Source organism: Neovison vison, chromosome 1, assembly GCF_020171115.1.
Source record: "Neovison vison isolate M4711 chromosome 1, ASM_NN_V1, whole genome shotgun sequence".
NCBI lineage: Eukaryota > Metazoa > Chordata > Mammalia > Carnivora > Mustelidae > Neogale > Neogale vison.
Window position 1 is genome coordinate 120,764,954 of NC_058091.1, and position 110,863 is coordinate 120,875,816.

Consider the following 110,863-nt stretch of genomic DNA (forward strand, 5'->3'; position numbering starts at 1 on the left):
GAAGCATATGAAAAGGACCTTTGATAGTTGACCAAAATTCTCCTCTACTCCAGGAGTTCAACCAATCATTAAAGGAGAGGGAAGGATCATGTAAAGGATTTATCTGAGTGCTCATATCTTTTAGAAATCCTGTCACATTTGTGATACATGTGATAATTTGGAATATATGCACTACATTCTGTTTTATAATGGTACATGTACCAGCCTGTGCAGCTGTAAAAATACCCAAGGCCATTCAATGTTGTAAAAGTGCTTTGCACATCTGTATAACTTCAGTGTTTAATAATGTAATGACATTTTGAGTATCATTTAACACTTTAATTGTGTAGCAGGTGCTGCTAGTCATCATGTAGATTCTGTTTTGTTTGGCAAGCAATCGGTTAATTAATATGGAAACAAAAGAAAAATATAGATTAATTTTTGGAGAAAATGATACACCCAGTGTCTGAATCTTGAGTGCTGCCAGTGAGAAGATTCTTCAGATGTCAGCTTGAAGCATCCTCAGTTGGAGTGGGAAAAGAAAGCAGGAATCAAATGGCTTTCTCTGGCTTATAATTCAAATGTCTCTATTGATCCTTTTGAATGGCTGGTAGAGTAATAGGCACAGAAGATTGTCTGGACATGGGGTTTGTGGCAATTTCTCTGAAGCTGACCTCAAGTTTTCCAGCATCAGTTCTGGGGAATTTAGGGAAAAGAGGAATTTTAGTTTTTAATGATGTAAAGAGAATGAAAGAAGACTGGAAACCTTAATTTGGAGACACATAGCTAGATATTTAAGGAATCCAGAAGAATTCAGGATCTAGTCCACTTTATAATAAAGATTATTAAAATCTAGTATCTATAGAGATGTGATAGTGAAACATTTTTCTCTATAATTACCCTCTTATTAAGATAATAAAATCAATATTAATGCATTTGATAAACAAGTCCAATTTTAACAAACTTGGCTTAATTATTTTTTTCCTTTTTCTTTTTTTAACATTTTATTTTTTTATTAAATTAATTTATTTATTTTCAGCATAACAGTATTCATTATTTTTTCACCACACCCAGTGCTCCATGCAATCCATGCCCTCTATAATACCCATCACCTGGTACCCCAACCTCCCAACCCCCGCCACATCAAAACCCTCAGATTGTTTTTCAGAGTCCATAGTCTCTCATGGTTCACCTCCCCTTCCAATTTACCCCAACTCCCTTTTCCTAACAACCCTTGTCCTCCATGATATTCGTTATGCTCCACAAATAAGTGAAACCCTATTATAATTGACTCTCTCTGCTTGACTTATTTAACTCAGCATAATCTCTTCCAGTCCTGTCCATGTTGTTACAAAAGTTGGGTATTCATCCTTTCTGATGGAGGCATAATACTCCATAGTGTATATGGACCACATCTTCCTTATCCATTTGTCCGTTGAAGGGCATCTTGGTTCTTTCCACAGTTTGGCGACCGTGGCCATTGCTGCTATAAACATTGGGGTACAGATGGCCCTTCTTTTCACCACATCTGTATCTTTGGGGTAAATACCCAGGAGTGCAATTGCAGGGTCATAGGGAAGCACTATTTTTAATTTCTTGAGGAATCTCCACACTGTTCTCCAAAGAGGCTGCACCAACTTGCATTCCCACCAACAGTGTAAGAGGGTACCCCTTTCTACACATCCCCTCCAACACATGTTGTTTCCTGTTTTGTTAATTTTGGCCATTCTAACTGGTGTAAGGTGATATCTCAATGTGGTTTTAATTTGAATCTCCCTGAGGGCTAGTGGTGATGAACATTTTCTCATGTGTCTGATAGCCATTTGTATGTCTTGATTGGAGAAGTGTCTGTTCATATCTTCTGCCCATTTTTTGATATGTTTGCCTGTTTCGTGTGTGTTGAGTTTGAGGAGTTCATTATAGAACCTGGATATCAACCTTTTGTCTGTACTGTCATTTTCAAATATCTTCTCCCATTCTGTGGGTTGCCTCTTTGTTTTTTTGGTTTTGTTTTTGTTTTTGTTTTTGTTTTTTGTTTTTGATTATTTACATAAGCTAAGCAAGAATAGTTATTGATCATATAAATAAAATCTTTTAAAATCTGCTTTGCTATCCTAAAGGAGAACAGAGGCAGTAACCTCTTTGACATTAGCCACAGAAAATTCTTTAAAGATATATTGAAGAATTATATTTTGAAACAAAAGCGAAATTGGGGCGCCTGGGTGGCTCAGTGGGTTAAGCCACTGCCTCCGGCTCAGGTCATGATCTCAGAGTCCTGGGATTGAGTCCCGCATCGGGCTCTCTGCTCAGCAGGGAGCCTGCTTCCCTCTCTCTCTCTGCTTGCCTCTCTGCCTACTTGTGATTTCTCTCTGTCAAATAAATAAATAAAATCTTTTAAAAAAAAAAAGCTAAATTGAAGATTTGGGACTTCATCAAGATCAAAAGCTTCTGCACAGCAAAGGAAACAGTCAACAAAACAAAGAGGCAACCCACGGAATGGGAGAAGATATTCGCAAATAACACTCCAGACAAAGGGCTGATATCCAAGATCTATAAAGAACTCCTTAAACTCAACAAACAAAACACAGATAATCATATCAAAAAAAAAAAATGGGGAGAAGACATGAACACACACTTCTCCAAAGAAGACTATAAATGGCTAACAGACACATGAAAAAATGTTCGTCATCACTAGCCATAGGGAGATTCTGTGAAGCATAAGGAATAACATGGAGGACATTAGGAGAAGGAAAGGAAAAGTGAGTTGGGGGAAATCAGAGGGAGGATATGAACCAGGAGAGACTGTGGACTCTGAAAAACAAACTGAGGGTTTAGGAGGGGAGGGGGATGAGTGTTAGGTAATCCTGGTAGTGGATATTAAGGAGGGCATGTATTGCATGGAGCACTGGGTATGGTGCATAAACAATGAATATTGGAACACTGAAAAAATAAAATTAAATTTAAAAAAATCCAAAAAATGATAAAAATAATAAAATAAAATCTGTTTTGCTGGATGTATTTATGGGGAATCACTAGATTGAACTTTTAATTGCTTTTCAAGACCAAAAGCCAAGCCAAAGACATGCTTGCAATACCTGTAGATTTGGAAGAATCCCTCTTCCTGAGGTCCCCAAAATATCCTGAGTTTACTGCACCTGCCAGGAAATGACATTCTTTACTCATCCTGTAAGCTACCAGGAACTCTGTAAGCAAGTCAACATTTCCAAGGGGATCTACTGGCTTCATAAAGTCAATCTCATTACCTCAAATGTCTGGGGATATCTGAGTTTATGCATGTCTCTCTCAAATATGACTGGAAGTCAAAGCCTTGGTAAAATAACCAATGTTTCCTGTTACATGGAGAACAGATTCTTATTGAACTTATGCAAATAAAGAATTGCCATGAAATAAAGAATATTCACTGAGAGTTTCTGAATTTGGTGGTTTAGGTATAGAGACAAATTAAATGCTTTATTTGTTCACAAAGGAATATTTTATCATATTTCTATATAATCATGGATATCTTAAGAGAAAGTTTCCTGGGGCTCCTGGGTAGCTCAATCATATAAGCTTCTGCCTTCAGCTCAGGTCATGATCCTGGAATCCTGGAATTGTGCCCCATGATGGGCTCCTGGCTCAGTGGAGAGTCTGCATCTTCCTCTGTTCCTTCACTCACGTGCTTACTCTCTTGTTCTTTCCTTTATTTGGAATGTGTTTGGTTGAACAAACATTAGAGCCATGGGAAGAATAGAGCTTAGGGAAAAATGTAAAAAAAAGGTAAGTGAGTATGAGCAAATGGGTAGCAAAGGCCAGGTCGGGGGGACTAAGTGGTGACATTACTTATTCTTCAGTTTGAATGCAGCTTTTTCCTTCCAGAAATTCTTACTAATTTTAGTTTTATGGTTTTAAAGATATCAAAACATCATTAAAAAATATCTTATTTATTTGGGGCGCCTGGGTGGCTCAGTGGATTAAGCCACTGCCTTCGGCTCAGGTCATGATCCCAGGGTCCTGGGATCGAGCCCCGCATCGGGCTCTCTGCTCAGTGGGGAGCCTGCTTCCCCCTCTGTCTCTGCCTGCCTCTATGCCTACTTGTGATCTCTCTCTCTGTCAAATAAAATAAATAAAATCTTTAAAAAAATCTTACTTATTTGAGAGAGCAAGAGTGAGAGGGAACACAAACAGGGAGGGCAGGGATAAGCAGACTCCCCACTGAACAAGAAGCCCAATGCAATGTGACTCAGGGCTCAACCCCAGGACCCTGGGATCATGATCTAAGCTGAAAGGCAAAAGCTCAACCAACTGAGCCACCCAAGCACCCCAAACACCATATGTTTGTTGAAAGTCCTCTTCGGGAATCTCCTTGAGGACAAAATATGTTCTGCAAGAACATCAGAATGATAACTATAAAAGGATAAACTTAAAAATGAACATGTTTAAAGATCTGGTATGATAGTTCATTATAATATAGCTGATCAAGAAATTTGGTTATTGTTATGACACATGATGCTTTAATAATTAGAATGTGAAGTGATGACCTTATACCATAATATAATAAAACTTTTGGAATTTCATATAATTTCTAGAACTATTATAGCATTTACCCATACAACATAAGGCAAAGCTTACCATTATTTGTTTGACAATCCTTCCCAAATAACTTAACATACCAAATAAGCAAGCCTAATTAGTCAAGATTTCATCTATGACTCAAGCCTTTGGGAAGTTCAATAAAATCCTCAGGAAATTTTTGGGTGCCTGGATGGCTCAGTTGGTTAAGCATCTGCCTTTGGCTCAGGTCATGATCCCAAGGCCGTAGGATCAACCTCAACAGCAGGCTCTCTGCTCAGTGGGGAGTCTGCTTCTCCTTCTCCCTCTACCTGGTTGTGTGCTCTCTCTCTGTCAAAGAAATAAATGGGGGAGGAGTCAAGATGGCAGAGAAGTAACAGGCTGAGATGACATCAGGTAGCAGGAGATCAGCTAGGGAGCTTATCAAACCATTCTGAACACCTACAAATCCAACAGGAGATCAAAGAGAAGAAGAGCAGCAATTCTGGAAACAGAAAATCGATCACTTTCTGAAAGGTAGGACCAGCGGAGAAATGAATACAAACCGATGGGAAGATAGACTGCAAGGGATGGGGCTGGCTTCCTGCAAGTGGCAGAGCAATGGAGCACAAAATCAGAACTTTTAAAAGTCTGCTCTACTGAGGGACATCCTCCAGAGGCTAAGCTGGGGGTGAAGCCCATGCAGGGACAGCATGGTCTCAGGTCCCGCGGGGGTCACAGAAGGATCAAGGGTGTCTGAGTGTTGCAGAGCTCACAGGTATTAGAGCGGGGAAGCTGGCTACAGAGACAGAGTTGAGGAGTGAGCTCTCAACTCAGGGTACCTTGAATTGTGATCCATGGCACAAGCCACTTCTCTGTGAGCAGGGACCCCACATGATCTAGGGAGACCACCATGGAAGAGCGCAGGGATCTGTGGGGTTTGAAGACTCCAGGCAGGGCTGTGTCCCAGAGACAGAGATGCTTAGTCACAGGCTGGATGAGCTCGGAGCATAGCTGGAGGCCAGGGAGATGAGAGTGATTGAGCGCTCTTCTCCGAGGGCACACTGAGGAGTGGGGCCCTGAGCTCTTGGCTCCTCTGGGCCAGAGATTGGGAGTCTGCCATTTTCATTCCTGTCCTCTGGAACTCTATGGAATGCATGCAGGGAACAAAAGTTCCCAAAAGTGAACCCGAGCAGATTACTTAGCCTGGCACCTGGTAAGGGTGGGACAATTCCACCTCAGGCAAACACAATTGAGAATCACTACAAAAGGCTCCTCCCCCAGAAGATCAACAAGAAATCCAGCCAAGACCAAGTTCACTTACCAAGGAGAACAATGGAATTCCAGAGGAGGAAAAGCAAAGTATGGAATTCATGGCTTTCTCCCCATGATTCTTTAGACTTGCAAAGGTAATTAATATTTTTAATTTTTTTTCTTAATGCTATTTTTTTAAACATTTACTCTTTCCTCTTTTAATGTTTTTTAACTAATTTATCTTAACCTTTCATAAAAAATATTTTTGAACCTTCATTATTATACTCATATTTTATCCTTCATTGTATCTAACTTTATTTTATTTTTTAATTAATTTATTTATTTTCAGCATAACAGTATTCATTATTTTTTTCACCACACCCAGTGCTCCATGCAATCTGTGCCCTCTATAATACCCACCACCTGGTACCCAAACCTCACTCCCCCCACCACTTCAACTTTATTTTCTGTATACACATAGGGTTTTTCCTTCTGAAAAAAAAAAAATGGGATGCAACTTCTGCAACTTCTTCTAATAGATCAAAATATACCCTAAATCTAGCACAGGGCTTTGTTCTAGTCTCCAGCCTGAGCAAATTCTCTCCACTTTCTTATTCTTTATTCTATCAACCAATATCTTATCAATTCTTTTTTTAGAATTTTTTTTTTAAATTTCATCTTTATGGTCATATTCCATTCCTTCATTGTGTTTGCATATATATATATATATATATATATATATATATATATATATATCACATCTTCTTTACTACCCAACAGTCAAGAGGCATTTGGGCTCTTTCCATGGTTTAGCTAAATACCTAGTTGTGTAATAGCCAGATTTTGTGGTAAATCCCTTTTTAGGTTTTTTGGAACTACCATACTTTTCTCCAGAGTGGCTGCACCAGTTTTCATTCCCACCAACAGTGAAAGAGGATTCCCCTTCCTGCACATCATTGCCAATACCTATTGTCTCTTGTGTCATTAATTTTGGCCATTCTGAACTATCGGGGTGGTATCTAATTGTGGTTTTGATTTGTATTTCCTCATGTGAATGATGTTGAGCACCTTTTCTTGGGTCTGTTAGCCATCGGGATATCTTTGGAAAAAGTGCCTATTCATGTCTTCTACCCATTTTTTAACTGGATTATTTAGTTCATATTTGTTGTGTTTACTATCTTCTTTACAGATTCTGGATAAAACCTGTTAACAAGTTTATCATTTCCAAATAGCTTCTCCCATCCTGTTTTTTAGCCTTGTTGATGGTTGCCTTTGCTGTGGCAAACTTTTTATCTGGGTGAAGTCCCAAGAGCTCATTTTTGCTTTTGTTCTCCTTGCCTCTGGAGACAGTCAAAGAGTTCTTCTGCCTGTGTTCTCCTATAGAATTTTGATGGTGTCCTGTAGAGGCTCTGTTTTAAATATATCCATCAACAACTTGAATAAAATCATAAGGGTAAGAAAAGGGAGGAAGAAAACGATCATAAATACAAATAAACACATCTTATGACAAGAAAGAAAAAAATATGCAGTCCTTAATACGCACCTTTCATGGGTTACAGGCAGAAAATGATATCTGTGACTTCCTTCTTCCATTTCTAATTCTATGTCTTCTCATCTCTCCCAGAAGCATAGCAGGTCAGAATTCTATACCTGTGGAGTAAATACAACTTTGTGCCCAAAGGGCTGAGTCCTAAGTAGCCTTGGCTTCCTTATACTTGTGTGGTTGATACCTTTATCATTGGATTGGAAGTACTGAGAGGCAGTATATAGATCCTGGAACCGTGCTCATGATCAACACTTTCTTCAGTTTACCTGGCATCTGAAAATTCTCTTCACCACGAACACTTTGTTATGGTAGCAGTTCTGTTCTTTCCAACTGGTGTTGACACAAAAGGGAAACCAAGATCCTCATCCTTCATTCCTTGATTTAACACAACACTAGTTTTTCAAAGTAACAGAAATTTACTAAGATATGTAAGTGTCTCTCATCTATTTCAGAATAGGAAGTTTATACAATAAAATATTAGATTATCTCTTCTTAAAGTCATCAGCCATCCATTTCTCCTGAAATTTTTGGATGGCCAATGTCTCTGGTCAGAGTGCAGATTTTCCAAAATAGAGCTGATAATGCACCTGTCGCTTCTTGGTTCATCTGCACAACTCATGCTAGATAAAACAAACACCATGTAATTCTGCAATCATTCAGCCTTCACCTCCTTTCATATACAAACAATATAAAGACTCCATGAAATAATTTTTATTACCAAAACAAATATGACTTCCAATAGGAAAATTCAACCTACTCCAAATCAGCACAAACAACAGTCAACTTTTAACTTCTCCTACCTGAGCATACATAAGGTGTGAACTGACTATTCTCATAACCATATCCCAGGAAGTCTGCATCCAGAGCAGCAGGGAAAGATACCAGGTCATCCAGGACCTATCCAGAAGCTTTGACTCACGGTGTCTGCAGCTCCAGAAAGAGCCACCATGAGGAATCTGAGATAGTGTTGGGGTCCTATGGGAACATAACTTCAGGGATGCAGGGGAGTAATGGAGATTCAGCCCCTGGAAGAGCACCATTAACATCAGAGCCTGACCTGAACCCTTCCCCTGAGAGGCTTATAGGATCCTCCAAAGGAGAAGGAAGGGGCACAGGGGTATCTGCAGGCCCACCCACCACAGAGCAGAAGGTGAGGGACATGTCTCCTGACTTCAACATCAAGTATGGAAACAGAGTCCCAGAGGAGGAAGCTAGAGGGAAGAAGAATGTATGGGAGCTGTCAGTCATATTGTAGAAGGAGTCATCTCCTCCTCAACATCCAGGAAAACCCCCACCATGTGAGGAACTTCTCTACAGAACAGAAGAATCACAAAGTTGGAATATGCACAGTAATTTTGCAAATATACTCCCAAAGCCCAGAACCCCCCTTCTGGGCACTCTTGGTACCAGTATGTCCTCTCTACATCTCTTCTACAGACACCCAGAGACCATTCAATTCTGTCTCCATTCCTGATATCCACCACCCAGACACAGGGCCCTGATGTGATGCCTTCCTGACTTAAGATGCTACAGTGTTTTCCTGGGTCCTTAGTTGTATCCTTCCAGGTCACACAAGACTTTTAGAAACAGCAAGATTTGGATGTGCAGACCCTGGATCCAGAGTGACAGACACTGGAGAGACAATTGCCAATCATTTGAGGTCTCCCTTGCCCTATAACAAGGCACACATTAACCACCCCCACCACCAGACAACTATATGCATGTGGGCAGGGTTAAGTGTCCTGAGATTAGAATCTTGTGATTCAAGCACACGCCCCACCAACAAGGAGAAGTAACTAAAGACTGATCCAGGAGGACAAGACTGGACTCCAAACTGAATGGTATCTCTTAACATCCGATATCATCCACACCCACCAACGCACCTATGTGATTTTCACCACCCCATCTGAACCCACCACCACTGATGGGGCCAACATCTGTGTCACCACAGCAAGCTGAGGAGAGGTCAGCCACCCTGGAGCAGCAGTAGGAGGACCCAGAAAGAACTCAAAGTAAGTAAGTCACAAGGCAGGAACTTCTCCTTCCACCAATCTACAAAAAAACCACATGTTTCTTGTTAAGGCTTTGAGAAGTCTGAACACACTGGGGTCTATATCTAGTTTTCTGAAATACACTGATGCAAGAGTTACAGGGAAATATTTTTTGGAAACATTCCCTGATGCATTTATTGCTTACATGTGTGCAGACACACACACACACACACACACACACACACACAGAGCCATGATGCTACAGCCTTCCATAAAAGTCAAGCCGTAAAGCTTAACACACCTGAGAGGCTGTGTAACAACTGAAAAGATGAATCTATGCCCAGATATCACTCAAATTATGTTTTATCAATCCTTAGCCACATATCCATCATGAAAGCTAGGTTTTCTTGAAACAAATGGGGGAAATCAAAATACAAGTACACAAGGCATACTTTAAACACATACTTCAGGTCTCCTGGGTGGCTCAATTGGTTAAGCAACTCCCTTCTGCTCAGATCATGATCCTGGAGTCTGGGATCGAGTCCCACATCAAGCTATCTGATCACCAGAGAGTCTGTTTCTCCCACTGACCTCTCTCCTTTCATGCTCTCTCTCTCTCTCATTCTCTCTCTGTCTGCCTGTGCTCGCTCTCTCCCTCTCTCTCTGACAAAAAAATAAATAAAAAATCTTTAAAAAAAAAAAGTCTCTCTCTCAAATAAATAAATAAAATCTTAAACACAAACACACACACACACACACACACACACACTTTAAAACACTGACACATGCAACAGTCAGTTAAGCATCTGGCTCCCTGATTTGGGCTTGGGTCAAAATGTCAGAGTGGTTGGATACAGCCCCCTATCAGGCTCCAGATTCAGCATGGAATCTGCTTGAGATTTTCAACACTCCAGACTCCACCAACTCCAATGTCTAGAGAGAGGCAGCAAGAACAGGGAGGAGAGGGAGAAGCAGTGTCTCCTCTAAGCAGGAAGTCCAATTTGCGGCTTGATCCAAGGACCCTGGGATCATGACCTGAGCCAAAAGCAGCTGCTTAAGAAACTGAGCCACCCACATGGCCCTGAAAATCTTTTTTTTTTTTTTAAATTCAGGAAAAATAGCCAAAATGTGGAAGGAGCTGAAATGTCCTTCAAAAGATGTGGTTCATATATACAATGGAATATTATTCAGCCATCAGAAAGGATGAATACCCACCATTTGCATTGAACTGGATGGAACTGGAAGGGATTATGCTAAGTGAATAAGTCAGGCAAACAAAGATCATATGGTTTCACTCATATGTGCAACATAAGAAATAGCATGGAAGACATTAGGAAAAGGAAAAGAAAACTGAAGCGAGGGGGTGGGTAATAAGAGAGGGAGATACTATGAGAGATTATGGACTCCAAGAAACCATCTGAGGATTTCAGAAGGGTGGGGGTGGGAGGATGGGGTAGCCTGGTAATAGATATTAAGGAGGGGATGTGTTGTGATGAGCACTACATGTTAAATGCAAATAATGAATCATGGAACACTAAACTAATGATGTACTGTACGACGACTAACATAACATAATAAAAATATTGTATCAGTATGCTTCTTGAGAAAAATATTTCAAAATTAATTAATTAATTAATTACTTCATGCACATCAATTCAGCAGAGAAGGGGGAGATGCTAAATATGATCATTTGATCATCGTTTTTCACATACAATGCAAGCAAGGCTCTCTAAGGAGCCTCACACATCTGGACCCCAGGTTTCCTTCACCTCTGGCTTCCCCTTCTCTGTTCTCACAGTTTATATCCCTGATCATAAATAGAAACGGCCAAAAAGAAAAAGCACATATTACACAGGTTCAAAGGGCCCAGATTCTTAACCTACCCCGGTACTAAAGGAACCTCTCAATAACGTTTCATTGCTTTAGGATCCCCAGACCACTCTCCTGTCCCCACACCACTGGAAGATCAAGATGATCTCATTATCAGAGGCAAATCTGGTTACATGATTACTTTCAAACAGCTTAAAACAAGTATAAGTCCTCTCAGAAATCTCTCAAACAGGTATCAGGAGTTTATTACTTTTCATACATGCAAATAACTTGCACATCCTCTTATATACTGCCTACTCAAAACACCACAGCTGTGATTTGAGGTCTCACTTCTACCACTCTTACCTCCCCATAATCTCTCCAAAGGAATCTTAGGCTCTCTACTTTCCTTCTCAGCTCCTTCTCTTTGCCTAACACATTTTTTTCTTTCCAGATTTGAACCCCACTTTTCCCTAGTAAAGAATTTTAAGTCTTCTAGGTTTCTCCTTTTGCATCTTCACATTTTGCCTCCAAAAATCCCAACCAAGTTAAGCCCATTATATAAGAACAATATTCTCCTGAAAGGAAAGATAATGCTTGAAACAATTTTTAGTAGCTGTTTTTAAAAACACATACATATTACATATCCTAATGTTAATATTTAATATATTATATATGTAATAATATAATAAGATTATAATATATATAAGTTATTGCTCTTCTTACACAACAATATGCAAAAGGTATTTTATACAATTGCAGGTGGTTAACAGAGCCCAACCCCAGGAATCTATAAATTTCGTGGTGGCTCTCCCTCTCAGATTCAGATCACCAGCTCTAAAGTATTTAATTCCACAACACCTAAGGAGGCTTAAAGGAAGAAACCCAGTTCCAACAGGGAGTCAGAGCATGAGGAAGCAAAATAAAGACCAACATGCCAGAGGTCTAGCAAGAAACAGGAAAATCAAAACCAGAGACAAAAAAAAAAAAGTGGGGATTTCAGGGGAAACTGGATTCACAAGCAAAAATCCACCTAGGAAGACTGAGTCCTAAGAAGGCAAGCTTAATTTTTGAAATCCTCTACATAAAACAGTTTCTGATTTATAAAGTCACAATCCTGTTCCAGGCTCTCCTTATAAATAACCTCTCTGTTGTCAATGCAACAATTAAAAGTATGAATTGAGCAGTGGTTTCAGAGGGTGTTGGTAACTCTAACAGTGACCTGCAGCATAGAATGGGTCAGAATGGAGGCAGAACTATCATTCTAAGGATAGTCCTTACATTCTTAAGAGAAAGAAGACAAAAGTGACAAGGGGAGCTTGGAAACCAACCCCATCCTGTTGTAGGGTCTGTGACATAGATGGTGGCCGATTTGAGCCAGGGGAGATAAGGTAACAGGAAACTGAGTAGCATACCTACATACATATATGCCTTCCTCCAGACTGAAAGGGAACACATGCTGGTGAGACCTCAGTCAGAAAAATTCTGCTCAGCAATCATCTACTGACCCTTGCCTCCCCTCTGAGCTGCAGGTGACACTGCAGAGTGGGGAAATGCTGGAAAGGAAATGATCTCCTGCCAGGTGCTGACATACATTGTATAAAAAAATTACACAGATAAAATATATAAAATTCCATAATTATAAAAACATCATTACTATACCTAGTGATTTTGAATACACAGATATTTGAGAAATAACCCAAAAGGAGAGATAATTTCATTCTGGGGTGTGAGGTGAACTCTAGGGAAACAGTAGTCAATCCTTTTCAGATAACACAATCACTGTTTGGGGGCATTGACGGCTCATTCTACCATGTTCTCACACATAGTCTGTCCAGCCCTCTACCCATCTCTTTGTGATCACAACTCCCAGGAACTGGAGAAAACACACTCTCCCTGGTTGGTATTGTGAAGCTAAGGTCACACTCCTATCCTTAGTGAACCCATTAATTTATATAGTTCTTTTCCTGAAATCTCAGAGCAACTGGCTTTTGGATTCCAAGTGCTAAAAGAACTAGTTGGACTGAAGGCTAAACAGCTAGGTGTATGGCACATAGGTCAGCATTGGAATAAACCCAAGATGCACGACAGACTCCAGGAACTACCATCGCCCCCTTGTTCCCAAGAACTGGGTGGGAAACAGTGGCTTAGATTGAAGAAAGCTCATAGAACAGGGTTCTTCCTTCCACCAGCTTCTGCTTCTGCCCCAGAGAAGGATCCACATGTTTCTGTCTGAAACAAGGAGAGGGGACACCTTGGCTTAGGAGGAACAAAAGATCCAAGGACACCTGGACAGTCACTCACTGGTCAGATAAACAGATTTCCTCCAGTCTGAAAGGCAACACAGGAAACAGGTGAGCTAAGAACCAGAATGTCTCCTTCAAAGAAGACACAGAAATTTCTAGAGAAAAAGCAGAACTTACCGAGATCTGCTTGGAGTTCATCTGAAAGAGAATGAGAAATAAGCATGAAGCCCCATCTCTAAGAACAGCAAAGACTGCACCTGACAAACCCACAATTGCTCATGTCAGTATCCTAGAAGTTACAGCTCCAGATCCATTGAGCTTCCACAGCTCCGTGTCCTCTCTGGACTTCCTCAGTCACTTGCTCCAGGACAACGGCCCGCCTTCCACTTTTTCTCTGCACCGGCTGCCACACTCACAGACTGTGGCCACTGCCCTGCCTTACCTCTGGCTTTCAATGCCTCCTCCTTTGCCCGCTGATCCTCTTCCTTTTCCCTATGAAGTTTCTCCCATTCCTTCATCTCCTGGAACTTAGCAGTTTGTTCTCTCTTGGTGTAGTAGGCAATCCCAAAGAGTAAGAAAATCAACAAGGTCAGGATTACCATGAAAGCTGACATCCAGGGAGAAGTCTGGGGAAAGAAGTCCTCTGTGTCCGGCCATACACACAGTCAGGGGCACAGCCCAGAACAGTCCATGCAGCACACTCAGGGACTCCCAGTCCCTCCCTATGGCCCTACTTGGAGAGGGAAACAGCAAGGACCTGGGGGAAAAAAAAAGGCAATTGCTTTCTCTTGCTTCAGGATTGGGTTAAGAAGGGAGCAGGTCACATTCTCTGAAGAGCTATGACTCACCACCAGCACAGCCTCCACACTGAACACCCCTTCAGCATTTTGGGCATGGGTCTCAGAGAATGTCAAGAACTTCTCTCCACTGAGGGCTCTCTACTGCACCTGGGGCTTTGGGAATCACCCTGATGCCTTACACAACACTCAAACCCCATCCTCCTCTGGCCCTGTGATGTGCACTTGAGGGGCAGAGGCCATACCTGCAAGAGAGAAGCCAGAGAGTAGAGGGAGGTCTCTCAGAGCTCAGGGATGCAATCAAAGCCTTCCTGTTCACATCTCCAGGGGCAGCATTGCATTCTGGGGTCTCCACTGGGGAGTGATCATGGCAAAACAAAGCAGGGGTGCTACCACAGCAAACAAACAGAATTACCATGGGGACCTGTGGTAGGCACAGAAGGCAGAGCTCTTCTCCCCAAACATGAAGGTGGGAAGTCCATTGTCCAGAGTGACAGAAGGAGGAACTTGCTCTCAGATTCTGCTCTTCTCACCTCTCACACTGTCCAGGTCAGCTGCACACTCACTGCCACTGGGTACATCACTTCACCTTTAAAAAATCTAACTACCTCATGAGGAACCTCCCTAATATCCACATCCCTGTGGGTTACCTCTGCCTGAATTCCTCACAGATGCTTCAAACTCAGATCCTGAACAGTTTCATACTTGGTCCCATATTTGATAGCCTGATGATGAAAACTTTCCAATCTTTCACCCTTCCTTACATCCAGCTCACCCTCGGCCACATACTGTTAGTGCCTTCACACACTGCTTTTAGGCTCCATCATGTGACTTGGCTCAGCCACTGAGAGTTTAGGGAATATGACCCCAGCAGTGTTTGGAAACTACTTTTGCCATTTGCCTTGCCCTCTCTCATTAAATGGACATGCTCAGGCTAGCACTGCCTTTCTAGCTAAAGTTGTCCTAGACCAGCCAAGAGCCAGCTAAACAACACCCATGTGAGCAAACCAGCCAAGGTCCAGTGTCAGGACAAATAAAAATTAAGGCAAATAGGCTAATTATCGCTGTTGAAAATAAGGGAAGAGAGTCCCTTCCTTTTTTTTTTTTTTCCCATAGTTTATTGAGAAAACATGTGACTGTGTGTGCTTTTTCTCCCCTTTGAAATGTACATAAGTCCATTGAAAAACACAGATAGGCCTTTTGCCAGCTTTGTGATCCAGGGATGTCTTTCTCAAAGATCTGGGAACCTTGTCTTTGAACGGCTCACTCAAGGAAGACAACACCCCTCTCTCCTCCTCCCTGTGCCAGGGTATGGGCCTAACCTTTGTGGGCACTAGGATCCTTGTATAAAACTATTTCCTGTTATGAAAATGGGAGAATTTGTTTTTCTTCTGGATGAGGGCAACCACATAACAGAGATGGTCACCCTATTACTATGTAAATCTAGGGTGAACTTTGTTTGTGACAGATGGTGCTCTCATGTCCACTTACTTGAGAGCTAGTAACCAACTATCCTGAGAACATATGTACAAGGAGCTGTGTCTGCATGGCTATGGAAAAGAGTGATTTTATTTGTCTTTGCATCTCTTCAAAGATTGCCAATGATACATATCACACTTTGGTTAATCTAATTCTATAATAAAAAGGTTTTCTTTCCCACTATCTGTGTGAAGGAGATTTCTCAGAGATTTCCTTTTAATTATATTTCCCCAACATGACCAAAAATGTATGAGAAAACCCAGTTAAGATTAGACAAATACTCCTACAAATGGCTAACAGACACATGAAAAAATGTTCAACATCACTAGCCATCAGGGAAATAAATATCAAAACAACATTGAGGCGGACCTGGGTGGCTCATTCAGGTAAGCCTCCATCTTTGGCTCAGGTCATGAACTCAGAGTGCTACATTGAGCCCTGCTCAGCAGGAAGCTTTCTTCCCCCCCCCCCACCCCGCCACTGCCTGCTGCTCTGCCTACCTGTGATCTCTCTCTCTCTCTTTCCAATAAATAAATAAAATCTTTAAAAAAAACACATTCTGATATTACAGCAGTTAGAAGCAGTTAGAATGGCAAAAATTAACAAGGTAGTAAACAACAAATCTTGATAGGATGTGGAGAAAGGGGAACCCTCTGACACTGTTGGTGGGAATGCAAGTTGGAGCAGCCACTTGGGAAAATAGTGTGACAATTCCTCAATAAATTAAAAATAGAGCTACTCTATGACTCCACAATTGCACTACTGTGTATGTACCTCAAAGATACAGATGTAGTGAAAGGAAGCCAATATTCATAGCAGCAATGCCCACAATTGCCAAACTGTGGAAGGAGCCGAGATGCCTTCAACAGATGAATGGATGAAGAAGAAGTGATTCATATATAAGTGGAATCCTATTCAGCCATCAGAAAGGATGAATACTCACCATTTTCACTGACATAGATGAAACTGAAGGGGATTATGCTAAGTGAAATAAGTCAAGCAGAGAAATTATATGGTTTCACTCATATGTGCAACATAAGGAATAGCATGGAAGACATTAAATCTGAAGGGGGAAAATCAGAGGTGGAGATGAACCATGAGGGACGATGGACTCTGGGAAACAATCTGAGGGTTTCAGAGGGGAGAGGGTGGGAGGATGGTTTAGTCCAGTGATGGGTATTATGGAGGGGATGTGTTGTGATAAGCACTGGGTGTTGTATACAAATAATAAATCACTGAACATTACATCAAAAACTAATGAGGTACTATCCATACTCGAGGAACTATAGAACACTCATGAAAGAAGTTGAAGAAGAGACAAAAATGGGAAAAGCATTCCATGCTCATAGATTGGAAGAATAATCATTGTTAAAATGTCTATACTGCCTGGAGTAATCTATACTTTCAATGCCATCCTGATCAAAATTCCACCAGGATTTTTCAAAGAGCTGGAACAAACAATCCTAAAATTTGTATAGAACCAGAAGAGACCCAGTGTGCTAAGGAAATGTTGAAAAAGAAATACCAAAGAGGGACATCACGTTCCCTGATTTCAAGCTTTACTATAAAGCTGTGGTCACCAAAACAGCATGATACTGGCACAAAAACAGACACATAGACCAGTGGAACAGAGTAGAGAGCTCAGATATAGACCCACAACTCTATGACTGACTAATCTTCGAGAAAACAGGAAAAATATGCAGTGGAAAAAAGACAGTCTCTTCAATAAGTGGTCCTAGGAAAATTGGACAGCTAGATGTAGAAGAATGAAACTCAACCATTCTCTTACACCATTCACAAAGATAAACTTGAAATGGATAAAAGACCTCAACGTGAGGCAGGAATCCATCAGAATCATAGAGGAAAACATAGGCAGTAAACTCTTCGACATTGGCCACAGTAACTACTTTCAAGATATGTCTCCAAAGGCAAAAGAAACAAAAGCGAAAATGAACTTTTAGTACTTCATCAAGATCAAAAGCTTCTGTACAACAAAGGAAACAGTCAACAAAATGAAGCGACAACCCACAGAATGAGAGAGATATTCGCAAATGCCAGTATAGACAAAAGGCCGATATCCAAGATCTATAAAGAACTTCTCAAACTCAACACACCAAAACAGATAATCATGTCAACAAATGGTCAGAAGACATGAACAGACACTTCCCCAAGGGAGACATACAAATGACTAGCAGATACATGAAAAAGTGTTCATCATCATTAGCTATCAGAGAAATTCAAATCAAAACCACATTGAGATACCACCTTACTTCAGTTAGAATGGACAAAATTAACAAAATAGTAACCAAAAACGTGTTGAAGAGGATGTGGAGACAGGAGAACCCTCTCACATTGTTGATGAGAATGTAAGTTGTTGCAGCCACCTTGGAAAACAGTGTGGAGATTCCTTAGGAAATTAAAAATAGAACTACACTATGACCCTGCAATTGCACTACTGGGTATTTACCCCAAAGATACAGAGGTAGTGAAAAAAAGGGCCATTTGTTCCCCAATGTTCATAGCAGCAAGGGCCATGGTCACCAAACTGTGGAGAGAGACAAGATGCCCCTCAACAGATGAATGGATAAGGAAGATGTGGTCCATATACACAATGGAGTATTATGCCTCCATCAGAAAGGATGAATATCCAACTTTTGTATCAACATGGACAGGCCTGGAAGATATTATGCTGAGTGAATTAAGTCAAGCAGAGAGAATCAATTATCATATGCTTTCACTTACTTGTGGGGCATAAGGAATAACACGGAGGACACTGGGAGCTAGAGAGGAGAAGTGAGTTGGGGGAAAACGGAGGAGGGGATGAACCATGAGAGACTGTGGACTCTGAGAAACAAACTGAGGGTTTTGGAGGGGAGGAGGATGAGGGGTTAGGTGACCCTGCTGTTGGATATTATGGAGGGCACATGGAACACTGGGTGTGGTGCATAAACAATGAATCTTGGAACACTGAAAAAAAAATTTTTAATTTAAAAGAAAATGATTATGTGTTGAAAAATGTTAACATTTTGGATACATTGGGTTAAATAAAATATTAATTTTTTTTAAAACTAATGATGTACTATATGGTAACATAACATAATAAAAAAAAAAGAGCAGCCAACTACATGAGCACTGGGTGTTATATGCAGCTGATGACTTACTGAACTCTACATCTGCAATTAGTGATGTACTATATGTTGGCTAATTGAATTTAAATTTTTAAAAAAATGGAAAAATGAAGAGAAAAAGAAGAAGCCAAACACAGCCTAGACTATCTAAATTCACTTAATGCCCAAGTTAAATAAATAGCTACCTGCCACTGAGAGCTCTATGCTGTGTGTTACACAGCATCATGACAATTAGGAAATAACTTATAATTATCAATATTTCTGCTACAGTTCAACAATTGGCAAAAGAGAAACCCTAGGATTCTCTGTAGTCACCTTTTCCCCCTTCACCTATCACCAAATCTACTGACTCATTTGTGTCTCGTTTTCAAACCTCTCTAAAGCCAAATATCTCCCACCCAAGAGCCCCCGCATGAAGTCAGACAGCCAACCTTCCTCTATGTAACTACGTTCAGGCCTTCAGTCTCCTCATCTTCCATCTATCCTCCCTCACACTGTCAAAGCAAACAGCCACCCTACACCATTCTGTTTAAAATTTCCTCACCTCTACATTCAAACTCTGTTACATAGCACAAAAAGCCTTCTATACTCTCACATATGCCTCTCCTCCACTAAACAGCTGTCCATTTCTCCCCAGTTCCCATTCCTGCACTCCCCTGGAAACACACTCCAGCCAGGACTATATGGTTAACTCTTTATAACCACAATCACCATGCTGTCTGTGCCCCTCATAGTCCAGACCACAAACCAGAAAGGCCCTTTGGAAAAGACTGGTGATCCCAAATACCTTCTCAATTATGTGCCACTCATAAAAGTTTCCTGATCAATCTCTTCTCTGTGCACCTGGACCAGAAACACTTGTTTATGCCAGGATTCTCACTTCTCCCCACCCCACTATTCACCTCTCCCACCAACCATGTAGCCTCCCTGTGTGCCCAACACACCTGCCACATGCCTAACTCGGTTATATCACATAGCTGTTCTTATGCTTGGAACTCTCACCCCCAGATATCCATTTCTCCAAATGCCTACTCACCACTACCTAACACCCTCTATAACCCAACTGTTTACACTTTTATTGCTTTTAGAAAATAAACTCTACAGAGCAAGGATTGTGGTTTGGTTCAGTAATGCCTCCAGGTACCCAGAAGGGGAGCTGACACTTCATGGGGATTCTATATGCACACTGAATTAATGAATAAGTGAAGACACCTCTTTTCCTTCAGCTGTAAAATGAGGGGCTGATTTACTTGGCCCCAAGTTTATTCCCGCTCTAATACTACAGCACCCTAAGTATAGATCAATGACCCACCTGCCATCTTCAGTTCCAAACTGCCAGATCCACAGAAGTTTCCCTTTCTGAAGAAGCAGGTATATAGCTCGTTGTTGAAAGCCTGAACCTTGTGGATGTGCAGGATGGCCTCTCCCCATGTGAGGAATTCCTTCACCAGTGAAGTATGCCCTGTGTACCGGGCACAACTGTGCCTCTCTCTGCTCCCACTGATTTTGATAGATGAACACTGATTCTGAGAAATTTGAGCAGAATCACCACAGCTCCATGTTCTTCACATTGATGGCTGGGAACACATGACATGGCAGCATTATGTCCCCACCTAGAGCTACCACCCTGGGTTCTGAGGAGCCAATCATCACGAACTCCTCTATGGACACAGACATTAGGGTGAGAAAGCAAGAGAGATGCAGGATAGGGAAGGAAACACACTGTCAGGTGGGAGGCCCAGACAAGTGGGGGTAAGAGTCAGTTAGGAGGTCTTGACCTGAAAGATTCAGTTTTTACCACTCTGTACCTGGGCAAGATCCTCTTACCACATACTTGAGACCTAGCAAAGATGTCAAAGCACTGGGTGTGATGAAAAAAAAAAGGAAAAAAAAAAGAAAAAAAATAATGAATAATGTTTTTCTGAAAATAAATAAATTAATTAAAAAAATTAAAAAAAAAAAAAGGATGTCAAAGAGACTCCCTCAGCAGCCTGTACTCCTGACTCCAGACCCTTCCATGAAGGACTCTCTAACTCAGTGGCTTTAACTTTCCACAGGCATCAGAATCACCAGAAAGTCTTTTGAAACAAAGACAGCTAGGCTCCACCCCCAGAGCTCCTGGTTCAGTAGTTTTGGGATGGGTCTAAGAATGTGTATTTCTAAGGGGGTGGTGGGAATTCTTTTACTAATGTTCCAGGGACCACACTCAGATCTAACCTGTCTCCTCTTGGGACAGGACTCAAAACTGACCACAAAAAACCTGTGGCCTAGGTGGGAACTCTCTGCTCATTCAGCCAACTCAGGAACTTACCCACACCTACTCCTAAGTTAGATATTTGTCCCCATATCTTAGTACTCTAGTGAATTACATTTGCACTAAACCTAGAGTCCACAGCTATTTCTATTAAAGCCTGTCCCCACGCCATCCCCTATAGGATGCAAATCACTACTTTTTACAACAAAAGGTTCACTTCACTGCTGCCACCCCCTCAGTCTTTGGTCTTCTGAGAACAGATGGACATGTCATGACAGGACACTCCTCCAAGAAGCATGCATGCTGGACCTCAGAAGAGTGACTTCTCACCTCTTGTGCTACTCAACTTTGATTGACTCACTATATGTCTCACCTGTGGAATAATAGTGACTATACTCCCTGTGACTATTCTCTCCTATGTGCATGAATCTTTCAATCCACAAGCAAAACCATGTCCCTCCTCTGCTCAAAGCCCTGAAATGGCTCCAGGCTCCCCTCATGGCCCATTAGGCCCTATAGGGATGACCTGCCACTGCTCTCTGACCCCCCAACCCCTGCTTCTCTCCCTCTCCATCACTCTGCTACAGCAAACACTTATTTCCTTGGCTTCCTGAACAAAGAAGAACACTCCCAGCTTTGCTCTGGTTGCTCTGCATGGTAGAATCCCTCAATCCTGAGGGATCCTCACAGGATGACACCATGCTTCATTCCCATCTCACTACCTGCCCACCCAGCCCTTTGGAAATGTTCCCAACCTGCTCTGCCCACAAGACCAGACCTTTGCTGCCTCAGCACAGGGGTCTCCTCCATGTCTGCATGAGTCACAGGCCACCACAGATGCCCAGAGACACAGGGCATAGACTCAGGTTCCTCTCCATGAAGAACACAACAAGCTCCTGTGTGCTGTTCTTTTGCTGCTCCCTAATTTCCTGCTCCCAGGGAATGACTGAGAAGCATGAGAGTCAGACTGCATCCTCCTCAAGGACACTGTGTCTCCCACCACACGCACATTGTCCTGGGGTCCTTTGCTTATTCAGTTCACCTGAACTTCATTCCCATCCCCTCACGCAGCCCTTTGCTTCTCAGGACAAGGCCCTGGCCATTCACACAGCCAATGCCCAGTCAATTTTCCATGATGGGTCCACAAAACTCATCCTCTCTATCCTTGAGGAGCTTCTGCCTCAGGATAAAGGATCCCAGCAGGGCAGGAGCAGCAGAGGGTAAAATGAGCCCTGCTTCACACATAAGTGTGAGCCCAAGGGCTTCACACCACTTATATATGGGAGGCAATCAGTGGTCTTAAAGGACAGATTATGGACTTCTGACATTTTCTCCACTCTCAGCCACTTTCTGTGTGACTTTCTTCAACAAGTTTTTCATCCACTCTGCCTCATCTGCAAAATGGGGATAGTAAGAGTATAAGGTATACCCCAAGGTATAAGCAGAATCCTCTCAATATGTATATGCATCCTATGAAATTATGTCATCAGAACAGTACCTGGTCCTGGGAATGATACAGAAATATCATTAAATAAATAAGTAAAATGCTGCCCCCATTATTATCCAGCACCCCTACCATGATCTCAGCCTCCTCCCCACTGCCAACAGCTCTGAGCTTTACTCTTGTTTCCAAACAAGTATCTTCAGTACCCTCTCACCTGCTTGAAAACCAGGGACTTCATAAGCATCTCTAACTCAACAGTGAAAGATCTCAGCTGACCCTAAATCTGCTCTCAGATTGCCTCAGCAGTTTGCTGCTCTGAGCCCCACACCCTGCTTCCAGGTTCAATACGGGTGATGCTGGATTCTCTTGTCTGAGAGGAAGTGGTTCCCAGATGAGTGAAGGAGAGCCTGGCACAAGTTGAAGGGGTCTCTCCTGAAATAGGGAACTGGGGCACTAAGCACTTCCAGATTGAAGAATCTGCCCTGTATCGACTCTTTCCACCATTTGAAAATGAAAGCTTACAAAACAATCCCAGCAGACTCTGCCCTGCCCTCTGGATGGTGCACCCTAGTTATCAGGAAGGAAACAGCATGATCAGAGCCACAGAAACAGAACAAGTACAGGCACACTGACCTACTCTGCAGGGGGACAGACAGAGACACAGACTTAGCAACCATTTATTGAACAACTACTACTCTCCTGGTCACCTAACTGTTCACTACTAAGATAACACCATGTCTGTGGGTGTATTGTGGATCCACCAGTGTAGCTGCTTTGCCTTTCTTCACCAGGAGACCATCCACATCATCCCACAACCTGGCAACAGACAATTTAGTATTGGGCATCAGCATCATTCAGGAACCTGTCCCTGCAGAACTAAATGCACAGTGCTCTATGGATGCTTAATATTGTATTATCACACATAGCCTGGATGTGCCATTCAGCCCCTCCCTGCCAGGTCACATTCTGTACCAGGAAATGTGGATTCTATGGCCTCTGAAAGAAAACCATAGAGCACTAGGGTTTCTTCTCCAGCCCCTCCCTTGCTGCTCCTCATCTCAGTAAAGGACAACTGGCTTCACCCAGTTATGTCTGACAAAAACTTGAAGCACATTCCTGAAACTCCACATTCTTAGTCTACTTCCATAATCTAGAAAGTTCAAGAGTTTCTCAAATTCATATTCACTGCCCAGCACCTACCTACAACACTCTTATGTCCTCCCTGATCCAAACTGGGGGTCTCTGTTTCCTGAAGAGTATCCCTTCCACCACCACCCTTACCTACTGAAGCTCATTTTCTTCTCTCTCTTTTTTTTTTTAAATGAAGGCCCATAGTGTGTGCTTTCACCAACAACACAGATTTAACATATTCCAAGGCTTATACAACCATTATCTCAACTTAGGTTTACAACATTTTCATCACAAAAAAAAATAAATTCCTGTACCCATTATTCATTTCCTATTCTCTCCCCTCTCCCCATCCTTTCCTAGGGAACTAAGCAATCAGGAATTTACTCACGTTCGTTTTTACTCCAAGGTCATTATCCTCTCAAGTCAGCTTATGTTAGGTCTCCTCATCCATTCAAAGGATCCCCTGCTAATGAGATGAGAGAGATCCCCCTCTCATCTATGGCTTTCAGGTCCTGTCTTTGTATCTAACATCATCCATCACTTACCCAGTTGGTTGCTCACTGGCTTGAGTGAGTTCCTCCAGTTCATGGAGCTTCTCCAGCCTCAGGTCTTTTCACAAGCCACTGAATCAATCTCTCTCTCTCTCTCATCCCTCAAACTGGTTACCATTGCAATCTTGCCTAGTGTTATCTTCTTCAGTGGGGCCTTCACCAACCTTCTCATCCCCACATGTGCCCCGTACATGTGTTTGTTGGGGGTTAGTGGCACCCTGTTCTCCTCCACAGCCCTGAACTGTGTTCTTCTGTGAACCGTTTGTGGCATCCACAAAGGGAGGCACTGTGTGCCCTGGTCATGTGTCTAGCACACAGCACTCAGGAAACTTTGCTTGGGCTCTTGTGCAGAGGAGTCATTTCAGCAGCACATTGGTTATCCAGCCCTGTCCAAATTTGGAAAACATTTCAGTTCACTGAGAAACACAAAGACTATGAACTCTGGCCTGAACAAGTCAGACCCTGGGTGGATACAGCAATTCCAACATCTTCTCCACTCTTTTTTTCTTCCTACCACAAACATATATGCAACACTGAAGCATCACCAGAATAGAAACTCAGATTTCACCTGACTTTTGTTTGCTCCCTCAAGCCTGCCCAGTGCTCAGGTGTTTATGTGTGACTGGTTTTAAGACACTAGTTTGAGCCAGCACTCCATGGCCACACTTCTGCCGGCTTCCTCTCACTACTATCTTTATTCTATAGATGAGGAAACCGAATCTCTCAGTTTCACAACCACACACCCAGCAAAACCTCTCCCAGCCTTTTCACTCTCAACTGTTCTGAATGATCCACTGTATTTATTTTCAGAAAGCAAGAACTGACAGACCCATGATGCACGGGAGTGATAGTTTTCTGCCAGGATGTTTGGGCTGAGATATTCTGGGAAGACCCAGGACTTCTGGATATATCTGAAAGCATCCCATGTTGTCATCCTCAAACATCCATTCTGACAATATACGCTTAGACTCTGGAATATTGGGGAAATCCTTAATTTAAAAAGATATGGAATGAACCGGAGCCAATATTTACTTCCAGGATCATCCCCACTGTCCTGACCACATGCTGCCCCACAGGGAGACTCCTCAAGGCCTGAGACATTAGTGGAATATTATTAAAAGACACAGGGAATGGGCACCTGGATGGCTCAGTCAGTTAAGTGTCTCCCTTTGTCTCAGGTCATGTTCCCGGGGCAGTGGGATTGAGCCCAGCACTGGGATCCCCACTGAGCCTCTCTAGTTTCTTGTGCTCTCTCTCTCTCTGTCAATTAAATAAATGATCTTTTTAAAAAAATTATTCTATTAAAAAAAAGACACAGGGAAAAAGTCTTATTTTATTGAATACCTCCTAAGTGCCAGGAACAACGCTACACAAGTTGTATTCACAAAACATGATTCTCACACATGCAAACAGAGATGAAGATGTCAGTCCTGCCATCTAGTAACCTTTTATGCAGGAACTTTCCAGAGGAGGGAGGGCTGGAACTGCAGTAACACTGCCCCCCATACCCCTACACACCCCAGTCCTCAAGCCCAGCCCAGCCCAGCCCCCATCTCCATACAATGCAGGGTTAAAGAGGAGGAGGAAGGGGAACTTGGACCCAGCAATGATGCAGATGATAGGGCCTGAAAGTTTATCCCCTTGCATTCTCTTCCTTGGAACCCATGTTGAGAGGGTAGAGGAAGGAATGATAAAGCACAGGGAAGATTTTCTGGAAGGATAGTGGAAGTATATCTGAAGACACCTTGGAAATGAAACAAAACAGCAAACTCCCTGCCTCCTCCAGCTCATCAGGCTTAAGTTCTGGCTGTTTTATCTACAAACACTGTTCACTGACCATGAATGACTTTTCTTGCTCTAAATATAGATCCTTCTGATGCTAATTGAGTTAATATTACACTATCTACTTTAACATCCATATAAAAATTCTTTTTTTAAATTTTATTTACTTTTTGATTTTTTTTCAGTGTTCCAGGATCCATTGTTTATGCACCACACCCAGTGCTCCAAGTAATATGTGTCCTCCACAATACCCACCACCAGGCTCACCCAAACCCCCACTCACATCCCCTCCAAAACCCTCAGTTTGTTTCTCAGAGTCCACTGTCTCTCATGGTTCTTCCCCCACTCCAATATTTGTTTTAATTCAATTATTGACGTATAGTATATTATTAAACTCAAAGGTAGAATTTAGTAATTCATCAATTGCATATAACACCCAGGGTTCATTACATCAAGTGTTACCCTTAATGCCCAACAGTCAGTTACCTCTTTCCCCCACACTTCCCTCCCATCCAGCAACCTTCAATTTGTTTCCTGTAATTAAGAGTATCTTATGGTTTCCCCCCTCTCTGACATTTAGTTGCTTCAAGTGCCTTAAAGCAGTTTCAGAGAAATACCTAAGCCAGAAAACTAGGGCTAAGATAAAAATGAAGTAAGATTTTATAATGTGCCAGTTGGTGGAAAGAATTAAACCCACTTATTAAAAACATGAAATAAAGTTTAACTTATTCTAAATCTTTATTCATTTTTAATTAGAGTATACTTGACTATGATACATTCATTTCAGGTGTACAACATAGTGATTCACAAGTTAAACATTATGCTATGCTCACCATGAGTGTAACTACCAACTAACTGGGAACCTATCTCCCTCTCTTCACCTTTATGGCCCATCTGCCCACCCCACCTCCCTCCTGCAACTGTGACTTCTTTGAGGTTCTCTTCTAGCAGGAAAATGCAGGGTTGATAAAAATTCAGGGTTCTGAGGCATTTCAATTTTTTATTACAATTTACTCGATGCACACAGTTATTATCTATGCTAAACCTTTTTCTTCCTACGGAAATACAGTGAATGTTGAACCATCCTTGTAGCCCAGGGATGAATCCCACCTGGTCATGGTGGATAATCTTTTTAATGTGCTGTTGGATCCTGTTGACTAGGATATTCATCCTATATCCATATTCATCAGTGATATTGGTCTGAAATTCTCCTTTTTGGTAGGGTCTTTGCCTGGTTTGGGGATCAGGGTAATGCTGGCTTCATAGAAAGAGTCTGGAAGCTTTCCTTCTGCTTCAATTTTTTGAAATAGCTTCAGGAGAATAGGTGTTATTTCTTCTTTGGAGGCTTCGTAGAATTCCCCAGGGAATCCGTCAGGCCCAGGGCTCTTGTTTTTTGGGAGGTTTTTGATCACTGCTTCAATCTCCTTACTACATATCGGTCTATTCAGGTTGTCAATTTCTTCCTGGTTCAATTTTGGGAGTTTATAGTTTTCCAGGAATGCATCCATTTCATCTAGGTTGTTTAGCTTAGTGGCATATAACTGTTGATAATAACTTCTGATGATTGTTTCTACTTCCTTGGTGTTAGCTGTGATCTCTCCCTTTTCACTCATAATTTTATGAATTTGGGATTTCTCTCTTTTCTTTTGGATTAGTGTGGTCAATGGTTTATCGATCTTATTGATTCTTTCAAAAAAAACAGCATCTAGTTTCATTGCTATGTTCTACTGTATCTCTGGTTTCTACCTCATTGGTCTCAGCTCTAATCTTGATGATTCCCCTTCTTATGTGTGGAGTTGGTTTGATTTGTTGTTGATTCTCCAGTTCTTTAAGGTGTAGAGACAGCTGCTGTGTTCTGGATTTTTCAATATTTTTGAGGAAGGCTTGGATGGCTATGTATTTCCCCCTTAGGGCCGCCTTTGCTGTATCCCATAGGTTTTGGACCGAAGTTTCTTCATTCACTAGTTTCCATGAATTTTTTTTATTTAATTGACAGAAATCACAAGTAGGCAGAGAGGCAGGCAGAGAGAGAGGAAGAAGCAGGCTCCCCGCTGAGCAGAGAGCCTGATGCGGGGCTCGATCCCAGGAACCTGAGATCATGACCTGAGCTGAAGGCAGAGGCTTTAACCCACTGAGCCACCCAGGCACCCCAGTTTCCATGAATTCTTCTTTGATATCCCCTGCTTGATCCAAGCATTCTTTTTTTTTTTTTTTAAAGATTTTATTCATTTATTTGACAGACAGAGATCACAAGTAGGCAGAGAGGCAGGCAGAGAGAGAGAGCGAGGAGGAAGCAGGCTCCCCGCCAAGCAGGGAGCCCGATGCGGGACTCGATCCCAGGACCCCGAGATCATGACCTGAGCTGAAGGCAGCGGCTTAACCCACTGAGCCACCCAGGCGCCCCTTGAGCCAAGCATTCTTAAGCAAGGTGGTCTTTAGCTTCTGTAGGTGCCCCAGCGGCTTGTAGCGCATGCGCGGTGATGCTTCTGGGCTCCGCTGTGCCCGCTTGTTGCCTCGGCCGCCTGCCTCAAGCCGTCGCCGCTGGGTGGCGACGGTGCAGAGCTGCTCCGGCTGGGCTCGCGGGGGGCGGGGGGGGGGGGGGGGGGGGCCCTGGGCGCCGCACGACTTTTTCGGTGCCCAAAAGTAAACACGCCATAATGGCTGCTGGATGCAAGCCAGTAGGCGGAACTTAGGATTTTGTATCTATGTGGCTGCAAGTGATTGGTTGTGCAACCTTGGTATATAGAGACATGCACGGGCGGGGGAGAGAGAGGTCCCAACAGCTACGCAGAAATAAAGCTTGCTTCGCTGAGGTCTCCTGGTCGTTCTTGCTGGCGAGAGCGACAAGCTTCCAGGTGTTTGAGTTCCTTCTGAACTTTTCCTTGTGATTGAGCTCCAGTTTCAAAGCATTATGATCTGAGAATGTGCAGGGAATAATCTCAGTCTTTTGGTATCAGTTAAGTACTGATTTATGACCCAGTATGTGGTCTATTCTTGAGAAGGTTCCATATGCACTTGAGAAGAATGAGTATTCTGTTCTTTTAGGGTGGAATGTTCTGTATATATCTATGAGGTCCATCTGGTCCAATGTGTCATTCAATGCTCTTGTTTCTTTATTGATTTTCTGCTTCGATGACCTGTCTATTTCTGAGAGAGGCATGTTAAGATCTCCTAGTATTAGTGTATTCATATCAATATAACTCTTTATCTTGATTAACAGTTTTCTTATGTAATTGGCTGCTCCCATATTGGGGGCATAGATATTTACAATTGTTAGATGATCTTGGTGGATAGTCCCTTTAAGAATGATGTAGTGTCCTTCTGTATCTCTGACTACAGTCTTTAGTTTAGAATCTAATTTATCTTATATGATAATCACTACCCCACCCTTCTTTTGAGGTCCATTGGCATGAAAGATGCTTCTCCATCCCTTCACTTTCACTCTGGGTGCATCCTTAGGTTAGAAATGGGTCTCTTATAGACAACATATGGATGGGTCCTGTCATTTTATCCAATCTGCAACCCTGTGTCTTTTTTTTTTAAGATTTTATTTATTTATTTGACAGACAAAGATCACAAGCAGGCAGAGAGGCAGGCAGAGAGAGGAGGAAGCAGGTTCCCTGCAGAACAGAGAGCCCAATGAGGAGCTCGATCCCAGGACCCTGGAATCATGACCTGAGCCAAAGGCAGAGGCTTTAATCCACTGAGCCACCCACATGCCCCAACCCTCTGTTGTTTTATGGGTGCATTTAGGCCATTCACATTGAGAGTGATTATTGATAGATACATTTTTATTGACATCGTGTTACCTTTGAAGCCTTTCTTTCTGTAGATTGTTTCCATATTTCTGTTCAATGATATTCTTAGGATTTTCCCTCTTTTATAGGACACCCCTTAACGTTTCTTGCAGTGTCAGCTTTGTGGTCACATACTCTTTTAAGCCTTTTCAGTCTTGGAAACGCTTTATCTTTCCATCATTTTGAATGTCAGTATTGTTGGATAAAGTATTCTTGGCCCCATGTTATTCTCATTTAGTGCCCTGAATATATCTTGCCAACCTTTTCTGGCTTGCCAGGTTTCTGTGGACAGGTTTGACCTTATTCTGATGGGCTTTCCTCTTTATGTTAGGAGACTCTTTGTCCTAGTGGCTTTCAAGAGATTGTATTTACAATTATCATTTCTCAATTTTACTGCCAGATGCCTTGATGATTTTTTAGAATCTATAATCTTGGGGGGAGAACGTTCTGCCTTTAGTACATGAACACTGGCTCCATTCACGAGATTGGGAAAATTTTCATGGAGAATTTGTTCCACTCTATATTCTAGACTTCTCTTCAGGGATTCCAATAATTCTGAGGTTGGAACGTTTCATGGCATCATTTATTTCCCTGATTCTGTTTTCATGGCTTCTAAGCTGTTTGTTTCAGGCTTCCTCCTGGTCCTTTCTCTCTATATGTTTGTCCTCCAGATCACTAATTCTATCTTCTGTCTCAGTTACCCTAGCTTTTAGAGAATTTAGATTAGATTGGAACTCATTGAGAACATTGTGAACATTATCCCTGGTGATTTTCAGTTCTGTCCTAACATTGTGATCATCATCCCTGGTCGCTTTCAGTTCTGTCCTAATCAATTCCATTTTGTCATCCATAGCTTTCTCCAACCTAGCTATTTCCTGGATAATTGTTAACCTGAATTCCCTTTCTGACATATTGTCTATGTCTATAGCCATTAACTCTGTTACAGAAGGCCCAGCCTCTGAATTTTTCTTCTGTTGGGCATTCCTCCACCTAGTTATTTTGGTGAGAGATGGCTGAATGGATCTAGCTGGATGTATTGACCATGGTGCAGTCAAGGTGCACCCTGGAATGCTTCTGAGCAATCAAGAGTCCCCACCCAAATGAAAGAAAAAAGAAAGAGAGAAAAAAGAAAAAGACAAAAGAGAGTGAGAGAGAGAGACAGGAAAAAAAAAAAAAAAGAAAGAAAGATAAAATAAAAGAGAAGGCCCAGTCCAAATGGGCCCCAAGGTAAGATTTATGAGGTATACAAACAAAAACAGACAAACAAAAAGATTGACAAAAGTAGATGACAAGAGAAAAAAAAAGCATATATATATATATATATATATATATATATGCAATACAAAAAAAAAAAAAAAGAACCTCATTAAAAAGAACCCAAAGTATAAGATTTATATACTATACTATACTACCAGGACAAACACAAATACACAGAAACACTGTTGGAAGAAAAAGATGGGAGAGTGATTATAAATTCTCAGTGTGGGGGAGGAAGGTTAATTTGATTCTTCTTGAATGTATCTTGATATCTTTCTTAAGGGACTCAACTTTCCTAAGATAAAGGGGAATTAAAAATTGGTTTACCTATAGGGGTAGCATTTATTGGGGAAAGGGGATTACCTTGAAGTTTAACTCTATATGACTATTAAAAAATAAAAATTAAAAAAAAGAATAAACTAAACTAAAATGAAATTTAAAAAATAGAAAAGCAAAAGAAAAAAGCAGGTATAAATATCAAAAAGTTCATGTTAAAAGGTTATTATGGCATTTGATGTACTGGACATCTCAATGTGATGGTAAATAGGTTTAAAAATTATCTATTGAAAAAAATGAACCAGAATAGTGGGAACGAATTAAAAATAAAAGTTGTATCTATGAAGTAGTGGTAGTTGTTCTCTTGTCCGCCCCCCCCCCCCCAGTTGGCTTTCTGGGGGAGAGTCCTGCCTTGTGGCTTTTCAGGCAGTGTTTCCTGAGTTAAGTCCTCCAGCCCCCCTCAAGGGGGCGGGCTCTGAGGAAACCAGTTTTTCAGGCATTTGTTCTCTGGAAGTTTTTTTGTTTGTTTGTTCCTTTGTTTTCTCTCGCCTTGACAGCTTTTGATGGTTTTCAGAGGTTTAGAGGAAAGCAAACTGCACCCAAAACTCCCTCTCAGAGAGAAGCCTCAGTCAGTTCCCCTCTTGAGGCTCCAGAGCACATAAAATCCCCCTTGGCCTCTGGCAGAGCAGGTTCTGAGTCGCAGTTCCTGGGACACAGGAACTCCTGCTTGTACCCAAAACCACGACAGCGGTGGCTTTCTGGGCAGCTCCAGAGAGGTCTCAAGCAGTGATCGCACATGGAGATTTTCCCACTGGCCTGGGCTGGGAGTATTCAGACTTTCCGGGACTAAGAGCACCACGCTGGTGCCTGCACACACCTCTCTCAGGGGAGGGTGTGGGGCGCGAATCAGACTCTGGTAGCACAGTATGGGTATGGCATGAATATGGGGAGTGGAAAAAGGCTCTAGTTCTGCTGGCTGACAAGGCTCCAGTCCCTCACAGGAGCCACACTCCATGCGCTCTCAGGTGCACCCGTGGCTCAGGGACCAAGACCTGGTTTCTTCACTGCACTCTCTCTAGATGAGCACCAGGGCTGGCTATCCTGAGTCTGGGGACTTGAGCCCCTGTCCCTAACTGCCCTGATTCCCACAATTTCCCCCCATGATCCTTTGCTCTTTTTGAGTGCTTTCAACCAGAATCCAAGTTAATGCTGGTTCCCAGTCACAGGGCACTCTCATATTGGGGTATTACTTTCCAATGGGTCGCTTCTGGTGGCTCCCTCCCCCTTTTGTTTATCTTCTGATATCAGTCCTGCATTCCCACTCCACTTTACCTGCCACTGGTGTCTTCTGCCCCCGTAGAGATCCAGACATGTATAATTCTAATCTCAGGGTGATTTCATGGGTGATCAGAGTTCTTTGGTAGGTAATCAGCTCACTTTAGGGTACAGGTTGAAACAGCACCTCCTCTTAGTTCTCCGCCATCTTGTCTCCCCCATAATTGAGTTTTGATCACACTCCCCCATAATTTGAGTTAGTAGAGTGGTTAACACGAGGGAAAAAAAAAAAAGACAAAAGAAAGAGGACTCCCATTCTTAAAGCTCGTCAGCTCAGACTGAGAAACAGATGTATTTTCCCCCCCATCAACACAAAGTGAAATTAGGGAGTCCATTTCAGGCCAGAGAAGACAGGGAATGTCCTTGAAACAAAAGGAGTTTTGGCACCTGCATGGTGCCGTGTTAACTTCAGGGCCGTGTTCTGAGGTAGACTAACTGATAATTGGCTCCAATTGTGATACCCATTAACTAGTAAATGAATGTGGAAGAAGAACCCACATACAAGAAGAATAGCCTGAGTCTATTAAGAGGAAGAACAGTGAAAGAGTCAGTGTCCCCATCATTAGATTCCTCTGGCAAGCTATGTTTATTAGGATGAGTAGGCTTATTTAGATATCATCATTCAAGTTGGAAGGGGGACTATCAGCCTAAGGAGGGGCCAAACCTATCTGCCAAGGTCAGGATCCTGATTTAGGGTCATGAAGGCCTGGACATAGCATACCTCATTCCATTTGCCCTTTTTCCTGCAGAAGAGATCTAAATGGTAGATCCTACTGAAACTCAGAGTCTCATGAATGGCCATATTCCTCATTAATAAGGAGTACTGAGGCCATGAGCGGTTACAAAGAAAATCAGTGTTGTCTTTCTTAAATCTTGCAATCTGAATTGATGCTAGTGGGTTAAAAGACACCCCAAAGGAGAGCCCTTGGGGACTAAAGAAGATCCCATGTTCCTAGAGAAGCAGAGCAGGTCCATTAGCAAGAAAATTCCCCATACTCCCCTGTCAGGTCCTAGGCAGGATATGTCAGAGGATCCCAGTGTCAAAGTGACTGGAGGTGTGCCTAGAACAAAACTGCTGTGAACACTTCAGCCTTGTAGGAGGGATGTAGGAGGGATGATGTTGACCCCCACCTCCCCATAGCATTCTACAAATTGGTGCTGGTGAATTGGCAGAAATACTGTGACATGCCATGAAGAACCTGCCATATTTAACCTATGGAAAACACTAGAAATGTTTTACAGGGAGAAATTACTTAACAGTGTGATTCAAGCTATAATTAGAGGACACTGATGAAAAATTGTAAAGATAGAAATCCATTATGGACGTTTACGGCCATACCACCCTGAACGCGCCCGATCTCGTCTGATCTCGGAAGCTAAGCAGGGTCGGGCCTGGTTAGTACTTGGATGGGAGAAATCCATTATGGTCTAAAAAACATCATAACGCATGTAGTCTTTAGAGCCAACTTCCCTAGGAAACAGCACTTTGCTGGGTTTTAATTCAGTTTTGACTGGCTCTCTTTTGAGCAGAAGCAGCTAGATAAGTGATGTGGAAGAGACCATATTGGACCAATAAGGAAGAAACCTCAGAGGAGAGTCTTAAGGTTTGCAGGCATCCTAGTGACTTAGGTGGCTGTCCTGTGCCCAATTAAGACAGCTTTTTATTAAGATTGGAATAAAGAGAATGCATCAAGTTTCTGGGTCTTATTACTGGAAGCTAGGGTACCAGCTTCCAGTCAAAATGCAGGCTTTTTTTCCTCCTCTGAGAGCATCCATGGGCTAGAGCGTTGCAGCTTGAGCATTCGACATGAAAGTGTTCTAAGAGACCTTACTCCTGGAATAGCTTCTGAAATGGAAGCACAGGAAGAGAATTTTGCACTGAAGTTGAAGATAAGAAGAAAGGCCCCATGTTGGGCACCAAAATGATGTGAGGCTAGTGAGGAAATGGTCAAGATATAATTATTGAGAGTTTTCCATGCAAAAGGTGGTTTTATTAGAGCATAGGGACAGGACCCATGGGCAGAAAGAGCTACACAGAGATTGTGAGCTGTGACTGATCTTATACTTTTTAGTTAGTGGGGATAAGGGATAGGGATAAAGGATAAGGGGATAAGGGATAAGGGAATTTGGAAGCAAGGCTTCCAGGATTTTGAGGAGGCAGCTGCTGTTAAGATAAAGTTATTTACTATGTTCTAGTAAAACATTAATCCCGAGACCCTTCAGATCTATATATGTGGACCAATGTTCATAAGGTAATTGCAATCATGTTTTGGGTGGGGCTGTTTATGGTTACCACAGGGAAGTAAAACTAAAAAGAACAAAGCTATAGTGGTCATACATGAAAGGAAGTCCTTGAGGGAGCTGCAGAAGTGCTGTATTCTGTAAGCCTGTAACCTATGAGCCACAGCAAATTCTAGGCTTTGTTCTGCTTTCTCTCAAGTGTTTATCCAAAGACAATAAAAATACAAATTTGATAAGGCATAAACACCCCCATATTTATTGTAACATTATTTATAATAGCTAAGATATGGAAGCCATCTACCAGTCCATTGACAGATGAACAAGGGGGAGTTAGTATGTATAAACACAATATAATTGTATGCAGCCAGAACAAAGGATGAGATTGTGCTATTTGCAATAACATGGATGGACCTAGAAGGTTTTATACTAAGTGAAAGAAGTCAGACTGGGAATGACAAATACTGCGTGATTTTACTCATATGTGGAACACAAACAAAACAAATGAATAAGCAAACAAACGAAAGGCAGACTCAGACCTGTGAACACAGAGGACAAACCCATGCTTGCCAGAGGGGAGATGGAGTTCAGTGTGGGCCAAAGCGGGTGAAGAGAATGGGAGATAGGCTCCCAGTTAGATGATGGGTACACCTGTGGAGAGCATAGAATAATGTTTAACTTGTTTAATCAGCATGTTGCCATCTGAAAAATAACAACATTGTCTCTCAATTACACTCAGATAAAAATGAGTCTTAAAAAATTTAAAATAAATTAAGCTTTGGCTTATTACAGTTTTTTTTTTTAAAGTGGGTTTAATACTTTCCACAAACTGGAACATTAGAAATTCATAATTATTTTTACCTACCCATTGTTTTAAAGCCTAGGTGTCTGGAAGTGTTTCAAAAGCACTTGAAGCTATTATATGCTATTATATTATATGCTAACCACTATTACATGGCTGTTCAAGTAGAAAATGCAATCTTAACACCCCCCTAGATAATTTATTTTGAGCAAGAAAAATCATTCATGGCCAGTGAATAGTGTTTGTTAACAAATAGCTGGACCGTGAGCCTGATGAACTGGCAGTGTGTGGGTGGGGGGAGTGAAGTTTGCTGTTTGGTGTCTTTCTTGCAATGTCTCCAGGTGTCTTTCCAGTGTCCTTCAGGAAAATCTTCCCTGTGCTTTGTCATTACTTTCTTTCCCCTTCCAACACGGGATTCAAAGGCCAGCATTCAAGGGAAATAAGCTTTCTGGCCCAATCATGCTGGGCCATTGTTGAATCCAAGGTCCCCTTCCTTCTCCTCTTTCATCCTGAGTTGTGTGGAGCTGGGGGCTGGGCTGGACTTGAGGACTGGGGTGTGTGGGGGGGCAGTGCTAGTGTAGCTCCAGCACTCCATCTTCTAGAAAGTTCCTGGATGAAGGCTTATTAGATGTTAGGGCTCATGTCTTCCTTCATCTCTGTTGTGTGTGTGAGAATGAAATATTCTTAGAACAACTTGTGTAGCCCAGGTACTGGCACTTACTGGGTACTCAATAAATTTGGGTTTTTTCCCCTCTCTGTTTTTTTTTTCTTTTTTTAATTTTTTAAAAAAATTTTATTAACATATGTTTTATTATTAGTCCCAGGGGTACAGGTATGTGAGTCACCAGGTTTACACACTTCACAACACTCATCATAGCACATACCCTCTTGAATGTCAACAATCCTACCACCATTTCGCTATCGCCTTCCCCCCAGCAACCCTCAGTTTGTTTTGTGAGATTGAGTCTCTTATAGTTTGTCTACCCACTGATCCCCTCTTGTTTCATTTATTCTTTTGTTACCCCCCACACCCCCCACATTGCATCTCCACTTCCTCATATCAGGGAGATCATATGATAGTTGTCTTTCTTCCATTGACTTTTTTCGCTAAGCATAATACCCTCTAATTCCCTCCATGTCATTGCAAAGAGCAAGATCTCATTTCTTTTGATGGCTGCTTAGTATTCCATTGTATATATATATATATATATATATATATATATATATATATACCAATTCTTCTTTATCCATTCATCTGTTGATGGACATCTCGGTTCTTTCCATAGGTTGACTATTGTGGACATTGCGGCTATAAACGTTCAGGTGCATGAGCCCCTTCGGATAACTATGCTTGTATTTTTAGGGTAAATACTCAGTAGTGCAATTGCTGGGTCATAGGGTAGCTCTATTTCCAACTTTTTGAGGAATCTCCATGCTATTTTCCAAAGTGGTTGCACCAGCTTGCATTCCCACCAACAGTGTAGGAGGGTTCCCCTTTCTCCACAATCTTGCCACCATCTGTCATTTCCTGACTTGTAATTTTAGCCATTCTGACTGGTGTGAGGTGGTATCTCATTGTGGTTTTGATTTGTATTTCCCTGATGCCGAGTAATGTGGAACACGTTTTCATGTGTCTGTTGGCCATCTGGATGTCTTCTTTGCAGGAATGTCTGTTCATGTCCTCTGCCCATTTCTTTATTGGATTATTTGTTCTTTGGGTGTTGAGTTTGATGAATTCTTTATAGATTTTGGACAGTAGCCCTTTATCTGGTATGTCATTTGCAAATATCTTCTCCCATTCTGTCAGTTGTCTTTTGGTTTTGTTGACTATTTCCTTTACTGTGCAAAAGCTTTTGATCTTGATGAAGTCCCAATAGTTCATTTTTGCCCTTGCTTCCATTGCCTTTGGCGATGTTTCTAGGAAGACGTTGCTGAGGCTGAGGTGGAAGAGGTTGCTGCTGGTGTTCTTCTCAAGGATTTTGATGGATTCTTTTCTCACATTGGGTCCTTCATCTATTTTGATTTTATTTTCGTGTATGGTGTAAGGAAATAGTCCAATTTCATTCTTCTGCATGCGGCTGTCCAATTTTTGAAGAGACTCTTTTTTCCATTGGACATTCTTCTCTGCTTTGTCAAAGATTAGTTGACCATAGAGTTGAGGGTCTATTTCTCTGCTCTCTATTCTTTCCATTGATCTATGTTCTGTTTTGGGGACAGTACCATACCATCTTAATGATGACAGCTTTGTAATTGAGCTTAAAGTCTCGAATTGTGATGCCAACAACTTTGCCTTTCTTTTTCAATATTCCTCTGGCTATTCCAGGTCTTTTCTGGTTCCATATAAAATTTAGGATTATTCTTTCCATTTCCTTGAAAAAAAATGGATGGGATTTTGATAGGGATTGCACTAAATGCGTAGATTGCTTTAGGTACCATAGACATTTTCATAATATTTGTTCTTTTAATCCATGAGCATGGAATATTTTTCCATTTCTTTGTGTCTTTCTCAATTTCTTTCATGAGTACTTTATAGTTTTCTGAGTATAGATTTTTTGCCTCTTTGGTTAGGTTTATCCCTATGTATCTTATGGTTTTGGGTGCAATTGTAAATGGGATTGACTCCTTCATTTCTCTTTCTTCTGTCTTGTTGTTGGTGTAAAGAAATGCAACTGATTTCTGGGCATTGGTTTTATATCCTGACACTTTACTGAATTTCTGTACAAGTTCTAGCAGATTTGGAGTGGAGTCTTTTGGGTTTTCCACATAAAATACCATATCATATGTAAAGAGTGAGAGTTTGATTTCTTTGCTGATTTGGATGCAAAAAAAATTATTTTTGTTGTCTGATTGCTGAGGCTAAGACTCCTAGTACTATGTTGAATAGCAGTGGTGATAATGGACATTCCTTATATGTTCCTGACTTTAGCAGAAAAGCTCTCAGTTTATCTCCATTGAGAATAATACTCGCTGTGGGTTTTTCATAGATGGCTTTGATGATATTGAGGTATGTACACTCTACACATACACTTTGAAGAGTTTTGATCAGGAAAGGATGCTGTACTTTGTCAAATCCTTTTTCAGCATCTGTTGAGAGTATCATATGGTTCTTGTTCTTTCTTTTATCAATGTATTGTATCACATTGATTGATTTGCAGATGTTGAGCCCACCCTGCAACCCTGGAACAAATCCCACTTTGTCATGGTGAATAATCCTTTTAATGTACTGTTGAAGCCTATTAGCTAGTATTTTGGTGAGAATTTTCACATCTGTGTTCATCAAAGATATTGGTGTGCAATTCCCTTTTTTGATGGGATCTTTGTCTGGATTTGGGACCAAGGTAATGCTGGCCTCATAAAATGAGTGTGGAAGTTTTCCTTCCATTTCTATTTTTTGGGACAGTTTCAGGAGAATAGGAATTAATTCTTCTTTTAATGTTTGGTAGAATTTGCCTGGGAAGTCATCTGGCCCTGGGCTCTTGTTTGTTTGGAGATTTTTGATGACTGCTTCAATCTCCTTTCTAGTTATGGGTCTGTTCAGGTTTTCTTTTTCTCCTTGGTTCAGTTGTGGTAGTTTACATGTCTATAGGAATGCATCCATTTCTTCCAGATTGTCAAATTTGCTGGTGTAGAGTTGCTGATCATATGTTCTTATAATTGTTTGTATTTCTTTGGTTGGTTGTGATCTCTCCTCTTTCATTCATGATTTTATTTATTTGGGAACTTTTACTTTTCTTTTTTTCTTAAAGAGTTTATTTATTTATTTGACACATAGAGATCACAAGTAGGCAGAGCCATAGGCAGAGATTGAGGGGGAAGCAGGCTCCCTTCTGAGCAGAGAGCCTGATGTGGGGCTTGATCCTAACACCCTGACATCATGACCTGAGCGGAAAGCAGAGGCTTAACCCATTGAGCCACCCAATTGCCCCATCCTGTCTCTTTTCTTTTTGATAAGTCTGGCCAGGGGGTTATCAATCTTATTAATTCTTTCAAAGAATGAGCTCCTAGTTTTGTTGACTTGTTCTATTGTTGTTTTTGTTTGTTTGTTTCTATTTCATTGATTTCTGCTCTGATTTTATTATTTCTCTTCCCCTGCTGGGTTTAGGCTTTCTTTGTTACTCTTTTCCAGCTCCTTTAAGTGTAGGGTTAGGTTGTGTATTTGAGACCTTTCTTGTTTCTTGAGAAAGGCTTGTACCACTATATATGTTCTTCTCAGGACTGCCTTTGCTGTGTCTCACAGATTTTGAACCATTGTGTTTCGATTATCATTTGTTTCTGTGAATTTTTTTTCTTCTTTAATTTCCTAGTTGACCCATTCATTCTTTAGATGGAGGTTCTTTAATCTTCATGGATTTGGGTAAAAACAAATTTCAGAAAAAAAATTTAAAAATAGTAAAACATAAAGAAAAAATATAAAAAATACAATATATATATTAGACTGGTGAGTAGAACAGGGTCACTAACTTAATTTTGGGAGTATTTTGGTCTCTTAGAAGAAGCTATCTCTCCAAATTTTAAAGAATGAAAAACATGTATAAGAGTAAACATGATGACTGCCTTTGATGGTTTTTGTAGTATTAGAAGAAATCAAACCACACCCTGATCTCCCTCTCAGAGAGAAGCCTCAGTTTGGGTACAGAAGCTGAATAAATTCCCCCTTGGCGGCTGGCAGAGCAGGTTCCAAGTTGCAGACCCTGGGGGCGCAGGATCTTTTGCTTGTACCCAAAGCCAAGGCAGTGGCAGCTGTCTGGGAGCTCCCGACCGCCAGAGAGGTTCCAAGCAGCGATCGCACACTGAGATTTTGCTGCCGGCCCGGGCTGGGAGTGCCCGGCTTGCGCGCACCTCTTTTCAGAGGCGGCTATGGGTCGGGCGCGCGTCTGGGGCACTGAGAACGGGGCGCTGGTCCATAAGCCCCAGGCTGGGCTTTTGCGCGCCTCTGTCAGGGGAAGAGTTTCACGTGCGCGGCTTAGGCTTTGAAACAATGGCGTGGGTCAAAGCGCGCCAGCCGGGCCTCTGTAACTCAGGGGAGCTTGAGGGACGTGCGGGCCTTCAATGGATGAATGGATAAGGAAGATGTGGTCCATATACACTATGGATTATTATGCCTCCATCAGAAAGGATGAATACCCAACTTTTGTAGCAACATGGATGGGACTGGAAGAGATTATGCTGAGTGAAATAAGTCAAGCAGAGAGAGTCAATTATCATATGGTTTCACTTATTTGTGGAGCACAACAAATAGCATGGAGGACAAGGGGTGTTAGAGAGGAGTAAGGAATTTGGGTAAATTGGAAGGGGAGGTGAACCATGAGAGACTATGGACTCTGAAAAACAATCTGAGGGGTTTGAAGTGGAGGGGGGGGTGGGAGGTTGGGGTACCAGGTGGTGGGTATTATAGAGGGCACGGCTTGCATGGAGCACTGGGTGTGGTGAAAAAATAATGAATAATGTTTTTCTGAAAATAAATAAATTGAGAAAAAAAAGGAATGAGTAAACAACTTAATAAAAAAAGAGTAAACATGATGAAAGGATGTAATATGATTATTAAAATGAAATTTTTTTAAAAAGTCACAAAAAGGAGTTGATAAGATAAGTTGGTTGGGAGAATAAAGAAAAAGAAAGTAGAGAGAATTTCTCAGGCTGACGAATAGAACAAAGATTTAGGATATATTTTGATCTATTAGAAGAAGTTGTTCCCAAATTTTTTTAGAAGAGAAAAACCTGTGTGTATACAATAAATAAAGTTAGATACAATGAAGGATAAAATATGACTATAATAATGAAGGTTCAAAAAAGATTTTTTTTTAATGGAAGGTATTGTTAGGATAAACTAGTTAAAAAACATTAAAAGAGGAAAAAGTACAAGTTAAAAATGTTTTAGCATGAGAAAAAAATAAAATTAAAAAAAATTAATTAACTTTGTAAGTCTAAAGAATCATGGGGAGAAAGCCATGAATTCCATGCTTTACTTTGTCCTCCTCTGGAATTCCGCTGTTCTCCTTGGTAAGTGAAACTTGTTGATCTTTTGGGGGAGGGATCTGTTGTAGTGATTCTCAAGTGTCTTTGCCTGAGGTGGAATTGCACCACCTTTGCCAGGGGCCTAGCTAAGTAATCTGCTTGGCTTCGCTTTCAGGAGCTTTTTTTCCCTCAATGCTCTCCATAGAGTTCCCAGTGACAGGAATGAAAATGGCGGCCTCCCAGGCTCTGGCCTGGAGGTGCCGAGAGCTCGAGGCCCCATTCCCAGTGCGCCCTCAGAGAAAAGTGCTCAATCACTCCCTTCTTCCTGGCCTCTTGCTGTGCTCTGAGCTCACCCAGCCTGTGACGAAGCATCTCTGCCTCTGGGACACAGCCCTGCCTGGAGTCTCCAAACTCTGCAGATCCCTGTGCTTTTCCAGGGGTGCTCCCTGGATCTTGTGGGGTCCCTGCTAACAGAGAAGTGACTTGTGCCACAAATCACAATTTAAGGTATTCCTGAGTTGAGAGCTCACTCCTCGACTCTGTCTCTGTAGCCAGCTTCCCTGCTCTAATACCTGTGTGCTCTGTGACACTCAGACACCCCTGATCTTTCTATGAACCCACGGGACCTGAGATCATGCTGTCCCTGCATGGGCTTTACCCTGGCTTAGCCTCTGGAATGATATCCCTCATTGGAGCAGACTTTCAAAAGTTCCAATTTTGTGCTCCATTGCTCTGCCACTTGCCTGAAGCCAGCCCCTCCCCACTGCGGTCTATCTTCCTGTCACTTTGGATTCACTTCTCTGCTGGTCCTACTTTTCAGAAAGTGGTCGAATTTTTGTTTCTAGAATTACTGCTCTTCTCTTCGATCTCCTGTTGGATTTGTAGGTGTTTGGAATGGTGATAAGCTATCTAACTGATTTCCTGCTACCTGATGTCATCTCAGCCTGCTACTTCTGTGCTATCTTCTTCCCTCTGTTCTTGTATAAAATTCCCCTAATATGTCTCAGGCTTTGAGGAGTCTCCCTGTTGGCCAGGGAGTAGGGGATGGACCTGGAGGTTAATATTGGTCCTTTTTCATTCATTAATCTTCAGTTAAGATGGGATTTACCAATACTCCTGACTCTAAGTGGGTTTTGGCAGAAATGCACATTTGGTGATAACAGTATGGGATGTGTTCAGGTATATCCAGAAGTCCTGGGTTTGCCTAGAGTTTTAATATGTCCGACCAGACATCTGGGCAGAAACTCCCATGGATCGATGGGTCAGTCTTTGCTTCATTAAAACAAATGTAGCAGATAATTCAGAACAATCAAGAGTGAACATAGGCTGAGAGAGTCTTTGCTGGGAGCAAGGCAAGGTCGTTGGTCCCAAGCAGGAAAATGCTGGAGAGCAGCAGGACAGGGTGTGTGTGGTAGGATCCACAGTGTCCTTTAGGAGAATGTAATCTGACTCTTATACTTCTCAGTGATTCCCTGGGATCAGGAGAAGAAAAGCATGCAAAAACTGGCATGTCATTCATGGGTAGGGGCCTGAGTATGGGCCCTGTGTCCCTGGGCCTCTATGGTGGCCTGTGACTCATGTAGACATGGAGGAGACCCCTGTGCTGAGGTGGAAAGGGTCTGCCCTTAGCGGCAGAGCAGGCTGGGAATGTTTCCAAAGGGTTGGGAGGACTTTCTTGGCATCAGGGTTGTGGGGCCCCCACCTCATCAGCATACTGGGCAGTAGGAAAGGCTGCGCTCTTGCTGGGGACTGTTGTCATCCCTGAGCCCTGCTGTCTGCTCTGAGGCCCAGACCTGTGGGCTCACCCTGCCTACTCTCTGGAGGTGTTCACATGCTTCCTGCCCTGTGTCTCCCCAGATCTGAGGAAAAGGAGGATTGCTGCAGAGGCTTTTTGCTCTCCCATATCCCCTCCCTGTTTCTCCTTTTCTAGCTGCCTGCTGGGGGCTCTGCAGGTGAGTGTGTCCCCTCCCCCTCCCTGTGTCACCCTATGGTGGATGAGAGCACCAGGGAACTCTGCTGGCATCTCCATCAGGATGGTTGTCTATTGGGGGAGGCCATGGCTCTAGAAAGATTCTTGTGATCTTCCAACTGCTAGTAGTATCTAAATTTTAAGAAGATTCCCAAAATATAAACAAGGAACGGGGACTATGACACTTGTCTAATGTGGAGTTTATGTCTTAGAAAATGAAAAATGTGAATTTCACAATGAAAAGTGTGAAAATAAATTCGCCCCAATTTCTTCTTTTCTGGCTTTGTTGGTATCCAAGCAGTTATACTCTAATTAATTCAATGCACCCACAGCTATTTACAGGGTATGGAATATGTGTTACGTAATAATCTATGTACAAAACTGACAGAATCCCTATCTTCACAGAGTTTACATTCTGTCAGGAGACAGCAAACCACAATGCCATATAATCCACATCTGTTAGAAGAGTGAAGAGCATGGGACAAGGAAGTAGATCAGGTGGGGCAGTTGTGGGGGCAGGAGTGGCTGTGGGCAAGCAGCAGTGCATCCATAAGGTGAACACTGTAGGCAGTGAGATGGGAACAAAGATGGGGAGGAGGTGAGGTACCAGCCTGTGAGGATCCCAGTGGAAAGAGTGTCTCTGCAGGGATGAAAAGCCAGAGCAAACCTGGCAGAATGTGTGTCTGGTTAAGGAGCAGAGGAGGCATGTATTGGCTGGGGCAGACTGAATGAGAAGGTGAGAAGTGGGATTTGAGTGTCAGAGAGCTCTGTGAGGTCTTTTTCTTGGGATTTTAGACCATGTGGGGAACTGGGGAGCCATTGCACGGCTATGAGCCAAGTAAGGACATGCAGGTTAAAAGGGTCACACACAAGGAGTTGGGGAGAAGATAGTCCCAGGGAGACTAATCACTGTCATCCCCCAGGTGAGACCGATAACTCAGTCACATTTGAGTAGCACAGGAGGTGATAAATCACTCTTCAGAGGTCCAGCAAGGCTGCTCCTGCAGAAGATTGTTTCATGGCTTGTCCACCAGTCCTCAGAAGGGCTGTCAAGGGTCGTGGTGGAGTGAACCTTCTTCTGTAGCTAGTACTGATTTGGTGCCTGTGATCTACAGAATAAGGAAGATTTTAGTGGAAGCAGCTGTGGGTTCCAGTTTTTAGTGCACAGGGAATTCAACAGAGGAGAAACACATGTACAGAAATAATGAACTTAGGAGCAGGTGTGGGGAAGCTGCTGGGTGTGGACCCATAAGCAGAGAGTTCCCACATAGGCCACAGTAGTGCTCTTTGGTGTGTTTTCAGTCCTGTCCTAAGAGGAGGCAGTTTAGAGCTGTGGTTCTCAGAGTGTGGTCCCTGGAACATCTATATCAACATCCCCAACACCTCTTTAGAAATGCACATTCTTGTACCCACTCCAGACCTACTGAACCAGGAGCTCTGGGGGTGGAGCCCAGCAGTCTGCATTTCACAGGCCTTCCTGGTGATTGTGATGCTTGTGGAAGGTTAGAACCACTGAGTTAGAGAGTCCTTCATGGAAGGAACCGGAGCCAGGAGCACAGGCTGCTGGAGGAGTCTCTTTGACACCATTTCTGGGATTCAAAATTGTGGTAAGATGATCTTGCCCTGATTCAGAATGGTCAGAGCTGAGTCCCTCAGGTCAGGGCCTCCTGCCTGACACTTACCTCCTCCTGCCTGGGACTCCCAACTGACAGTGTGTTCCTTACCCCTGGGCCTTTCTCACTCCTATGTCTGTGTCCACAAAGGACTTCATGGCCTCACTGGTGAAGACCTTCCTCACCTGGCAGGAGGCCATTCTGCACATCTATAATGTCCAGGTTTTCGACAAAGGCTGTATGCTTGCTTCTTCATACAAGGAAGCTTCTGTGAATTTGTCTGTTCAGAGGTGAAGGTGATGAATGTGTGGTTGACCTATATTAGGTCCTGCAGTATTAGAGTCAGGAGGCACCTCAGAGGCAAGTAAATCAGCCCCTTATTTTTCAGATGAAGGAAAGGAAATCTTTCACTTGTTCAGTTATTCAGTATGAATATATAGAACACCCTACTAAGTACCAGGTTCCCTTTTAGATACCTGGACACATCAGTGAACCAAGGAAACGTCCCTGCACTGCAGCATTTCTACTCTAGAGGCAAAAAATAGATAGATGGATGGTCAATAGAGGATGTTAGATCTTAGTGAGTAGGCATTTTGAAGAGAGGATATCTGAGGGCGAGATTTCCAAGAAGAGGAACACACATGTGAAATACTTGAGTAAGGAGTGTGGCTGATGAGTCTGGGCACACAGGGAGTCCACATAGTTGGTGAGAGAGGTTAATGGGAGGGTGGGGAGAAATAACAATCCTAGAATAAAGAGGTGCTCCTGGTCCATGGGCACAGAGAAGAGATTGATCATGAAAAGCTCATGAGGAGGACACACTTGAGCAAGTACCTGAGTGAAGCAAATAGTCATGCAGGTTGATGGCCTGGACCATCAGTGGCACAGAGAGGATGGCTACTGTGGTTATGACAGTTAACCAAATAGTCCAGAGACTGGAATGTGTGTGCTCTGTGGGACACAGGTATGGAATTTGGGGTGGAAGTGGACAGGGACTTGGGGGGCAGGGTGGAGGCAGATATCAGCATAGAGAAGTCTTTGTGTGCTGTGTAATGGAGTTTGGATGCAGACCTAAGGAAATTTTAAACAGAACTGTGCAGGGGTTTACTTTAACAGCATGAAGGATGGAGACTGGAGACATAGATGAAGTTACACAGAGGAAGTTTGGTTGTCTGACTCCATGTAGGAGCAGCTGCGTGGAAAAGGAGGCGTCTGGCTTCAGAGAGGATTGGAAAGTAGACTCAGCTGAGTATGTAGATTTGGGGACAGAGTTTAGAGGTGGAATAGAAGACTACAGAGAGCCCAGGGTTTCTTTTTAGCTATCTGTTTAATAGTAGTAGAAATGTTGATAAATATGTGTTATTTGCCAACTGTTGTCATGTTTCTCTGTAACACACTGCCACAGAAGTCTTACCGGCATATAGCCATTTATTTAATTTGGGTATGTAGGGAGTTTAGCTCATGGTTCATTTCGGGAAAATGTCACTAAATGCACATCTCCCAAACCAGAAATCCTCTCCACAGAGACAGTAGGAAAAGAAATGATTTTTATTATTTCTATTTTTTATTTATTAGCATTAACTACAATGTGATGTGCCTCACAGAGATTCTTTCAAGAGGTGCAGAGACAAATTAATCTCACCCTTTTCCATGCCCATGCAGTCACAACTCATTACATACATGTTCTCTGGATAGACAGTTACTGGCTCTGAAGTCAGCAGACTTGACAGCACCATTTGTCACAAGCAGTTCATGTTTACTTGACAATCCGGGAGATCATAATGTTAGCTAATTGGCTTTATCTGTAAGGAAACAAATTCTCCCATCTTCATGACAGGAAGTATTTTTACATGTGAATCCTGGTGCCCACTAATTTTAGGTTCCTACCCTGGCACAGAAAGGGGGAAAGAAGGGTGCTGTCTTCCTTGGTGTTAACAGTTCAAAGAGAGGGTTCCCAGGTCCTTGAGAAAGACATTCCAGGATCACAAAGCTGCCAAAGTCCTGTGTAGTTTTTACATTTCAAAAAGAATAGAAAGCACCCACAATCACAAGTTTCCTCAAGAAAATGCTGCAAGAAAAGGATGGGAAGGGACTCTCTCCTTATTTTCAATAGGGACAGTGAGTTCTTACCTTTAATTTTTATTTGTCCTGACAGTGGATCTTGGTTGGGGTTGCTCACATGGGTGTTGTCCAGTTGGCTGGTGGCTGGTCTAGAACAGCTTCAGCTGAAAGACTGTGTTAGCTTGAGCATGGGCCTCCTGTGGCAGAGGGCAAGGCAATGACATATAAGCAGTTTCCAACCTCTGCTAGAGTCACATTCCCTGAACTCTCAGTGGCTGAGTCAAGCCACAGGTTGGAACCCAGAAGCAGAGAGTGAAGGCATTAACAATATATGTCAGAGAGCACACTGGATGTAAAGAAGGATAAAGGATTGGGGATATTGTAACCATCGTCCCATAACAAATGGGTCCAAACATTAATTAGTTCAGGATTTGAGTTGGAAGTATCTTTGAGGAATGGCAGAGCTAACCGCCAGAGATGTGGATATTCAGGAAGGAGCTCAGGAGGTATGTAGGTTTGTCAATGGTGTAAATGATGACCAAGTGGCAGTGGGTGTGCAAGCAGATACCCTAGACGGTTTGTGACGTGAGAAGAGCAGAAAAGGATGGATGCTGGGACCAAATTCCTCCTTTTGTCACTCTGGACGATGGACCTCTACCCTCATGGTTGGAGAGAAGAGCCTGCACTCTGCTCCTGCAGCAGCCCCCGTGCTCTTTCCTTCTGTTCCCTGAGGCAGGGCTACCGTTTTGCTCCCTGTAGAGGTCACTACTCAAAGCGACCCCAGAATGCAATGCTATCCCTGGAGTTGTGCACAGGAAGACTCTGCCAGGATTCCTGGAATCTCCAGCTTCCTCTTGCAGGTATGGGCTCTACTTCTCAAGTGCACATTCAAGCACCAGAGGAAGATGGGTCCAAGTGCTGTGCATGGCCTTGGGGTGGTTCCTGAAGCCTCAGGTTTAATGGAGAGCTCTCAGAGAGGATAAGTTCCTGGTATTCTCTGAGATACACACCCAAGACAGTGGGAGGCTGTTTAGTGTGGAGGCTTCTTTGGTGGGTGAGGATCAGCTCTTCATGCAATGTGATCTACCATGTCTTCAACCTCATCCTTGGCCAGGAGAAGGCAATAGCTCTTTTTTTTTTTTTCAATTTATTTATTTTCAGAAAAACATTATTCATTATTTTTTCACCACACCCAGTGCTCCATGCAAGCCGTGCCCTCTATAATACCCACCACCTGGTACCCCAACCTCCCACCCCCCCACCACTTCAAACCCCTCAGATTGTATAGCTCTTTTAATTTCAAGTCAGTGCTCTTTCTGGGAGGGAGAGGCAGGTGTTCCTGGGTGTGCTTGGCTGGTCTGTTCTGGTCTGTGCCCCTAACAGGGTCTCTGGCTGGGCATGGAGACCTTCTTTCCTAGGGCCTCTCCTTGGAAGCCAGCTTTCACGGTGAGCCTGAACATGCTGATGCTCTTAACCCTTGGGGCTGCCTACCATACCGAGAGAGAACATACCGCAAAGTGGCAAGAGATGCAGGAACAGGAGAAACTGCACAAGGAGAAGCAAAAGGACTTGAACACAAAGGAAAATGTGCTGAATGCCAGAGGTAAGACAGGGGAGGGGCCAAGGCCTGTGAATGTGGAAGCTGGTGTGGAGTAAAAGTGGACAGGAAGGCCCTTGGATAGGCAAGGTGGCCAAGTAGTTTCAGAGAGGACAGTTGGGGCTGTGGAGGCTCAAGGGTCTGGAGTTAGATCTTCTTAAAGGTTACAGAGAGAAATTTTTGTGGGTTTTACAGGTGCAGTCTTTGCTGTTCTTAGTGATGGGAGTTCATGCCTGTCTTTCCCTTTCTTTCAGATGACCTGCAAGCAGATCTTGGTAAGTTCTGTTCTTTCTCCAAAACTTTCTGTGTCCCCTTTGTAGGAGATGTTCTGGTACTCACCTCACTGTTTCCTGTGTTGCCTTTCAGACTGGAGGGAATCCGTTTACCTGGCTGGTGAGTGACTTTCCAGATACCCTTGTGCCTTCCATCTTAATTAAAACAAGAGGTATTCCCTCTCCTTGTGTCATGCAGAGAAATGTGGACCCTTCCCTGGGGGGCATAAGTGGAAGCTTGTGGGAGGCAGACCCCACTCCATGAGCTTTCCCTGATCTATGCCACTGTTTCCAGACCAGTGCTTGGGAATCTGGGAGTGATGGTGGTCCCTGGAGTCTGTTGTGCACCTTGGCTTTATTCTAATGCTGACCTACCCCCCACATTGCTTGCTTTTTAGCCTTTAATATAACTAGTTCTGTGAGCACCTGGAATCCAAAAGCCAGCTGCTCTGAAAATTTATTAAAGAAGCTATAGAAATAAATGGGGTTCATTAAACAAAGGAGTGGTCCTGACCACATAATACCAACCAGGGAGAATGTGTTTTCTCCAGTTCCTGGATGTTGCTGTCACAAAGTGTTGGGTAGAGGACTGGACAGACTTTGTATGAGAATGTGGTAGAATGAGCTGTCAATGCCTCAAAATAGTGATGTGTTATCTGAGAAAGATTGGCCACCTTTACCCCAGAGCTCACCTGACATCCCTGTCCTGAAGTCATCCTCCCTTCTTCTTTCTTAAATGTCTCTGTTATCAAAATCACTGAATGTAGTAATTTTTTAACAATTATGGAATAGTGTATATTTTATTCCCTATAAAATAAAAATATTTTCCTATATTGTATAATTTTCAATTAATGGGTCCAAAATCTAATGCAGGTTGAATAAGGTATTTTAAGGTTTTGAGTCAAATGACAGCTAAATGACTTGGCGAAGGACTCAAAATAGCTGTGGGCAGGAGTGAAACTCAGCCTGCAATGCAGACTTCCTGACGTGTGGCCCAGGAACTTTCCCACAATACCCTGCTGTCAGCACATGGCAGGAGGTCATCTCCCCTCCAGATTTTCCCTGCTCTGCAGCTAGTGTCACCTGTGTTCCAGAGGGCAGGCAAGGGTCAGTAGATGAATGCTGAGCAGGCTTGTTGTGACTGAGTTCTCACCAGGTATGCTTCCTTTCAGCCAAGAGGAAGGCTCAGCTATATGCAGGTAAGTGACCTTGGTGTTCCTGGTGGCCTTACCTTCCAGGCTCAACTCTGCCACATTCTGTGTCATGTACACCACATCAGTACAGGGTTGATGTACAACCTGTACTTGTCACTTCTGTCTTCTCCCTCTGGAAGACTACAGGGACTGTCCTTGGGAACACAGATTTGCTTCCATTCTGACCCATTCTCTACTATAGGTGGCTATTGGGGTTAGAACACCCTCTGAACACACCTTTTTAAATGATTATTTCAGTTTGTTCAATGTCAGTAAAGAGGTCATTTATAAGGAGAGTCTGGAAAAGGGTAGTGATTGTATAGATTAGAAATTCCCATATCTAGAAGAATTCAAAAATCATGTTTGCCTGCTTAGTACTTAGATCTTCTTAAGTGGATTCTTGGTCCTGAATCCATTTTACCCTGAAATTCCTACTTTTCATAGATCTAAGTTTGGGTTCCCTGCTTCTTGCTGGTCCTCTGGGATGTTCTGATTTCCCTTTCTCATGCTCAGACTCCTTGTCAAGCTAGGTTTCATCCTTTAAATGGCTTAGTTGCTGAGGAATTAAATGCTTTAGAGCAGTTGATCTGAATCTGAGATCCAGAACCTCCAGGACAGTTATGGATTCCAGGGATTGGGGTCTGTGAGCCACCCTCATTATATACAAAATATTGTATATATGTTTGTGTAGCAGGTGGAATAACATATATTAAAATATATTACACTGTAATCTATAGTATATGGTTAATATATAACATGATAGATAATATGTATAGATTTCAAAAAACAGCCACTAATGATTGCTCCCAACCATTGTCATTCCTTTTAGGAAAATATTGCACTTGCCTGATGGGCTCCACCTTGTTTGGGTTTATTAGGGACAAGTTTTAAAGTTTGCAGAAGGATACATCTAGAAGAGTGATAATTGTTTACCACAGAAAGGTGGGGAGCAAATCAGGGAAGGGGAAGCTGGTAAGGATGAAAGGAGGAGATAAGAAGGAAAGTAGAGAGCCTGTGATTCCTCTTGGAGAGATTTTGAGCAGCTCAGAGCAGTGGAAGAGAGACCAGAAATCACAGTTATGGTGGTTAAAGTGGTAAGTACTCCGAGGGTATGTAAGGTTTTGGGTGCATGGGAAGTAATTAACTCCTGACATCTGTCTGAGCCATTTCTAAAAAGACTTATATTTATTTTAATCATCTAATTGAGTTTGCTCCAATAATGAAACCATCTCAACCTTCTAGTGGAATTGGGACCAGAGTGTGATCAGGGTGATCCTAATGCAATGAAAGTTTATTTAGAGCATCCTTTAACAATGGGGTAGGTTAAGATCTGGGCCCTTTGAACCTATGTAACATATAGTCTTTTGTGTTTGGCTCTTTATGTTCCCATTAGGGATAATGATTGTGACAGCAGAGAAGGGGGAGCCATAGGTGAAGAAGGCCTGGCGGCCAGATGTATGAGGAAATCCCTTCAGAGAGCCTCACTGGTTCTTGGGATTTATTTTTTAAATATCTAGATCAACTATTCTTCTTTTAGCATCTCTCCTTCTCTATTGAACTGAAGTGAATGTGTTTCAAAGTATACCTTGTAACAAACTCTTTTTTTTTCAATTTATTTATTTTCAGAAAAACAGTATTCATTATTTTTTCACCACACCCAGTGCTCCATGCAATCTGTGCCCTCTATAATACCCACCACCTGGTACCCCAACCTACCAAACCCCCGCCACTTCAAACCCCTCAGATTGTTTTTCAGAGTCCATAGTCTCTTATGATTCACCTCCCCTTCCAATTTATCCCAACTCCCTTCTCCTCTCTAACACCCCTTGTCCTCCATGATATTTGTTATGCTCCACAAATAAATGAAACCATATGATAATTGACTCTCTCTGCTTGACTGATTTCACTCAGCATAATCTTGTAACAAACTCTTAACTCTAGAAGAGAAATTGAGGATTACTGGAGGAACATGGGTGGGGGATGGGCTATATGAAACCACACTTTAAAACAAAAGATATATTTATAGAACATTCTGTCCAACAACAGATGTATATTCCTCTCACATGCACATGAAATATTTTCCATGTTATCTCATATGATGGAGTACAGAAATCGTAGCAATTTAAGAATACTGAAATCATATCAACCAACTTCATTGACCACAATGGTATGAAGGTAGAAATGAACAAAGGATATCAGCCCTTTGTAATGTCATTTGCGAATGTCTTTTCCCATTCCGTGGGTTGCCTCTTTGTTTTGTTGACTCTTTCCTTTGCTGTGCAGAAGCTTTTAATCTTGATGAAGTCCCAAGGATCATTTTCACTTTTGTTTCCTGTGCCTTTGGAGACATGTCTTGAAAGAAGTTGCTGTGATAGATGTCAAAGAGTTTACTGCCTATGTTCTCCTCTAGGATTTTGACAGATTCCTGCCTCACGTTCAGGTCTTTTGTCCATTTCAAGTTTATCTTTGTGTATGTGTAAGAGAATGGTCGAGTTTCATTCTTCTACAAATAGCTATCCAATTTTCCCAGCACCATTTATTGAAGAGACTGTCTTTTTTCCCCTGGATATTTTTTCCTGCTTTCCCAAAGATTAGTCAATCATAGAGTTGAGGGTCCATATATGGGCTCTCTACTTTGTTCCACTGGTCTATGTGTCTGTTTTTCTGTCAGTATCATGCTGTTTTGGTGAACACAGCTTCATAGTAAAGCTTGAAATAAGGCAACGTGATGCCCCCAGTTTTGCTTTTCTTTTTCAACATTTCCTTAGCAATTCAGGGTCTCTTCTGGTTCCACACAAATTTTAGGATTGTTTGTTCAAGCTCTTTGAAAAATGCTGCTGGAATATTGATCAGGATGGCATTGAAAGTATAGATTGCTCTAGGAAGTATAGACATTTTAACAGTGTTTATTCTTCCAACCCATGAGCATGGAATGCTTTTCCCATTTTTGTGTCTTCTTCAACTTCTTTCATGAGTGTTCTATAGTTCCTTGAGTATGGATAGTATGTCATTATTTATTTATTTATTTATTTTCAGCATAATAGTATCATTATTTTTTCACCACACCCAGTGCTCCATGCAATCCGTGCCCTCCACAATACCCACCACCTGGTACCCCGACCTCCCACCCCCCGCCACTTCAAAACCCTCAGATTGTCTTTCAGAATCCATAGTCTCCCATAATTTACCTCCCCCTCCAATTTACCCCAATCCCCTTCTCTCTAACTCCCCATGTTATTAGTTTTTGATGTAATGTTCAGTGATTCATTTTTTGTATACAACACCCAGTGCTTATCACAACACATCCCCTCCATAATACCCATCTCTGGGCTAAACCCTCCCATCCTCTCCCCCCTGAAACACTCAGATTGTTTCCCAGAGTCCATAGTGTCTCATGGTTCATCTCCACCTCCAATTTCCCCCCTTCAGGTTTCCCTTCCTTCCCCTAATGTCTTCCATGTTATTCCTTACGTTGCACATATGAGTGAAACCATATAATTGTCTTTCTATGCTTGACTTATTTCACTTAGCATAATCCCCTCCAGTTTCATCCATGTCAGTGCAAATGGTGAGTATCCATCCTTTCTGATGGCTGAGTAGGATTCCACTTATATATGAATCACTTCTTCATCCATTCATCTGTTGAAGACATCTCGGCTCCTTCCACAACTTGGTTGTTGTGACATTGTTGCTATGAATATTGGCTTCCTTTCACTAAATCTGTATCTTTGGGATACATACCCAGCAGTGCAACTGTGGGGTCATAGGGTAGCTCTATTTTTTAATTTTTTGAGGAATTGTCACACTATTTTCCCAAGTGGCTGCTCCAACTTGCATTCCCACCAACAGTGTCAGAGGGTTTCCTTTCTCCACATCCTCTCAAGATTTGTTGTTTACTATCTTGTTAATCTTTGCCATTCTACCTGATGTAAACTAATATCTCAATGTGTTTTTTTTAAGATTTTATTTATTTATTGGAAAGAGAGAGAGAGAGATCATAGGTAGGCAGAGCAGCAGGCAAGGAGGGGAGCAGGCTCCCTGCTGAGCAGAAATCTCAGTGCAGGGCTGGATCCCAGCACCCTGAGATCATGAACTGAGCTGAAGGTAGAGGCTTAACCCAGTAAGCCACACAGGCACCCCTCAGTGTTGTTTTGATATTTATTTCTCTGATGACTAGTGATGTTGAACATTTTTTCATGTGTCTGTTAGCCTTTTTTAGGAGTATTTGGCTACTCTTAACTGGGCTTGCTCATACATCTTTGGTTATGTTGGGGAAATATAATTAAAATAAATAATTAATAAATTTTTAAAAAAATCTCTGAGAAATCTCCTTCACACAGATAGTGGGAAAGAAAACACTTTTATTATAGAATTAGATTTACCAAAACGTGATGTGTATCATAGGCAATCTTTGAAGAGATGCAAAGACAAAGAAAATCACTCTTTTCCATAGCCATGCAGAGACAGCTCATTACACATATGTTCTCAGGATAGTTGCTACTAGCTCTGGAGTAAGTGGACATGACAGCACCATCTGTCACAAAGAATTCACCCTAGATTTACATAGTAATAGGGTGACCATCTATGTTAGGTAGTTGGCCTCATCTGAAAGAAAAACAAATTCTCCTTTTTTTTAAAGATTTTATTTATTTATTTGACAGAGATCACAAGTAGGCAGAGAGGCAGGCAGAGAGAGAGGAGGGGGGGGGAGGCAGGCCCCCTGCTGAGCAGAGAGCCCGATGCAGGGCTCGATCTCAGGACCCTGAGATCATGACCTGAGCCGAAGGCAGAGGCCTTAACCCACTGAGCCATCCAGGCACCCCAGATTCTCCCATTTTTATAACAGGAAGTGGTTTTACATGAGGATCCTGGTGCCATTGAGCTTAGGCCCATACCCTGGCACAGGAAGGAGGAAAGAGTGGTGTTGTCTTCCTTGAGTGAGTCGTTCAAAGACAAGGTTCCCAGATCTTTGAGAAAGATATCCCTGGATCACAAAGCTGGTAAAAGGCCTATCTGTGTTTTTCAATGGACTTATGTACGTTTCAAAGAGGAGAGAAAGAACCCACAGTCACACATTTTCTCAATAAATGATGAAAAACAAAATGGAAGGGACTCTCTTCCCTTATTTTCAACAGGGAAAATTAAGCCTCTTTGCCTTAATTTTTATTTGTCATGACAGTGGTCCTTGGCTGAGTTTGCTCATATAGGTGTTGTTTAGCTGGCTCTTGGCTGGTCTAGGACAACTTTAGCTAGGAAGACAGTGCTAGCCTGAGCATGTCCTTTTCATGGGAGAGGGCAACATGATCACTCCCCAGTGGAGACCCCAGAATGCAATGCTGCCCCTGGAGGTGTGCACAGGAAGGCTTTGCTTGCATCCCTTGGCTCTGGGAGACCTCCCTGTACTCTCCAGCTTTTCTCTTGCAGGTATGGGCTCTGCACCTCAAGTGCACATCGCAGGGCCAGAGGAGGATGGAGTCTGAGTGGTATGTAAGGCATCAGGTTGGTTCCCAAAGTTCCAGGTGCAGTGGAGAGCCCTCAGTGGATAGAGGTTCCTGACAGTCTCTGAGACCCATGCCCAAAATGCTGACGGGCTGTTCAGTGTGGAGGCTTCCCTGGTGGTGAAACATAGCTCTTTGGAGAATGTGACCTGCTCCCTTTCTAACCCAATCCTGAGCCAAGAGAAAGCAATTGTCATTTTTTCCCCAGGTCCATGCTGTTTCTCTCTTCCAGTAGGGCCATAGGGAGGGACTGGGAGTCCCTGGGTGTGCTGTGTGGACTGTTCTGGGCTGTACCCCTGACTATGTGTATGGCCGGACACAGAGAACTTCTTTCCCTGGACTTCTCCCTGGATGATCTTGGCCTTGTTGATATTCTTAGTCTTTGGGACTGCCTACTACACCAAGAGAGAACAAACTGCTAAAACCAGGAGATGAAAAAAATGGGAGAAACTCCATAGGGAAAGGAGGAGGACCAGTGGGCAAAGGAGGAGGCATTGAAAGCCAGAGGTAAGGCAGGGCAGTGGCCACAGTCTGTGAGTGTCGCAGCCAGTGCAGAGGAAAAGTGGAAGGAGGGCCCTTTCCCTGGAGCAAGCGGCTGAGGAGGTCCAGAGAGGACATGGAGCTGTGGAAGCTCAATGGATCTGGAGCTGTAACTTCTAGGATACTGACATGAGCAATTGTGGGTTTGTCAGGTGCAATCTTTTCTGTTCTTAGAGATGGGGCTTCATGCTTATTTCTCACTCTCTTTCAGATGAACTCCAAGCAGATCTCGGTAAGTTCTGCTTTTTCTCTAGAAATTTCTGTGTCTTCTTTGAAAGAGAGGTTCTGGTTCTTAGCTCAACCGTTTACAGTGTTGCCTTTCAGACTGGTGGAAATATGTTTACCTGACCGGTGAGTGTCTGTTCAGGTGTCCTTGGGTCTTTTGTTCCACCTAAGTCAAGGTGTCCCCTCTCCTTGTTTCAGGCAGAAATGTGTGGACCCTTCTCTGGGGCAGAAGCAGAAGCTACTGGGAGAAAGATCCCTGTTCCATGAGCTTTCTCCAGTCTAGGCCACTGTTTCCCACCCAGTTCTTGGGAACCTGGGGGTGATGGTGGTTCCTGGAGTCTGTCATGCATCTTGGGTTTATTCCAATGCTGACCTATGTGCCATATTGCTAGCTCTTTAGTCTTCAGTCCAACTAGTTCTTTCAGCACTTGGAATCCAAAAGCCAATTGCTCTGAGATTTCAGGAAAAGAACTATATAAATTAATGGGTTCACTAAGGATAGGAGTGTGACCTTAGCTTCACAATACCAACCAGGGAGAGTGTGTTTTCTCCAGTTCCTGGAAGTTGTGATCACAAAGAGATGAGTAGAGGGCTGGACAGACTATGTGTGAAAATGTGGTGGAATGAGCTGTCAATGCCCCCAAATAGTGATTGTGTTATCTGAGAAGGATTGACCACTGTTTCCCTATAGTTCACCTCACACCCCGGAATGAAATTATCTCTCTTTTTGGGTTATTTCTCAAATATCTTTGTGTTCAAAATCACCAGGTGTAGTAATGATTTTTTATAATTATGGAATTTTATATATTTTATCCGTGTAATTTTTTACACAGTGTATGTCAGCACCTGGCAGAAGATCATTTCCTTTCCAGCATTTCCCCACTCTGCAGTGTCACCTGTAGCCTAGAGGGGAGGCAAGGGTCAGTAGATGAATGTTGAGCAGAATTGTTCTGACTGAGGTCTCTCCAGGGTGTGTTCTTTTTCAGTCTGGAGGAAGGCACATCTGTAGGCATGTAAGCTACTCAGTTTCCTGTTACCTTATCTCCCCAGGCTCAACTCAGCCACCTTCTATGTCACAGACCCTACACCAGGATGGGGTTGATGTCCATGCTCCCCTTGTCACTTTTGTCTTCTTTCTCTTAAGACTGTAAGGACTTTCCTTGGAATGACAGATCTACCTTCATTCTGACCCATTCTCTACTACAGGTCTCTGTTAGGGTTACCAAAACTTTCTGAACCCACTGCTCAATTCATACATTTAATTGGTGTATTGACAACAGAGGTCATTTATAAGGAGAGTCTGGAATGGATAGTTACATTATAAATCAGAAACTGTTGTGTGTAGAGGATTTCAGAAATCAAGCTTGCCTGCATAGGACTCAGGTCTTCCTAGGTGGAATCTTGGTTCTGTATCCAGTTTCCCCTGAAATTCTTACTTTTTTTTTTTTTTTTGGTCTCTGATTTTGATTTTCCTGTTTCTTGCTAGACTTCTGGAATGTTGGTCTTTATTTTGCTTCCTCATGCTCTGACTCCCTGTTGGAACTGGGTTTCTTCCTTTCAGCCTCCTTAGGTGTTGAGGAATTAAATACTTTTTTTCTTTTTTTTTTTTTGAGAATCAAAAAATGTTTATTTAAGTCCACAAATACACTAAGAGTATAATACCTCAGCCCCGGTAGTGGCAATTCTCATTTCAAAAACAAGGCAAAGAGCCCCCTTTTTTCTTTTTTTTTTTCCCAATTTATTTATTTTCAGAAAAACAGTATTCATTATTTTTTCACCACACCCAGTGCTCCATGCAAGCCGTGCCCTCTATAATACCCACCACCTGGTACCCCCAACCTCCCACACCCCCGCCACTTCAAACCCCTCAGACTGTTTTTCAGAGTCCATAGTTTCTCATGGTTCACCTCCCCTTCCAATTTACCCAAATTCCCTACTCCTCTCTAACGCCCCTTGTCCTCCATGCTATTGGTTATGCTCCACAAATAAGTGAAACCATATGATAATTGACTCTCTCTGCTTGACTTATTTCACTCAGCATAATCTCTTCCAGTCCCGTCCATGTTGCTACAAAAGTTGGGTATTCAAACTCAACCCACACGAAACAGACAAACACATCAAAAAATGGGCAGAAGATATGAACAGACACTTCTCCAATCAAGACATACAAATGGCTATCAGACACATGAATAAATGCTCATCATCATTAGCCCTCAGGGAGATTCAAATTAAAACCACATTGAGATATCACCTTACACCAGTTAGAATGGCCAAAATTAACAAAACAGGAAACAACATGTGTTGGAGAGGATGTGGAGAAAGGGGAACCCTCTTCCACTGTTGGTGGGAATGCAAGTTGGTGCAGCCTCTTTGGAGAACAGTGTGGAGATGCCTCAAGAAATTAAAAATAGAGCTTCCCTATGACCCTGCAATTGCACTCCTGGGTATTTACCCCAAAGACACAGATGTCGTGAAAAGAAGGGCCATCTGTACCCCACTGTTTATAGCAGCAATGGCCACAGTCGCCAAACTATGGAAAGAACCAGGATGCCCTTCAACGGATGAATGGATAAGGAAGATGTGGTCCATATACACTATGGAGTATTATGCCTCCATCACAAAGGAGGAATTAAATACTTTAGAGCTGGTGATCTGAATCTGAGAGGCAGAGCCACCATGATATTTATAGATTCCTGGGGTTGGGGTCTGTGAACCAACTGCAATTATATACAATGCCTTTTGTATATTGTTGTGTAAGAAGAGCAATAAATTATATATATTATAATCATATTATATTATGAAATATATATTATATATTAACTATTTAACATTAACATTAAGATATGTGATATGTAGGGAAATTGGAAGGGGAGGTGAACCATGAGAGACTATGAACTCTGAAAAACAATTTGAGTGTTTTGAAGGGACAGGGAGTGGGAGGTTGGGGGAACCAGGTGGTGGGTATTGGAGAGGGCACAGATTGCATGGAGCACTGGGTGTGGTGCAAAAACAATGAATACTGTTACACTGAAAAGAAATTAAAAAATTAAAAAAATAAAAAAAACCAGCTACTGATAATTGTTTCAAGCATTATCTTTCCTTTCAGGAGAATATTGCTCTTACATAATGGGCTTAACTTGGTTGGGTTTTTTGGAGGCAAAGTGTGAAGGTGCAAAAGGAGAAAACTAGAAGAGTTAGAATTCTTTACTAGGGAAAAGTGGAGTTAAAGTCAGGAAAGAAAAAAAATGTGTTAGGAAAAGAGAAGGAGCTGAGAAGGAAAGTAGAGAGCCTGGAGAGCCTGAGATTCCTTTGGAGAGATTATGGGGAGGTAAGAGTGATCAAAGTGAGACCCCAAATCACAGCTGTGGTGGTTTGAGTGGGCAGTATATAAAAGGGTGCTCAAGTTATTTGCATGTATGAAAAGTAATAAATTCCTGATACCTGTTTGAGAGATTACTGAGAGGACTTATACTTGTTTTAAGCTGTTTGAAATTAATCATGTAGCCAGATTTGCCTGTGGTTATAATGAGATCATCTTGATCTTCCAGTGGTGTGGGGACAGGAGAGTGGTCTGGGGATCCTAAAGCAATGAAACGTTATTGAGAGGTTCCTTTAGTACTGGGGTAGGTTAAGAATCTGGGCTCTTTGAACCTGTGTAATATGTGCTTTTTCTTTTTGACTGTTTCTATTTATGATCAGGGATATAAACTGGAGAACAGAGAAGGGGAAGCCAGAGGTGAAGGAACCAGGGGCCCAGATGTGAGGCTCCTTAAAGGGCCTCGCTGATTCCTGGGATATATGTGAAAAATGATGATTAAATAATTATATTTAGCATTTCCTCTTCTCTGTTGAATTGATCTGCATGACTTAATTAATTAATTAATTAATTTTAAAATATTTTTTCCTTGAAGCATACTAGTAAAACATTTTTTATTATGTTGTGTTAGTCATCATACAGTACATCATTAGTTTAGTGTTCTGTGATTCATTATTTGCATTTAACATGCAGTGCTCATCACAGCACACCCCTCCTTAATACCTATCACCAGACTACCCCATTCTCCCATCCCCACCTTTCTAAAATCCTCAGATGATTTCTTGGAGTCCATAGTCTCTCATAGTTTGTCTCCCTCTCTTATCCGCTCCCCCTTCAGTTTTCCCTTCCTTCCCCTAATGTCTTCCATGCTATTCCTGCTGTTGCACATATGAGTGAGTCCATATGATCTTTGTCTGCTTGCTTATTTCACTTAGCATAATCCCCTTCAGTTCCATCCAGGTCAATGCAAATGGTGGGTATTCATCCTTTCTGATGGCTGAATAATATTCCATTGTTTATACGAACCACATCTTCTTTATATATTCATCTGTTGAAAGACATCTCTGCTCCTTCCATGGTTTGGTTTCTCTTTTTTTTTTTTTGAATTAAAAAAAATATTATAGGGCCCCCTGGGTGGCTCAGTTTCTTAAGCAGCTGCCTTTGCGTCAATTCATGACCTTAGAGTCCTTGGATTGAGCCCCACATTGGGCTCCCTGCTCAGTGGGGACACAGCTTCTCCCTCTCCCCCTTGCTCTTGCTGTGTCTCACTATCTCTGTCTCTCTCTCAAATAAATTAAATCTTTTAAAAATGTATGTATTTATAAATGTATTTATGTATTTATTTAGAGCCATTGGAGTGGGTGGAGGGTTGAAAATCTCAAGCAGATTCCATGCTGACTCTGGAGCCTGATAGGGGGGCTGGATCCAACCACTCTGAAATTATGACCTGAGCCCAAATCAGGAGACAGATGCTTAACTGACTGTTGCAGCTGCCAGTGTTTTAAAGTATGTGTTTTAAATTATGCCTTGTGTACTTGTATTTTGATCTCCCCATTCTTTTCAAGAAAACCTACCTTTCATGAAGGATATATGGCTAAGGATTGAGAAAACATAATTTGAATGAAATCTGGGCATAGATTCTTCTTTTCAGGTTGTTATACAGCCTCTCAGTGGTGTTAAGCTTTATGGCTTGACTTTTATGGAAAGACTGTAGCATGATGGCCGTGTGTGTGTATGTACATGCGTGTAAGAAATAAATGCATCAGGGAATGTTTCCAAAAGATATTTCCTTGTAACTCTTGCACCAGTGTATTTCTGAAGACTAAATATAGACCCCCAATATGTTCAGACTTCTCAAAGCCTTAATAAGAAACATGTGGTTCTTTGTAGATTGGCTGAAGGAGATGTTCCTGCCTTGTGAGTCACTTTGAGTTCTTTCTGGGTCCTCCTACTGTTGTTCCAGGGTGGCTGACCTCTCCTCACCTTGCTATGGTGACACAGATGTTGGCCCCATCTGGGTGGGGTGAAGATGGGGTGGTGAAAGTCACATAGGTAGGTTGGTGGGTGTGGATGATATCGGATACTAAAAAAATACCCTTCAGTGTTGGAGTCCAGTCTTGTCCTCAAATGCCTGTGACATATCAAAATTCTGGATCAGTCCTTAGTTACTTCTTCTGGTGGGTGGGGTGTGTTCTTGAGTCACAAGATTCTCATCTCAGGAGGCTTAACCCTGCCCACATGCATCTAGGTGTCTGGTGGTGGGGGTGGTTGATGTGTGCCTTGTTAAAGGGCAAGGGAGACCTCAAATGATTCCAGTGTCTGTCACTCTGGATCCGGGGTCTGCACATCCAAACCTTGCTGTGTCTGATGAAAAGTCTTGTGTGACCTGGAAGAATACAACTAAGGACCCAGATAAACAGTGTAGCATCTTAGATCAGGAGGGAATCATTCAGGGCACTGTTACTGAGTGGTGGAGATCAGGAATGGAGACAGAAGTGAGTGGGCTCTGGGTATCTGTAGGAGAGATGTGGAGAGGAAGGTCTGGTACAAGGAATCTCCAGAAAAGGGGATCTGGGTTGTGGGGATGTATGCAAATATACTCTGATCCCTCCCTGATAATGGAGAACACGTTGTGCCAATTCCCCAGAGGGTAGGGGTTTTCCTGGACCTGAAGGGGATGTCTCATTCTATATCATGACTGATGGTTCCCACATTTTTTCCTTGCCTCTCTCTTCCTCATCTGGGACTCTTTCTGTACTCCAGGTTGAAGTCAAGAGATGTGTCCCTGTCCTCTGCTCTGGGGTGGGTGGGTCTGTGAAGAAGACCCCTGTACCCCTTAACAACCCACCTTGTTCTTCAGAGGAGATTGTGAGGCTCTCAGGGCAAGGGTTCAGTTCAGGCTGTGGTGTTGATGGTGCTCTCCTAGGGGCTGAATCTCCATTACTCCTCTGTGGCCCTGAAACTATGTCCCCATAGTGCTCCAACACTGTCCCAGATTCCTCATGGTGGCTCCTCCTGGAGCTGCAGACTCCCAAGGGTAATAGCCTCTGAAGTTAGTCCTGGAAGACCTGGTGTCTTTCCTTTCTCTTCTGTGTGAGACTGCTGGGGTATGGTTATGAGCATAGTCGGTTCATGCCTTACGCTCAGGTATTAGAAGATAAATGTTGACTTTTTGAGCTTATATGGGATAGGCTGAATTTTGCTACTGGAAGTAATTTTTCTTTTGGTCATGAACATTATTTCATGGAGTCTTTGTATTGTTTTGATATGAAATGAGATGAGGGCTGAATTACTCTGAAGAATTAAATGGTGTTTATTTTATGCAGTTTGTGTTGTGCAGATAAACCCAGTGGCTATGAGTGAGTCATCAGCTTTATTTTAGGAAATGTACACTTTGTCTGAGATGTTGTCTATCTAAACATTTCTGAAGAAATGTATGGCTGATGGACTTTAAGAGGAGTGGAGCGTAATATTCTATTGTATATCTTTCCTATTCTGGGATGGATGAGACCTACTTATCTTAATGAACCTTAGTATATATCTGTTATTTGTGAAATACTAGTGCTGCATTAATTCAGGGATGGGGAGATGAGAATTTGGGTTCCCTGTGAGTCAACAGCAGCTGGAGAGAACAGAGCTACCAGAATAAAGATATGAATGAAGAAGAGGGCTTTCAGACCCTGGATGAATTGAAGAAAACTTTGACCATGAGCACAGTTCCAGGATCTATGTACTGCTTCTCAGTACTTCTAGTCCACTTGTAAAGGTGGATGGAAACCACAGGAAACACAAGGAAGCCAGACTACTGAGGACTCAGACATTCAGGAATGAATGTGTATCCACTTCCAAGGTACAGGACTGTAACCTGCTCTGGTTCTGGGAGAGATGAGAATACGCAGAATGAGACGTGGAAGAAGGAAGCCACAGATCTCAGTTCCTGTCTGTAACCACAAGTAGGAAAAGGACTGTAGTAGTTTTGTATATTATTTTATTTCTTTTCAGGTCATTTGTATTAATTATATATTTTCTTTCTTCCTTCTTCTTACCAGTGTGATTTACCCAAGTTGTCCATAGTGATATTTCAAACGTAATCTCTAGGTAACCAAATAGTCAAATGATTGTGGCTGGACTTAAGAAACTAAATATAACTATTAATTCAATGCTTGGGACTGCCTGTCTTTTCCATTTTGGGGAAAGAGTGAAAAGTTTTGTAGCCATGTAGACGGGTGAAAAAGTGGAGTTGTTATGTTGTTACATGGAAGTTCTGTTATGAGTAAAATGGTGTATGGGTATCTGAGGATCTAGAGGTGTGAAATCTGCCCATTATCCATTCTTTGCCTTTTGATTCAAATCTACCCTGTATGTGCCCTGCTTGTTGATACTGGATGTCATAAACATTTCATTTTTGCCATGTGGTACACTTGGCACAGCCTTTGTCGGTCAGTGCACTGTTGGGTTTGGCCAGCAAACCCTGAGATGGCGAACAAAAAGATTACTCCAGACACCTTCATAGGAGAAAGGAGAGGCCTGGGGACAGATGCTCTAGTGGCCAAAGGCCACCAGCCCAAGCTTTGTCCCCACTCCATTGGGGTCATATCAATACACCCAGCACAAGCACAAAACAAGGAGAAAAGTATAGCCTTAATGGTCAGGACAGTAATAAGTGAGGCTGTGTGTGGTAAGGACAAGGAGGCTAGGAGTTCATGAAGTACATGAGCACCACATGTGCCTGTTCTCCTCGAAATTTAAACATTTACTCCCTAGATGAGAACCTTGAGCTGCAGTAAGAATCTGGCCAGTTTCAGCCAAGAATCTTCAAAGGAGCCCAGTATTCTGGGCATTCCTCCTTTGTTTTTCAGTTGGTTTCATCCATGGAGGCCTATACAAGTCAGATTTTGGCTGTCTCAGCACTCTGAATTCCTTGCGGGCACCAGAGGAATACAGCAAGACATAGCTGGGGACAAAGCTTTCTTCTTCTTTTGCTATGTTTTCAAAGAGACATTATTTATTTACTTGTCAGAGAGAGGGAGTGAGCAAGTATAAGCAGGGGAAGTGGCAGGCAGAGGGAAAAGCAGGCTCCCCACTGAGCAAGGAGCCTCATGCAGAATTTGCTCCCAGGACTCTGGGATCATGACCTGAGCTGAAGTCAGTTGCTTAACCCATGGAGCCACCCAGATGTCCCACTCTCAGTGTTTTCACCCCTTTATCTTATGATGTTACTGCCAGTGGCCTGGAGAAGACCTAGCTTCTCTTGCCTTTAGGTAAATGAGTATGGCATTGTAGCAGGCTACATTTGTACATTGTAGAAGTTCTAGAAGGCTGCCTCCCAGGGACTCTTGCCAGTTCTCTAGTGAGAGTTTTCCTGCACAGCAGCCTTGGTCTGCAGCACGTTGGTGAATTTCTTTCCCTACGTGATGACCAGTTCCACCTTCTCCAATAAACAGAGTGTCAGGCTTATTCTCTCAAATATCTTCTGTTTTTAGAGGTAACATCTACTTCTTGTATCTCCTACTTCTGGTTTTCTTAGCGCTTTCTTTTACTTCTTTCATAGTTAAAACTGTTGTTTAATAATTCTTTATATCAGGACACCTGTGTGGCTTAGTTGGTTAAGCAACTGCCTTCAGCTCAGGTCAGGATCCTGGAGTCTGAGGATCTAGTCCCACATTGGGTTCCCTGCTTGGTGGGGAGTCTACATCTCTCTCTACCCCTCACCCCTCTCATGATCTTTCTCTCATTCTCTCTCTCAAATAAAAAAACAAAATCTTTAAAATAATAATAATTATTATTATTTATATCAAATTTTCCATGTTAAAATGAGTGATGTGGTTTCTGCCTCCTGATTGGACACTGCGTGATACAAACATCTAAACTGAACTGTATCTTGGAGGAGGGCATTGCACTGCTCAGAGTACATGGGAAAGTGTAGTGGAGGAATTTTCAAATTTATCAAAATGTTTGTCCCAACAATAAAGTCATAAATTTACTCTTTGGGATCTTTGTATGTATTTTAAATACTGTATATGTTAATATATTTTCTGAAATGTTCATCTCCTCCTTCAGTATACCTTGTGGCTTTATGACACTGGATTCCTTTTAGATGGGCTATGGGTATGTTTCCTTTGAAATGGAGGGGAAAGGAAGGTATGGATGTGATAGGAATTATCCACACAAAAAAGAGGAATCTTTTGAAACTAGTGGACCAGCTGCCCATGTAATTCCAGAAAGAATGGTTAAAACCATCATTCTTGGGAGGAGTGAGGTCAGCATCATGGCAGAATGAGTCCTTCCCTTTGTCCCCCCTTTCTGTTTACAGCTAGTAGGATTCCAAAACCCAACAAAGGTTCCTCTGGACAGCACACGAGACACCAAAGAGATCCATCCATGTTTACATCTGAGAGGGTGTGGATTGGTCTTCAGGGAGACCAGAACCCAAGCAGATTGGTGGGGCCTGTTACCCTGGCTTTTACAGTGGTGGTAACGCTCACCCATAACTCCTGTGGCCTAGAAGGTGGGGGTGAAAAGGAGTGAGTGAAAGGCTACTTGGCCCTGTGGGCTGTTCTGGAGGACCCCCTAGCTATGAAGCCACAGAGCAGGGTCCTCTGAGGTAGGACATCTGTGACCAGAAGGGGACAGTGGGGGAAAGGAAAAGGCAAGGGAAGCATGCAGAGAAGAAGAAACACTTGATGCAGTGTCTGCCTCGAGAGTTCAGCAAGACAACTCCCAGATCCATGGGACTCCTGAACTTGAGGATCCTCATCCTAGAGTGTGTGGTAGGCCCCAAGCCCAGGGGTTTAGTACATGCTGCCCACAGTTGGCTGCCAGCCCCCTACTTTTTTCTTTATATTGAGCCTGGTCTAAACCATCAGGGCTGCTCTGGGAAGATAAACCAAACACTTGTGCTATTCTGCCACCTGCTGTAATACTAACAAAGAGTCTCTAACTGCATCTATGAACTGTTAGAATTCACATTAATAAATCTTGACCTACATGAAAAAGGTGTTGGCTACTTCAAATGATCTGGCAGAGGAAAATCTCATGAAAGACCATGAAAAATCATGGTGACATGATCTTGCTAAAAGAAAATGACAGTTCTCCCACCACCAAAACTAAATAAAATATTGTTTTATTGGATGTTCTGTAACAAGTGGGTTTAGTCCTTTCCTCCAACTGGCATATTATGAAATCACACTTCATTTTACCAGAGCCTGTGTTTTATGGCATGTTTTCTGGAACTGCTCAGAAGAACTTGAAGCAACTAAACATAAGATGTATTATATGGCTGTGAAAGTAGAAAGTATAATATTAATCCTACTTCCATCAGGATAATTTATTTTGAGCAAGAAAAATCATTCATGGACAATGAACAGTGTTTGTGGATAAAGCAGCTGGAATTTGAGCCTGCAGAGCGGGGGGAGGGCAGTGAAGCCTGCTGTTTGGTGTTCTTCCTGCAGTGTCTTCAGGTGTCCCTCCAGAGTCCTTCAGGAAAACCTTCCCTGTGCTTTGTCATTCCTTCCCCTCTTCTCCCAACATGGGATCCAGAGGCTGCATTCAGGGGAGATAAGCTTTCTGGCCCAATCATGCTGGGCAAGGTCTGAGTCCAAGGTCCCCTTCCTGTTCCTCTTTCATTCGGAATTGTGTGGAGCCGGGGCTGGGCTGGGCTTGAGGACTGCGGTGTGTGAGGGTGTGGGGAGCCACGTCCCTGCAGGTCCAGCCCTCCCTCCACCAGGAAGGTCCTGGATGAAAGGTTACTAGATGGCAGGACTCCTATATTCCTTCATCTCTGCATGTGTGAGAATGAAGTGTCATAAGTACTACTTGTGTAGTCTAGTTCCTGGCACTTAGTAGGTACTCAATAAAATTTGGTTTACTTCCCTCTGACTTTTTGCAAAATTCCACTATGTTCTCAGGCCTTGAGGAATCTCCCCATTGTGCAGAGATTGGTGGTGGCAGTGGAGGGTGGACCTGGAGGATGATATTGGCCCTTGTCTGTTTCCCCCCCCACTCCACTGGAGATAGATTTTCCCAATATTCCTGAGTCTAAGTGGATATTGGCAGAATAGACCTTTGGGGATGATAACATGGGATGTATTCAGGTGTATGTAGAAACCCCAGGTTTTCCCAGATTTTAATATCTCAGACCAGACATCTGGATGGAAACCAATCACTCCCATGCACCAATGGGTCCATCAGTCTGTGCTTCATGAAAACAGATAGAGTGGATCATTCAGAACAATTGAGAGTGAACACAGGCTGCGAGAGGCTTTGCTAGGTGTGTGGTTGTGGAACTCTGAGACATTGGTTTCCTCACCCGTAGAATGAAGACAATAATGACAACAACCTGGCAGAAGTGGGGCCAGGGAGGCTCTAGCCCAAACTGGTATCTTAACGCCAGTTGCTTAACACATGAACACCCGAGCACTGGACAGGCTTGAAGGAGCAAAAAAGGTGGTTGAGTCTCACATTTTTCTAGCCTGGTGCCACATATATGTTTGGGGTAGGAAGAACATAAGAGCGGTGAAGTTGTGCAGTTGTTGCATCCACCCAGTGACTGACTTGTTTAGGTCAGAGTTAAGTCTTCCTGTTTCTCAGAGGACAAAGGTGTTTTCCAAATTGGACAGAGAAGGCAACGTGCTGCTGAGGTGACTTCTCTGCACATGAGGTCAGGCAAAGTTTCCTGAGTACTTGCTGTGTGCTGAACATGTGACCAGGGCACACAGTGCCTCCCTTTGTGGATGCCATGGACATTCAACAGGAGATTGCATATCAGGGCAGTGGAGGAAAATAGGGCACCACTAAACCCCAACAAGCATGTGTATGGGGCACATATAGGGATGAGTAGGTTGTCAAAGGCCCCTCTGAGGGAGGTCACTTTAGGTGAGACTGGAATGGTGACCAGTTTGGAGGAGGACAGAGAACAGGAACAACCAGGGGCTTGTGAGAAGGCCTGAGGCTGGGAAAGCTTCATGAACTGGAGGAATGCTGCCAGGCCAGGAGGGAGCACTGGGAGCAGTGGAATGAGGTCAGAGAGGAAGCTGGGGTTGGCTGAGGTTTAGCACGGGGATCCCTGGAAGGGGTGAAGCAGAGCTGATATAAGATGGCTTGAGAGGTTATAACCTTGCATGGAAAATGAACTTGAGAGAGCCGGACTGGAGGTGGGCAGGGGATGCCCATGGGGAAGCAGGGAAACTATGTCTGCGTGAGGGGGGAAGTGATATGGGTGTGGAGCTAGAAGGTAGCCATGGATATGGATTAGAGAAAAGTCTTGAACTTTCTGGTGCACTGACAGCAGACTGGCTGGGAAAGTGGAGAGTGTGGCAGAATGACCCTCCAGTTTCTGGCAGGCATAACTGCGTGAACCCAGGTGTCCTTTACTGAGATGGGAAACTGCAGGAAGGGAGGGGCTGGAAACGAAGTGCTCCATGGTGTTCCCTCAGAGACCACGGAATCCACCATTCCTGGTGCACACTGGTGGGGAGGGCCTGAATGGTCCACCCAAGTTTTGTGTGATATTATCGTATTAAGAAGCCACAGGGTGCTATCCATTCAGCTGGGGAAGGGCCAGAGTCCTGGTGCTGGTCCTGGAAGATTCTGTGATGCTCAGGCTTAACTCCTCCATTGCCACTCTGTGGGGATCACCTGGGTCATCTCCTGGTGAAGAAAAGCATAGCAGCTACACTGGGGCATTTCAAAGGCTCCTGCCACATAGCATTCACCAGCTGACAGCATTCACCAACCAATAGAATAGTTTTGGTAGTGAACACAAAGTACAAGTAGCCCCAAGCATAGGACTTTTTAAATCTTGGCTATGCTACACACACTCCTTACTTCTGGTCTAGAAGCTAGCCAGCCTGGAGAGAGGCAGTTTTTCAACAAAGGACTACAGAGCCTGTGTCTCTATGTCCCTCTGCAGAGTGGGTCTGTGTATCTGTACCTGCCCTGTTTCTGTGGCTCTGATCATGCTGTTTCCTTCCTGGTAACTAGGGTGCACCATCCAGAGGGCAGGGCAAAGTCTGCTAGGGTTGCATTTTGTAAGCTTTCACTTTCAAATGGTGGAAGGAGTCAGCGCAGGATTCTTCTGTCTGGGAGTGCTGGGTGTCCCAGATCCCTGTTTCAGCTGAGAACTCTGCAACATGTGCCAGGCTGTGCTTCTCCACTCTCCTGGAACCACCTGCCTCTCACAAGAGGAGCCTGTGGCACCAATGTTGAATCTAGAAGTAGGGTTTGGGGCTTGAGCACTGAAACGCATGTGCAATCTCTGAGAGCAGATTTGGGGCTGGCTGAGGTCTCACAGTACTGAGCTAGAGACATTCCAGAAGCCCCAGGTTTTCAAGCAGGTGAGTGGGTTCTGAAGACACTTGCTGGACAAGAAGAGGAAAGTGGGGAGCAGATGCTTGGGAGGAGCTCGCTGAGATACTGGGGGTGCTGAGAGACTGGTGCGAATAATAATGAAGTTCTGAGATGACCCAGGATAACTACAGTGGGGACTCCACTTTACTCATTTACTTAATGACATTTCTGTATCTTTCCTAGGAATAGGCACTGTTCTAATGTGCACTGACTCTCCATACATAAATTCATAGGATTTTTCTTATACAGTGGAATGAGATCTTATTACTCTCTCCATATTGCAGATAGGATCTGGGGCAGAGCAGGTCAAGAAACTTGCCTCAGGTGATTCGCACAGAAGGTGGCTTAGTATGGAGGAGACCTTAGCAGTCAGCCAAAGAATCTGTCCTTCCCTGGACCATTGGCTGTCCCCCTCCCACCTCAGGGTCAGTGGTTTGAAGCCCTTCTTTTTGACCAGGTCTCATTTTATCCTGTGCTTCCAACTGCTCTGCTGGGATCCTTTATCCTGAGTCAGAAACTCCTCAAAGATAGAGAACATGAGGATTAACCATTCATGGAGAATTGTCTGGCTTCAGCTTTGAGCAAGTCCATGTCCTTGGCCCTGAGCAGAAAAGGGCTGCAAGAGGCAGGAGCTGAAATCAGTGTGAACTCAGTTATTAAAGGACCCCAGAACAACATGCATGTGGTGGGAGCCACAGTGTCCTTGAGAAAGACACAGTCTGACTTGCTTCTTAGTCATTCCCTGGTCATATTTAGGGGGCAGCAGAAGAACAGCACACAGGAGCTGGTGTGTCCTTCATGGGGAGGGCCCTGAGTCTACACCTTGTGTCCCTGGACCTCTGTGGTGGCCTTTGACTTAGGCAGACGTGGAGGAGGCCTCTGTGCTGAGGCCGGAAGGGTCTGGTCCTATGGGCAGATCAGGCTGGGAAAGTTTCCAAAGGTCTGGGTGGGCTTTCTTGGCATCAGGGTTGTGGCACCCCCACCTCATCAGCATACTGAGCAGTAGGAAAGGCTGTGCTCTTGCTGGGGACTGTTGCCAGCCCTGAGGCCTCCTGTCTGCTCTGAGGCCCAGAGCTCTGGGCTGGCCCTGCTTCCTCTCTGGATGTGTCACCTGCCCCCTGCCCTGTGTCTCCCCAGATCTGAGGAAATGGAGAATTGCTGCAGGGGCTCTTTGCTCTCCCAACTCTCCTCCCTGCTTCTCCTCTTCCAGCTGCCTGCTGGAAGCTCTGTAGGTGAGTGTGTCCCCTCTCCCCCCCTCTGTCTCCCTGGGTGGGTGAGAGCCCATGGAACTCTGCTGCTGTCTCCATCAGGACAGATTGTATTGGTGGAGTCCCTGGCTCTAGACAGATTCTGGAGATGCCCCAACTGCTATTTGAAATTAAACACATAAGAAGATTCCCAGAACTGCAAAATAAGGGCAGTTCTCTAATGAGTTTATGTCTCTAAAGTAAAAAATGTTGAGTTTTGTGGAGCGTAACAAAAAGCATGGAGGACATGGGGAGTTAGAGAGAAGGGGGTTAGGGTAAATTGGAAGGGGAGGTGAATCATGAAAGACTATGGACTCTGAAAAACAATCTGAGGGGTTTGAAGTGGCGGGGGGGTGGGAGGTTGGGGTACCAGGTGGTGGGTATTATAGAGGGCATGGATTGCATGGAGCACTGGGTGTGGTGAAAAAATAATGAATACTGTTTTTCTGAAAATAAATAAATTGGAAAAAAAATAAAAATAAAAATAAATAAATACAAAAAAAAAAGAATCTGAGGGGTTTGAAGTGGCGGGGGGGTGGGAGGTCGGGGTACCAGTTGGTGGGTATTATAGAGGGCATGGATTGCATGGAGCACTGGGTGTGGTGAAAAAATAATGATACTGTTATGCTGAAAATAAATAAATGAAAATAAAAAAATAAAATGTGAATTTCACTATGAATAGTATGAAAATAATTTTCTCTTTTTTTTCCCTAGCTTTATTGGCTTTTTGTTTCCTGGGTTTATTGGTACTTCTATTTCATAAATATTTATAGGGTACTGAGTACATGTTAGGTGCTACTCTGTGTACAAAGTAGACAGTCTCTGTCTTTACAGAACTTACATTCTGGCAGGGACAGTGAGTACGAAATACTCCATACAGTCTATGTCCGTTAGAGGAGTGGAGAGCATGGGACAAGGACGTGGAGCAAGTGGGGCAGTCAGGGCTGCAGGATGGCAAGTGGGCAGGCAGCAGTGCTCCATAAGGTGGTCACTGTATGCAGTGAGATGGGAACAAAGTCATGGAGGCAGTGGGAGGAACCTGTCTGGATCCCATGGAAAGAGGTTCTCCAGAGTTAGGAGCAGTCAGACAAAGCTGGTAGTGTGTCTGGGTGTTCAAGGAGCAGAGGAGGTAAGTGTTGGCCAGAGCAGAGTGAATGAGGGGGAGAGAAGCAGGAGTTGGGGATCAGAGAGCAGGGAGGGTCTTCCTTAATGGGCTCAGGATTATTTGGGCAACTGCAGAAGCATTGAAGGACTTTGGTAGAGGAGGGACATGGTTTTGGTTACAGGTATAAAGGTTCACAGACATTGACTAGAGAGAGGATGTCACAGGGAGACTAATAGTTGTCATCCCCCAGGTGAGACAGATAGTGACTCAGCCAAATTTGAGTATCACAGGACTGAGAAGTCAGTGTTTGGTTGTCTGGTGGGGTTTTTCCTGCAGAAGTGTCCTGGTGTGACGTATCTACCAGGTCTCAGAAGACCAAAGCCTGTGAGGGGCTGGGGGCAGTGGAATGAACCTTCTTTGGGAACAGGTAGTGATTTGGGTCCTGTGAGCAGTGATGTGAAGGCAGGTTTTAATGGAAGTAGCTGTGAGGTATAGTTTTTAGTGCACATAGAATTAAGCAGAGAACAAAGACATAAGCAGAAATAATAAATTTAGGAACAGGTATAGGAAAGTTTCAGGTGTGCTGCAATGAATAGGACGTTACCACTAGGCCACAGTAGTGTTCTTTGGTGAGTTTTTAGTCCTGTCCTAAGAGGAGGCATGTTAGAGCTGTGGTTCAGAGTTTGGTCCCTGGGACATCAGTATCAGCTTCTTACCACCTCCTAAGAAATGCACATTCTTGGATCCACTCCAGACCTACTGAACCAGGAGGCCTGGGGGAAGAGCCCAGCAGTCTGTTTCACAGGCCTTCCTGGTGATTGTGATACGTGTGGAAGGTTGGACCTACTAAGTTAGAGAGTCCTTCATGGAAGGGCCTGGAGTCAGGAGCACAGGCTGCTGAGGAGTCTCTTTTACACCATTTGTGTATTTCAAAGTTGTTGTAGGATAAAATTGTCCCATTAGGAGTTGTGACATCTTAGTCCCTCAGTTAGGGCCTCCCTCCTGCCAGTGTGTTTCCTTCCCTGTCCTGCATCTCTAGAGCTTTCTCACTCCTGTGTCTGTGTCCACAGAGGAATTTATGGTGATTGGCCCCTCAAGAACTCATTGTGGCAGTGCTGAGTGCAGACATCATGCTGCCATGTCTTGTGTCCCCAGACATGGATGTGGAGAATATGGAGATGTGGTGGTTCCGCTCCAAGTTCCCAGAAGCAGTGTTCATCTATCAAAACCAGCGGGAGCAGAGAGAAGAGCAGTTGCCTCACTACAGAGGGCAAACCTCAATGGTGAAGGATTTCCTCACCCAGGCGGAGGCTGCTGTGTGCATCTACAATGTCCAGGCTTTCAACAATGGGCTGTATACCTGCTTCTTCTGAATGGGAATCTTCCATGATTAGGCTGGTTTGGAAGTGAAGGTGGCAGGTGGGTTGCTGATCTATATTTAGAGACCTGCAGTATTGGAATTTGGAGCCACCAGGGTCTAAGTTAATAGCCCTCAATTTATACAAGAGGGAAAGTGGGTCTTTCAGTCTTTATTTATTCAGTATAAATATATAGAATTCCTGGTACATGATAGCTATGTTCTCTGAACCTGGATATCTCAGTGTAACAAATAAAAGTCCCTGCCCTGTAGAGTTTATATTATACAGACAATGAATAACCAAATAGATAGGATATAGACAATGTTAGATGACGGTGAGTAGAGATTTAGCCAAATAAATATTTTAGGGGTGAGAGTTACAAGCAGAAGAACAACCCATGTGAGACACCTGAGGGGAGTGTGGCTGGTGAATCTGGGAAAAGAGAGAGGCCACATGAATGGTGTGGAGGTGAATGGGAGGGTGGTGAGAGGTGACTATCCAGAATACAGAGGTGTTCCAGATCCAGGTGCAAAGAGAAGCGATTTATCAGAAGAAGCCCATGAGTAACACACACTTGAACAGATAGTTGAATGAAGTGGACAGTATTCTGAAATGGTCTTCTGGTTGATGGATATGTGTGGGGCATACACAGCATGGTGATTGTGGTTCTGAGCAATCAACACAATTGTCCTGGGCCTGGACTCTGTACTCTCTGACAGGTGCAGATGGTGGGATTGGGGCGGAAGTGGATGGGAGTTTCGTTCATGGGGTAGTGGGGGTGGTAATACCAGACCATCAAAGGCTTTGTGTGCTCTTATGTCATTTAGATGCAGGGCTGAGGGAATTTTCAACAGAGCAGTGGAGTGAGGTATGGGAGGACAGGTTTACTTTGGCAGCTGTAATGGAAGGTGTATCGAAGGTGAGCAAGACTGGAGGCCTGGATATAGTTATGGGGTAAAGAGGATGGCCCCCTGCATTCATGTAGAGGCAGTGTGGTGGGAAAGGAACACTCCAGCATCAGAGAGGTTTGGATGTAGACCCAGCTGAGTGAGGAGATTTGAGCACAAGGGACTTTAGGTACTCACAGTCTTGTTTATTTATTTATTTATTTAATTGGTTGTTTAGTGGTAGAAATATTGATTTTATGTGTAAGCTGCAGGTTGCTGCCATAATGCTGTGTAACACAGACATAGAAATCTCTGTGGCCTATATAACAAAGAACATTTTTTTTAATCTGGCATTCAGGGAGTTCAGCTCATTTGGACTGTGTTTGGCTAATCTTAACAGGTCTTACTCATAAATCTTCAGTCACGTAGGGGAAATATAATTAAAAACATAATCTTCCAACCCAGAATCTTGTCTCTAAGATAGTAGGAAGAAAGATCCTTTTTATTATTAAATTAGCATTAACTGCAATGCGCTGTGCATCACAGGGATTCTATCAAGAAATGCAAGACAGAAGAAATCTCATCTTTTACATATGCAGACAGAACTCATTCCATACACTTTCTCAGGATCAACAGTTAGGAGCCCTCAAGTAGGTGGACTTGCCAACACCATTTGTTCTAGATGGTGCACCTTATATTTGCTTGGAAATTGGGCAAGCATGTAAGCTAGCTAATTGGCTTTATTCTGAGGAAAAACAAATTCACCTATCATAAAAATTAAAAAAATAATAATTCCAATGTAGTTAGCATAGAGTGTTATATTCATTTCAGGTGTGCAATATAGTGATTCAATATTTTCACATATACTCAGTGGAACTTTCAACAGAAATACTATAGGCCAGAATGGAGATGGAGTGGTGTGATCTATTCAATGTGCTAAAAGGAAAAAAAAAAATCTGTAGCCATGAAACCAGCAAAGGGATCATTCAGAATATAAGGATAAATGAAGAGTTTCCCAGACTAATAAAAGATAAAGTAGTGGGGTTTTTGTGTTGTTGTTTGTTTCTTTGTTTTTGTTTTTTGGGTTTTTTGTTTGTTTTTTTGTTTGTTTGTTTTTTTACCAATTCTCCCATTATGATGATAGGCGGTGATTTTACATGTAGATCATGGTGCCCACTAAGGTTAGGCTCCTACCCTGGCAGAGAAGGGGAAGACAGGGCTGGTGTCTTCCTTGGTGTGAGCAGTTCAAAGAGAGGGTTCCCAGGTCCTTGAGAAACACTTTCTTAGATTATGGGCTGCCAAAGGCCTAGTTGTTTTTGTTTTTGTTTTGTTTTGTTTTTTAAAGTACTTATATACATTTCAAAGAGGAGAGAAAACACCCAGAACCACAAGTTTCCTCAAGTAAATGCTATAAGAAAAGGATGGGAAGGGGCTCTCTTTCCCTATTTTCAACAGGGACAATAAAACTCATACTTTTAATATATTTTGTCCTGCCAGTGAACCTTGGCTGGGTTTGCTCAGCTGGTGGTGTCCAGCTGCCTATTGGTTGATCTAGGACAGCTTCAGCTGGAAAGGCTGTGCTAGCCTGATGGTGTCTGGCAGAGAACAGGGCAATGGCTCAAGCAGTTTCCAATCTCTAATAGAATCACATTCCCTGAACTCTCAGTGGCTCAGTCAAGTCACAGGATGGAGCCCAGAAGCAGAGTGTGAAGGCATTAACAGTAGGTGGCAGAGGGCTGGCTGGATATAAAGAAGGCTGAAAGATTGGGGGTATTTTAATCCTTATCCTCAGAGATGAAGCCAAACATGAATTAGTTCAGGATTTGAGTCTGAAGCATCTGTGAGGAATCCTGGCACAGCTAAACCAGAGATGTGGATATTAGGGAGCGAGCTCAGGACGTATGTAGTTGGTGGAAGTGATGACCAAGTGGCAGTGGGTGTGCCTGCAGATGCCCTGGAGAGTGTGTGATTTGAGAAGATGAGAGAAGGATGGATCCTGGAACCAAATTTCTCCTTCTATCCCTCTGGGTGATGGAATTCCCACCCTCATGGTTGGTGAGAAGAGCCTGCTCTCTGGGTTAGCCACAGGTCCCCGTATTCCTTCCATCTGTTCTCCATGGCAGGACCACTTACATTAATCCCTGTAGGGACCACTCCCCCAAAGAGCCCCCAAAATGCAGTGATGTGCATGGAGTTGTGCACAGGAAGGTTCTGCTGGAATCCCTGGGCTCTGGGTGGCCTCGCTATGCTCTCTACATCTTCTCTCTTCAGGTGTGGGCTCTGCCCCTCAAGTGCACATCACAGGGCCAGAGGAGGACGGGGTCCAAGTTTTGTGCATAGCCTCAGGGTGGTTCCCAAAGTCCCAAGTTCAGTGGAGAGCTCTAAGTGGAGAGAAGTTCCCGATGTTCTCTGAGACCCAAGCCCAAGATGCTGAAGGGCTGTTCACCATAGAGGCCACTCTTGTGGTGAGAGACAGCTCTTCAGGGAATGTAACCTGCTCAGTCCTCAACCCCATCCTAGGCCAGGAGAAGGAAATGGCCATTTTCATCCCAGGTCAATACTACTTCCCACTCCTAGAAGGGTGGGATGATCTGGTTGGGAGTCCCTTCGTGTTCTGGGCTGGGCCATCCTGAGCAATGCCCTGATGGGGTGTCTGTCTGGGCCAGAACCCTTCTTCCCTCAGAGTTCTCCATGGAAGCTGGCTTTCATGGTGATCCTGACTGTGCTGATGCTCCTACTCCTTGGAGCTGTCTTCTACATCATGAGAGAACATACTGCAAAGCACCAGGAGATTCAGGAATGGGAGAAACTACACAGAGACAAGGAGGAGGACCAGCAGATAAAGGAGGAGGCACTGAAGGCCAGAGGTAAGGCAGGACAGGGCCAAGGCAAACAAGTGTGGAAGCTGGTGCATAGGAGAAGTAGACAGTAGTCCCTTGGCAAGGGACTGAGGAGAACCAGAGAGGACAGGTAGGCTGTGGAGGCTTGAGGATTCTGGAGTTAGATCTTCATGGAGACATATAGATGCTCTTGTGAGTTTTCCAAGTGCAGTCTTTGCTGCTCTTAGTAATGAGAGTTAATGTGTATTTTTCACTTTTTTTTTTTTTTTTCAGATGAACTCCAGGCAGATCTTGGTATGTTCTGTCTTTTTTTCAGAAGTTTCTGTGTCATATTTGTAGAAGACATTCTGGTTCTTAACTTTTTCCTGTGTTGTCTTTCAGACTTGAGGAAATCTGTTTAGCTGGCTGGTGAGTGACTGTTCAGATATCCTTGGGTCTCTTGCCCCCTAAGCCATAGTGTCCCCTCTCTGTTTCATGCAGAGACATGTGGACCCATTCCTGGTGCAGAAGTGGAAACTGGTAGGAGGCAGAACTTGCTCCATGGGCTTTCTCCATCTGGGCTATTGTTTCACACATGGTGCTTTGAATCCTGGAATGATGGTGGTCACTGGAGTCTGTCATGCATCTTGGATTGATCTACCCACCACCTTTGTAGCTTTTAGTTTTCGATGCAACTGGTTCTTAGTCAACCTGAATATTCTGGAATATTTTAGAGAAACTATATAAAGAAATGGGGGTCATTAAAATCAGGATTGTGATCCCTCCACATAACACCATGGTGGGAGAGTCTTTTCTCTCCAGTTCCTAGAGGTACTGAACACAAATTGTTGTGTAGAGGCCTGGGTGGGAATGTCGTGGGATAAGTTGTTACCAGTCCAGTGATGTGTTTTCTGAGAATGACTGGCCACTTTTACCATAGCACTCACCTAACATTCCGGTCCTTATTTCATCTCCCCTTTCTGTTATTTCCCATATCTCTCTTTCCTGGAAATCATTGCATATAATACTGATTTCTTATATTCATGGAATAATGTATACTTTATTCCCTAAAATATTTTCATACATTGTATAATTTTTGACCTTTAAAACAAATTGAAAGCATATGGAATAAAAATTTTGCATGTTTTTCTTTCCATGTGAAAATTTCTTTATTTTGGGATGCAATTGATTTGGGATTCATTTCAGAAAAATTCTGTGGATGAAATTTGTTAGTATTGTGCATTTTCTTTTGGTAATCAAGAATAGTTGGACATAGTGTATTGTTCTTTGAAGGAATACTATTTTTTATTGAAAATTTATTTGAAATGCACGTTTTGACATATTGTGGAATTCTGCTGCACCCCATAAAAAAGAGAAGAATCAGACTTAGATGTTGACTGTGTTTATGCTAAGTACCTCCCACACTGCTATCAATTTTTTTTTAAACATGAAATTTCTTTAGAGATTAAAATTCTTCTCCACTGGCCCCAGGAGATCTACCTGACTCTTATGGGTTCAGTGTTTCCACAGAAGTTGTGTCTCTTCTATTGTTCAGAAAATCAAATGCATATAGATAACTGGCCTTGCAATGCTTGTGTGCATAAAACTGAATGAATAACTTAAGAGTTTTTTCACCTTAGAGATTCTTAATGTTATAATCAATCATTCAGTTCTATGTTATTTTCATTTGTCTTTTTGGACTCTGCTGAATTTATTTGGTTTTCTTTTTTTTTTTATTTTGTCTCTTCTGATTAAAATTGTTTTTCTTGGTTGACCCTTAAATCTACTTGTGTGTAGGAGAATAGAAGTTTAATAGTTAAAAGTGCTTTTGATTTTTAATTTAACTCTTATTTTGATGGTTTTACTATTCAACTACATGTATCTTTTATTTACTTATTTATTTATTTTAAAAAATTTTCCCTAAAGATGCCAATTCAGTTGTATAGATAAAGAATATCTTTTTCTTTTTTTAAATTTATTTTGAGTGTAAAAGAATTCATTGTTTATGCACCACACCCAGTGCTCCATGCAATACGTGCCCTCCATAATACCCACCACCTGGCTCCCCTGACCTCCCACCTTCCCGCCCCTTCAAAACCCTCAGATTGTTTTTCAGAGTCCATAGTCTCTCATGGTTCATCTACTCTTCCAATTTCTCTCAACTCCCTTCTCCTCTCCATCTCCCCATGTCCTCCATGCTATTTGTTATGCTCCACAAATCAGTGAAACCATATGACTCTCTCTGCTTGACTTGTTTCACTCAGCATAATCTCTTCCAGTCTCCTCTGTGTTGATACAAAAGTTGGGTATTCGTTTCTTCTGATGGAGGCATAATACTCCATAGTGCATATGGACCACATCTTCCTTATCCATTCATTCATTGAAGGGCATCTTATTTCTTTCCACAGTTTGGCGACCATGGCCATTGCTGCTATAAACACTGGGGGCACATATGGCCCTTCTTTTCACTACATTTGTATCTTTGAGGTAAATACCCAGTACTGCAATGACAGGGTCATAGGGAAGCTCTATTTTTAATTTCTTTCTTTTTAATTAATTATTTTTTTTCAGCATAACAGTTTTCATTATTTTTGCACCACTCCCAATGCTCCATGCAATCCGTGCCCTCTCTAATATTCACCACCTGGTTCCCCCAACCTCCCACCTTCCTTCAAAACCCTCAGATTGAGCCACAGCAAGTTCTTTCAAGATACGTCTCCAAAGGCAAAGGAAACAAAAGCGAAAATAAACTTTTGGGACTTCAAATCAAAAGCTTCTGCAGAGCCAAGGAAACAGTCAAAATAACAAAGAGGCAACCCACGGAATGGGAGAAGATATTTGCAAATGACAGGACAGACAAAAGGTTGATATCCAGGATCTATAATGAACTCCTCAAACTCAACACACATGAAACAGGCAAACACATCAAAAAATGGGCAGAAGATATGAACAGACACTTCTCCAATCAAGACATACAAATGGCTATCAGACACATGAAAAAATGTTCATCATCATTAGCCCTCAGGGAGATTCAAATTAAAAACACATTGAGATATCACCTTACACCAGTTAGAATGGCCAAAATTAACAAAACAGGAAACAACATGTGTTGGAGAGGATGTGGAGAAAGGGGAACCCTCTTACACTGTTGGTGGGAATGCAAGTTGGTGCAGCCTCTTTGGAGAACAGTGTGGAGATTCCGCAAGAAATTAAATATAGAGCTTCCCTATGACCCTGCAATTGCACTCCTGGGTATTTACCCCAAGGATACAGATGTCGTGAAAAGAAGGGCCATCTGTACCCCAATGTTTATAGCAGCAATGGCCACGGTCACCAGACTATGGAAAGAACCAAGATGCCCTTCAACAGATGAATGGATAAGGAAGATGTGGTCCATATACACTATGGAGTATTATGCCTCCATCAGAAAGGATGAATACCCAACTTTTGTAGCAACATGGACGGGACTGGAAGAGATTATGCTGAGTGAAATAAGTCAAGCAGAGAGAGTCAATTATCATATGGTTTCACTTATTTGTGGAGCATAACAAATAGCATGGAGGACAATGGGTGTTAGAGAGGAGAAGGGAATTTGGGTAAATTGGAAGGGGAGGTGAACCATGAGAGACTATGGACTCTGAAAAACAATCTGAGGGATTTGAAGTGGCGGGGGGGGTGGGAGGTTGGGGGTGCCAGGTGGTGGGTATTATAGAGGGCACAGCTTGCATGGAGCACTGGGTGTGGTGAAGAAATAATGAATAATGTTTTTCTGAAAATAAATAAATTGAAAAAAAAAATTAAAAAAAAAAAAAACCCTCAGATTGTTTTTCAGTAAGGAATCTCCACACTGTTTTCCAAAGTGGCTGCACCAACTTGCATTCCCACCAACAGTGGAAGAGGGTTCCCCTTTCTCCACGTCCTCTCCAACACACATTGTTTCCTCTCTTGTTCATTTTGGCCATTCTAACTGGTGTAAGGTGGTATCTCAATGTGGTTTTAATTTGAATCTCCCTGATGGCTAGAGATGATGAGCATTTTTTCATGTGTCTGATAGCCATTTGTATGTCTTGATTGGAGAAGTGTCTGTTCATGTCTTCTGCTCATTTTTTTTTTCAATTTAGCTGGTATGTGAGGACCTGTTTAATGAAAACGCAGGTAAAATAAGATTGGTCTTGTGTGTGTGTGTGTTTTTTTTTTATAGTAACTTTATTTTTTTTTTTGACCTTAGAACTCATTGTATCTTTAATTTTTTTCCAATTTATTTATTTTCAGAAAAACATTATTCATTATTTTTTCACCACACCCAGTGCTCCATGCAAGCCGTGCCCTCTACAATACCCACCACCTGGTACCCCAACCTCCCACCCACTCGCCACTACAAATCCCTCAGATTGATTTTCAGAGTCCATAGTCTCTCATGGTTCACCTCCCCTTCCAATTTACCCAAATTCCCTTCTCCTCTCTAACGCCCCTTGTCCTCCATGCTATTTGTTATGCTCCACAAATAAGTGAAACCATATGATAATTGACTCTCTCTGCTTGACTTATTTCACTCAGCATAATCTCTTCCAGTCCCGTCCATGTTGCTACAAAAGTTGGGTATTCATCCTTTCTGATGGAGGCATAATACTCCATAGTGTATATGGACCACATCTTCCTTATCCATTCATCTGTTGAAGGGCATCTTGGTTCTTTCCATAGTTTGGCGACAGTGGCCATTGCTGCTATAAACATTGGGGTACAGATGGCCCTTCTTTTCACGACATCTGTGTCTTTGGGGTAAATACCCAGGAGTGCAATTGCAGGGTCATAGGGAAGTTCTATTTTTAATTTCTTGAGGCATCTCCACACTGTTCTCCAAAGAGGCTGCACCAACTTGCATTCCCACCAACAGTGTAAGAAGGTTCCCCTTTCTCCACATCCTCTCCAACACATGCTGTTTCCTGTTTTGTTAATTTTGGCCATTCTAACTGGTGTAAGGTGATATCTCAATGTGTTTTTAATTTGAATCTCCCTGAGGGCTAATGATGATGAACATTTTTTCATGTGTCTGATAGCCATTTGTATGTCTTGATTGGAGAAGTGTCTGTTCATATCTTCTGCCCATTTTTTGATGTGTTTGCCTGTTTCATGTGTGTTGAGTTTGAGGAGTTCATTATAGATCCTGGATATCAACCTTTTGTCTGTCCTGTCATTTGCAAATATCTTCTCCCATTCCGTGGGTTGCCTCTTTCTTTTTTTGACTGTTTCCTTTGCTGTGCAGAAGCTGGGCTACAAGGATGGTTCAACATTTGCAAATCAATCAATGTGATACAACAAATTAATATGAGAAGAGAGAAGAACCACATGGTCCTCTCAATTGATGCAGAAAACGCATTTGATAAAATCCAGCACCCGTTCCTGAATAAAACACTTCAAAGTATAGGGATAGAGGGAACATTCCTGAACCTCATCAAATCTATCTATGAAAGACCCACAGCAAATATCATCCTCAATGGGATAAAGCCTGCAGCCTTCCCATTGAGATCAGGAACAAGACAAGGATGCCCACTTTCACCACTCTTGTTCAGCATAGTATTAGAAGTCCTAGCAACAGCAATCAGACAACAAAGAGAAATAAAAGGTATCCAAATTGGTAATGAAGAAGTCAAACTCTCTCTCTTTGCAGATGACATGATTCTTTATGGAAAACCCAAAAGACTCCACCCCCAAACTACTAGAACTCATACAGCAATTCAGCAACGTGGCAGGATACAAAGTCAATGTGCATAAATCGTGGCTTTCTTATACACTAACAATGAAAATACAGAAAGGGAAATTAGAGAATCGATTCCATTTACTATAGCACCAAGAACCATAAGATACTTGGGAATTAACCTAACTAAAGAGGTAAAGGATCTGTACTTGAGGAACTACAGAACACTCATGAAAGAAATTGAAGAAGATACAAATAGATGGAAGACCATTCCATGCTCTTGGATCGGAAGAATAAACAGGGTTAAAATGTCTATACTGCCTAGAGCAATCAATACTTTTAATGCCATTCCGATCAAGATTCCACCGGCATTCTTCAAAGAGCTGGAGCAAATAATCCTAAAGTTTGTATGGAATAGGAAGAGACCCCGGATCGCTAAGGAAATGTTGAAAAACAAAAATAAAGCTGGCGGCATCACCTTACCTGATTTCAAGCTTTATTACAAAGCTGTGATCACCAAGACAGCATGGTATTGGCATAAAAACAGACACACAGACCAGTGGAACAGAGTAGAGAGCCCAGATATGGACCCTCAACTCTATGGTCAATTAATCTTCGACAAAACAGGAAAAAATATACAGTGGAAAAAAGATAGTCTCTTCAATAAATGGTGCTGGGAAAACTGGACAGCTATATGTAGAAGAATGAAACTCTACTATTCTCTTACACCGTACACAAAGATAAACTCAAAATGGATAAAAGACCTCAACGTGAGACAGGAATCCATCAGAATCCTAGAGGAGAGCATAGGCAGTAATCTCTTTTTTTTATCAGCCACAGCAACTTCTTTCAAGATATGTCTCCAAAGGCAAAGGAAACAAAAGCGAAAATAAACTTCTGGGACTTCATCAAAATCAAAAGCTTCTGCTCATTTTTTTGACATGATTATCTGTTTTGTGTGTGTTGAGTTTAAGAAGTTCTTTGTAGTTCCTTGATATCAAACTTTTTTCTGGACTGTCATTTGTGAATATCTTCTCCCATTCTGTGGGCTGCCTCTTTGTTCTGTTGACTGTTTGCTTTGCTGTGCAGAAGCTTTTGACATCAATTATTTTTTTTTAATTTATTTTCAGTGTTCCAGAATTCATTGTTTATGCACACACCCAGTGCTCCATGTAACACATGCCCTCCATAATACGACCACCAGGCTCACACAACCTCCCACCTCTCTCCCTTCCAAAACCCTCAGTTTGTTTCTCAGAGTTTGTATTTTAATGTTGTGGTTTTTAAGACTCAGGACACTAACTTGGCAAAGGTCACACAGCAGCAACTGGCAGGCATGGAACTCAGCCTGCAATGCCAGCTCTCTGACCTGTGGTCCAGTGAACTCCCAGAACATCCTATTGTCTGCCCATGTCAGAAGGGTATCTCCTCTCTAGTCTCTCTCCTTACTCTGTTATAGTGTTACCTGCAGCACAGAGAGGAGTCAAGTGCCAGTAGATCAATTATATTCAGACTTGTTCTGGCCTCGTCTCACCTCGGTGTCTTCCCTTTCAGCCCTGAAGAAGGCAAAACTGTATGCAGGTGAGTGACTCTGTTTCACATGTCTTTACCTCCCCAGCCTCCACTGTGCCACCTTCTCTGTCACTGGACCTCACAGCAGAATGGGGTTGGTGTCCCTGATCTTGTTATGCTTGTTGTGTCCTTCTGAAGACTACAGGGACTGTTCATAGGAACACAGATCTGCCTCTATTCTGACCCATCCTTTACTGTAGGTTGTTGTTAGAATTAGCAGCACCTTCTGAACGCACCTTGTTCAACTGATAGTTTGTTGGTCCAGTGACAACAGAGTGGTCATTTGTAAGGGCAGTTGGACCATGGCATTGATGGTGTACTTCAGAATTTGCTGTCTCTGGAAGATTTCAGAAATCAAGCTTGCCTGCTTAGGACTCAGGTTTTCCATAAGGGATCCTTTTTCTGAATCCATTTTACCCTGAAATTCCTATTTCTTTTGTATCTCGCTTTGGTTTTCCTGGTTTTTTATTTGTTTGTTTTTGGTTTTTTGTTTATTTGTTTGTTTTTTGCTGTTTCTCTGGAATGATAGTCTTTATTTTGCTTCTGCATACTCTGACTCCTTGTCCAAGACAGGTATCTTCCTCTAAACCTCCATGGTTGTTTTGAAAGTAGTTATCTTTATCTCAGCTGTTCTGATTCTCAGATCTAGAGGTTCCAGGATGTTTAGGGAGTCCTGGTAGTGGGTTTGTGAGATACTGGCCATTATATACAAAATCTTATGTACATGTTTGTATTACAGCATTAAGAAATTAATTTTTTAAAGGACAGTAACTTATAGTTGTTCACAACCATTATCTCTCCTTTTAGGAGAATTCTGGGTTTGCCTGATGGGCTCAGTATTGGTTAGATTTATTAGAGGAAATGTGTGAGGATTGCAATAGGAGAAGCTCAGAGGAGTGAAAATTGTTTACCAGAGAAAATTTGGGAGTAAATAGGGGAAAGAATAGCTGGCTGGAGAAGAGAGGAGGAGATGAGAAGGAAAGTAGAGAGCCTGTGATTCCTCTCAGAGACACTTTGGGTGGCTGAGAGTAGAAGAGACACTTTGGGTGGCTTTGGGTAGAAGAGAGACAACAAATGAAAGCCATGATGGTTAGAGTTGGAAGTACACAAAGGACATGCAAATTATTGGGTGCGCACAAAGTAATAAACTCCTTGATACACATCTGAGAGTTTTCTGAAAAGACATATTTATTTTATGGTGTTTGGAAGTAATTTTCTTTTTTTTTTATAACAGTATTCATTATTTTTTCATCGTACCCAGTGCTCCATGCAATCCATGCCCTCTATAACACCCACCACCTGGTACCCCAACCTCCCACCCCACCCCGCCACTTCAAACCCCTCAGATTGTTTTTCAGAGTCCATAGTCTCTCATGGGTCACCTTCGCTTCCAATTTCCCCCAACTCCCTTCTCCTCTCTAACTGCCCATGTCCTCCATGCTATTTGTTATGCTCCACAAATAAGTGAAACCATATGATAATTGACTCTCTCTGCTTGACTTATTTCACTCAGCATAATCTCTTCCAGTCCCATCCATGTTGCTACAAAAGTTGTGTATTCATTCTTTCTGATGGAGGCATAATACTCTATAGTGTATATGGACCATATTTTCCTTATCCATTCGTCCATTGAAGGGCATCTTTGTTCTTTCCACAATTTGGCGATTATAGCCATTGCTGCTATAAACATTGGGGTACAGATGGCCCTTCTTTTCACGACATCTGTATCTTTGGGGTAAATACCCAGGAATGCAATGGCAGGGTCATAGGGAAGTTCTATTTTTAATTTCTTGAGGCATCTCCTCACTGTTCTCCAAAGAGACTGCACCAACTTGCATTCCCACCAACAGTATAAGAGGGTTCCCCTTTTTCCACATCCCCTCCAACACATGTTGTTTCCTGTCTTGCTCATTTTGGCCATACTAACTGGTGTAAGGTGCTATCTCAATGGGGTTTTAATTTGAATCTCCTTGATGGCTAGTGATGATGAACATTTTTTCATGTGTCTGATAGCCATTTGTATGTCTTGATTGGAGAAGTGTCTGTTCATATTTTCTGCCCATTTTTTAATATGATTGTCTGTTTTGTGTGTGTTGAGTTTGAGGAGTTCATTATAGATCCTGGATATCAACCTTTTGTCTGTACTGTCATTTGCAAATATCTTCTCCCATTCCATGTGTTGCCTCTTTGTTTTCTTGACTGTTTCCTTTGCTGTGCAGAAGCTTTTGATTTTTTTTCAATTTATTTATTTTCAGAAAAACAGTATTCATTATTTTTTTCACCACCCAGTGCTCCATGCAATCCATGCCCTCTATAATACCCACCACCTGGTACCTCAACCTCCCACCACCCCGCCACTTCAAACCCTTCAGATTGTTTTTCAGAGTCCATAGTCTCTCATGATTCACCTCCCCTTCCAATAACAAATAGCATGGAGGACAAGGGGTGCTAGAGAGGAGAAGGGAGTTGGGGTAAATTAGAAGCTTTTGATTTTGATTAAGTCCCAAAAGTTTATTTTCGCTTTTGTTTCCTTTGCTTTTGGAGACATATCTTGAAAGATTGCAATGCATTGCGGGGGACAAGATGGTGGGGAAGTAGGAGGAGGCGCATTTTCAACCTGTACCCTAAAGTGAGCTGATTACCTACCAAAGAACTCCGATCACCCATGAAATCAGCCTGAGATCAAAATTATACATGTCTGGATCTCTACAGGGGCAGAAGAAGCCAGTGGGCAGGTAAAGCGGTATGTGATTGGTGGACTGATATCGGAAGATAAACAAAAGGGGGAGGGAGCCACCAGAGGCGACCAGTTGGAAAGTAATACCCCCAATATGAGTGAGAGTGCCCTGCATCTGGGGACCAGCATTAACTTCGAGACTGGTTGAAAGCACTCCAAAGAGCAAAGGATCGTGGGGGGGAAATTGTGGGAATTGGGGTGGCTAGGGACAGGGGCTTAAGTCCCTGGTCCCAGGACAGCCTCCCCTGGTGCTGAGCCAGAGAGAGTGCGGTGGAGAAAACATGTCTTGGTCCCTAAGCCGCCAGCGTGCCCAGAACACATGGGGTCTGGCTCCTGTGAGGGGATGGGAGCCACGCTGGAGGGCAGAATGCATGAGCCCTGCTATAGAGCCTGAGATGAGGGTGTCCTTCATCCTCCCCTGAGAGAGGTACAAAGGCCCAGCCGGCACCCTTTGATACGCACCATTGTTTCAGAGCTTAAGACTCCTGCACCAAACTCTCCCCCCAGAGAGGTGTGTGAAGGTCCAGCCTGGTGCTTTCAGACCTGCGCCCCACTCTCAGAGCCTGAGACCCGCGCTCAACCCATAGCCTCCCCTGAAATTGGTGCACGCAAGCCAGGCACTCTTAGACCCAGAAAGACCAGGCACTCCCAGCCCAGGCCAGTGGGAAAATCTCAGTGTGCAATCGCTGCTTGGAACCTCTCTGGTGGTCTGGAGCTGCCCAGACAGCCGCCACTGCCGTGGGTTTGGGTACAAGCAAAAGATCCTGCATCCCCAGGGACCATGACTCGGAACCTGCTCTGCGAGCAGCCAAGGGGGAACTTATTTGGCTCTGCAGCCGGACTGAGGTTTCTCTCTGAGAGGGAGGTCAGGGTGCACTTTGTTTTCCTCTAAAAACCATCAAAAGTGGTCAAAGTGAGAGAAAAAAAAAGTGAACGAAAATAAAAACCGCCAGAGAACAAAAGCCTGGAAAAAAAAAAAAAAAAACGTTTCCTCAGAGTGCTCCCTCTTGAGGGGGGCTGGAGGACTTAACTCAGGGAACATCATTGACTGAAAACCCACGTGGCAGGCCCCTCCCCCAGAAAACAAACCAAGAAAGAAAAAAAAAAAAAAGGAAGTAATTTTATAACTGGATTTGCTTCAGATAAGGAGGCCATCTCACCCTTGCCAGAGTAGCTGTGGGGAGGAGTGTGATCCTAGGGTTGCTAATGCAATGAAAGGTTATCCAGAGCACCCTCTAACACTGGGGTGGGTTATGAATCTAGGACACTTGCATCCATAGCATGTGCCTTTTCTGTCCTGGCTGTTTCTATTTATGATGAGGGATACATCCTGTGAGAACAGAGAAGGGGGAGCGAGGGGTGTAAGTGTCTATGGGGACCAGATATGTGAGGAAAACTCTTTAGAGAGCCTCACTGAATCTTGGGACTTATCGGTTAAAAATGTGGATTAAATAGTCTTGTTTTAGCATCACACCATTCTCTGCTGGGTTGAAATGCCTGTTTTTCAAAGTATACCTTATATACTTTCTTTTTATTTTATAAGGACAGACACCCTTACAGTAGAATCAACACTTTCACATTGATGGGCTCATAATGTGTTGTGAACAAATGTATGATATGGTCTTATTCATGAAATTGGAAGAATAATTTCTAATGAACAGCTTGCTGTGGAAATGAGGTGAAGAATGCACTTGGTCCACAGAAGTGCACAGCATAGCTCTGGGTGCACTGTAGTGTCTCAGAATGGAACACCAACTCCCTTTCTCTTATACCTTCTTCTCTTCATCCTGATTCCTCTTATTTGCTAATCTGTGTCAGTTGTCATATAGAAATGTAGAGTTTGCTGTTGGCTAATGTCTTAGTGAAGAACAAGTAAATTTCCCTTTTCTCAAAATATGACATGTCCACCAACTTCATGTGATCTGTTGGTATAAGCAAATCAACAGAGCTGGACATACTACTTTATCTGAATAAACTAGTGGGAGAATAGGGGTCCCATTGGTCAGCAAATATTCAAGAAAGTGTCCTGCTCTTATTTTATAATCAATCTAATTTTGTTCTGGAGTTTCTGTCCTATTGGAGGTAACTGCTTTACCATGCAGACTTTTCAGGGTCTTATGACAGATATACATTTGCTGTGATCAGTTAGCTTCCTTTCTTCTTCCCAAAGGGGAGTATGAAGGTTGGAGGAGTTCATACTTTGCATCACTGAGAGACAGGGTCCCTGTATTCTTCTCTTGCTCATTTCAGGACCTCACTTTATAGAGGGTAGCTTGATATGGTCCTTAGGATAATTGGGTTTGAGGTTCCATCTAGGTTTTTGGAGAAATTGTTATTCCACCCCTGCCCCATTCATATCTCCAGTTCCTTAATCTTACTCACATCTGTAAAGTCCTCTCTGCCAAAACATATTCACAGTTTCTGGGGCATAGGACACACCCATACTTGGTGGCTGATTGTGTGTGGTGTATCCTTGCTTTTGATCTCTCTAGGTGATTATAGGGAGAAGCAGATGACTAGACCAATGTTTTTGAGTTTCCCCTTACACACAGGGATGTATTTCCTTGCAATACTCCATGATAAAGGAAGGCAAATTCATTACTTTCTTGCTTTGAACTTCTCTCTCTCCTTCCTTGAATGTTCTCCATTACCTCTTCATGGGGCAATATTTCTCTGGTGCCATGTCCTGAGCTCTCCTCACCCATGGCTGAAAGTTATCCTCCAAGTGCAGCTCCACCCAGTTGTATTGCCTCTACCATGGTTTTGAGTCAACATGCAAGTTCAGTTCAGCCAGTTCATTATAAGTAAATGGAGGCCTCAGAAATGTTGATCTCCTCAGTTCTTTCTCAAAAGAAAACTTAGTTTTCAGGATGGGTGTGTGGCTAGGGATTGAGAAAGCTTACTTTGATAATGAAATCTGTGCAAAAAGCCTTCTTTTTAGGTCAGTACCCAGTCCCTCAGTGGTGTTAAGCTTTATGGCCTCCATTTCATGGTAGCAGTGTAGCATGATGGTTGTGGATGTATGAGAGAGAGTGTGCATGTGTGTGTGTGTCAGAGAGGACAGAGAGAGACAGAGAGAGGGAAGGAGAGTGTGTGAGAGAGAGAGAATAAACATGCGTGAACAATAAATTCATCAGGTGAATCCTTCCAAAACATTTTCCCCTATAACTCTTGGTTCAATGTATTTCAGAGATAGGTACATACACTGGTCTGTACAGTCTCCTCAAGTCTCTGATTTGTTGTTCACATTTGTTCAATGTGGTTTTCTTATAGATTGGCGGAAGGAGACGTTCCAGGCCTGTGAGTTACTTCTATCGTTTGGGTGCTCCTACTGCTATCCCATGGCTGCTGACATCTCCTTCAGCTTGCTGTGATGATACAGATGCTGGCATCATCAATGGTGGTGGGGTGGGATGGGGCAGTGAAAGTCATGTAGCTGAGATTACTGGGTGTGACTGATACTGGATATAAATGGGTATTCTTTAGTGTTGGAATCTTGTCTGGGCCTCAAGTGCCCTGTGACATGTCTAACCCCCAGATCAGTCTTGTGCTTACTTCTTCCTGTTAGAGGCTATATGCTTGACCCAGAAGGCTCTCATCTCATGAGCTTTAATCCTCCCTGCATGCACCTAGGTGTCTGGGGGTGGACTGGAGGTTGTATTCCTTGTTATGTGGTAGGACAAATCCTTGAATGATTGGTAACTGTCTCTGCAGTGACTGTCAGTCTGGATCCAGAGTCTGCCCATTCCAGGCTTGCTGTCTCTGATGACAAGACTAGTGTGACTTTCAAGGACTCACCCAAGTCCTCAGATGATGGAGTCTATAGTGTCTTTGGTCATGAAGGCATCACATCAGGGTGCTGTTACAGGGAGGTGGAGATCAAGAATGCAGAAAGAAGTGAGTGGGCCCTGGGGGTCTGTAGGAGAGATGTGGAGAGGAAAGGCTGGTACCAGGAATCCCCAGAAAAGGGGTTCTGGGTTGTGGGGATGTATGAAAATACATTATGTTCCCTCCCTGGTAATTCAAAACTCGATGTGCCAATTCCCCAGAGGGTAGGGGTTTTCCTGGACCTGAAGGAATGGGATGTCTCATTCTACAACATGACTGATGGTTCCCACATTTTCTCCTTCTCTCTCGCTTCCTCTTCTGGGACTCTGTTTCCATACTTTAGGTTGAGGTCAGGAGATGTGTCCCTGACCATGTGCTCTGGGGTGGGTAGGCCTGTGCGGACCCCATCCCCTTAACAACCCACCTTTTTCTTCAGAGGAGCCTGTGAGCCTCTCAGGGAAGGGGTTCAGTTCAGGGTGTGGTGTTGATGGTGATCTCCCAGGGACTGAATCTCCATTACTCCCCTGTGGTCCTAAAGCTATGTCCCCATAATGCTCCAACACTGTCCCAGACTCCTCATGGTGGCTCCTCCTAGAGCTGTGGATTCCCAGGAGTAATATCCTCTGAAGTTATTCCTGAATGACCAGGTGTCTTGCCCTTCATTTCTGGGTATAGACTGCTGGGGTAAGGTTATGAGAGTAGTCGGTTCATGCCTTATGCTCAGGTATTAGAAGATAAATGTTGACTTTTTCAGCCGTAATGGGGTTGGGGGAATTTTGCTATTGGAAGTCATGTTTCTTTTGATCATGAACATTATTTCATGAAGTCTTTTTATTGTTTTGATATGAAATGAGATGAGGTCTGAATTATTCTGAAGAATTAAATGGTGTTTATTTTATATAGTTTGAGCTGTGCAGATGAACCCAGAGACTACGGGTGGGTTACCAGCTCTATTTAGGAAATGTGCACTCTGACTAAAAAACATTGTCCATCTGAACATTTCTGAAGAAATGTATGGCTAATGGACTTGAAGAAGAGTGGAGTGTAATATTCTATTGTACAGGCTTCCTATTCTGGAATGGATGAGACATACTTATCTTAATGAACCTTAGTAAATATTTGTTATTTCTGAAATACTGGTGCTGCATTAATTCAGGGAATGGAAAAATGAGAGTTTGGGTTTCCTTGTGAATCAAAAGCAGTTGGAAAGAGCAGAACTGCTACCAGAATAAAGAGGTAAATGAAAATGTATGTTTTCAGACCCTGGGTGAATTGCAGAAACCTTTGACCACGAGCACAGTTCCAGGATCTATGTACGGCTCCTCAGTACTTCTAGTCCAATTGTAAAATTGCATGGAACCCACAGGAAACAGAAGGAAGCCAGATTGTTGAGGACTCAGACATTAATTAATAAAGGTTTGTTGGCTTTGAAGTAGAGAACACCGAACTGTTGTGGTTCTGGGAGAGATGAGAAGACACGGAATTGGAAGTGAAAGAAGGAGGTCATAGATCTCAATTCCTGCCTGTGACCAAAAATAGAAAAAGGACTGGATTCCCTTTGCATATTTTTCTATCTTGTCATGTAGATGTGCCATTTGTATTAATTATCTCTTTTCATTTTCCCTTCTTACCAGTGTGATTGTATGCAAGCTGTCCATGGTAATATTTCAAATGTAATCTCTAGGTTACAGAATAGTCAAATGAATGTGGCTGGACTTAAGGAATCAATATAACTGATTCAGTGCCTGAGACTGCCTGTTTATTCCATTTTGGGGAAAGAGTGAGAACTTTTTCACTTGTAAGTGTAGCCCTGTAGATGGGTGAAAATGTGGAGTTGTTGTGTTGTTATATGGAAGTTCCAATGTGAGTAAATGGTTTATGTGGAAGTTGAGGAACTGAAAGTGTGAAATCTCCCTGTTATCAATTCATTGCCTTTTGATTCAAATCTACCCTGTATGTGCCCTAATTGTTGATACTGGAGGTCATAAGTGTTTCATTTTTGCCATGTGGCACATTTGGCTCCACCTTTGTCAGTTAGTGCACTGTTGGTTTTGGCCAGCAAACCCTGAGATGGCGAATGGACAGATTACTCCAGGCACCTTCATAGGAGAAAGGAGAGGCCTGGAGACCAGACACTCTAGCGGCAAAAGGCCTCCAGCCAAGCTTTGCTTCCAGTTTCATTGGGGTCATATCAATACAGCATGTGCAAGCACAAAGCAAGGAGGAAAGTGTAGCCTTAATGGTCAGGACAGTAATATATGGGACAGCGTATGGTAGGGCAAGGAGGTAGGAGTTCAAGAAGTACATGAGCACCACATGTGCCTGTTTCTCCTTGAAATTTAAACATTTACTTCCTAGATGAGAACCTTGAGCCACAGTAAGAATGTGGCCACTTTCAGCTAAGAAATTTCAATGGAGGCATAAATTTCTGGGCATTCCTCCTTTGTTTTTCAATTAGTCTCATCCAGGGAGGTGTATGCAAGTCAGATTTCATATATGCAGACACTTAATTCCTACATAGCACCAGAGGGAACACAGCAAGACATATAAGGAGAAAAAGCTTTTTTCTTTTTGTGTTTTTTTTTAAATATTTTATTTATGTATTTGTCAGAGAGAGATGAGTGAGCACAAGCAGGGAGAGTGGCAGGCAGAGAGAGAAGCAGACTCTCTGCTGAGCAGAGAACCCAAAGCAGGACTCCATCCCCAGATTCTGGGATCATTACCTGAGCTGAAGGAAGGCATTTAACTGAGTAAGCCACCTAGGTGTCCCATTTTTGGTGTTGTTTCCCCCTTGACCTTATGATGCTATTGACAGCGGCCAGAGAAGACTTAGTTTCCCTTGCCTTTGGGTGAATGAGTATGGCATTGTAACAGGTTGTGTACTAGAGTGCTGCCTCCCAGGAAATCTTGTCAGTTCTCTAGTGAGAGTTTTCCTACCCAAGAGGCTTGGTCTGCAGCCTATTGGTGAATTTCTTACCTTCCTGGGGACTCTGGTCCCACCTTGTCCAATAAACAGAATGTCAGTCTTATTCTTTCATCTGTATTCTGTCTTTTGGATGCTCTACCTCAGCCCTAGATGTAAAGTCTGCTTCCTATATCTTCTACTTCTGGTTTCCATAGAGCTTTCTTTTATCTCTTTCATAATTAAATACGTCTTTCTTAATTTCCCTGTTAACATGAGTGATGTGGTTTCTGCCTCCTGACTGGACACTGCGTGATACAAACATCTAAACTGAACTATATGTTGGGGGAGGGCATTGCACTGCTCACAGGATGAGGGCATTGCACTGCTCACAGGACTGCTCAAATTTATCAAAATATTTATCCGAACAATAAAGTCATAATTATACTCTTTGGGATCTTTGTATATTTTAAAAATACTCTATGTGTTAATATATTATCTGGCATGTTCATCTCCTCTTACAGTCTACCTTGTGGCTTTATGACACTGGATTCCTTTTAGATGGGCTATGGGTATGTTTCCTTTGAAATGGAGAGGAAACGAAGGTATGGATGTGATAGGAATTATCCACACAAAAAAAGAGGAATCTTTTGAAACTAGTGGACCAGCTGCCCATGTAATTCCAGAAAGAATGGTTAAAACCATCATTCTTGGGAGGAGTGAGGTCAGCATCATGGCAGAATGAGTCCTTCCCTTTGTCTCCCCCTTTCTGTTTACAACGAGTAGGATTCCAAAACCCAACAAAGGTTCCTCTGGACAGCACATGAGACACCAAAGAGATCCATCCATATTTACATCTGAGAGGGTGTGGATTGGTCTTCAGGGAGACCAGAGCCCAGGCAGCTTGGTGGGGCCTGTTACCCTGGCTTTTACAGTGGTGGTAATGCTCACCTGTGACTCCTGGGGTCAAGAAGGTGGGGGTGGATAGAGGTGAGTGAAAGGCTATTTGTCCCTTGGGCTATGACTGGAGGACCCCATAACTGTGAAGCCACAGAGTAGGGTCCTCTGAGGTAGGACATCTGTGACCAGGAGGGGACAGTGGGGGGGAAGGAAAAGGCAAGGGAAGGAAGGAGGCAGACAAGAAGAAACACTTTATTCACTGTCTGCCCTGAGAGTTCAGCAAGAGAGCTCCCAGCTCCGTGGGATTCATGAACTTGAGGATCCTCCTCCTGGAGTGTGGGTCATGCCCCAAACCCAAAGGACTTAGTACATATTGCCCCCTCCTCAGTTGCCAGTCTTCTCCTTTTTTTTTTTTTCTTTCTTTTTTTTTTTTTTTTTTCTTTGAGCCTGGTCTATACAGCTACCAGGGCTACTATGGTAAGAGAAAGCAAATATCTTCCCCCATTCTGTGGGTTGCCTCTTTGGTTTTTTGACTGTTTCCTTTGCTGTGCAGAAGCTTTTGATTTTGATGAAGTCCTAAAAGTTTATTTTTGCTTTTGTTTCCTTTGCCTTTGGAGACATACCTTGAAAGAAGTTGCTGTGGCTGATATCAAAGAGATTATTGCCTATGTTCTCCTCTAGGATTCTGATGGTTTCCTGTCTCACGTTGAGGTCTTTTATCCATTTTGAGTTTATCTTTGTGTATGGTGTAAGAGAATGGTCGAGTTTCATTCTTCTACATATAGCTGTCCAGTTTTCCCAGCACCATTTATTGAAGAGACTCTCTTTTTTCCACTGTATATTTTTTCCTGTTTTGTCAAAGATTAATTGACCATAGAGTTGAGGGTCCATATCTGGGTTCTCTACTCTGTTCCACTGGTCTATGTGTCTATTTTTATGCCAGTACCATGCTGTCTTGGTGATCACAGCTTTGTAATAAAGCTTGAAACCAGGTAACGTAATGCCGCCAGCTTTATTTTTGTTTTTCAACATTTCCTTAGCGATTCAGGGTCTCTTCCTATTCCATACAAATTTTAGGATTATTTGCTCCAGCTCTTTGAAGAATGCCGGTGGAATTTTGATCGGAATGGCATTAAAAGTATAGATTGCTCTAGGCAATATAGACATTTGAACAATGTTTATTCTTCCGATCCAAGAGCATGGAATGGTCTTCCATCTATTTGTGTCTTCTTCAATTTCTTTCATGAGTGTTCTGTAGTTCCTCAAGTACAGATCCTTTACCTCTTTGGTTAGGTTTATTCCTCAAACTCAACACACACGAAGCAGATAATCACGCCAAAAAATGGGCAGAAGACATGAACGGACACTTCTCCAAAGAAGACATACAAATGGCAACAGACACATGAAAAAATGTTCATCAGACAAGGGGAGGTGAACCATGAGAGACCATGGACTCTGAAGAACAATCTGAGGGTTTTGAAGTGGTGGGGGTGGGGAGATTGGGGTACCAGGTGGTGGGTATTATAGAGGGCATGGATTTCATGGAGCACTGGGTGTGGTGAAAAAATAATGAATACTGTTTTTCTGAAAATAAATTAAAAAAAAAACAGAAACAAATACAATTAAAAAAATTACTTTAACTTTTATTTGTCTGAGAAACTCTTCATCTCTCCTTCTATTCTGAATGATTCACTTGCTGGATTCTTGACTGCAGATTTTTTTTTTTTCCTTTTAGCACATTGAATGTATCACACCATTCCATTCTGACCTGCAGAATTTCTATTAAAATTTCCACTGAGTATATGTGAAAATGTTGAATCACTATATTCCACACCTGAAATGAATATAACACTCTATGTTAACTATAGTAGAATTATTTTTCTTTATTTTTAAGGTAGGAGAATGTGGTTATCCTGAGAATAAAGCCAATTAGCTAACTTACATGCTCACCCAATTTCCAAGCAACTATAAGGTGCCCATCTAGGAAAAATAGTGCTGGCAAGTTCACCTACTTGAGGACTCATAACTGTTGATCCTGAGAACATGTATGGAATGAGTTCTGTCTGCGTATGGAAAATATGAGATTCCTTCTGTCTTTGCATTTCTTGATAGAATCTCTGTGATGTACAGCACATTGTAGTTAATGTTGATTTAATAATAAAAAGGAGCTTTCTTCCTACTATCTTAGAGACAAGATTCTGAGTTGGAAGATTATGGTTTTCATTAAATTTCCCCTACATGACTGAAGATTTATGAGTAAGACCTGTTAAGATTAGCCAAACACAGCCCAAATGAGCTGAACTCCCTGAATGCCAGATTAAATACATGCTTGTTGTTATAGGCCACTGAGATTTCCATGTCTGTGTTACACAGCATTATGGCAGTAATCTGCACCTTGCACATAAAATCAATATATTAACCAAACTAAACAACCAATTAAAAAAAAAAAACAAACCTGTGTGTACCTGAAGTCCCTTCTCTCCATGCCTCCAAACTCTCCTTATCCCCAAATCTCCTCACTCAGCTGGGTCTACTTTCCAAACCTCTCTGACACTGGAGTGCTTCCTTCTCACCACACTGCCCCTACATGAATGTAGGAGGCCATCCTCTCCACCCCATAACTACATCCAGCCTCCAGTCTTTCTCACCTTCCATACACCTTCCATTAGAGCTGCCAAAGCAAACCTGCCCTCAAACCTTACTCCACTGTTCTGTTTAAAATCCCCTCAGCCCTGAATCTAAATGGCATAAGAGCACATGAAGCCTTTGAAGGTCTGGTATTACCACCCCCACTACCCTGCAAACAAAACTCCTATCCACTTCCTACCCAATCCCACTATTATCAGCACCTGTCAGGGAGGACACAGTCCAGGCCCAGGACAATTGGGTTGACTGCTCAGAATCACAATCACTATGCTGTGTATGCACCACACAGATCCATCAACCAGAAGGTCATTTCAGAACACTGTCTGCTTCATTCAAAAGTCTGCTCAAGTGTGTGTTACTCATGGACTTCTCCTGATAAATCCCTTCTCTGTGCACCTTGACCTGGAACACCTCTATATTCCGGATAGTCACTTCTCACCACCGTCCTATTCACCTCCACACCAATCACATGGCCTCTCTCTCTGCCCAGACTCACCAGCCACACTCCTCCCTCAAGTGACTCACATGGGTATTCTTCTGCTTGGAAATCTCATCTCTAAATATTTATTTGGCTTAGTCTCTAGTCACTACCATCTAACATTGTCTATAATATATTTGGTTATTTATTGTCCATATACAGGGAAGGGACCTTTATTTGTTACACTGAGATATCCAGGTTTAGACAACAACATCTATCATGTACCAGGAGTTCTGTATTTTAAAACTGAATAAATGAAGAGTGAAAGACCCTCCTTTCCCTCTTGTATAAATGGAAGGCTATTAACTTAGACCCTGAGGTGGCTCCAAATTCCAATAATGCAGATCTCTAAATATAGATCAACAGCCCACCTGCCACCTTCACTTCCAAACCGGCCTCGTCATAGAAGATTCCCATTCTGAAGAAGCAGGTATACAGCCTGTTGTCGAAAGCCTGGACATTGTGGATGTGCACTGCAGCCTTCCCCTGGGTGAGGAAATCCTTCACCAGTGAGGTTTGCCCTCTGTACCCAGCCAACTGCTCTTCTCTCTGCTCCCGCTGGTTTTGATAGATGAACACTGCTTCTGAGAACTTAGAGTGGAACCACTGCAGCTCCATATTCTCCACATCCCTGGCCGGGGACACAAGACATGGCAGCGTGATATCCCCACCCAGCACTGCCACAATGGGTTCTGAGGGGCCAATCAACATAAACTCCTCTGTGGATACAGGCAGAGGACTGAGAAAGCTGGAAAGATGCAGGACAGGGAAGGGAGCACACCGACAGGAGGGAGGCTCTGACTGAGGGACTAAGCTGTGACAACTCCTAATGGGACAATTTTATCCTACATCTTTGAAACACAGCAATGATGTCAAAGAGTCTCCTGAGCAGCCTGTGTTCCTGACTCCAGGCCCTTCCATGAAGGACTATCTAAACTGGTACTTCCAACCTTCCACAGGCATCACAGTCACTGGGAAGGCTTGTGAAAAACAGACTGCTGGACTCTACCCCAAACCTCCTGGTTCAGGAGGTCTGGAGTGGGTCCAAGAATGTGCATTTCTAAGGAGGTGGTGAGAAGTGATACTGATGTCCCAGGGACCACACTCTGAGAACTACAGCTCTACCCTGCCTTCTCTAAGGACAGGACTGAAAACTCACCAAAGAGCACTACTGTGGCTTAGTGGTAACATCCTACTCATTATACCACATCTGGAACGTCCCTACATCCACTCCTAAATTTATTATTTTTGCCCATGTCATTTTTTTTTCCACTGGGTTATATGTGCACTAAAAATTAGACCTCTCAGCTACTTCCATTAAAACCTGCCTTCACTCCATTACTCACAGTACCCAAATCACTACCTGTTCCCAAAGAGGGCTCATCCCACTGCCCCCAGCCCCTTGCAGGCCTTGGTCTTCTGAGACCTGGTAGATATGACACACCAGGACACTTCTGTAGGACAAACCCCAACAGACAACCAAACACTGACTTCTCAACTCCTGTGCTACTCAAATTTGGCTGAGTTACTATCTGTCTCACCTGGGGGATGACAATTACTAGTTTCCCTGTGACATCCTCTCTCTAGTCAATGTCTGTGAACCTTTAAACCTGTAACCAAAACCATGTCCCCCCCTCTACCAAAGCATTTCAATGCTTCTGCAATTGCCCAAGTGATCCCAAGCCCATTAAGGAAGACCCTCCCTGCTCTCTGATCCCCAACTCCTGCTTCTCTCCCCCTCATTCATTCTGCTCCAGCCAGCCCTGGCCTCCTCTGCTCCTTGAACACCGAAGCACACTGCCAGCTTTGCCTGGCTGCTCCTCACTGTGGAGAACCTCTTTCCAAGGGATCCAGACAGGCTCCTCCCACCTCCTTCATATCTTTGTTCCCATCTCACTGCATACAGTGATCACCTTATGGAGAACTGCTGCCTGCCCACTTGCCATCCTGCTGCCCTGACTGCCCCACCTGCTCTATGTCCTTGTCCCATGCTCTTCACTCCTCTAACAGACATAGATTGTATGGGGTTGTGGTATTTCATACTCACTGTCCTGTCAGAATGTAAGCTTTATAAAGACAGAAACTTTCTGCTTTGTACACAGACTAGCACCTAACCTGTACTCAAATAAAAGTACCAGTAAAGTTAGGAAACAAAAATCCAATGAAGCCAGGAGGCAAAAAATAAAGAGAAAATTATTTTCATACTATTCATAGTGAAATTCACATTTTTTACTTTATAAGACATAAACTGTTAGAGAACTGTCATGCTCCCCTGGCTTATTTTGAAGTTCTGGGATTGTTCTTATGTGTTTAATTTCAAATAGCAGTTGGAGCATCTCCAGAATCTGTCTAGAGCCAGGGACTCCACCAAGCCATCTGTCCTGATGAAGACACCCGCAGAGCTCTGGGTGCTCTCACCCATGCCAGGGACACACAGGGCAGGGGAGAAGACACTCACCTGCAGAGCCCCAAGTAGGCAGCTAGAAGAGGAGAAGCAGGGAGGGGAGATGGGAGAACAAAGAGCCCCTGCAGCAATCTTCCATTTCCTCAGATCTGGGGAGACACAGGGCAGGAGGCAGGTGAGCACCTCCAGACAGGAGGCAGGGCCAGCCCAGAGCTCTGGGCCTCAGAGCAAACAGCCGGGCTCAGGGCTGGCAACAGTCCCCAGCAGGAGCACAGCCTTTCCTACTGCTCAGTATGCTGATGAGGTGGGGGTCCCATAACCCTGATGCCAAGAAAGCCCTCCCAGCTCTTTGGAAACTTTCCCATCTTGCTCTTCCCACAGGACCAGACCCTTCCCACCTCAGCACAGGGGCCTGCTCCATGTCTGTGTAAGTCACAGGACACTACAGAGGTCTGGGGACACAAGGCATAGACTCAGGGCCCTCCCCATGAAGGACACACCAGCTCCTCTGTGCTGTTCTTTTGCTGCCCCCTAATTATGACCAGGGAATGACTGAAAAGCATGAGAGTCAGACTGCGTCCTCCTCAAGGACACTGTTGCTCCACGACATGCACGTTGTTCTGGGGTCCTTTGATAGATGAGTTCACCCTGATTTCAGTTCCTGCCTCCTGCAGCCCTTTTCTGCTCAGGACCAAGGAGGTGGACTTGCTCATACCTGAAGCCAGATAATTCCCCATGAATGGTTAATCCTCATCTTCTCTATCTTTGAGGAGTTTCTTCCTCAGGATAAAGAATCCCAGCAGAGCAGTGGGAAGCAAAGGATAAAATGAGACCTGGTCAAAAAGAAGGGCTTCAGACCAATGACTCTGAGGGGAGAGGGATGCAGCCAATGGTCCTGGGAAGGACAGATTCTGGGGCTGACTGCTAAGGTCTGCTCCACACTCAGCCACCTTCTGTGGGAATCACCTGAGGCAAGATTCTTGACCTGCTCTGCCCCAGGTCCTATCTGCCATACGGAGAGAGTAATAAGATCTCATCCCACAGAATAAGAAGTATCCTATGAATTTATGTATGGAGAGTCAGTGCACATTAGAACTGTGCCTGTTTCTAGGAATGTTACAGAAATGTCATTAAATAAATGAATAAAGTGGAGCCCCCACTGTAGCTGTCCTGGGTCTTCTCAGAGCCTCATTATTATCCAACACCAGCCCCCAAGCCCCACCACGATCTCTGCGACCTCCTCCCAAACATCTGTTCCCCACTTTCCTCTTCTTGTCCAGCAAGTGTCTTCAGAACCCACTCACCTGCTTGAAAACCTGGGGCTTCTGGAGCATCTCTGACTCTGAGACCTCAGCCAGCCCCAAATCTGCTCTCAGAGATTGCACATGCGGTTCACTGCTCAAGCCCCAAACCCTGCTCCAGATACACAGCATTGGTGCCACAGGCTCGTCTTGTCTGAGAGGCCGGTGTTTCCAGGAGAGCAGAGAAGCACAGCCTGGGTCAGGTTGCAGAGATCTCAGCTGAAAGAGGGACCTGGGGCACTCAGCATTCCCAGATAGAAGAATCCTGTGCTGACTCCTTCTACCATTGGAAAGTGAAAGCTTACAAAACACAACCCTAGAAGACTCTGCCCTGCCCTTTGGATGGTGCACCCTAGTTATCAGGAAGGAAACAGCATGATCAGAGCCACAGAAACAGAACAGGTATGGATACACTGACCCACTCTGCAGAGGGACACACAGAGATGCAGACTCCATAATCCTTTGTTGAACAACTGCTACTCTCCAGGTTGGCTAGCTTCTAGCCCAGAAGCAGGGAGTGTGTGTGGCACAGCCAAGATTTAAAAAGCCCTGTGCCTGTGGCTTCTTGTACTTTCTGTTTACTACCAAAACTATTCTGTCGGTTGGTGAATGCTATGTGGCAGGAGCCTTCGAAAAGTCCCCAATGGAGCTGCTTTGCTTTTCTTCACCAGGAGATGACCCAGGTGCTCCCCACAGCATGGCAATGGAGGGGTTAAGCCTTAGCATCACAGAATCTTCCAGGAGCAGCTCTAGGACCCTGCCCCTGCCCCAGATGAATGGACAGCACCCTGTGGCTTCTTAATACTGTACTATCACACAAGCCCTGGGTACACCATTCAGCCCCTCCCCATCAGGCCACAGTGTGCAGCAGGAAAGGCAGATTCTGTGGTCTCTGAATGAACACTGTAGAGCACTAGGGCTTCCTTTCCAGCTCCCCCCTTCCTGAAGTTCCCCATCTCAGTAAAGGATACCTCGGGTCACCCGGTTATGCCTGCCAGACTCTGGAAGATCATTCTACCACACATGCCACTTTCCCACCCAGTCTGTTGCCAGTGCGCCAGAAAGTTCAAGACTCTTCTCTAATCCATATCCATGGCTACCTTCTAGCTCCACACCAATCTCACTTCCCCCTCACCCAAACACGGTGTCCTTGCTTCCCCATGGGCATCCCTTGCCCACCGCCAGGCTTGCCCTCTCAAGTTCATTTTGCATCCAAGGTTATAATCTCTCAAATCATCTTATATCAGCTCTGCTTCACCCCTTCCAGGGATCCCCCTGCTAAACCTTTTTTCTGTGGCTCCTGGGCCCCAGATTCCTCTCTGACCTCATTCCACTGCTCCCAGTGCTCCCTCCTGGCCGGGCAGCGTTCCTCCAGTTCATGGAGCTTTCCCAGCCTCAGGCCAACTCACAATCCCCTGGATGTTCCTGGATGTTCCTGTTCTCTGTCGTCCTCCAAACTGGTCACCATTCCAGTCTCACCTAAAGTGACCTCCCTCAGAGTTGCCTTCGCCAGCCTGCCATCCCCATCTGAGTCCCATACACGTGCTGCTTGGGGTTTAGTGGTGCCCTGTTCTCCTCCACAGCCCTGACATGTGATCTTCTGTGGAATATCCGTGGCATCCACAAAGGGAGGCACTGTGTGCCCTGGTCACATGTTCAGCACACAGCAAGCACTCAGGAAACTTTGCCTGACCTCATGTGCAGAGAAGTCACCTCAGCAGCACATTGGCTTCTCTGTCCAATTTGGAAAACACCTTAGTACACTGAGAAACAGGAAGACTTAACTCTGACCTAAACAAGTCAGCCGCTGGGTGGGTGCAACAACTGCACCAACTTCCCTGCTCTTTTGTTCTTCCTATCCCAAACATATATGAAGCACCGGGCTGGAAATATGTCAGACTCAACCACCTTGTTTGCTCCCTCGAACCCACCCAGTGCTCTGGTGTTCTAATGTTAAGCAACTGGAGATAAGAAACTGGTTTGGGTGAGAGCCTCCCTGGCCCCACTTCTGCCAGGTTGTTGTCACTATTGTCTTCATTCTACAAGTGAGGAAACTGATGTCTCAGAGTTCCACAAACACACACCAATGTTCACTCTCAATTTTCTGAATGATCGACTCTATCTGTTTTCATGAAGCAAGGACTGATGGACCCGTTGGTGCATAGGAGTGATTAGTTTTCACCCAGATGTCTAGTCTGAGATATTAAACTCTGGGCAAACCCAGGGATTCTATGTATACCTGAATACATGCCACATTATCATCCCCAAAGCTCTATTCTGCTGATATCCACTTAGACTCAGGAATATTGGAAAAATCCATCTCAAGTGAAACAAAACGGACAAGGGCCAATATCATCCTCCAGTTCCACCCTCCACTACCACCATCAATCTCTGCCCAATGGGGAGACTCCTTAAAGCCTGAGAACATAGTGGAGGACAAGATAGCGGGGAAGTAGAAGGAGGCGCCTTTTCAAAGTTTACCCCAAAGTGAGCTGATTACCTACCAAAGAACTCTGATCACCCATGAAATCAGCCAGAGATCAGAATTATGCACGTCTGGATCTCTACAGGGGCAGAAGATGCCAGTGGGCAAGTTAATCGGAGTGGGAACAGCGGACTGATATCTGAAGATAAACAAAAGGGGGAGGGAGCTACCAGAGGCGACCAGTTGGAAAGTAATACCCCTAATATGAGCGAGAGTGCCCTGCATGGGTGGACCAGCATTAACTTGGAGACTGGTTGAAAGCACTCCAAAAGAGCAAAGGATCTCAGGGCGAGGGCAGGGGGAGAATTGTGGGAATCAGGCGGCTAGGGACAGGGGCTTAAGTCCCTGGTCCCAAGACAGCCTCCCCTGGCCCTGAGCTAGAGAGAGTGCGGCAGAGAAACCAGGTCTTGGTCCCTAAGCAGCCAGCGCGCCCAAGATCCCATGGGATCTGGCTCCTGTGAGGGGATGGGAGCCATGCCAGATGGCAGAAAGCGCAAGCCCTGCTATAGAGCCTGAGATACTCCCCTGAGAGAGGTACAAAGGCCCAGCCAGTGCCCTTTGATACACACCATTGTTTCAGAGCCTAAGAGGTGTGCACCAAACTCTCCCCCCAGAGAGGTGCGCGAAGGTCCAGCCTGGTGCTTTCAGACCTGCGCCCCATTCTCAGAGCCTGAGACCCGCGCGCGACCCACAGCCTCCCCTGAATTTGGTGTGTGCAAGCCAGGTGCTCTTAGACCCAGAAAGACCAGGCACTCTCAGCCCAGGGCCAGCGGGAAAATCTCAGTGTGCAATTTCTGCTTGGAACCTCTCTGGCGGTCTGGAGCTGCCCAGACAGCCACCACTGTCATGGCTTTGGGTACAGGCAAAAGATCCTGCATCCCCAGGGACCACGACTCGACTCGGAACCTGCTCTGCCAGTGGCCAAGGGTGAACTTATTTGGGCTCTGCAGCCAGACTGAGGCTTCTCTCTAAGAGGGAGGTGAGGGTGCACTTTGTTTTCCTCTAAAACTACAAAAACCATCAAAAGCGGTCAAGGTGAGAGAAAAAAAAATAAAAAGTGAACAAACATAAAAACTGCCAGAGAACAAAGCCTGAAAAAAAACAGTTTCCTCAGAGCCCACCCCCTTGAAGGGGGGCGGGAGGACTTAACTCAGGGAACATCACTGACTGAAAACACATGTGGCAGGCCCCTCCCCCAGAAAACAAACCAAGAAAGAAAAAAAGAAAAAAAAAAAAAAAAAAAAGGACAACAAGAGAACAATGACCACTACTTCATAGGAAAACTTTTATTTTTTACTCATTCCCACTATTCTGGTTCATTTTTTTTAATATATAGATAATTTTTTTAACCTATTTACCATCAAAGTGAGTTGTCCAGTACATCAAATTCCATAATAACCTTCTAACCTGAACTTTTAATACATACACCTATGTTTTTCTTTTGCATTTCTATTTTTTGAGTTCCTTTTTTTAAATTTTAGCTTAGTTTAGTCTTGTTTATTCCTTTTTATTTTTATTTTCTAATATTCATATAGAGTTAAACTTCTTTTTTTTAAGATTTTATTTATTTATTTGACAGAGAGAGATCACAAGTAGACAGAGAGGCAGGCAGAGAGAGAGAGGAAAGCAGGCTCCCCGCCGAGCAGAGAGCCCGATGCAGGACTCGATCCCAGGACCCTGAGATCACAACACGAGCTGAAGGCAGCGGCTCAACCCACTGAGCCACCCAGGTGCCCCTCATATAGAGTTAAATTTCAAAGTAATCCCCTTTCCCCAATCAATACTACCCCTATAGGTAAGCCAATTTTTAATCCCTCTTTATCTTAGGAAAGTTGAGTCCTTCAACAAAGATATCAAGATACATCCAGGAAGAATCAAAACAACCTTCCTCGCCCACACTGAGAATTTATAACCACTCTCCCATCTTTTTCTTCCACCAGTGTTTTTGTGTTTTTGTGTTTGTTCTGATAGCATATAAATCTTACAGTTGGGGTTCTTTTTGACGAGGTTCTTCCTTTATTTGCATATATGATTTTTCCCCTTGTCACATAATTTTATTAGTCCTTTTGTTTGTCTGTTTTTGTTTGTCTATTTCATAAATCTTACCTTGGGGTCCTTTTGGGCTGAACCTTCTCTTTCATCTCCCCTTTCTTTCCTCTCTCTCTCTCCCTCTCTCTTTTTTTCTTTTGTCTCTCATTTTGGTAGGGAATCTTGGTTGCTCAGAAGTGTTCCAGGGTGCACCTTGACTGCACCACGGTCCATACATCCAGCTACATCTGTTCAGTCATTATTCACCAAAATGACTAGGAGGAGGAATGCCCAACAGAAGAAAAATACAGAGAATGGGCCTTCTGCAACAGAGCTAATGGCTATCAACATAGACAATATGTCGGAAAGAGAATTCAGGCTAACAATTATGCAGGCAATAGCTAGGTTGGAAAAAGCCATGGATGACCAAACATAATTTATTAGGGCTGAGCTGAAAGCAATGAAAGATGAAGTTCACAATGTTAGGGCAGAGCTAAAAGCTACCAGGGGTGAGCTTCACAATGTTCTCAAGGAGTTCCAATCCAATCTAAATACTCTCAAAGCTAGAGAAACTGAGACAGAAGATAGAATTAGTGATCTGGAGGACAAACAGATAGAGAGAAAGGATCTGAAGGAAGCCTGGAACAAACAGCTTGGAAACCACAAAAACAGAAACAGGGAAATAAATGATGCCATGAAATGTTCCAATGTCAGAATTATTGGAATCCCTGAAGGGAAGGAGAAAGAAAGAAGTCTAGAAGATATAGTGGAACAAGTTCTTCATGAAAATTTTTGAATCTCGCGAATGGAACCAGCGTTCATGTACTAGAGGCTGAACGGTCTCCACCCAAGATTATACATTCCAAAAAAAAATCACGACACCTGATAGTCAAATTGAGGAAACATAATTGTAAGTATAATCTCTTGAAAGCCACTAGGACAAAGAGACTCCTTACTTAAAGAGGAAAGCCCATCAGAATAATGTCAGACGTGTCCACAGAGACCTGGCAAGCCAGAAAGGGCTGGCAAGATATATTCAGGGCACTTAATGAGAAGAACGTGCAGCCAAGAATACTTTATCCAGCAAGACTGACATTCAAAATGGATGGAGAGATAAAGAGTTTCCAAGACCGGCAAGGCTTAAAAGACTATGCAACCACCAAGCCGACACTGCAGGAAATATTAAGGGGGGTTCTATAAAAAAGGAAAAATCCTAAGAATAGCATTGAACAGAAATATAGGGAACAATCTACAAAAGGAAAGACTTCAGAGGTAACACGATGTCAATAAAAACATATCTATCAATAATCACTCTCAATGTGAATGGCCTAAGTGTACCCATAAAAGGGCACAGGGTTACAGATTGGTTAAAACGACAGGACCCATCCATATGTTTCTACAAGAGACCCATTTTGAACCTAAAGATACACCCAGACTGAAAGTGAAGGGATGGAGAAGCATCTTTCATGCCAGTGGGCCTCAAAGGAAGGCTGGGGTAGCATTTCTCATATCAGATAAATTAGATTTTAAGCTAAAGACTGTAGTCAGAGATACAGTAGAAGGACACTATATCATTCATAAAGGGACTATCCACCAAGATCATCTAACAATTGTAAATATCTATGCAACCCAATTTGGGAGCAGCCAATTACATAAGAAAACTGTTAATCAAGATAAAGAGTCATTGATATGAATACACTAATCGTTGGAGATCTTAACACACCTCTCTCAGAAATAGACAGGTCATCGAAGCAGAAAATCAATAAAGAAACAAGAGCATTGAATGACACATTGGACCAGATGGACCTCATAAATATATACAGAACATTCCATCCTAAAACAACAGAATACCCATTCTTCTCAAGTGCACATGGAACCTTCTCCAGAATAGACCACATACTGGGTCACAAATCAGGACTCAACCGATACCAAAAGACTGAGATTATTCCCTGCATATTCTCAGATCACAATGCTTTAAAACTGGAGCTCAGTCACAAGAAAAAGTTCAGAAGGAACTCAAACACCTGGAAGCTAAAGACCACTTTGCTTAAGAATGCTTGGATCAAACAGGAGATCAAAGAAAAACTGAAGCAATTCATGGAAACCAAAGAGAATAAAGACACTTTGGTCCAAAACCTATGGGACACAGCAAAAGTTGTCTTAAGCGGGAAATACATAGCCATCCAAGCCTCCTTAAGCTCACCAGCCCCCAGCTCCACACAACTCATAATGAAAGAGGAGAAGGAAGGGGACCTTGGATTCAACAATGGCCCAGCATGATTGGGCCAGAAAGCTTATCTCCCTTGAATGCTGGCCCTTGGATCCCATGTTGGAAGAGGAGGGGAAAGGATGACACAGCACAGGGAAGATTTTCCTGAAGGACACTGGAAAGACACCTGGAGACATTGCAGGAAAGACACCAAACAGCAAACTTCGCTCCCCCACCCACACACACTGCCAGTTCATCAGGCTTATGGTCTAGCTATTTGTAATAAACACTATTCACTGGCCATGAATGATTTTTCTTGCTCAAACTATAAATTATCTAGTGGGGTGTTAAGATTGCACTTTCTACTTGAGCAGCCATATAATAGCTGTTAGCATATAATATAATAGCACATAATACCTTCAAGTGCTTTCAAAACACTTCCAGACAAACAACTAGGCTTTAAAACAATGGCTCAGGTAAAAATAATTATAAATTTCTCATGTTCCAGTTGGTAGAAAGTATTAAACCCACTTTTTAAAAACCTCTAATAAAGTAAAGCTTAATTTATTTTAATTTTTAATTTATTTTTTATTTATTTTCAGCATAACAGTATTCATTATTTTTTCACCACACCCAGTGCTCCATGCAATCCATGCCCTCTATAAAACTCACCACCTGGTACCCCAACCTCCCACCCCCCCGCCCCTTCAAAACCCTCAGATTGTTTTTCAGAGTCCATAGTCTCTCATGGTTCACCTCCCCTTCCAATTTCCCCCAACTCGCTTCTCCGCTCTAACTCCCCATGTCCTCCATGTTATTTGTTATGCTCCACAAATAAGTGAAACCGTATGATAATTGACTCTCTCTGCTTGACTTATTTCACTCAACATTTTAATTTTTTATGACTCATTTTTATCTGAGTGTAATCGACAATGTTGTTATTTTTCAGATGGCAACATTCAACAAATTAAACATTATTCCATGCTCTCCACAGCTGTACCTATCATCTAACTGGGAGCCTAGCTCCCATTCTCATCACCCACTTTGGCCCACATGGCACTCCATCTCCCCTCTGGCAAGTATGGGTTTGTGCTCTGTGTTCACAGGTCTGATTCTGCCTTTCGTTTGTTTGCTTATTCATTTGGTTTGTTTGTGTTCCGCATGTGAGTAAAATCATGCAGTATTTGTCTTTCCCAGTCTGACTTCTTTCACTTAGTGTAAAACCTTCTAGAGCCATCCATGTTATCACAAATAGCACAATCTCATCTTTTCTTCTGGCTGCATACAATTCTATTGTGTTTATACATACTACCTCCCCCTTGTCCATCTGTCAATGGACTGGTAGATGGCTTCCATATCTTTGCTATTACAAATACTGTTACAATAAATATGGGAGTGTTTATGCCTTATCAAGTTCATATTTTCATTATCTTTGGGTAAATACTTGATGAGAGAAAACAGAACAAAGCCTGGAATTTGCTGTTGCTCATAGTTACAGGCTTACAGATTACAACACTTCTGCAGCTCCCTAAAGGACTTCCTTTCATGTTTGACCACTATAGCTTTGTTCATTTTAGTTTTACTTCCCTGTGAGAACCATAAACAGCCCCACCCAAAATATGATTGCAATTACCTTACGAACATTGGCCTACCGATATACATTCGAAGGGTCTCAGGATTAATGTTTTACTAGAAAGTAGTAAATAATTTTATCTTAACAGGAGCTGCCTCCTCAAAGTCCTAGAAGCCTTGCTTCCAAATTCCTTTGAGACTTTCACTATCCCTTATCCCCACTAACTAAAAAATATAAGATCAGTCACAGCTCACAATCTCTGTGCAGCTTTTTCTGCCCATGGGTCCTGTGCATGTGCTATAATAAAACAACCTTTTGCATGGGAAACCCTCAAAAATTATATCTTGACCATTTGCTCACCAGCCTCACATCATTTTGGTGTCCAACATGGGGCCTTTCTTCTTATCTGGACTTCAGACTCAGTGCAAAGTTCTCTTCCTGTGCTTCCCTTTCAGGGGC

General features: G+C 43.1%; 2 pseudogenes; one reads left to right on the plus strand and one right to left on the minus strand.

The window, feature by feature from the left end:
• Positions 1-8,302: 8,302 nt before the first annotated feature.
• LOC122899895 lies at positions 8,303-100,350 on the minus strand (annotated as a pseudogene).
• Positions 72,429-92,030, plus strand: LOC122899888 (annotated as a pseudogene).
• Positions 100,351-110,863: the final 10,513 nt, after the last annotated feature.